The sequence below is a fragment of the Saimiri boliviensis genome, chromosome 3 (assembly GCF_048565385.1).
Source record: "Saimiri boliviensis isolate mSaiBol1 chromosome 3, mSaiBol1.pri, whole genome shotgun sequence".
Lineage (NCBI taxonomy): Eukaryota > Metazoa > Chordata > Mammalia > Primates > Cebidae > Saimiri > Saimiri boliviensis.
Genome location: NC_133451.1, coordinates 60,706,832 through 60,851,010, shown reverse-complemented (window position 1 = coordinate 60,851,010; position 144,179 = coordinate 60,706,832). Strand labels below are relative to the sequence as shown.

The following is a 144,179-nucleotide window of genomic DNA, read 5'->3' as shown; positions in this document are numbered from 1 at the left end:
GTGATACTGTTGTATTTCAAAAGGCACTGTATTTGTAATTGCTGAAACCTGGAATCAAATTTGATATCTGTCATTTATTAATTGTATGACTTGAACAGATTACGTAATATCTATGTATCTGAGAAAAATCAAGGTGTTACAGTAATTAAATGAGATAACATATAAAAACAGTCTCCATATAGTGCTAAAAACAGTATTATCTCATAGGATGATAACAATTATATCTAACTGGATGATGGTTTTGACAATGTTTGGGGAATTTTAAGAAATTTACCTTTTATTATTCATTTATGGTATTTTATTATTTATAATTTACATTTTATTCTTATGTAGTATTGAATGTACTCAAGATATAGTGGATTTTAAATATGTACACACATGCAACTATTCTTAATTCGTCTTATAATTTTTCAGATTCTATGTAAATATATGCATATATACAAACATTCTATTTTTCTGATTTTTTACAGAAATTGAATTGCAATGTACATATTCGTCTATGAACTCTGTTATGATTTTTCTTTTTTGATTTTGTAGTATGGCTTAGAGTGTGTTTTTTAATGCATCTTTGTTTTACATGGCTGCCTAGTTTTCCACATGACATTTTTTTTATGATTTAATTCATTTTCTATTGGTAGGGCTTTAGATCTTTCCAATTGGCCATAAATATGAGCAATATTTCTATGAACATATTTGAAAGTATTTTAAAAAGAAATATATATGCATATATATTTTTATATCTATGAAATAGGTTTCTTATGCCATGTTTACACATCAGTGGAAATAGTAATAATAAATCTGTCACAGATGCTCAAATATGCTCCTACAATGCCTGTGTCAATTTTATTGGCACAAGGAGTATATAAAAATGCTCTTATTATGATACTTTATTTTATAATCAATATAATGAAATTGAAAAAAATGCCAATATTTTAGAGGCAAAGTAATCTTATTTCATTTTTCATTTCTTTGCTTATTTTCTCATCAAGCATTACACAAGACATTTTTATGTCTTATGGCAAAGTTACATAGATGTTTGATTTTTATGGATAACTATTCACAATTTTACTATTTGAAATGAGTGTTTTTTGTGTGTTTGAGAATTCTTCGTATTATAAAATTCTGTATAATAAGAACTTCATACAGCCTTATTCTTGTTAACTTTGTTTTATACAACATTTTTACTTTATAGAAACTCAAAATTTATACAGTTAAATGTAGATATACTTTACTTCAGAATTTTGAAACTCATGCTACATCTTTCATTATAAGATTATTTTTAAAACTGTATTCTTGTCTCATAACTTAATTGTTTAGTTATATGCATACATATATATACACACATATACACATATATATAATGTCCTTTTGCTGTTGTGAATCTATTTTCACATAGGTGTGAATGTGTGATGTGCAGATTTTATTATATTATTTTATAAATAGGTAGAAAATTACAGGTTAATAAATTATAAAATATTATCTTTGACATAAAAGTATTGCATTAAAATCTATTTAAAATTATTTTATTTTTGTAATTTTAACTTGCTATAATTAATTTTTCTGCATTTCCTATTGCTCAACACAGGTTGAATTACCATAAATATCATTCTTTATGTAATACCCTCTTCAAATAACTGCTTGATTGGCAAAGTAGAATTTGCTTTTACTTATACAAAATATGTTTTAGACATAGTTACTTTTCAGTTCCCATACAAATATCTCTGCCCACCTAATTATAACCCAAATTCTTCCATGTTCAGTCTCGCCAGATTGTTCACTCTTACTGAATTAATGCAGGTCACTAGGTCGAGATTTACTCTTCAGTATCTATATTGCCCATAAGCCATATTCTACATGATTTATATAAATGTTGATCTAATGTCAGCTGCATTTTTCTGATAAAGTTTTAGTGGTTTATACTTTGAATGCTATGTCTCTCTGTTTCTCTGGTTCTCTATCTCACTTTGTTTATCTCTGTCTCTCACACACACATACAGATACACAAGATTTGGGTCTTTCTATTGATCTTTTATTTTAGTTATATGATGGATATAGGAACTGTGTGAATCTGCTGAGTAACTGATAATAAGGTGGTAGGTACATCACTGTGATATAAACAGATTAAAATAAAGAACCACTGCTTAATACTAATGAGATAGCCCAGCACTTTCAGTCAGTAAACAGCTTTTCCCTCTTCTCTTAAACCCAGGTATAGAGGATCTTTGGAGCTGTGGTTCACTTACTCAAATTTTGCACAGCCTTCCAACAACATGTTATGGTTACCAAAGACAAGAGGCAATAATAGATTAATTCAGCAAGGGCTGAATATGCCATTAATGGCCATGCAATAGGCTTATCTGGGCTGACAAAGTAGCCCCCTTTCATGTCTGTTCAATTAGAGATAATAGTTGAAGGCATTAATCACACATATTTTCAACAAAACTTTTCTCAGTTAAAGACACCCTGAAAATGATGTGGTCCAATGCACATCCGCCTATTAGGGTTGCTATGACTATGGTGAGTCTGATCTGAAAGACAGGATACAATCAGGCCTGAGACAATGAGCGGATTTTCATATTTAATGGCCTTGGTTTTCAGCTTGGCACAGCAAACTGAATAGCAGTGACCCAATGATGACCTTCTATTTTTCTTCTTTGATATTTCCCCAGGGATGGACAAGGCATTGGGATCCTGGGAGTAATCAGAAAACAAGCATGCCACCTCATATAGGGGAAACACCAGGAAAAATCTACCTTAGAAAACTTTTGTTTGATTACTGCTATGGGAGAATCCTCTTTTTATTAAACAGTTCTTGAGTTTAAGGTGTTTCTAGGAATACAACAGGAATAAAAAGCACACCAACAAAAAAATCACAGAACCAGGGGCTTACTCTCTTGTTCTACCATTCAAGGTCTTTAGTGTATTCCTTTATTTCTCAGGTTTTTGGTTTACTGATTGTTGAAGCATTTGAACAAGACATTTGAAAGTAAATCTGGGAATATATATATATATATATATATATATATATATATATATATATCCCTAATATAAAATACAAATAGGAGTTAATGAGCCACATGGATTTCCTCTCTAAGCCAAACATTAGACAATGCACAGAAAATGGCACATGCTGGATATGTCTATGTTGTCATGTCTCATCTTACACGTCTTTACAGTGAGTGATATTCCATTCAATTTTAAAAACATTGATACAAGCTTCTTTTGTAAAGGTGTCCTAGGAACTTTTCCTAAAGAAAATATCAGATACAAATTATTCATCTTTATGAATTCAATACATTGCTGTAATAAATACTGGCAAATACTGATTAGAGTACTCTCACTTACTAAAAACTTGAATTACGTGTCATTGTATATTTTGTGAAGTACCAAGGAATCTGGTAACAAACACAGTCTTTATTTTTGAAAAAATATGTGAAATATATGTATAATTACATGGTTTGAAATTTTTATTTGAATATGAATATATGTATATATCAATATGTAACATATATACAAATATATATATAATTCAAAAGGACACATTAAAACTGTTAATTTATAAAATGGTTCAATAATTGTACAGCAGTTTTTCCAAGTTAATATGGGGAGTTAATTAGGAGATGGTGTAAATAAAACAATCAGAGGAAATACATTCATGAACTAAGAAATTTGTCTTCCGTCCAGATAAATCTTTTATATTTTAGTTGTTTAATTTAAACGAATTCATCTATTTAGCATTTCTTCACCACCCAGCTGGAATTTTTTTTTTCTTTTTCTGTGTTTCCACTTCTCTTGAGTATTAATTATGATATTTGTATGATTTGTCCTTCTATTATTGTTGTTTTGCTGTACAGTTTTACCAGTAGTTGAAAATAGCCATAGTTTTTATCATTTATGCAGAATTATAAGGTTTTTACTTTTTTTATTAAGTGTAAAGTGGCATTTTATTTATTTGTATAATGGGGTGGAAAATGAATGAATATAACTTTACATACAAAAATGGTGCATCAGATCTGACAGCAGAGGGACTGATGGAATCTTTGACTAGGTGTGTGTGGTTTGAAAAAAAAATACAAGCTGGAAAGATAAGAAGATGAGTAATTACTGGTACAATAAATTGCAAAGAGCTATAACTACTTAAATTTTAGAATTGGACATCATTGTATGCATCTGAGATGTAGTAATTTGGGAACAGACTAGATTCCTAGAGAAGAAAAATAGAAACATTATGTTAAGCAGGCAAAGTTGTAAATAATTCTGTATGGAAGTCCAAGTGTGTTCAAATATGCTACAGGTATTTAATGGGTAAGTTGTACAATTTACCCTTAAATTTTAAATGAAAAACTTTTCTATCTAAAAGTCTAAATTTCTATGTTAGGCTTCACCTCAGCTTATTTGTTTATAGAGTAACCTTCACTAGATATAGAAAGTAATAAGGATAGTTTGCAAAATATAGACAGATAAAAAGATAAAATGATCTTACTGAAAATCAATTTCTCACTGATGTAATATATGAATCTGTTAAACGTGTTCAATAATTTTCAGTTTATTTAAAGATTTTAAATATTTAAAGAAATATTCTCTTTGATCACTTTTCGGATCTAGTTTGCCTACAAATACTGCTTTTGCATTTCAGGACTCATTTGCATTTTCTTCTATGCAACTATCAAAATGCTAAGAACACAGCAAACTAATGCAGAAATGGAAAACCAAATACCTCATGTTCTTACTTACAAGCGGGAAATAAATTATGAGAACACACAGACATATACAGGGGAACAATACACACTGAGGCCTATCAGAGGGTGGAGGGTGGGAGGAGACAGAGGACCAGGAAAAATAACTGTTAAGTACTAGGCTTAATACCTGGATAATACCTGAATAATCTGTAAAACAAATTCCCATGAGACAAGTTTACCTACATAATGAACCTCCACATGTACCTGTGAAGTTAAAATAAAAGTTAAAAAATTAAATTTAAAATGCTGAGAAAATATTTATTTCAGTGTCACAAAAACATATAGTATGTGTGTGTATATAATATGTGAATATACATGCAAACATGTATGCATATATACATATATAGAAATAAATAGATTTGAACAAGCTAATATTTAAATGTGATTGTTTAGAATGCAACATATATTATTTAGAAATATGTATATGGAAATAATTTCAAACATACAGAAAAGTTTCAAGTATAATAATACTATATAGTAAATATATATACTATTGTATTAGGTTGTATTAGGGTTCTTTAGAGAACCAGAATCAGTGTGCTTGTATATATATATATATATATATATATATATATATATATATATATATATATACATATATATATATAAACAGAGATAGATCTACAAGTGAGAAAGAGAGCTGGAGTGAGAGAAGAGAGAGAAAGAAAATGGTCCTTATTCTGAAGAATTGGCTCACACAATTGTAGAAGTTAAGTGTCAAATCCATAGGAGAGGCCAGCAGTCTGGAAACTGAGGCAGAGTTCCTCTGTTGCAATCTTGACTCAGAATTATTTTAACTTAAAGAAATCTTGATCTGTTCCCTTAAGGCTTTTAGTTAATTGACTAAAACTCACCCACTTTATTGAGGATAATCTGCTTTAGTTTAATTTCTACAGATTGAAATGTTAATCACAGTAACAAAAGCCTTTCAGAGCAACATCTGTGTTACTAGTCTTTCACCAGACAGGCACCATACTCTAAGCAAGTTGACATATAATATTAACCATCAAAATACTTTACACAATTCTTTATGAATATTTGTATTTGTTCAATATCTATCTACAACAGTTTTTTGGACAATTTGAGATTAAGTTGCATATATAATAACCTTTTATTCCTCAAATATTTTAAAATGTATACCTAATAGTAAGAATGGTTTCTAGCATAACCATGTACATTTATTAACTTCAATAATTTTAATATTAACGTTATATTTCTGTGTTATTTATTGTCCATATTCCAATTTGCACAATACCTTGCTTATAGTTATTTTTTCTGCATTAGTATATTTGGTCCAAACCAAAATCAAGTATTGCACTTAGTTATTGTATCTTTTACTCTTCTTCAACTTGAAATATTTCCAGTTTTGTCTTGTCTTTTACATCATTACTATCTTTTTTAAAAGTACAATTTCCATCCCACCTTATTTTTTTTTTAATAGAACCATCTGCATTTTGATTTTGTCTGGTATTTTCTCTTGCTTACAGACAGGTTGTGAATTCCTGGCAAGGATATTACAGACATGATCTCTTATGTCCTCCTCAGGGTATCACATCTGGAGAGACACTATGTTCATCTGCCCTTTATTGATAATATTAATTTTAATCATTCAGTCAAGGTGTTGTCTGTATAGTTGAAATTTTTTCTCTGACAAATAAGAAATAGGTAGGGAGACCTTATTAAGTCTACTCCTCATCATATTCCTCCCTATATTTATAAGCCTTTGATTTTTACCTGAACCAATTTTTACTGCAATGTTGATATTCCATGTCCAGAACTCCTTCGATAAGTTGGCGTTTACAAATCTACTGTAAGCAAGAGTTCTCCCTTCTCCTCATTCATTTGTTTAATGTCCAATATGTATTCATGGGTTTCCAGTTTTTTATTAGTCTGAGCTACGTTAGTATCTTTTATTATTTTGATATTCAAAGCATCTTGTTTTTGGCTATTTAGAGCTCCTTCAGGCTACATCCATGCATTGTGACTGTCTCATCAGCTTTTAGAGTACTTCCTCACTATAACAAGATGTTCCAAGGTGATCTTTTGTCTATATCGTACCAGCCTAGAATCAGCCATTTAAAAAAATATTTCTGGTTCTTTTTAGGGGAGAATGACAAATTATATTATGAGGAGCTACGATTTGAGTTCCAGTTATGCCCGTTGGTACTGGGTTGTCTTTGTTCCTAAGTTCACTTTGTGAACAGAAATAGGCAATGTGTTTGTTTATACATGTGCCTATAAATGCACGCACATACATATATGTGGTGTCAAACTGATATCAGACTCAATTTCAACACATCTCCACAGAGACTTATTCTTATCTTCCCCCCTTCTATATTTTGTATCACATATTCTGTAATGAGGACTGTGGGTCCCCAGATATCATTATGTTTACTCATTTTCTCACTCTATAATACAAATAAATTTATTTTTAAATAGCTTCAACTATACAACTACAAAATATAAGCTCACTGAAAAGAATTCAGGATATGTTTGTATTACTCCTCCCGCCCCGTCAGATTTACTTGACTCAGAAGTGAGGGCATACAGTCAAATTCTGTGTTCTTGGATTGTCTTGCTTTTTTTGTTTTTGTTTTTTCAATGTGGCCATTAGTCATTTGAAATTCAGTTGGTTTATTTCTTTCAGTTTGATAACTGTTGTAAGTTTTACTTTATCTTCCCATTGTTATTGATATATTGGAATATATAGAACATTAACAACTTCCAAAAGTTAAAAACTACATGAAAATATGTAGTTATGAAAAATATAGTTACACAAATATATAACATCTCTGATATATCCCTTCCATCCCTTTGTCTACTTGCATGTAACTTTCCGTTTTTCTATGTTCCTTCTTACCTACATAAAAAGTAGCATTCTTTATATGTATTTTTGTCCTTATATATTTTCTTTGAACAATATCACCTGAAGTTAGTCCATATTGGTTCATAGAACTTCATTCTTTTACACCTTAATAGCACTACATTTTGTGTATATATCATAAAATTTAAAAAAAAATCTTATATTGGAAATATAGTAGTTTCTAATATTTTTACTATAAAAAAATGTTCATCTACAAGCAAATAATAGTCATCTGCATATGTATTACTTTGTGTTTGAAATATATCTTCAGAGTAAGTTTTTAAAAGTTGCATTTCTGGGTCAAAGTATATTGCCTAATTAATTTTTTTGTTATATTGCCAAATGTATCTCAATAGGTTTTGGACTATTTTTGCATGTGTATGAGAGTTTTCAAGAACTTCCACCCAAACTTTTCTAAATACAAGTTTCTGATTTAGCTGATCTAATCAACTACCACAATATTATTTTTATTATGCAGAAAATAAAAATCTATACACCTAAGTATTCTCTTCTAAAAGTCAAGCATAATTTTCTAAATTCCTGGGAGGCAAAAAGTAGATAGTTGGCTCCCCCTTACCTTTCCTCAGAACGAAGAATTGCAGTGAAAATATCAGGCTCTCTATTAAAAAAAAAAAAAAAAATTGCCATGAGTAAACAACAAAAAAAAAATAGACTAAGTCTTACCAGAGAAATATTCTAGCCTCTGTTAAACATAGAATTTCATTGATTTAAAGTAATTAACTACCAATAGACTCTGGAAGAAGATGTCATTAACCAGAACATCTATATTTTAATACATAATGTTGTATTCAATGAAACCATTATTACATGTGACATAAAAGAATAAGGCCAAAATATTTGTAGCAAAGAACAAAATGGTAAAATTGATCAAAAGATGGAAAATTTTATGAGATTTTTAGGCTCTGTAAAAAGGTGACATTCTAAAATTTATAAATATAATATTTGCTGTTAAGAATTATTGTATGTATCTAATGAAAGAGTCACAGCAGAATACATGATTATTAAACTGGAATATAAGCAAATAGAATGTATTTATACAGTAAATCCACACTAAAATACATGGGGAAAAATGATAAGCATATAAAGCAACTTAAAGATAGATAGAACTTAGTGAAAAGGTCTAACATAATTGCAGGTGAGGTACTGGGAGAGCAATAGAATGAAAGCAGAGATAATATGGAGAAAAAGAAATGAAATACTGAAAAGATTCAAGAAATTGATTTAATTCCTCAGGTTACATATCCAAGAAGCTTTGCAACCCTCAAGAAAAATAAATACCAAGAAACAACATCTAGAAATACAACAGTAAGACTACTAAGAATCAAGGGCATATTGGACATTGGTCTTGGCAAACAATTTATGAGTAAGCCCTCAAAACCATTTGCAACAAAAACAAAAAGTGACATGTGGGACCTAATTAAACAAAAGAGCTTCTGCAAAGAAAAAAATAAAAATAAAAATAAAATAAAAAAATTAAATAAACAGACAATCTACATAATGGGCTTATATCCAGAATCTAGAAGGAACTTAGACAAAGCAGCAAGTAAAAGCAAATAATGATTAAAAGTGGGCAAAAGGCATGAATAGATACTTCACAAAAGAAAATATATGGCAGGCATGGCGGCTTCTTACCTATAATTGCAGCAGTTTGGGAAGCTGAGGCAGGAGGATTCTTCGAGCTCAGGAGGTTGAGATTAACATTGCAACATAGGGAAACCCCATCTCTACAAAGAAAATTATAAAATTTGCCAGGTGTGGTGGCGCACTCCTCAAGTGTCAGCTATTTAGCAGGCTACGGTGGGAGGATTGCTTGAGCCCAGGAGATGGAGGTTGTGGTAAGCCATGATTATCCCACAGCACCCTGGCCTGGGTGAAAGAGAGAGACCCTGTCCCCCTCACCCCCCAAAAAAGTGCTTAACATCACTAATCGTTAGAGAAATGCAAATTAAAACAATGAGATATTATCTCACACTAATCAGAATGGCAATTATTATCATTCTTTTTTACTTGAAGTTCCAGGATACATGTGCAGAATGTTGAGGTTTGTTACATAGGTATACATGTCACATGGTGTTTGCTGCACTTATCAACCTGTCATCTAGGTTTTTTAAGCCCCATATGTAGTAGGTACTTGTTTTAATGTTCTCCCTCCTCTTTCTCCCCATTGCGCAACAGAATCCAGTGTGTGATGTCCCTTTATCCATGTGCTCTCATTGTTCAACTCCCACTTATGAGTGAGAACATGTGGTCTTTGGTTTTCTGTTCTTGTGTGAGTTTGCTGAGAACTACGGCTTCCAGATTCATCCATGTCCCTGCAAAGGACATGAACTCATTCTATTTTAGGGCTTCATAGCATTGCATGGTGTATATGTACCACATTTTCTTTATCCAGTCTATCATTGGCAAAAATTAGGGTTGGTTCCAAGTCTTTGCTATTGTAAGTAGTGTTTCAGTAAACATACATGTGCATGTGTCTTCATAATAGAATGATTTATAATCTTTTGTGAATATATTCATTAATGAGATTGCAGGGTAAAATAGTATTCTAGTTCTAGATCCTTGAGGAATCACCACACTGTCTTCCACAATGATTGAACTAATTTACACTCCCACCAACAGAGTAAAAGTGTTCCTATTTCTCCACAGCCTTGCAAGCATTTGTTGTCCCCAGACTTTTTAATAATCACCATTCTAAGTGGTATGAGATATTATCTCATTGTGGTTTGATTTGCATTTCTCTAATGACCAATGATGGTGAGATTTTTTTCATACATTTGTTAGTCCCTTAAATGTCTTCTTTTGAAAAGTGTTTGTTCATATCCTTTGCCCACTTTTTGATTTTTTTTCTTGTAAATTTCTCATAGATTCTGGCTATTATACCTTTGTCAAGTGGGTAGCTTGCCAAAATTTTCTCACGTTCTCTGTGCTGCCTGTTCACTTTGATGATAGTTTCTTTTGCTGTGCAGAAGCTTTTTAATTAGATCCCATTTGCCAATTTTGTCTTTTGTTGCCATTGCTTTTCGTGTTTTAGTCATGAAGTCCTTGCCTATGCCTATGTCCTGAATGGTATTGCCTAGGTTTTCTTCTAGAGTTTTTATGGTTTTAGGTCTTATGCCTAAATATTTAATCCACCTCGAGTTAATTTTTGTAAAAAGTGTAAGGAAGGGGTTCAGCTTTGGATATTTGCATATGGCTAGAGAATGGCTATCATTAAACGGTCAAAAAACAACAGATGTTGACAAGGTTTCAGAGAAAAGAATGCTTATACACTGCTAGTAAGAATTTAAACTAGTTCAGCTGCTGTGAAAAGGAGTTTGAAGATTTCTCAAAGAACTTAAAAAAGAACTACCATTCAACACAGCAATCTTGTCATGTGTTCATCACAGACTAATCAAAATACCAAAGGGATAGAATCAGCCAATATACTCATCAACCGTGCACTGAATCAAAATTACATGGTACATATTCACTATGGAATAGTATGCAGCCAGAAAAAGGAATACAGTCATGTTCTCTGTAGCAAAATGGATGCAGCTGGAGGCTATTATCCTAAGTGAACTATTGCAGAAGCCATTAAATATACATGGACACCACAAAGATGGATACAAGACACTTGGAAATGCTTGAAAGGGGAGGACAGGAAGATGGTGTGAGTTAGAAAACTACCTATCAGCTGCTACGCTTACTACCTTGGTGATGAGATCATTCACATATCAAAGCTCAGTTACACACAATTTGCCCATGTAACAAACCTGTAAAAGTATCACCTGGGCTGGGTGCAGTGAGTCACACCTGTAATCCCAGCACTTTGGGAGGTTGATGCCAGTGTATCACCTGAGGTCAGGAGTTCAAGACCAGCCTGGCCAACATGGTGAATCCCCTTCTCTCCTAAAAATACAAAAATCAGCCGGGCATTTTGGCAGGGTCCAGTAATCCCAGCTACTCAGGAGGCTGAAGCAGGTGAATCACTTGAACTCAAGAGGCAGAGGTTGCAGTGAACCAAGATAGAGCCATTGTACTCCAGCTGGGGTGACAAGAGCGAAACTCCATCTCAAAAAAAAAAAAAAAAAAAAGGTATCACCTGAACCTAAAATAAAATTTGAAAAAAAAAAAAAAAAAAAGAAATAAAATCTTAAAAGCAGCCAAAAAAAAATTGTACATTATTCTCAGAGGAGTAATGTTAAGTCACCAGAGATTCTTTCTTTAGAAATTATGGACCTGATGACAGTGAAATGGTATTCTTTAAGTGAAAAAAGAAAATCAATAACTGTCTAGAATTCTATACTCCAGGAAATATTTTTTTTAAATAAAGCTACAAATATAAAATGTTTCAGACAAAAATTTAACAGCATTTGTTACAAGATAACCCAAAATTAAATAAATCAAAAGGATGTTAAGACTGAAGAAAAATGATCCCAAATGGAAACAGAGAAGTTCAGAAGGAAATGAAAGAGAAAATAAAAAAATATATATAAATGAATTGTGAGAAAATTAAAAAAGGTAAAAAATAATAGCAGTATTTTTGTGGCCTTAAAACTGTTTAGAAAAATAATTCAAAATATGAGAAGGAGAAAATGAAGTTTATTATTCTCTTTTTATCAAAATTAACACAAATAACAATGTATATTAAGTGGCGATGAGTAAAAATTAAATGGCTTAATATACAAAATAACCTTAAAAATAGTAATGTATACATAGCAAGTTAGTAAAAGAAAAAATAATTCTATAAATTATTTGAAAAATCTGAATATAAGCCAGACAAGAAATGAAGTTTAAAATAAGTGAACCTAACATAGGAACAGTAGAATTTGGTTACAATATTAATTTTAAAGACTACAATCAATGATAAGATGAAACATGCCCTAGAAATCCCAGCTTTCTCTCTTTTTTAGAGGTTGAAAAGATCTGGGCAGGTGATGTCTTTTTAAATCAACATAAATTATCAGAAGACAAAACAAAAATAGTTTCCCAAATTACTAGCTAGATCATTTATATTCATATTTATATTTATACTTACATTCATTTTTTTCTTCCAAAATTAAGTAATACATTTAAATAACTCTGAAATCATAAACTAATTTCAATTAAACTCTTCTCAAACAATCATGGATAATTTATTTACTGTTCAAATTCTTTTTCATTAAGAAAATAATATAATAACATTCTGGTTTCTGAAGTTCTAGAATCCATCTTTGAAGCATTCGAAAAGTAAAATTTTTCTCCAGAAATTGTGTCTGAATGCTATTTAAAATACTGAGATTATTCTAGATAAGGACTTCTCAGTCAGTATGCTGTTAGCATTTCAGGCTCAATAATTCTTTATTTTGGGTGCCTCTCCTGTGTATTGTGTGATGTTTAGCAGGATCCCTGGCCTCCATTCACTAAATGTTAATAGTATCCTTCTAGTCATAGCAAGCAAACTATGTCTCTAGACATTGTCAAAATTTCCCTTGAGGGAGAAATTACCTCTGGTTGAAAACACTTGCCTCAGACGATCTATAATCATTCATTACAATGCTGAAGGTAACTATCATCTTTAGTTCCAGGGCTGACTGACTTAATTCAAGTTATGCTAATTCTCCAGAAACATTAGCCATCTTCATTAAAATAGTATATAAATTGTAAGGCATCCCTGGACGAGTTTTACAATTTAAAAAAAAAAAAATTCCTTATTTTGAGAAGTGTTGCTTTGATGCTGAAAGAATGAGTATCAAATTTTTAAACTTTATGTAAAAAACATTCTGCATTTTAAAAAGGAAAAGAATTAAAGTATATTTCTACAGAAATTCTTGGAACTTCTCTGCTTTTGTGTAAAGACCAATTATGACAGGCTAGTATGAAACTTGACCTTTATTTGGAAGAAATCTGTCACAGGTTGTCATTGATTACATGAAAAATTATAAACATTCTGTACTAAACAGGAACATTATCAGCATTTACAGTGACTGCACATCTGCCTAGTGAGATTCCAGTCATACTTATTACCCTGATGCCTGATTTGGAAACAAACTTACTCTTTCTCCTAAAGCAAGAACAAAGGATGTGGACTATAAAAAATAAGTTCCCAGAATCATTTCATGCTTTTATTTTTTTCACTGGTAATTTTACTTCAAACATAATCTTGTTCATTATCATGCATGTATCTTATCTACATATTTTTTCATATATTAATTTTCAAATGGATATTGACTAATTATTAGAAGGCAGGTGTTGCAATAGATGGATGTAAACTGAATAAAATTAAAATGTCTAACATTTGATGGAAGACATAGGCAAGTACATAAATTGTCACATCTAAAAGTATAAACAAATTATTTTTCAGGACTAATTCCATCTTCAACATAAGTGTTCTAATGATTTGTTTCTCAAAAAAATGAGTTATAATAAGAATTGCAAATATAAAGAGCTTTGAATAATTGGTGGAGTATATCACTTTCTTCAAACTAGGTAAGTGTATACTTGAGAGCAATGAAAACATTTATAAAAAGGATAAGAAATTTTCAGGAAATAAAAAAATATAAAAGATATTCAGGTCTTAAGTAAAGTCATTCTGTAATTAAAGGTACATATTGATAATTTCTCTTATGCCTTATCTAGCGTATCTATGAGTGAGAGAAGCACTATGAGGCAGAGAAAGAATTTGAACTACCACGCACATGCAACACAGACTTCAGAGATATCCCAAACTGAGACAACAAGTTTGGGTCATTGCACCTCTGTGAGGACCAATTTTTGGAAGTGAGCTGGCCCTAAGAGAAGTTTTAACTATGGCAGAATCCTTTCAATGGGGAGTTCCTTGAGAGTCTTACCTGTGAACTGCCTCCCAGGACTGAATATGAATCTAGAGCAAGGCTGCAGCCTCCACTGCATACCACCCTTGACTCTGCCTCTCGGGTTCAAGTTAGAATCCATGTGGTTTGACATGTTTAGTCTATTTAGAAACATACTCTCCAAGTCTCTAGTTGGTATTGTTTCTGAACAACTTATGAGAGAAAGGTTAATAGGAAAAATAAGTTTATATAACCACAGCTAATTTCACAGCTGCAACTATTTTTTAAATTATTGTTTGCTTCCTCTAATACATACTTTAAATTTATTTTATTGTTGCCTAGAATCCTGGCTGATTTGGGTAGCTTACCTATTAATATGACCCACATTTGCATATCTGAGAGGTATGAGACCTTTGATTTTTCATGTCCTTCTCAAATCATTGATGTTGTACTTGCTCACATACTATCAAAATTGGGCAAAGTAAGTCAAAGAGATGTTCTAGGGAATTAATTTGGCAAACACGGTCTTCCCTGCATCTATTGTATCACACTAACCCTACCTTTTCCTGATTATCAAGATCAATTATTCTTGCTAGCATACCTCATTTTATTGGCGTCAGGGATCTATGCACAATGAATCCAAAAGGACCTTGTGGCAGCCATAGGTTAAGTTTAGTCAGCCTCTGCAAATATTCAATCTCTGAGAAATACAAGGTCTAGAACTACAATTTTAGGGTCAGAATATTCAAATTATTTAGGTGAGCAATTGAAGTGAGGCTAATAATGGCTATTCTTACGGTTACAACTTGATTCCAGACATAAGTAATCTACCTAACTAGGGATACAGCACCATATAAAAGTCATGTTTCTCTAGTAATTCCATCTGCTTGATTCTTTACCAGATCTCTTGTTCCAAGGTGTTTAATCTTTCTTCTCCCTAACCAATTAGCAAAGCCATTCACTATTTCCCATGAAATGGTCTCATAATAATCATCTCCTCTATCTCTCAAAGTCTGAGAAAATAAATTTTCCAGCCCAATTTTTTTCCACAGTAATCCTTTTCATCCTGGATCAGCATTATTGAAAATTTAATAATTGTAGTCCAACAGCATGCCAATGAATAACAGTACTCTACCTTTCACCTGTGATGGGATCCTTATTTCCTGCTTGCTTTGTAGGTGATTTAGCTGTAAGTTTTCCTTTTAGGGTCTGCTTTCTAGAAACCAGACTGCCACCAACTTGCAAAAATCACATAAGTTATATTAGAAATGTTCTCAGGAACAGTACCAGTAAGACAGTAGGATAGAAAGACACAAAAGAGAGAAGTTGAACTGTGATGTAGTTAGAGACTTCAGGTAGTCTCATGAGGGGTCCTTCAGAGATGCTTCTAATTCAGAAATTAACCAGTTATGCTGGGTATCTCATTGCTCAGGACTGAAAAGCTAATGACTTAAGATAGCAAATATTAGCATATGTGTTAATTACCTAGGGCTGCTACAACAAATCACCACAGACTTCACAGCTTAAAACAACAGAAATGTATTCTTTTAGAATCTGTTTCATCACTCTGTCCCAGTTTTTGAGGGTTACTGGAAGTTTTTGACATTGCTTGGCTTATAGCCTTGGTAACTCTAATCTCTATCTTCATATGTCTTTCTTCTCTCTGTGTCTGTCACACACTGTTCATGGGATTCCAGGCCCACCCTAACCCAGAACATTTCATCTCATCATGGCAGAAGGCAAAAGTCATACTTCCATGGAAGCAGACAAGAGAGAATGTGGGCCAAGCAAAAGAGGTTTTCCCTTATAAAACCATCAGATCTCATGAGACTTATTCACCATCACAAGAACAGTATGGGAGAAACTGCCCGCATGATTCAATTGTCTCTCTATGGGTCCCTCCCACAACACATGGGAATTATGGTAGCTACAATTCAAGATGAGAGCTGGGTGAAGAAACACTCAAACCACATCACTCTCATTAATAAAACAGGACATAACACATCAATTTATATAATTAGAAGAGAAATTTTAGTTTTAATTTACAGTCAGAATCTAACGATAGTCTTGTGGCACAATCTATTTTGGGCTTCATGTGTACCCTCCCCTAATTTTTAGTTTAACAGAACTCTGACAAATGCTTCTAGCCCCACATAAGGAATTATGATGAAATTAAGTCCATTATGACAGCAATGTTTCTACTTTTCCCACCATGATGGCAGCTACAAATGGCCATGTGACCTAGTTCTAAGTCTAAACCTTGTTAAATTTAAGCAATAATCTGCTGAGAAAAAGATGCGCTAGAAACTTTCTCTTTTGATAATTACAGGTGAGCCATACCTAGAACAAGATATCTTTCTACCTTGAACATAAATGTTACTTTTAGAACACAATATTCTGTAACTATGAGGTGACAGCTTACAAAGGCTATGAACATTACAGAGATGTTGACTCTAATACCGATAAACCACTGAATCTCTGCCAGTAATGGTCTGTTTCAGACAACATATTTCTGTTAGTAAAACCCAAAATCGTACTAGCTCAAATTATATTACATCCGAAAGTTATAAAGCAAATGGACTTAATAATTAAAGAACATTTAAATGCAGGTCTATTAGTTGAATATTTTATCTCATTGTAGAATTCCTAGCAGTGTTTAATTGATACAAGGGATTTTAAAGAGAAAAAGAAAAAATGAAGGAAATTTATCAGCAAATGAACCAGACTCAATTTTAATTGTTTTCCCAGTTTTTGACAATTAATTTAGGCTTCATTATGTTTTCACTCTTACCTAACTGTTGCCTATCCACTTTTAGCACTGAGTTTTCTCTGGGTCATATTCAGGTCTGTCTCTTTATTTGAGTTATTTTTTTATGAAAAATGTTTAAAAATTTATATAGCCTAATATATCAAACTAGTCATTAGCATACAAAAAAGCCAAGTTTTTTAAACTTGTGCTACTATTTGTTAAATGAAAAGAGACATATATATGTATGTGTGTGTATATACATATATGTATATATATGTATATATGTATATATATGTGTGTGTATATATATATATATATATATATATATATACATAATTTCTGCATTTTTTCTGTTACTCGCTTTTACGCTTAATAATTCATTGGTATTCATTTTCTTGTAAAGCTTTTCAGAAACAACTCAGAACAAAGTCACATGAATATATGAATAGATTTTTTTAATACCTGCAGACATATTCTATAAAACTTAGTGTTTCCATTTTAAAGAACCAGATGCTTCAGAAAGAAAACAAATGTGTTTTAAAATTTAGAAATACTGGTTTGGAGTGGCAAGACCACAAACTCTGGAAAGCGTAGAATATGGTTAAGGCACAGATTGAGAGTATGTCCACAATTTCATAAGATTATTTTTAAAAGTCTTTTAAACTTCAAACAGAAAGGAAATATGGGTCATTTCTAAACTTTGAGCTAAGATTTAAGCAAAGGAATAATTAAAACAAAGAGCTTTATTCACTAATAGGGACTTTCCGGTCCCTAAAGTTCCTTGGGTCCTATTCCCAAAGTGAATCAGAAACAACAGAATTTAGAGTAATTTGCGATAAATCCAAAGTTCAAGGTGAATGTGACACGTTTCCCAGGTGGTAGTCGAGGTAGATAATTAAAAAAAATAATAATAACAATTCCAGGCCTAGTGATTAGAGATATTAGAGCTCATGATGAAAACTTGTTTGTCACTATGGGGTCAAGTAGAGTCAGAGTCTGACAACAAAACATCAAATAAAAAGAATGACGCTCCATAATGAAAACCTCCAGGCCAATGTAATGCTGTATCTTCTAGAAAAATTGCAGCAGATGCCAGATTTATAAGTAAGCGTTGTAAACCTATGTTTCACTCTGAAAACAAAGAAGGCATAAGATAAGTTTATATGTTGAAATCCTAACACTGAAGAGGTATTTGAAGGCGGCTCTCGGGAGATAATGAAGCTGTGAAGACAATGCCCTCAATAATGAAATTGTTGACTGCTATGGATTGCATTTGTGTTCCCACCCAAATCTCATGTTGAAATGGTACAGTTGCAGACTACAGGAAAATTATCTAACATGTATTGTAGGTAATGTAAAAGATGATTTCAATGGAAACTCTTTTTTTCACCTTTTAGATAAAGTCATGCTTTTAAAATAAGCTAGGTGAAAATCTGTGTGTTTAATTAAGCTTTGTAGTGTCAGCTCTTTGTTCAATTACTTTAATAGATTTTGACATGCATACACAATGACTAAATTTTACCTTAGATGTCAGCAGGTTATTAACTAAACCTAATTCCTGGATGCAGTGTATGTCAGAGTGTTTAACAGGAGAGAGTTAAAGCACATACAGTTCTACATCTGACAAATATATACATCAATTGTGATTTTATAAAAAGAGACTACGCTATTTTTTAATCATTCTGGGGAGATTAGCTGAAAACCAAAGAACAACAGTGTGTTTCATCAAAATGGAAGATTGAAATACAACATGTCAGAACACAGAATAAAATGTTGTAGAAATTAAAATCATCTTTACCAAAGTTTTTGCACTTTCACCCTTTTCTGCTAATAGGGAGTTTAATTTGACAAAATTATCAGAGTATTCTACAGTACAAACTTCTCATAATTGCTTAATCATTTAACTTGTAAAGTTTTGTAAAAACTGTACAGTAAAATTGCTTTTTAAAATATGTTTAAAAGATGCAGTTTAGAAAGAGTTGATTATGTGAACAAAATATGCACATTAAAAAATGCTAAAAAAATTATATTTTAAAAATCTAATCCATCTAAACAACCACACTCAGTGACCACAGCTGACTTTTGACAAATTTCTGTCTGTATGTACGGTATTATATATGACTGAGAGTATTTTGCATATATAACTTGGTATCCTAATTTTAATTTAATATAAAGTATAAGCAGTTCCCATAATATTTTAATATATTTTAAAATGACCTTATGAGCCTGTTTATGAATAAGCCACAAATTGCATCATTTAATCAATTTTCTGTGGTTATGCATTAACATGCTTCCAATTTGCTTTCGATAGTTTGCTTAGCTAATCTAAATAATGCTCCTATGACTATCCTAGTGTCCATTTGCAAAGTAAAAAAAAAAATAATTATTATTGTTATTTTTTTGAGATGGAGTCTCACTCTGTCACCTAGGATGGAATGCAGTGGTGCTGTCTAGGCTCACCACAACCTTCACCTCTTGGGTTCAAGTGATTCTCATGCTTCAGCCTTATGAGTAGCTGGGTTTACAGGTGCCTGTGAACACGCATGGCTAATGTTTGTATTTGAAGTCAAGATGGGGTTTCACCATGTTGGCCATGCTGGCCTCGATCTCCTGATCTCATGATCTGCCCACCTCAGCCTCCCAAAGCACTGGTATTACAGGCATGAGTCACTGTGACTGGCCCACATTAATTTTTTAGTTAAATAATTTTTAAAGTTTTAAGATATGTAAAGCATATTATGGTGTAAATACCTGATTTCAGGTTAGGCATCTTATAGCAATGTTTCCTTAAATGAAAGAAAAGATTCTTGGGAAAATGCAAGGCATATTCAGAAACAGTATCTATTGTAATACAATTTTTAATCTTGTAGAGTTCAACAAAGAAGTCATTCTTATTTTGGCAAGAAAAATAACAGTCTTTTGTGAATGTGTATATATGTGTGTGTACTCACACACAAAAATGTTGATGGTGAAACATTACAACTTTACATAAATTCTGATTCTCCAAGGCCAAGATACAAGCAAAAAGAAGCAGCACTACTAAGTAAAGGATACTCTATATTTGAAGACTATTGACCAAAAGAAAAATGTCTTCGTCATGTTACTGCATTTCTCAAAAAATATCAGATTAGCCTCATAGAGTGTTCTGCAATTAATTATCACTATGGATGTAAAAAGCACATTTCTTCAGAGCCAAAGGTCTGTAAATTTGTATCATGGATGAATTATAATTTAGTCATATTTATTTGTCATTTGACTAAGCAGGAAAAATGTTTTCCTCTCCTTCCCTCAAAGATATATCTGGAGTAAGTACTATTCTACTGAGGAAAAACCTCTGCCCTTTCCATGATAGAAGAGGTTCAATATAATCAACCTGCCACCAGGTAGCTGGCTGATCACCTTGAGGAATGGTGACGTAACAAGGGCTCAGTGTTGGTCTCTGCTGCTGGCAAATTGGGCACTCAGCAGTGGATGTAGCCACATCACCCTTGGTGAGTAAAAGTCAAAGTTGCTGAGCCCAAGCTTACTCTCCATTCCTGCCACCATAGCCACTTTGTTCGTGGACTCATTGGGCAATGCCAGGGGTGTCTGGGGAAAGAGGCTGAGTGGTGTCCACAGAATGGGTCATCATATCCTTTTGATTATTAAAATCCTCCTCTGCTGAAGTCACCTGTTGGTGAGCACTCATGGGATACAAATACCTTGACTGTTTTTGACTGCTCAGAGAGTTCTATCCACATACCTCTTCCTCAAATTTCTTTGTCACCAATTTTCCAATCATGCTTTTTCCAAGTCCCTGACTATCCAGACAAACCATTGGTTACAGTTTATGAATCAGTATATAATTGCACATCTGGCCATTTCTCATTCCATGCAAAATGCATAAACAGGTGCACTGCACCGAGTCTGCCTACTATTTCTCTTCACCATTGTCCTTCAGGAATGTCCTAGAAGGAGGCTGTAGTGCTTGCTGCAGCTGTCTACTTACGAATGGTACACACTTATCATGCAGAACCATCTGTGAACCAGGCCCTAATCTTCTCTTCCTCTGTCAACTGATCAGATGGAACGTCCCATGAGGCCACTGGTGCCAGCTGGGGGAGAGAAGACAGGATGACAGGAGTAGAGATCATGAGCATTTGAACTACTTCCTCATGTAACATACCTGTGCCTTCAGGACCTGCTCAAGCCTGATCACATATATACCACTTCCACTTGATGATGGAACGCTGCTGTGCATGACCTACTTTATGGCCAGATGGGTGACAAAGCACTCAGTTTACAATAGGCAGTTCAAGACACATGGTGAGTTGATGATTTCTATATATCTCTGGAATGCCTGCATGTCGAAACTCATTGTGTTTGCCAACCTCAAGTCACCAAAATATTTAAAAATGTAATCATTTATTATGACCTACATCCTAGTATGGTCCAAATTATCCTTAAGCTCCCACTTTCATATCCATAAATATCACTAAGGAAAATCGAACAAAAAATGCTCAGTTCTTCTTGCTGAAGTGCCCTTCTGAACTCTGCTGCAGCATTCTATCTAATACAACTTCCTCTTTCAAACCTGTACTTCTATCAGTAAAACCTTTTATCACCCACAAGCCAACTACTCTCCACGGCTGGGGCTCTGACACCTTGCCCTACAGTGACCACTTATGGTTCTTCTTCCTATTTTTTATACCCTTCTGTAATTCTCTTTAGTTTAGTTTAAGCAGGATTTATGACTACATCTAAAGAATAGAATATGGTAAAGATGAGCTGTCACTCTTGTTGTTATGTTTTATTGAACAAGGCTCTGTCCTGCTAGCCCACTTTCTTTTGAGACTCTTCATGCTGACTAAATAAAGTGGCCATGTTGGAGAAGCCATCATGACAGGGAACAGCAAGCAGCCTCTGGGAGAGTCTAGACAGTGTGGAAAAGAAGTGGAGTAAGAGTTGAGGTTTCCTAAAAAAGTTGAGGAAGACCTCTATCTTACAGCCATAAAAAGCTCGGTTGAACAGTCCTACACTGAAGAATATTATTTCTGCTAGCAACTCAGATGAGCTTGGTAGTAATTCTTCCCCAGCTGGGCCTTCAGATGAGAATACAGCCTAGCCAACTCCTTGATTACAGCATTGTAAGATCCTTAGCAGAGGACTCAGCTGACTGTGCTCAGACTCCTGACTTAAAAATGTGAGATAATAAATGTGTGTTTTTCAAGCTGCTAAATTTCTGGTAATTTGCTACATAGTAGTAGAAGACAAACACATTAATGTAAAGTATTAATGCTACTTATTAGATTTATGCTATTTGTCATCATTAGAATTGAAGTACCAATATGACAAACCTGCTGCATTTAATAAACTCTAGCAGAAAATTTGGCTGAACACATGCACACAAACACACACAAACACTCACATGAAACATTTATGTAGTAATATTTTTAGATTTATTATAAACCTCATTTTCTACATAAAACATTTGAAACACGTATAATTAAAAACACTGAGCTTATGAATCCAGTATATAAAGCATGCCAGTATACACAGGATCCTAAAATATGCAGGGGTTTTACTTAGTGAGTATCAAATGTTAAGCTCTGCAAATAAGTAGTAATGTAATTATGTAGTACTATGTGCTTGCCACTGACAGTTGCAACTTTACTTTTTCATCTCACTATCCATTTATTCTTTATTCAATGGATAGTTCTTCCATTGGCCATAGATTAAACACATGAATAAGGCCATAACTTTTCATTCTATATCATACAATTTAAATAGTCTACATAGCAAAATATAAGACTCAATAGTACATTGAAAATACCCCATCTTTCTGCATTAAAGTCAAAGCTTTGGTTGGTATTCATATTCCTTCCACTTTCTTCAGCTTGGGTTTGCAGCACACAAGAACCATATACTGGGCTAAGCTGAGAATGTTGCTATATTTTTTATTTATCAGTCTTAAAACTTTATTTCTCTTCTATCTTGTCATCATAGGTAAAAAATTGCAAGCTATAACAATTAGGAAAGTTATAACTTGCTGGCACTGTTATGAGAGGTCCTCACACACTCTTATTCCTTTAAATTTTAGCCACATTTCTCTCAAGAGCTTTTGTGTATGTGTGTGTGTGTGTGTGTGTGCGTGTTTGTGTGTCTGTGTGTGTCTGTGTGTGTCTGTGTGTGTTTCCTGTAGTTTAGAAGCCTCTCACCTACTATTTTCTCGACAAGCAAAAATCTGTGAAGGTGGTAAAAGTATCATACAACTACCCTCCTTTTTGATACCTGTTTGTAGGTAGTACCCTTTACACAGAATATCTGTTTCAGTTTCATTGCCCTTCCAACCTTTGTACTTCATGTTTGAATCCACATGAAATATGTGGAATGTCTGTTTCTCAGCAGCTATGCAATACTGTAATTTTGCTTTAAGGGTGTTTTTTGTTGTTTATGTTTATCTTCTGTATGCTTTCCTCAGTATAAAATTAGATAAATAATAGCTAGGAATTAAAGGCAAATACATAGATTATAAATGTCTTGCTACTCTAAAACACATTTGTTAATTAATTCAGGTGAAATTTGGTTAACCCCTAGTGGAAATCAAGCTGTGTTAATAAGTTTAATTTGTCATTTAATTTTAAAAAGGAAGGTTTAATCTGGAGGTGGCCATTTCCTAAAAGTGTACCTGTGAGGGTGTTAGGGCTTCTCAGGGAAATGTGGAGGACTAGTGAAAGTAAGTGGGTTGCTAGAGAGAAAGTACTATATCATCCTGAAGTCACATCATTAGGATAAATGCTTAATTGAAAAAAAAAAAAAAAAAAAAGATAAAGAACATTTGGTCTGTCTCTCTCTCTCTCTCACACACACGCATATACTCAGTTATATTTAAAGCAACAACTTTAAAACAAAGGAAGAAAAGGAGTAAATAAAAGGAAATGCTTTAAAAAATGTGCAGTTATACTTTTTATTTAGGTGATATTTCTCAAAAACAAAATATTCAACATATCTCATTGCTTACATGCAATTCTGAAATTGTTGACTATGTTAAAAAAACTAAACAAACAAAACAAAAAAATCACATGTACTTAGCTCTTCATTTTCCCTGAGTTATCCTTCTGCTCTCCTCTCGTATCTACTATTAAATCTTCTTAAGGTGGGAGTAACTAGGCAATGTTTGATGATGAATTAATGAGACCGTTGGCAACATAAAATTTACTATACTATTTATTTCTTTAGTGAGGCTCATGAAATTGAGTGTATTGTTTCTCTTTTCTTTTAATATTGTTTCATCATGTACATCATGAGAATTATAGGAAACCTACACAGTTTTTTAATGTTTAAATCTATTCATCTTGAATAATGATTATTATGTTTCTCATACATGCAATGATAATTACTCACTTAATATTTTTTTCTTAAATTTTTTTCTAAAAGATTTAATATTTCATGTACCAATACTCCATGTGCAATAAAGCAGATATGTCCTGTACTTGTTTAAGCCAGGGGAATATCTACATTTTTTTTCTCAGCTTTTTCTATTGAGATACAATTGACAAAAAGATTGCAAATATTTGTAAAATTTCACAAATATTTTTAAGTTATAAAACATGATGTTCTTATATTGTGTACATTGTGAAGCAATTATCACAATGAAGCTAATTAACATGTCCATCACCTCACTCACTTACCTTTTTTTGTGTATGTTGGGGGAATAATGAAGTTCTCCTTTGGCAAACTTCAAGTATACATGATAGTATTAACTATAGTTGCCATGCTACACGTTAGGTATCCAGAACTTATTCAACTTATAAGTGCAAGTTTGTGCTATTTGACAAACGTTTTCTCTTATCCTCTACCCCTCAAACCTAGTAAGCAATCTTCTCCTCTCTGTATCTATGACTTTTACTCTTCCGAATACTACATATGAATGAGATTATACAACATTTATCTGTTTGGTGCCTGGCTTATTTCACATAGCACAAGGTGCTTCAAAGTCATCCATGTCATGTAAATGGCAGGATTTTTTTTTTTTTTTTTTTTTTTTTTTTTTTTTTTTTTTTTTAGTGTGGACTAATATTCATATGTATAAATATAAAGACACATATTCATATACATAGATATAAACAAGATCATTGTTCCATAATAAGGTTCCTCTGCAGAAACTATATTTTTCAGGTAATAAATACAAGAAAGCTTCTTTTACTCAACCAATTACCATAAAATCTTTTCTGAAATATTTAAGTTTTCCAAAAGCTCAATATGGGTGATAAAGTTCACTAGTTGTATATATAATTTCTTGGTAAATACTATTATATTTTGGGTGTGTACACAAATTTTATCATCTAAATTGGATAAATACTGTAGGATATGCATATATCCCACAGGGTTTTATATATATTTTTTTAATCCAAGCATCTCTTGACAGATACATAAGTTGTTTACGTATCCTGTCTATTGTGAATAATACTATAATAAACAAATAAGTAAAGCTCCCTTTGCAAGAAAGTGATTTTCTTTTTTTTTTTTTGAACATGTAGCCTATAGTAGGATTGCTAAAAATAGGGCAGTTCTTCTTTTAATTTTTGAGGACACTCCATAGAGTTTTACATAATGCTTGTACCAATTTATATTCCCACCAACAATGTATGAGGGTTCCCTTTTCACTAAACCATCATCAACACTTCTAAATATTTTATGTCATTCTAGCAAATGTGAGGTGGTAATTCATTGTGATTTTGATATGCTTTACTCTGGTGATTAATGATATTGGGCACATTTTTATATATGTGTTGTCCGTTTGCATGTCTTCCTTTCAGAAATGTCTATTTAAAACATTTTTTGCTGCTTTTTAGTTGTTTAATTCATTTTTTACGATTGAGTTGAATGACTTTCTTCTACATTTTATATTAACACATTATCAGGTATACCTTGCAAATATTTTTTTCTATTCCATGAGTTTCCTTTGCATTTTGTTGAAGTGCAAAGTGTTGAAGATTAGTTAACCATACGTGATTAGGTATATTTCTTTCTTTCTCTTCTGATCAATTTTTCCACATTTCAGTGTTTTATTCAAGTATCATGATGTTTTGAAATCAGAGAGTGTCATGCATCTAGCTTTGTTTTTTGTGGGATTTTTTGTTGTTGTTGTTCAAGATTGCTTTATTCAGAGTCTTTTGTAGTTTCATAAAATTCTGGAATCATTTATATTTCTTTAAAAAGTGTCACTGAAACACTGATAAGCATTTTATTGAATCCATAAATTACTTTGAGAAGTAACAACATTTTGACAATATTCATTCTTCTGATTCATGTCTTGGAATATATTTTCATTTATTTATGTCATCTTCAATTTCTTCCATCAATGTTATAGTTTTAGTGTACATATCTTTGACCTTCTTGGTTAAATTTATTCCTAGGTATTTTATTCTTCTTGATGACATTGCTTTCTTAATTTTTTTGATAGACTATTGTTATTCTGTAGATATACAACTGATTTTTGTATGTTAATTTTGTATCCTGAAGATTTACTCAATTTATTTATTAGTTCTAACTTTTTTTTTTTTTTGGTAGAGTCTTCAGGGTTATCTATACATAAAATTTTGCCATCTGCAATAAAAAATAATTTTACTTTTTCTTTTCTTATCTGGCCATATTTTATTTCTTTTTCTTGTCCTATTGCTATGGATGGAATTTCAGCACTATACTTAATAGAAGAGGTTAACCTGAGTATTCTTGTCTTATTCCAGATCTTATAAAATTTTTTTTTCAGCTTCTTACTGTTAAGAGTCATGTTTGCTATATGATTAAGATATGATGCTATATGATTATAATATGATGGTTTTTTATTGTGTTGAAGTATATTCTTTCTACACATTAGTTTTAAGAGTTTTTATCATGAAAACATTTTTAATTTTTTCAAGTGATTATTTTTAATCTATTGAGATCATCATTAAATTTTTGTTTTTCATTCTGTTAATATGGTATATCACATTTATTGATTTGTGTATGTTGAATCATCCTTATATTTCAGGGGTAAATCTCACTCAATCATGGCATGTGGCCCTTTTAATGTCTTGTTGAATTCAGTTTACTGGCATTTATTTGAGGATTTTTGCATCTATTCTTCTGAGAGTCACTGACCTGTAATTTCCTTTTCTTATAGCATCCTTGTCTGGCCTTGTTATCATGTTAATGCTACAGTCATAAAATCAGTTTGAAAGTTTTCCTTTCTCAGCTTTTTCCAGGTGCTTGAGAAGGATTGACATTAAATCTTCTTTAAATATTTGGTAGAATTTATCAGTGAAGCCATCAGATCCTCAGCTTTTATTTGTTTGGGGGTATTTGATTAGAGATTAAGTCTTCTTACTTAAAATTGATCTGTTAAGATTACTTATTTCTTTATGGTTCGGTACTGGTAGGTTGTATTTGTATACTAATTCATCCATTTCTTCTAGATTATCCAATGTTCTGTCATATAATTACTCATAGCAGTCTCATGATTTTTGTATTTCTTTGATATGAGTTATAATGTCTCCTCTTCCATTTATGAGTTAATTTGCTTATTCAAAAAGCCAACTCAATTTATTGATCTTTTCTACTTTTTATTTAGTTTCTATTTCACTTATGTCTTCTATGACATTTGTTAAATTCCTCCTTCTGCTATCATTGTTACTGAATTGTTCTTTTTCTAGTTCCTTCAGGTATAAAGTTACATTCTTGGAGATTTTCTTTTTATGTAGACATGATTGCTAAAATCTGTCTTGGAACTGTTTTGGTGGCATCTGATAAGTTTTGGCTTGTTATGTTTCATTTTCATATATCTTAAGATATTTTGAACTTCCTTTTAAATTTCTTCTTTGACCCCTGGATTCTTCAATAATATTTATTTTGTCTTCACATATTTTTTTAATTTTTCAGTTTTCCTTGTTATTGATTTCTAGTTTCATAGCATTATCATCAGACAATACATTTTATATAATTTAAATCTTCTAAAATTTCTAACACTTGCTTTCTGGCATAGCTTATTATTTGTTCTGGAGAGTGTGCATGCATATTTGAGAAGAATGTGTATTCTGCTGCTTTTGGATAAAATATTCTGTGTATGCTTTTTAAGTTTGTTTGGTCTAAAGTACTATTCAAGTCCAATAATCTCTTGTTGATTTTCTATCAGAAAGATCTATCTACTGTTGAAACTGGAGTATAACAATCCCCTAGTATTATTTTGTTGCTTGCTATCTCTTCACTCAGGTCTATTAATAATTGCTGTATATATTCAGATGCTCCAATATTGGGTGCCTATATGTTTATAACTTTTATATCCTCTTGAAAACTTGTCAACATGATATTAAAAATTCTAACTGGTAGCCTTAATGTCGGAAACCTGGACTTCTCCTAAGCTGCTTTGGAATAAAAAATAACTTTCTTTATAGGAAACTTTGTTCTTGTTTATAGGACTATAAAAGCAGTGAGTGGCTAAACTTGAATTTTACTGATGAAGATATGGAGATGTGTTATATATACATACTAGAGACAGGTCCTCAGTTATTTAATAAAGTAGATAGAGTGTTAGAACATGCATAATGCCACAGCCATGTTCCTGCCAATACCTCACCGAAGCCAATGTGTGTGCACCTCACTGTAGCTGCTGGGACATGCAGGTGAGTGTGGATCCCCCTGCCATCACCCTGATGAAGCATTTTGTTTGGCAATACCCATCAGCCAGTGTGTTGGGGCTACTAGTAGACTAAGAATACCTCAGCCCCTCTAGTGCATCAAGTTTCTTTTTTTTTTTTTCTTTTCTTTTTTTTTTAGTTAAGGAACGTGGTCAAGGTCATACAATAAGTTAGGAGGAAAGGAGTTATTGAATTTGCATTTTCTTTCTCCAGTTCTAGTACTCAGTTTGGGAGTCCACTGCTACCGATATTATTTCATATGTATCCCATTAGCAATACACATCAGGTGACCGGAAATCCTGGTTTGCACAGGAATGTGCTGGCTTACTCCTGTTGTCCTGGCTTTATTATTATTATTATTATTGTTATTATTATTATTATTGAGATGGAGTCACATACTGTTACCCAGGCTGGAGTGCAGTGATGCAATCTCAGTTTACTGCAAACTCTGCTCCCCGAGTTCAAGCAGTTCTCCTGCCTCAGCCTCCCAAGTAGCTGGGATTACAGGTGCCTGCCACCTCATCCAGCTAAGTTTTGTAGTTTTAGTAGAGATGGGGTTTCACCATCTTGAACAGGCTGGTCTTGAACTCCTGACCTCATGATCACCCCCGCCCTTAGCCTCCCAAAGTTCTGAGATTACAGGAATGAGCCACCGCGCCCAGCCCTGGCTTAATTATTAATAGCACCCGCTTTGACTCTCAGAAGTGTCTTGGTTTGCATGATAAGTGATATGGTTACCCAAGCTGCATGGCAAGCCCAGAGTTGGTTTTCAGTAAATTCTTGACTGAATCACTGTTTGGAGATTCTCAAGCCTGATCTCTATCCCATTTATTTTGCTTGTGTGTGGGGTTAGCAGCTCTATGACCCGATGACTATGGCTTTCAAATATCAAGTATTGCTGTGTCCCCGACCCAAGGATGTGCTGCTGGTCACTTTCAATCATTTAGATACCATCAAGGGATTCATCCGAGACTCCCAACCATCCTGCAGCAAGTGGACGAGACTTTCCGGCAGCTGATAGAAGTAAGAGTGCCATCAGTTTCTTGCCTCTCAGCCCCAGTACTTTTTTTCATCCCTCTGTTAAGAACAGGTAGATTCTATGACACGAAGAACAGGATGAGGAATGGCAAAGCCTGCCACTCTCCCAGAATGTTCTGAAAATCTATCTGTGTCCATTTGGTAATGTAATAGGGATCACCATCTTACACCCTCTTAACTGTTGCCTTCACAGTTGAAAAAGCAATCATACAGAGCATAGCCATTTTCTCCTCACTTCTCTGAAAAGGAGTTGGTGGTGGATGTTCTGCTAAATCTTGGGGAACAGCTTCTCCAGGTCTGTGGAAAATGGGAGAGAGGAAGCATACCCTTGCTCAGGTGTGGGTAACAGGCTTTGTCACCCTAGTGAGGGAGCACTGCTGGTCCCCCTGCTGCCCCTCCTGCCCAGCAGCCCAGTCCTCTCCTTGCCTATCTGGCTCCCATCCCTGAGTGCCCACCCGCCCCGCCTGTGTGTACTACTCATCCCTCTTTGAAAGTGAAATTCTACTTTCTGCTTGCCTTTGGCAGATATATGGTGGTCTTTCTGCAGGGGAGTTCCAGCTGATCCGGCAGACGCTCCTCATCTTCTTCCAAGACCTGCACATCCGAGTAAGTCAATGGGCGGCCCCGGGAACACCCAGGAGTTGCTGTACCAGAAAAACAACCCCTGGTAGTCATTAGGGAAGACAAAGACAGAGATTTTTTTTCTTTCTTTTTCTTTCTTTTTTTTTTTTTTTTAAGAATAAAGAAGAGGAAGAAAGAGAAAGAGGAAGAGGGAGAGAGGATGGGGGTGTTGCTTTATTGCCCAGGCTAGAATGCAGTCTAAATATGGGTATGCCTATAATTGTCCTTAATAATGGAGACATGAAATAAAATGAGGGAAGAGAATAGCAAACAAGGAGCCAACCAAGATTTCTTTTAAACTTCTAAGTTGATATGATGTGGTACTGATAAGAGTGTATATTTTGTATATTTAAAGTGGAGAGTTCTATAAATGTTAATTACATTTACTTGTTCCAGATCTGAGTTCAAGTCCTGAATATCGTTGTTAATTTTCTGTCTCATTGATCTGTCTAATATTAATGTTGAGGTCTCCCACTATTATTATGTGGGAGTCTAAGTCTCTTTATAAGTCTTGTATGTCTGCGTATTCCTGTATTGGGTGCGTATATATTTAGGATCTTTAGCTCTTCTTGTTGTTGCATTGATCCTTTTATCATTATATAATGTCCTTCTTTGCTTCTTTTGATCTTTGTTGCTTAATTGTAACTTCTGCTTTTTATTTATTTATTTTAGCTCTCTGTTTGGTTGGTAAATCTTTCTCCATCCCTTGTTTGGAGTCTTTGTGTATCCTTGAATGTGAGATGGATCTGGATGCAGCATACTGATGGGTTTTAGTTTTTTATTCAAATTGCCTGTCTTTGGATTGGGGGATTTAGTCAATTTAAATTTATAATTAATAATAATATATGTGAGTTTAATACTGCCATTTAATATTAGCTGGCTATTTTGCCCATTAGTTGATGTAAATTCTTCATTATATTGATGCTCTTTTTGATAATTTTTTTAGAAAGGCTGATACTGTTTGTTCCTTTCATATGTGTAGTGGTTCTTTCAGAAGCTCTTGTAAAGCAGGCCTGGCGGTGATGAAATCTCTGAGTGCTTGCTTATTCACAAAAAACTTTATTTTTCCTTCACATGTGAAGCTTAGTTTGGCTGGATGTGAAATTCTAGGTTGAAAGTTCTTTTCTTTAAGGATGTTGAATATTGGCCCCCACTCTCTTCTGGCTTGTAGGGTTTCTGCTGAGAGATCTGCTGTAAGTCTGATAGGCTTCCCTTTGTGGGTAACCTGACCTTTCTCTCTGGCTGCCCTTAGTATTTTCTCCTTCATTTCAACCCTGGTAAATCTGACGATTATGTGCCTTGGAGTTGCTCTTCTTGAGGAATATCTCTGTGGTGTTCTCTGTATTACCTGGAGTTGAATATTATCCTGCCTTACTAGGCTGGGAAAATTTTCCTGAATAATGTCCTGAAGCGTATTTTCCAGCTTGGATTCATTCTCTTCGTCACATTCAGGTACACCTATCAAGCGTAGATTAGGTCTTTTCACATAGTCCCATATTTCTTGGAGACTTTGCTTGTTCCTTTTTATCCTTTTTTCTCTAATCTTGTCTTCTTGTTTTATTTCATCGAGTTGGTCTTCGACCTCTGATATCCTTTCTTCTGCTTGATCAGTTTGGCTGTTAAAACTTGTGCATACGCGGTGGCTCAAGCCTGTAATCCCAGCGGGAGGCCGAGGCGGGTGGATCACGAGGTCAAGAGATCGAGACCATCCCGGTCAACATGGTGAAACCCTGTCTCTACTAAAAATGCAAAAAATTAGCTGGGCATGGTGGTGCGTGCCTGTCATCCCAGCTACTCAGGAGGCTGAGGCAGGAGAATTGCCTGAACCCAGGAGGCGGAGGTTGCGGTGAGCCGAGATCGCGCCATTGCACTCCAGCCTGGGTAACAAGAGCAAAACTCCGTCTCAAAAAAAAAAAAAAAAAAAACTTGTGCATACTTCACGAAGTTCTCCTATTGTGTTTTTCAGCTCCATCAATTCACTTATATTCCTCTCTAAATTGTGTATTCTTGTTAACATTTTGTCAAATCTTTTTTCAAAGTTCTTAGTTGCTTTAGATTGGGTTAAAACAAGTTCTTTTAATTCACAGAAGTTTCTCATTATCCACATTTTGAAGCCCGCTTCTGTAATTGGAACACACTCGTTCTCCATCAAGCCTTGTTCTGTTGCTGATGAGGAACTGTGATCCCCCGCTGAGAGAGAGGCGTTCTGATCTTGGGCATTCTCAGCCTTTTTTGGCCGTTTTCCTCACTTCGTTATAAATTTATCCATCTGTGGTCTTTGAATTCACCGTCTTTGTAATTAGGTTTCTGAGTGGACGTCCAACTTACTGATTCTCAGCGCCGAAATCTGAGCAACCCACTTCACCGACCAAATCAGCGGCGTTAAGATTGATGGTGCTTTTTCGACTCTGCACCAAGAACCGTCGCTCCAAGGCGCCGGCAAAACCGCCTCGCCGGTCACAAGAGTCGCGCTGGCGACCCGTGGGGCTCCTCCGCTGGGAATCTCCTGGTGCGTGAGCAACAAGAATTAATGTGAAGGTGTGGCGTCCTCTCTTTCTTTGCGCCTTCAGTGGGAGCTACAATCCCGAGCTGTCAGTGATCAGCCATCTTGGATCTCTCTCCATCAAGTTTCTAACCTCAAGGGGCCAGATAATAAAATTTGGGACTTGGTCCCAGGCCTCTTAAAGTCCAGAAGTACTGAGCTAACATTTTTCCCCTAAAATTGTTTGGACATAAAGCCAGTTAAAAGAATACACCTTATATATCACGATTAGTCCTCCAAGGACATCAAGAAAGATAAAAGCAAAAAGCCGAATTAAATGACAGCAAACTTAAAGATTGAAGGAACATCAGTCCAAACAGATAATTTTAAAAATAAATGAATAAATAAATAAATAAATAATCCTTCCAACTCTGAAACCCAGAACAAATTCTTACTTCCAAATAACTGCACTAGTTCCCCAGCAGTATTTTAACCAGGATGAAATGACTGAAATGACAGAAATATAGTTCAGTATATGGATTAGAATGAAAATCATTGAGAATCACACAAGAAAACATGAAATATAGTAAAAATTAAGTGATGCAATAAAACAGTTAAGGAGCTAAAAGACAAAATTATCATTTTAAGAAAGAACCAATGTGATCTGATAAGAGCGGAAAAACTCCAACAATTTTCTAATAAAATTTCAACAGCAGAATTAACCCAGCTGAGGAAACAAATCTCAGAACTTGAACATCAGTTAACCAAAATAATTAGACAAAAATAAAGAAAAGAAAAGACAAACTGTCCAAGAAATACAGAATTATGTAAAAAGACCAAATTTACAACTCATTTGAATTCCTGAAAGAGACGGGGAGAGGGCAAGCAACTTGAAAAACATATCTGAGGATATCACTCATGAAAATTCTGACAACCTCAGTGGAGACACAAACATTCAAATTCAGAAAATGCAGAAAACTTCTATGAGGTACTATGCAAGATGACCTCGTCACCAGATTCTCAGAGGTCAAAATGAAATTAAAAAATGTTAAAGTCAGCCTGAAAGAAGGAGCAGGTCATCTGTAAAAGAAATGCTATCAGGCTATTATTCCAACCTTCTGCAGAAACCTTATAAGCCAAAAGAGATTAGGAGTCTATATTAAGCATTCTTGAAGAAAAAAAGTTCCAATCAAGAATTTCACGTACAGTCAAACTAAGTTTAATATGTAAATGAGAAATTAAAAAACATTTTCAGATAAACAGAGGCTAGGGGATTTTGTTAGCACCAAACTGGACTTATAAGAGGTGTTAAGGGAGTGCTAAATGTGGAAAGGAAATACCACTACCAGCCACCACAAATATGCACTTCACTACATAGATCACTGACAGTATAAAGCAACCACACAATGAAATCTGCATAATAACCAACTAATGGACATAATGACAAGATCAAGTCTTTAATATTAATGTAAACAGGATGAATGCTCCACTTAAAAGGCACAAAATGGCAAGTCAAATAAAGAAGCAAGACACAAATGTATGCTGCCTTCAAAAAACTGATTTGATATTCAATGATACGTATTCACTCAAAATAAAGGTATGGAGAAAATTCTACAAATCAAAGAGAAAACAGAAGAAAGCAGGCATTGCTGTTCTGATTTCAGACAAAATAGACTTTAAACCAACAAGATAGAAAAGACAAAGGAGGACATTACACAGTGGTAAAGGGTTCAAGTCAAGAAGACCTAATTATCCTAAATACGTATGCACCCAGCACAGGAGGACCCAGATTCATAAAGTAATTTTGTAGAGACTTATAAAAAGACTTAGATAACCACACAGTAATAGTGGAAGACTTCAACATGCCACTGATAGCATTAGGTTATCAAGGCAAAAAACTTACAAAGATATTGGGAACCAGAAATTGACACTTGATCAAACAGACATCTACAGAAGTCTCCATGAAGAACAACAGAATTTTTCCTACCTGAACATTGCACATAACCTAAAATGGACCACAAAATTGTGAACAAAATAACCAGCAAAATCAGAAAACCTAAAATTGTACTGAGGAAGTGTATTCTCTTCCAGGGTCCACAAGGGGACGTAGCTTCAAAGGCAAGAACTTTCCAGCACCATACCTCCCTGAAGTCTCTATCCAGGAGTTTAGAGGTCTTTGTTTATCTTTCAAGCGCACGGAAAAAAATCAAAGATCAATCACCCCAGCGAAAGTTTAAAGGAATCTTTCATAGTACAGAAATTTGAATGAGGTGGAAATTATTCCCAGGTTAAAAGTCCCCTTCCTTCACATCAGCGTGGACTCCATTTCTGGATCCCCTTCTGTGACCTCGTGGGAGCCGCTCTCTCTCTATTTCTTTCTCCTTTTTTTTCTCTCTCTCTGCCTAAATAAATCACTTTCTGCAAAACTCCTTAGGGTCTGATATTTACTTACAAGCCCATCACACCTGGTGGGGTCCTCTCCCTGATTCTTGAGTGAGCGAGGGACCAAGAGCCTGGAAGAACACATCCTGTTGGGTAGCTGAGCCTCCCCCGTGTCCCAGAACCCAGTCTCAATACCAACCACACTCTCAGACCACAACAAAATAAAAATAGAAATCAATACTAAGGAAGTTGCTCTAAATTATACAATTACATGGAAATTAAACAACCTTCTTCTAAAAGACAACATGCTAGAATCTTGGGACATAGCTGAATCACATCTAAGGCAAGATCAAGCCAATACCAAAGCTAGCAGAAGACAAGAAATAACCAAAATTATAACTTAAATAAAGAAAATAGAGATATGAAACATTATGCAAAAGATTAATAAATCCAAGTGTTGGTTATTTGAAAGAATAAATGAAATTGATATACCACTAGTTATACAAATAAAGAAAATTTATTCAACATAGTACAGGAAGTCTTAGAGAAATTGGTCAATAGAAAAAAATTAAAAGTATTTACATAGGAGGAGAGGAAGTCAAACTATCTCTGTTTGCAATAATATGAATCTATGCCTAGAAAGCCCCATAATCACTTCCCAAAAACTGCTAGATCTGAAACATAACTTCAACAAAGTTTCAGAATACAAAATAACTGTACAAAAATGAGTAGCATTTTTATTACACCAACATTCAAGCTGAGAGCCAAAATAATAACACAGTCTCATTCACAATAGCACAGGTAGAATGAAATAGCTGGGAATACAGCTAACCAGGGAGGTGAAAGATCTGCACAATTAGAATTGTAAAAGACTGAACAAAGAAATCAGAGACGATACAAACAAATGGAGAAACAGTCCATGATCATGGCTAAAAAGAATCAGTTTTATTAAAATGGTCATACTGCTCGAAGCAATTTACATGTTCAGTTCTATGCCTATCATAAAACTAATGAGATTCTTCATGGAATTTGGAAAAATTACATAAAGATTTATCTGGAACCTAGCTTATGCTGGTAATCTCAGCACTTTGGGAGGCCAAGGTGAGCAGATCATGAGGTCAGGAGATTAAGACCAGACTGGACAGTATGGTGAAACCCCATCTCTACTAAAAATACAAAAATCAGCTGGGCATGGTGGTGCACACCTGTAGTCCCAGCTACTCGGGAAGCTGAGGCAGAAGAATGGCTTGAACCCAGGAGGTGGCGGTTGCAGTGAGTCAAGAAAGAAAGAAAGCTTCCATCTGCCATTTCAATCAGAAGTATTTGCTTTAACACTTTCTTTGCTATATGATGAACTGTGAGATTTACTGAAATACTTAAATCATTCTCCTCTCCTTTACAGTAACCTATTTAGAACATGACTGTCAAGTGCAAATAAGGTAGCACTTAAATAATGCCTGGAGGAGACAAAATACATACACAAACATATATACATACAACTATGCTTGTATGCAAAAAATTTCTCATCTGTGTTCTAGAAAGTCTTGTTAGAAGGAGGGAAAATTGAGCCAATTCAGTCAAATTACTAGTATCTTGGAATTTTTACCAATTTTGAAATTTGTAAAACTTTTGGTAATTGCCATTACTTTTCACTACATAACTTTAATATGAAAATTGTTTCTCTGACTTAAAATTTTTAACTGACCACTGAAAAAATATTCTCTAGCTAGAGATTAATTAACAAGATATCAGAGGTGGCAGACATCCACATGCAAAAGTAACTGCAGACATTCACAGAGGCTTCCACTACATTTATTTGTAAAAAAGTATAAAAAATAAAAATAAATAAAAAAGAGCTGAAATCTGGCATCTTATTAATAAGGTAAAAATAATCTGAATTCCTGACATATATCACTGACATGTTACTATTGTTAATTTTGCAATTAATTTATCTATCATCAAAGGAATTTACTGGAGTTATTTTTTATTGTATATAGTATGTATAAATTAGTTTTAAATTATTTATTCTTTTGTTATCTTATTCCACTATATATACAATTATATTATTTTATATTTAATATTCTAAAAATTTTGACTAATACAAAGAACTTTTAGAAAAATAATATTTATGGTATTTTTAATTAATTAATTTATTTATTTGGTCTTGATTTGGTTTAAATTTGTTCTCTATTTTGAGTCACTTACAGTTTAATGAGTATACTATAAAGCTGTAGAGGTGGCATTCAAATTTTTGTTTCTATTTTACCTAGTAAGTACTGAAATGAAAAGCAAACATGTTAGGAATACAGTGTGAATATAAACACACACAGTGAACAGCATGAACAAGATCTACTGGCACACTGAAACCCATGATAGAGCTATGAGAATTATTGTATAAATCTGCCTGTTATTTTCCAGCCAAACTTTACATTAGACTCTTGCTTCAGAGTAGCAACTTTCCAAAGTCACAGGCCCATTTTAATCATAATGTTCTTCCTCAATGTATTTAATTTGGGTATTGAAAAGGGGTTCTACAATAAATTACTTTTAGAGTCTTAAAAAAGTCCTGCATTTCAGTACCAAACTAATTATTAGGTTTTTCAATAACCATACATTTATTAAAGTTGATTCTCCATAATGTTTGTTTCCAAAACTAACTCATTATAGATAAACATTGACTTTCTATCACTATTGATGTTCAAAAGAATGTATCATAATTTCTGAAATGAAAAAAATAGATCATAGAAACTTTAAAAGCTTTTTGAGTGGGACAAGGTTGTTTAGAGTCTCCCAAAAGCAGAGTATTTTGAAAATCAAGAATATGCTACATAGTTTTACTTTGAAATGAATGCCAAATATCTCATTTTATAAGTTACTTCTACTATACTTAACGTTCAACTCTTTAAAATAACTTATTATTCTGTTTTTATAAAATATTAATATGCTCGACATCTTAATACACAGCTGTATAGAAACAGATATAAATGTATGTGCGTGAATTACTCTTCAACCAACGTTGCAGATTTCAGCTTTAATGTTTCTATGTAGTAGTTTTACCTAATAAGCAACATTTCTTCTTTAATAATTGGGGACTGCAAAGTAAAAATACGAGTTTTTTAAAAGGACAAAGTGTTTTCCTAAGGAGACTTGGAGGGTCTGAAAAAATACTAAACTGTAATTTAGTCTATTTTTATTATGTCTCCAGAGAGCTTAGATACTCTGCAGTTTTCACCTTAAAAAAGTTTATGTCCAAAGTAATAACTCTCATCAACTTTTCATCTGTACTACTGTTTTTACATGTGTAAAGTTAAAAATAAGAATAAAGCAAATAATCTAAAATTTTTGCTACTATTACCATGTTGCAAATCACTGGAGTAATAAACTTTTAGAGGAAGATTTTTGGCAGGTTAGTAAAAGGAAAAAAATGCCAAGGTATGATATAACTAAGGTTAAGCCTAAGAGAAATGTAATAGTTCAGGACTACCTTTCCCCTGGGCACAAATTTTGCAGCTCACGCACCAGTACTGAAAGGTATCAACTCTATTCTTGCTCTGTCCTCAACTTGCCCTAAGAATTTGAGTTATTTGCCTAAAATGCTTCATTTGTAAAAGTAAGAACTTATTAAACTCAGTGGAATTTATACTAATGTTATTTTTTTTAGGTTCCTTAGAAATGACTACAGAAATACATGAGATGTATTATAATTTTGCATAAAATAGGCAAATATTTTGTAGTCAACAGGTTACAAATATAAAGCACTGTCAAGATGTTTTAGAATTCTGAAGTCAAAAAATCAATTTAGTCAAAAATATAGTAGGTGATATTTCTTTGTTAATATCTTCACTCTAAACATTATTTTTCTCTTTCCTATTTTCTAACTATTCATTAATTTCCTTGTTAATTTCATATTACCCTATTATATTTTCTATCGTAAGAACAAATATAAATGAATGAATAAAACCAATGACATAAGGTAATTCATACAAAATTATTGACTTTTTTTTTCATTTATTCCGGTAAATTTGTTATTTCAATATAACCAAAGGGAAAGAGTTCAACCAGAACAATGAATGCACACATGTTCAATTTTGGAAATGTGAATACCAAGTTAGAGAGATATTGGAGGCATAAGTTCTAGGTGCTGCATAATCAAGTAACTTCCTAGCAGTAGACAACTTCAATTTTTACTAAGCAGTTATAAGAACCAATTTTTATTTGTAATTTTGAATAACTAAATCTTGGAGAATTCTCTAAAGACTAGCTCCAGGCACTGTAAATTTCAAACTCTGCTTCTTCTCCATTACCCACACCTTCTAGTGCTGTGTGTTTTAGGACACACTCATGTAGAAATTAGATAGAGATAAGCATATGGATGTAAATGTGATATAGATATAAATATAAAAATAATACCACAAAGCACAGATTTTCTATGTTGATTATGATGCTAACATGTGTATTAAATCCCTATAGCAAACACAAAGATATTAACTTAAAAAATTTGTCTAAAATGATCAAGTTGTATCAGTGATTGTCATACCTGTCCATGCATAAACCCATAGTAAACAGATTGCTATACACTACCAGGCATTAGGCCTGGAACTTATTTTTCACCCATGTTGGTTGAGATCCAGGTATAATAATGTTTCAGTAAAACTGTTCCATATTTGCAAAAACAGATAGTGGGCTACATTTGGCCTTGAGGCTGTATTTTGCCAACTGCTACTTTGGGTGATTAATGGAGAAATTAGTATAGCATTAAGCTCCATAAAAATGAAAACATTACTTTGATTTTTTATTTGCTATACCTCTCATTTAATCACTTAAGCAATAATATTAGTTTTCCAGGCAGGTAGATTTTAGTACTAGGTTAAAATATACATTAATGAAAGGTGAACATTTATGAGTTATAATAAATTCTTTGCAAGTTCTAAACATGTAAGCACAAAGTATAAAAATAATATGGAGACCCTATTAATGCTGAAAAAATTAAATGGAAGAAGAAGAAGCAAGAAGCAAAACATTTATATGCAGAACATTTGTGATTGTGATTTTAAATAACACATTGGCATTTTATGTTCTATTAGCCTGGTTATTGTTGGGAAATAAAAGTAATAAAAAACCTGTAAATGACAAAATGACTGGAATATTGAGAGCTGTCATAAGACCTGGATCAGTATTTTTAAATCATAAAAGTGTCTGTAGGTTATTACAACATCAAAAATAACAAAAGGTAGCAGCCTTAAGTTGTATAATCTAAAAGAAAACCATATGTGATGAAGTCTATTCTATATTATTACTTTAATTGCAAAAATCATGTAGTACGATGCTAACACATGCCCATAATTATAATCTGAAAACATGTTTTAAATAATGAAAAATATATGACTTTTATTATGATAGTTATGTACATATATTTATTATATAAAACTTGTTGGAAATGGTAAATTGTATGATGTTTGTTCACTAGATTTATTGCATTAATAAGAATGACCTATTCCTCAGACAGTCTCAATAAACATTTATTCATATATTCATTAAGAAATAACTAACACTGAGTTGCAGAAAGCTTACTCCAGAGACATACAACATTCTAGCAGAAGTTGGAAAATTGAAAGTTCATAAAATGGTTATTTAGGTATTTTTAGATTCTCAGATGACCTTTTCAGCTCATATTTCAATGCAGGCACATTTTTCTTGAGAATATCTTCTTAAAACCCAGTGATGACTTTATAGAACATATTCATGAGTACTTCACACTATATTTTATGATAATCATTTCTATAGCTTATATATTCTTTATGTAATTCATAAGTGTTATGTAACAATTGACATTATTACTAAATTAATTTAACAGGATATAAATTTCTTTCTTCATATTATCTCTGTCAGGTATCTCATTAATATCCATCTTACTAATTTTGATGGCTTTCTAAAACTGTATTTTATTAGCAATTTTTAGGGGTAAGTCCCAATTTCATTCTAAATGTATTATTTAGGTTTAGCTTGCATAGCTTTTGTATGAGATTTAATATATATAGATATACATATATATATGTGTATATATATATATATATATACACACACACACACACATATATATATATATATATATATATATATATATAAAGTCTACTTTTTTCTCTTCTTATTCTTTTAAAAACATTACCATGATATCTCTTCAAAATTCCTCCATTCAAAAAGCTAGCTTGAGATATATAATGAATTGAGTTTACCTGACAATGAATTTCAAGTAGATTGTGTGTGTGTGGTTATTAAGAGGTAAAGGATACTTCTTGTCTTCCTACAATGAATAATCCATATAATCCATTTATTTAATGGGTGGTTTGTTTGCTTAAGGCACTCTTTCAATTTGTACCACTTGATAATATACCCACCAGGAGGGAGGTTGGCCTTCTCACACTAAATGTATTTAATGCTTTCTTCAGCCCCTGGCATCCATTTTCCCTAACCAGTTGGGGCATATCTTGTAAACAGAATAAATAATTAGCTGCTTAACGGCTTCTTACTTGGAACATGAATTTTTAATCACTTAAGTGCAACATGGCAGAATGAGTGAACATATGCCTATATTTTCCTAAAAAAATAATGATCAGAATTACTATTCTCAGCAGAGCTCTTAAACCAAGACAGAGGGATTTAATGGAGCTTGGTGGCCTTAGGACACTATTCAGTACTCAAGAATAAAGCTAGGTTTCTTAGAAAAATTCTGACTTCTAGGTTAACAAAACAATACCTGTGAGCCAGAAATCTCCCCAACACATTTCCTTTTAAGTATCTTGTATGCCATATTAGCAGCCAGAGAGAGCCATGCTTTAGTTGCAGGGTAATACATTTTAATCATGTCCTATCTCTTATTTTTTATATCCTCTCAAACATAGTAAGAAAACAGAGAATTCATTATATAAATTATCTGAGTACTTGAAACCTTCCCCAGAATTCTTTTTTCTTCTTTTCTGGAAATAGATTTGTTCATATCTTTCATGACTATAAAGTTTCCACTTCTTCTTTTCCTTCTAGTAATTACAGCAATTTTGCTATGAGGATGATATTGTAAGTCACACTGAGAAGCCAATTAGCTTTTTCTGTACATGATTTATAAAAACAGGCTTTTGCATGTCCTCAGATATCTATCCCAAATTAGGTTACATGCCCTAAATTTTAAATGTTACAGTTCTCCTTTGTCTAATCAGAAAAAAAAATATTTTGTTAAATGATCTTATATGGGCTCTGCCCTTTATTAATTTTTATATGCTAGACAACTGTTTAAACTACTGGATCTTCTGATTCGTTCATTTTTTCTTGAAGTGTCACATCCCGAATTACTCAACAGAAACAAAGTTTTAAGCTGACTGTGTACTTACAAATAACAAAAGAGAAAGCTTTTCTTTCTTCTTCATTTCCTTATTTATTATTCTTTCTCTTTCTCTTTCCCTCTCTCTCTCTCTCTCTTTCTCTGTCTCTCTCTCTCACTCTCAGAAAAAATCTGCTTTCCAATTTAAACCATTAGCAAGACCTGTGGTTGGATGTCATTATGTTACTAATGGATCCACAGTGCAATGTGACACCATTTGTGATCTCCATTGGGAGATATAGGCACATAATACACATGTTTATTTTAAGTCTAAAAGGGACCACTAATGGTTTCAGCACTTTAGTGTTAAGTAATGAAAAATTGTCCCCTTTGGTAGGAAATGTGTTGTAATGTAATCCATGTTTTTGTGAGATGATAGGGTCTTTCTCTCTTTATTGGAACTGTGCTGAGTTAAAAATTAGACTCATGAATTAAGATGAGGCATAGACATTCTTGAAATTTGTTCTAGTTAACTCTCACCCACCTTTCATCCTATATACTTTATTCTCACAATCCTCAAGTAGACACATGGTTCAATGTCCTATATAAGACTGTAAACATGGTAGGGTGTTATTCTCATGATTTATCCAATCATGGCATTTTTTTTCTTCCTTCATTTCTTCCTACCTTCCTTTCCTTCTTTCTTTCTCTTCTTATAAATTTCATTTGAATATTTCACAGCTAAACTCTAACAAGATAGATTATTAAAAAAAATAAGAGAAGACTCATTCTTAAACACGATAAACACTTGTCATATATAATTTTTCAGATAAGGAAACAAAGGGACCATGAATTTGCCAAAGCAATACATCTTTAAATAGTTAACCTGTTATAGAATTTATACAGAAGTTAGTTAATTTCTTCTTATTTACCTTGCATCTATATTTTACAGTCTAAGCAATTTGTAGGAAATGGTACAATTTACAAATCAGCCTTGCCAACGTTGCAAAACCTCCTCTCTACCAAAAATACAAATATTTACTAGGCATGGTGGTATGTGCCATAGTGCCAGCTACTCAGGAGCTGAGAAAGGAGAATTGCTTGAACCTGGTTGCAGTGAGCTGAGATCTGGCCACTGCACTCTAGCTCTCCAACCTGGGTGACAGCGAAACTCCATCTCAAAAAAAAAAAAAAAAAAAAAAAGAAAATCAGCTAGTGGAGGTAGTGGAGATTTTAGGTTTGAGAATTCAGAGGAAACAGTTAAACTGGATAAGGATGTTATGCTTCCTGTTTAGATCCTAAGAGACTAAAGACAACCAGGGAATATGCACATTCTTACATGCTTTCTGCTTCCTAAGCACTTTTTATCCAGTCAGGTAAGAAAGCAATAAGAAAAGGAAATAAGAACATCAGAATAGGTGCATTTTTGTTAGGAAGACAAAGTTGTCAAATTGTGGCTTTCAAATTGAAGCCTTTCTATCTTCTCTCTTTCAAATTCAATCTTTAGTCTGGAGGGCACACCATAGTATGACCTCAAGAATGAAATAAAGACCCATGTTAAATCTAAACAAAACCTGGCATTTGAGAACACATGTAAAGCCTGCATGATCCATGAAATCATCAGATGGCAAGTGTTGAATATGGTGTGTTTCACACCATACTGTGACAACATGGATGTTTAGCAGAGACCAAGTCACATAACTGTGTAACTGCAGATTTTTGCAATATTGCAGATGGGGCAGTGGATTGCAGGAGTAGTTTATCAATGAGATTTAATATTACTTAAGCTCTGCTGTAGAGAGACATAGCTTCTTGCATACTTATAATTGTTCACAGGCTACAAAGTTCATTGAGCAGATTCCATTCTATGTCTAACAAGCATTTTATGCACAAACATGTGTATGCTTTATTGTTATTTCAAGCAGTATTACAAAAGACAGTAATTTTACTAGCGATATTCTGGTTTTAAGATTATACTGTCTTCTTTCATAATATCCTTTCTTAAATTTATTTTTGTCTATTGTGCCAATATTTATGTCATGTATATGGAGATTTTAGACATTAATGTTTGCTCCAATTTTACAAATATTGTCCATACCATATTATTTTGTATTTTTTTACCATAATTATTAAAATCATATTAAAACCTTAATAAAATGAAATGTAAAAAGTCTGTCCATTTCAGAATAGCCAGACATTCCCTAAAAACTCTTTTACTGGCCGGGCGTGGTGGCTCATGCCTGTAATCCCAGCACTTTGGGAGGCTGAGGTGTATGGATCACGAGGTCAGGAATTTGAGACCAGCCTGACCAACATGGTGAAACCTCATCTCTACTAAAAATACAAAAAGTAGCTGGGCGTGGTGGCACATGCCTGTAATCCCAGCTACTCAAGAGGCTGAGGCAGGAGAATTGATTTAACCTGAGAGGAGGAGGTTGCAGTGAGCCAAGATCGTGCCATTGCACTCCAACCTGGGTGACAGAGTGAGACTTCCTCTCAAAAAACAAAAACAAACAACAACAACAACAACAAAAAAAAACAAACAAAAAAAAACAAAACAAAAAAAAACTTTTATTTTATTTTAAAACACTTAAAGAATTAGAACAAGTGAACTTCCAAAGATATTAAAATTTCACTGTAAGTTATATTTATCTAAAAGCTGTACTTTTAAAAATGTTCAATCTGTAAAATAAAATGAAAGGCACCAAGGTGGTCTGATACTATTCTTATAATGCTAAACTAATAATTACAACATTCCTAGATTTTATTATTCCAAATGTCTAAGGAGTCTGAAACATTTCACCTGCTTCATTCTCTCATCCCTGTAATTTAAATATACAGAGAGCAGGCATCCCATGCTCATTGTGCTATAAGTAAACTCAGACACAGAAGGACTCTGTGGCTTGCCAAAGGTTAGCGAGCTGGCTTTCAACACCACTGAGAACAGATTCACACCTTTTGAAATTATTCTGTTCTTTACATTCAACTTTACTATTTATGTCAATGATATAAGATGGAGTCTGTACAATAAAAAAAGGTTATGCATTTTATGCATTAAAACCCAGATTGATACTTTCATACTGTGTTCATGTTAATTGAATTGTCATGGAGCCCACATCTAATTTCAACTTTTTGCTTAAAACTCACCCAATTTCCCAAAAGTTCTTGTCATTTTTTAAATGTAATGATTGAATAATTTTGCTTTAAGTGGCAGAAATGGCTAATTTGGACAGACACTGATAAGAAAAGGCAATGGAAGACAGTAATAGGGCAGTCAATGCCAAGTGAAATAAAACAATTGTGCCAGCAGTTGGAATGCCATATGGAAAAATGAAGCCTGGTTTCATAACCAGGATGAAGAAAAATCTGTCAAGGGTTATTTTTGTTGCATATTTATAATCTGATAAATTGTGTTAATTGCTAAAAGAATGAAGAGTCAACCAAGAATGGATTTATTGTGATGGCATTGGAACATGTTAAGAATAGCAATACAGTTACAGAAGTCTACTCAAGTGCTAGCTCAGGGCTTTTTTTTTTTTTTTTTTTTTTTTTTTTTTTTTTTTTTTTTTTCCCTCTGAGAACTGGCAGAGAAAAAACTTTGTGTCACTATTTACATTTTTATTTATATTTTCTACATTTACACATAGCAATCTCACAAATCTTGAGCCATTTATTCTGTATTTAATTTTAGTTAAATAAATAGAGATATGATAAGGGCATTGCATTAAATATTCAGGAATGTGGTCATTTTTGTTTGCTGTAATAGTCTAGAAAGTGCTATATGTGAGCACCTGCAGCCATACATATTCTTCTTTTTTTTTGTTGTTGTTGTTTTTGCTGATAGTGTTGGATTTTTTACTAAAACATAGAAACATATTTAAGATTCAAAGTCCAAACAATATGGACACATTGTCTTTAGATTCACCTTTTAACTACTGGCTTTTCAAACTCCTCAATTCAAGTCAAATGTAATTTAACATATTCAGTTTATACATGCAAACTATGAATATTCAGTGACGGTCCTGAGCAGATTATAAGAGGCAAGTCTAGGAGAACAGAGACATAAAAACTGCTATGCTAATACGTTTTGTGAATTTTAAAAAATTTGTTTGTGTTTAGAGAAAAACAAACAAAAAGATTATAATGACTAAAGTGAAAAAGGCATCAAACTGGATGCCAAGAAGAAACAGCATTTCGGATATTCTTTGCAATTACCCAGAGACTTGCTTTTCTTGGATCACTTATGAGATCCATTCAAGAAAACTTATGTTTTAGAGGAAGTTCTAGAAGCTTTTCTTTTGAAAGTTCTATGAAGTCTTCTCATCTCCTAGAACTATTTTGGATTTTCAATAGATTTTTTAAACTCCGTACCAACCTAGAGAAGTTGACCAAATGTATATGTCCCTACAAAATTCATATACTAAAACCCTCATTCCCAAAGTGCTGGTAATTGGAGGTGAAACTTTGGGAGGTAATTTGGTCATGACAAAGTCTTCATAAATGAAATTAGTTCACTTAAAAGAGAGATGATCTCTCTCCCTCATCTGAGGACTGTAATTGGGAAAAGGAGGCTTGGCAGAAATTGAATTGGCTGTCACCTTCATCTTGGACCTCCCATTCTCCATATTGTAAGGTATTAATTTCTGTTGTTTAAGCCACCCACTCCATGATATTTTTTTGTTATAGCAACCCAAAAGACTTACAGAAATTGGTACTGAGAAGTAAAGTACTGCTGAAAAAATACCTAACAATGAGGAGATTCTGAAACTGGGTAATGGAAAGAGGCTAGAAATTTTGAGGTACATGCTAGAAAAAGCGATTATTGCTTTAAAAGAGTTGCTAAAGGTGATTCTGATGAGGACTCAGCAAGAAAAGAGGAGAGGTGTTGCGAAATGTTTCCTCTTCTCAGGAGACACATAAATGGAATCATGAATGGAATGTTGGTAGAAGAATGGACGTATAAAGCCAGTTGGATAATGTCTTAGATGGAGACGAGGAACACGTTATTGGAAACTGGATGGGAAGAACATGATTCTTATAAGGTGGCAACCAATTTTGCTGAATAGCATATTTGTTCTAGTGATTTGTGGAAGGTAGAGCTTTTGCACAGTGAAAGTAGATATTTAGCCGAGGAGATTTCTAAGCAAAATTTTGAAAGAGCATTGCGACTTTTCTTCATTGCTTATGGTAAAATTCAAGAAGAGAGAAAACAATTGAAGAAGAAATTGTTAAACAAAAAGGACTCTAAAGATTGGAAATATTCCCAGCCTCTCCGTGATACAGATAATACAGTGTGTTGTCAAACAACCCTTTGATAAGGAGATTATTATTATGTGGGTGAACCATGAACCTCATCATCCACCGCCCCTGAAAACACACTGCCAATTTGGAAGAAAGGAAATGGATAAAATTGGATAAAATGAAAGAAGGTTGTCAGACTTCATAGACCTTACAGGAGTAGACTATAGAGCTATTTGGCTACAAAACTGTGCTATTCTTCAAGACAAGAATAACCCCACAGGTGATTCATGAGTCTTCAGGGATGCAACTCCCACAACAGGCTGAGCTTTCATGGGACTGGAGGACAGGAGGGATGCCTGCACTTCAGTTTCAAAAAAAAGGACTGCTGCCAGCACAGCCATATGAAGAGGGACATCACCTTTGCCCCAACAGGCTAGAGTTGTGGGGGTGGAGCAAGTGTGACCTCCACTCCAGTGAGTCCTAGGGGTGGAACTGCTGCCCCAGTGGGCCTGGAAGGTATAGCATCATTTCAAAGTTGATTATTTTTGAGCCTGAAAATATGATGTAATTTAGCTTGTTAGGCCTTTAGATTACCACGCGTCACCCCTTCCTTCTTTCTTATTTCTATCTTTTGTAATGGGAATCTCTGTCCTATATCTGTATCACTATTGCATTTTGGAAGTACATAACTTCTTTGGTTCACAGATTAACAGCTGGAGAGGAATCTTGCCTCAAGATGAATTATACTTCAAGTCTCACCCATTTTTTATTTAGATGCTATTTAAATGAGACTGTGGACTTCAGGAATATGAATTGCCCCTGGAACAAGTTAACACTTTAGAACTCTTGGGATGTAACAAATGTGTTTTTCATGCAAGAAGAACATAAATTTGGGGGGTCCAGTGATGGACTTCTATGGACTGGATGTTTTTAAATGCCTTAAAAATTATGTTTTGGCCTTACTCCTCAACATGATGGCATTTGGATGTTGGGCTTTGGGAGGTATTTAGATCATGACAGTGAAGCCCTCAATAGAATTAGTGTCCTTGTAAGTATAGATACAAGATACATGATCTTTCTCTCTCTCTCTCTCTCTCTCTCTCTCTCTCTCTCTCTCTATATATATATATATATATATATATATATATATACACACACACATATATATATATATATATATTGTGTGTGTGTGTGTGTGTGTGTGTGTGTGTGTGTCTCCCTCCCTCTCCCTCCCACTCTCTCTCTTTGCCTTGTGAAAATTTAAATAGGAAAAGAACCATTACCAGGAACCAATTCACTTGGCACTTTGACCTCAGGCTTCCCAGCCTCTAGAACTGTGAAAAATTGATTTCTGCTGTTTATGCCACCTATTCTATGATATTTTTGTTATAGTAACCTCAACTGACTAAGATAGAAAGGCTAAAAGAATTTCAGCATAAGTTATATTGACCTACCTTCAAAGACATGAAATCAACTAGATGTCTTCTTCTGTCAGGAATTTCAGCCAATTATTAAATATCTGTTTTTTTTGTTCTCTAACATAAGAAACAAAAGTCACGACTCATCATAAAGCATCTAGTTAAAGCTATAATAGTTGTAACATTTTGCACATATGAACTATAAATTTGTCTGTGAAATTATGATATACAGTTTGTGTCAGAGATATGTCAATTGATTCATTTTGCCAAATTGAAATAATAATATGCACCAGAAAAATGTACAATCCAAGCAGTGTTATGTTATTCATTAGTGTAATCAATATGCTGTAAATTTATTCAATTATTTTCACCTGTATCAACTTCTAAGATAATAAGATTCTTCCTTCTTGGTAGTGTAACAAGAATATTGTGAGAATAATAAAATGTTAACTATGGATTACACTGAAATATATTAGAATAATTAACATGAACTTAAAGGTACTATTTTAAAACATAAATCCTCACAAAATACGATTTATATACTTCTGATTTAATCCTACAGCACACTGAACTTATCTTTGGAAACATATTGTCCCAACCCACATATTTTCCTTCTAGACTGTAAATGCCATGATGGCAATGACTACATCTCTACTGTACTATATTTTTTTTTATTAAGCACAGTGCCTACATCATAGGCTCTTTATGGATATAGATCTAATGCGTATATAAATATCCAACTAGTTCATTAATAAGTAAGCTAGCATTTATAAAACTGCTATGTGAACAAAGCACTGTAAGCACTGCATTTTAACCCAATGCCTGCTATTATTTAGAAAATAACACACACATACTCACACATCTTTCTCAAACAACAGTGCTGGAGTAAGTTGTGAGAAAGTCAACCTCTTTACCTCGGGATCTCTTTACATTGTGTCAATGCTCAGAACAATACAGGTTACTAACACATTTTTAAAGTTAAAAGTTTTATTTAATATTGAAAAGTAAGAAGGGTGGAATTACATGTATATTTCAGGAGGTGGCAAGATGAGATCATAACTACAAAGACATTAAAATAACCACAGTTAATATTACTATTTATCAAGCAGCCAAGGAGTGTTGGTTAACATAGCAAGCACCTTAAGGATGTTATCATATGTAATCCCTATGTCTACCTTATGGATAAGGAAACTGATTTTAGGTGAGATGCAGAGAGCTTTAATAATTTATTCAAAGCCACATGAGTAAGTGACAGAACTAATATTTGACATCAGGTCTGTTGAATGCTCAAAGTTTTGTATTTTATGCTATTCCATATCTCCTTAGTTATGTAAGAAACTTGCAGAATAAGTCTGCAAATGTAAACTGCAATTGAAATTTAACATGTTTGTTTCTCTGATTGCAATTTTCATTTGGTGTCATTAAAAAGTAATTTTCTGTGAGTGAATTCAGCAGCAACTGTGATAATTTATCCAAAAAAGATGAATTGCGTATTTAGTAATAAATGTCTTGATATTGCATAGAACACTTAACCCTGGTATCAAGGAAAGATATCAGTTTGAAATGAAGGGGAAAAAAATTAAGACTTGTTAAGCAGTATAATGAAGAGAATACTCAATGTGACAAACAAAAATAATGCCTCCAAAGGAGCATACACCAACCTCTCAAAAAGATTTCAAAATCTGACTAGTTCAAAAAGTGTGATTACAGTATATAGGAATAATAAAAGTTACATAACGAGAAATTAATTGTATGTTGATTCCTGTTATTTACTCATTTTCAGATTGTTCTGTTACTTTTGTCAATATGAATGCTTATTTATTTTGTTGTTTATTTTTCCTCCATGCTTTAGAATTTTAATTTGAAGCTCAGTTACTCTATTTCTAAACTTTCTCTCTTTACTCACATCTATATATTACCACTTTGTAAGCATGTGGAATAAATTTTCATTAACATACGTATCAACCTAGCGAATAACTTAGCTTAAGTTCTTCCTAAATGGTCTACCTCTCATAGCTCTACACATAAATCAGTTGAAATTTCTTTCTGCATGTCAGTGACTCCTGTATGAGTCCCTGATTTCTTACATAAGCTTGGTTTGAATTCTACATGTTATTTTTGGTATTACATTATTGTTTGGCACTTTGGACATTTTTCTCCATTTGTTTTTCTCATTATGAAGATGCAGCAGATGACAGTATATATTGGTTAATTACTTCTCCAGTATTCCCATTGCTTTAGCTCATTGTCTCTTACCCATTGTAATAATACTGCAATCATTTCTTTTTGAGAAGCCCTTTAAAGGCAGAATTGCATAGTTTTAAGGCTGAAGGAATGGTGTCAAAAGCTAGAAACAAATAAGAATTTTTGGAACAGTAAATTAATGGGACCAGTGTTAACATGGAAATACAAGAGGAGGAGCAAGCTAAAGAGCTTAAGGAGCTCCGTTTTGAATTACAGACTCGGTAGAAGATTCAGACAACTCTAACTCTAACTTAGATATAGCCTATAGTATGTCTTCAATACTGTTTTGTGTAAACAGAGCTGACCGGTGTACCAGAGAATTTCCTTATTTTTGTTGCTTGTCTTATTCTTTATTCTGGCCCTAATATTGTTTTATTTTTTGTTATTGTTATATATTTTGTGTGCACACATGTGTGTGTATATTTAACATGAAATGAGTTATTTTATAGGTTCTGTTTTGTTTATGTGTATTAGTTGTTAACCATGGTAATACCAGCTTGGTAATTATACAAGGTTACCATAAAAATTAACAGGTTATACTTATCAAATAATCTGTAGAGCGCTATACAAACTAAAATGCTGAGTTCTGTACAAAATTAAAGTATTATTATAATTATTAGGTCATTTAGTCTTATATTTAATGATACTAGGACTAGGAGAAATTTTTAACTATGATAAAATGTTCATTACTAGCATACTTAGGCAGTGTCATTTATAATGAAGCTAAATAATAATGGTAATTCTTACTGCATATTACAGATCTTCTCTGAAATTTCATAACATCAAAATCATTTTATTTTACTTTCATCATAGACTTCCATATAATTTCTCAGAGCTCCTCTGCATTTTGACTCTTAAACTCTAGACATCCTGCCTTGTTTCATTCGTTTTTCACCAGCTAACATCTACTTCCGGAAAACAAAAATCTTTGGCACAAAGAGTAATCAAATAGAAAATCAATTTATAATGAATTAAAAATTACGAGAAAGTATTTTAAAAATAACTTTTTGTACTGCTACCTTTCTTAGCATCTATATTACTTGTACGAAAAAATGTATTGGAAAATAGAGATTATAATTAGTTATTAACTTTCCTTTTCTGTTATTATATTTAAGACTTTTTCATCACTCTCATTTCTCTCTGTGATGACAGTGCTACTTGCTAATGGCTTCTTTTGGCATTCTCTCCCTCAGTCTGGCATTGCTGCCAACTTCTGACTTCAAGGAATGAAGTTCTTTTTCTCCAAAGCATCAGTTATTAACCTCATATTTTTCTAGGAAAACATCCAAATTCTATCCCCTATCCTGTATCAGGTTCGTCTTAAATAACTGAAAATAAAAGTCATTTTTTCCTCAACAGTCTTCTGACTACTTTATAGATCTCTGGTCTGGCTGCATTTTCATATGAGGATTCAATATCAGTATATTTCCATAAATCTCTGTATCATTGATGTTACTGATATGTTTATTAATTTTTTTTTGTTTTTTTATGTCTAGGAAATTCCGATCAGAGAATAAAGGTGAATTTTAAGCTGAATTTATGCCTCGTATGTAAACAATTTCAAAGTGAAGGTGATTGCATGTATAGCACATTCAGGATCTATTTTCCCTTCACCAGTTTTCACACTTTGAATAAAGCTTGGACATAGAAGAAAGTAGTGGAGGATTAGACATATGGAGACACTTAAAATACACACAATCTACCAGGCTGAAGTGCCTCTAGGTGATGACAGTGAGTTTATCTTTCTATAATTATGTTTAGTTCTATTCAATCTTTTACTTGTATTTATTTGCTCCGTTTCATTAATATGCTCTTTAAGAATCTTTTCATGAGAATATTTGTTTAAATACATTCTCAGGCAATGATTTTTAGTGGTTCATCAAAATTCACATCCCTTTCTTCCAAGATGGAGAGTCATAGTGTATTTCCAAGGCTCTATTGCAGGTAGAGCAATGTGAATTCTGGACCATGTGTTTGAAGAAGTGGTAGATGATACCTCCACAGTGGAATGGAGAAATCTCCCAGACATATTTACCTTCCTCTTCTCTCTTTCTTCATCTGAAAAATGGAGATGGCTTTTGTTTGACTATGCAACTAAGATTAGGCTGACACTGGAAACCAGTGCCAAAGATGGCAAAAGGTCTGCTAAACTGTATGTCAGCAAGATTTTGTAAAACAGCCCCCGGTGATGTACACCCCTACAAAAATGTTCTATTATGTTAAATCACTAAAATTCTGGGATCTATAAGTTACCACAGCCAATTTACACAAACTAACAAAATGTCTGTGGAGCTTCTTTAGAAAGTGATAATTTATATTATAAATCTTAACTACTTTGGAGATTTTATTTCCTTTATCACCAGTCTTTGAGGTTTTCAAGTTTTATGTAGGGCTGTGATTGGTTGATATTTTACTCCTATGTAAAAGATTGTTTCCTCAGAGGATAACATCGCTAATTGGTTGGGAAGTTCAGTTCAAACCAGGAATGCAACAAATGGCCAACAGCTATTGAATATCTGAAAATTAAGCCTTTCTCTTGGGGGAAAGGGGGGTTAATTGGTATTCAATTATCTAATTACTGGTCACAAACAACCTCTGCCTGAAATGTTTATAATAAGAAGAAACCATCGTATAGTAAGACATAAAATATAGTTAATTTCTATTTCATTGGACCTCTCAATAATCCCCTGAGATCCCCTGAAATCTGATTAAGCAATTATATGGGCAGCAGCACTACTTGTAAGTATTCAATAACATTTGGGATAGGTTATAACCTAGAAGTTAACAATTTATTATCAGTATTCAATTGATATAGTTTGGCAGTGTCCCCACCCAAATCTCATCTTGAATTGTAGCTCCTATAATTCCCATGTGTCATGGGAGGAACCTGGTGGGAGGTAATTGAATCATGGGGGTGGCTTATCCCTGTGCTTCTCTCATGATAGTGAATAAATCTCAGGATATCTGATGGTTTTAAAAATGGCAATTTCCCTGCACACGCTCTCTTCTCTTGTCTGCTACCATGTGAGATGTGCCTTTCACCTTCCACCATGATTGTGAAGCCTCCCCAGCCACACGGAACTATAAGTCCAATAAGCCTCTTTCTCCTGTAAATTGCCCAGTCTCAGAAATGTTTTTATTAGCAATGTGAAAATGGACTAATACATCAACCTTAATTTATCAAATAGTCAGCATAGGAAGAATAATCAGTAGTTTTAAAGACTCATTTACATAAAGTATTCATATAAAATAACTTAGGTTTGAGTTAAGAACCTACTGACTGATGATGGATATAAATATATTTCTAAAAAGGCTAAAAGATTCTACTGGTGTTTTATAATAGTATTATCAAAAGTTATGGACATCTGCTTCCTAGAGTTTTGTTTTGATTCATCATAAACGTGTGTTTCATATGTCTGTTTAAGATATAAACATGTTAGACTGAGTGAATGTTTTATATTTGTACACAGAATTGCTAAGGGCTAAATATTGTCCTTAGGTTTCCATGTGGTTTATTCACTTCATTCATAATTTTTTATTGCAGTCAAGAACAAAAATGTCAGCTCGTGCTTTGGATAAATTGTTTAAGTACCTTTATATTTTAAAATCTCCAGAGTGTATCTTGTTCTCTGTGGCGTATGTAATAATAATAATTAATACTTGATGGCTTACTGTATGACATGCATTGTTCAATGTGCATTACATTTGTTAACTCATGTAACTCACTGAGACTTTACAAAAGTCTTCCATTTTGCGAATGAAGAACTTGGCTTTTAGCAATGCTAAATATCTTGCCCAAGGTAACACAGATAGAAGTCATAAGGATACTATTTGAGCCCAGTCACTCTGGCATCAGAATGCAGTGCGCATTAGCCCATATCTCTTTTTACAAAGATCTAAGTCAGCTTTGAGATATATTTTAGAGGCTTTTTCCACATTCATTCTAAATTATAAAAGAGTAGAAGTAAATACGTTAAATAAGCTTTAACTACTGCACCAATATTTTTGTAGTCATTATTTGGAAGAGATTATAGATGATAAATTTTATCTGAAGCAACTTTAGAACATTATTATTTCATCTTAGGCTTCTGATCAAAATCATATAGGAAAAATGGAAGGCTTAAGAGTTCTAGAAGAGTATTTATTTTTTTTTAAATTGGCCAGGTTATTTTTTACATATCAAAGTAAAGCCACATCAGTCATGATGTTTTTCCCTTATGTTCCTATTTCATTTCTCCTTCTTAGAATAGAAGTTGTTTTTGTTTTTATTTTGACCTATTAGAGATAAGATCATTCCTTGCTGTACCACTTAGTGCTTTTCACACATAGCACGTTATAAAAACTCTTGGCCTGCTTTTTGCCTTGGTAATAATAGCTGGTAATTCCAAATGGTAATAGTAATATTATTTAGCTCCTAGAGTTATTAGAGTTATTAAATAACTTTCAGGTAAGTCATACTGCATAGGGTCAGAATAAAATGAGAGGCACAATAAATTATATTTAACAATCATAGGAATAAAAATTTAAAATCATTAAGAAGTGCTAATGTGTATCTTTTAATGGTTTAACTTTGAATATTAACCATTGAAACTAACCTAAAACAGCAACCAATTTAAATTATTATAATGGCCTTTATAAATTACAGCTTGAAAACAGAATAATTATCTCATGCTACCATTATTCCTTAAAGCCAGCTAAAACCACGTAGTGATGAATACAACTCCCACTGCTCCCTGGAGACTATGATATTTCTTTAAATTTCTACTGAGCTTTCAATTACAAGGGAGAGCAGAAACAGTGAAAGCCTTGCAGTACCATATTACTCTATAGCTACTTGTGAGAGAAAAAAAAAATATATCAGGGCTGAATAATTATAGCAGAAACCAGATGATGAGCTCACCAACAGTCCCAGATAAATATTTCCAGTACTCAGAATACAAGAGAGGCTTTGCTAACTCATTTTCTAGTCAATTATTTGAAATGTCTTAGACAACTTGAAAGTAAAGAAACACCCCAGAACTTATTACAATCTGCTAACTATATTGAAAAGTTGTCATCCATACTGAGTGGTCTTGAATGTCCCATAGCAGTCAATTAAGACATAGTTATAAAATTTATTTTTCTTCAGTCATATACATGTCAAGCTACTCCTCTGAAAAGAACAATTTACCTTCCACTTAATTCCTACACTGTTGATAATTTTAATCCTTAGTATTATTTGACACAGTCATGTTATTTTCCTCTCAAATAAATTTTGAAAATGTCATTCCTATAAAGTTTTCCTTTTTCTTCAATAATTCAGTCTTTTTTTCCTAATGCCCTCTTAGTGGTTGAATAAATGGTATAATCATATTTAGTTTGATATGAAGAAAATATCATCTATGCAAATCACTGTGTTTGGGGAATTCTTTTCTGTTTTTCTGCTTTTTGTTAGTTTTCTAATTATCTGGTTACAAAGTCAAAAGGCCAGATTTAGGGAGTTGCACATTAGAATCATCTCCAGATAGGCTGAACAACACAGAATTGTTAACTAGAGGCACTATGCTATACAGTGGGTTTCTAGAATTTATTCATCTTGCATAACAAACATAATACTGTTGAACAATAGCTTCATCTTTCCCTCTTCACCAATCTCTGAAAACCACCATTCTATGCTCCACATTCATTATTTTGACTATTTCAGATAACTCCTATACATAGAATCATGTAGTATTTGTTCATGATTGTCTTATTTCATTTACCATAGTGTCTTCCGGGTTCATCCATATTGTTGCATATGGAAGAATTTTCTTTTTTGTCTGAATAATATTCTCTCATATATATATATATATATATATATATATATATATAACACATTTTTGTTATCCATTCACCTATCAATAAACATTTAGATTGTTTCCATATGTCTTGTTTGTTCATTCATTTTTATTTCTTTATTTTTAGTTCAATAGCTTTAAGTTTGCCTTTGGTTTTTGATTAAATTGTGTAATGGTGAAGTTAGACATTTTAGCATATCTTTCACTCAAGCAGTGCACATTATAACAAATACGTAGTTTTTTTATCCCTCAGCCCATTCCCACCATCCCTCTTTCTGAGTCTCTAATGTCCATTGTACCATTCTGTATGCCTTTGTTCACTCATAATTCAGCTCCCATTTATAAGTGAGAACATGGTATTTGGTTTTCCATTCTTGAGTTGCTTCACTTAGAATGATGGCCTACAGTTCCATTCAAGTTGCTGCAAAAAACATTATTTTGTTCATTTTCATGTCTAAGTAGTATTCTCTGGTGCCTATATACCACATTTTCTTTATCCACTCACTGGTTGATGAGCACTTAGCTTGAGTCCATATTTTTACAATTGTGAATTGTGCTGCAATAACATATCTATACAGTTGTCTTTTTGATATAATGAATTATTTTCCTTTGCATAGATACCCAGTAGTGGTATTATTGGATCAAATGTTAGATGTACTTTTAGTTCTTTGAGAAATCTCCATACTGTTTTCCATAGAGGTTGTACTAATTTACATTCTCAGCAGCATGTATAAGCTATACATTTTCACCACATCCACACCAATATCTATTATTTTTTTTTAAATTTTTTAGTAAGAGCCATTCTGTCTGGGGTAAGGTGGAATCTCATTATAATTTTAATTTTCATTCCCTCGAGATTAGTAGATTTTAATTAAATCAACTTTGAACCCTATTAAAATATTAAACGCTAAATCGATATAGATTATTTTGTATCATTTGTGTTGGCAAATTATACTCGTTTTCTCATAGCACACCGAGAAGTGGTAACCCCATGCTCATTTATCTCTATGTTATTTTTCAAATAAATTTAACCACTGGATCTGCTCTCTGATTCAGTATAATCCTCAGAAACACATCTGAGGAGACAAATATTTAGATAGTGCCATCTATTCCACTAGTTTTGTGTTTACTCTCCTTTCATAGAGATCACTGCTACCAATTCCTCCAGACCTTACACTGAATTGTTTTTATACATACTTGCTGAATTATTTGCTGGCTGAACACTAGTTTCTTAACTATAAAAGAGAATATAATTTTTACAGTACCAGAATGTATTCTCTGGTTATTTAATTTTGGTATATTTTTCCCCTGAGTTACACAACAAGATTGATCTACTATATATGTTGCCTTTTCTTTTACTACAAAAGGGTAACTATTTAAAGTCCCAAATAGTTGTTCCAACTCAATCTCTTTTGTTTTGACAGTTATATTGAGTTGATTTTTCTTACTTGAATACTGATCTATGAAAACAAAACAGGTATAAGTAAAAATAAAAATCAAGCTTTATGTTTCAATATTTTAATATATAATTGTTCTGTATGTGTGTATATATATACATATATATAAATTGCATTTTATGTTTTGGGGTATATGTGAAGAATATGCAAGATTGTTGCATAGGTACATACATGGCAGTGTGGTTTTCTGCCTTCCGTCCCCTCACACCCCATTGTCAATATTAGACAGATCAACCAGACAGAAAATCAACAAGGATATCCAGGACCTGAACTCAGACCTGGAACAAGCAAACCTAATAGACATTTACAGAACTTTCCACCCTGTATGTATATTTTTATCTCCATCTCATTTCATATATAGACCATGCAATGAAAACCAAATGTGTGCGCACAGTTTTTCAACTCTCTAAATTTAGTATTCTTTTAGTTTTATGTAAACAATAAAAAAAAGAGGAAAGCATGAATAGCCTGTATCATTTGGTATTAAATATGTTCCAGATTGGTGATCTTCTCATTTATTCCCCTAACTGATGACTTTATAGGGCCTCATTTTGGCTAGAGCATGATTTACCAATGAAAGTTTGGTTCTCAGTGTATTTTTTAGGAAAAATCAACTTTCTTCCTTTTTCCCAATTCTGGAGGATGCCTGCATTCTTTGGCATGTTACCCCCTTGCTCCACCTTCAGTCAGCAATAGTTATTTGAGTTCTTACATTGCCTCACTATTCTCTTCTTCCTCCCTCTTTACTTTCATGGAAACTAGTGATTACAGTGGGTTCACTAAGATAATCCAGGAATCTCTCCCCATCTCAAGGTCATTAATTTAATAACACCTGTAAAGTCTATTTTTTCCACGTAAGGTTACATAGTCATAGTTTCTAGTTTAAGGTGGAGACATCATAGGAGGGGGCCAATTATATGAATATATGTGTTTTTATCATCACTAAGACTTATATTGTGAAAAAATATTATTGCTATATTCCAGCAGGTTAGTATGCATACATATAAAATAAATATTTTATTATCCAAGGAAAATTGAAACACAAAGTTAAGAACTCAGTGAAACTATAACAGATCATACATCTCTAATCATATATTTTTGCACAGATTAAAAAATAATTTATACTTATTAAGGCCTTAATGTGCTTAGCATATATCAGAAATTGATGACATGTCTTAACAACACTTTTATCCTTAAAACAAACTTACAAAATAGAAATTATTATTCACATTATTGTTTACTGAAAGGATACTGAGCTCAGGATATTTATGCAAATTGCCCAAAGCTGGAAAGTAACAGCCCATTCTGGTCTTAAGAGTCTGTGTGCTAATTATTATGATAAAATTGTATCCTCTTAACAAGAAGACTGATAATATTTAACCTGAACCAAGAATAAAGAATATTGTAACCTAAGACATTAATGGAAGACATTAATGGAATAGTGTGTGGCAACTTCTTTGAAATATTTTGAATATCTGTACACACAAATATCTTGGAAGTCAATATGCTCCATTTTTAGGTAGCCCATAATAAGAGGAATGGGGGGTTTTGCATTGTAGGGACAGAACCCTCATGAATGGCTTCTTGCCTTTCTGGTAGTAATGAGTGTGTTATCACTCCATCAGTTATGGGAGACCTGATCCTTATAAAGAGCCTCCTCCTTCTTCTCCTGTTTCCCCCTCTTTTGCTGTATAACACAACTGCTCCTTCTTTGCCTTCCTCCATGACTGAATGCTTTCTGAGGCCTCACCAGAAGCAGATGCTGGGGCTGTGCTTCTTGTGGAGCCTGTAGAATCATAGGCAAAAAAACATATTTTCTTGATAAATTATCGAGTTTCAGGTATTCCTTTATGCAATGCAAAACATACTAAAACAACCCACAATTCTCTTCTATATATCATTCACTTTTAGTGAACTATTTAGAAACCTGAACTTAAGATTTTTATTATCTTTGAATCTCTGCATACTTATTAACTTCCTAATGCAGTGCTTCTGTTCCACCTTTTTCTTCTATGCTTTCTGTTTCTTATCTATAAGAATTATATTTTGACATGTAGATCGTCATTGACTCCTATCCAAAGTTTTGGCAGTCTGCACTCATTTTCTCCTGTAGTAATCTGGGTTTATCTGTCACATGTGTTACCATCTATTCTGCAATTCTTTTTTGGCTGTGATTCCTATTACACCATAAACCAACTGAAGACTGCCATCATGCTTTCTTAGTTTCCATTGGATTTCCTGCACTTGGCTAGCTAAAAAAAAATATTTGTTATATAAATGAAGAAACAATTAAACAACGAAGTACCTAAATTAATGCATTCTAGCTTATACTGTCTAATATAATCCAAGATTGACTTACATCTCTTCAGTTCAAAGTCATTAATTTAATTACATCTGCAAAGTCCATTTTGCCACATAAGGTTACATAGTCACAGGTTCTAGTTTAGGATGGAGACCTAGGAAGAAGTATATGTTTAGCAACTAATGAAAATTTTAGAAATTATCATAACTTTGCTTAAGATTGCAGAGGTTGGAATTTAAATTCAGCTATAAAAATTAAGTAGTTACTCACGGTAACTGAATAAATCTGGAATATATGTTAGTATTTCTAAAGAGTTGTATTACCAGTATTTCTGGAAAAGCTGATCATTAGATTGAAGCAACTTTAAGTTTAATTAAAATTTGAGCATTCTTTTTGTCTTTGAAAAAAATTTAGTTGATCTTAATTACCCACAAGAAATTGAATACTTAAAAATATGTGCATCTAGAGGCCAAATAGGAAAAAGACCTACAAAAAAATTTTAAAATAAGAGGAAAAAAGTATGTCTAAAATAAAATATTGAGAGGTGCTAAAAATCGACATTTATTAACTCTTTATTTTATGCGTTTATAGGCAAATTATGAAATTTTTATGCTAATTGATTCTCTTAACATAATGATATGTGCAATACAGAAGTATAGACAGAGGTAATGGCAAATTGAGCCAAAAGAGTTTTTCTAGTATATTAGTCAAAATTCTTCTGAGAAGCAAAATGAACAAGATATATCGAGATATACATCCATCAATACACACACACACAGATGTGTATGTATATACACACAGTATATATACAGTGTGGAGATATACATATACATATATATATATATATATAGTGGATATATAGATCTGCCCATCTTGGCCCCCTAATGTTCTGGGATTGCAAGTGTGAGCCAGCACACCTGGCTCTTATTTTTTTCTTTCTTTTTCTTTTTTTTCTTTTTTTCTTTTTTTTTGGGGGGGGCAGAGTCTTGCTCTGTTGTCCAGGCTGGAATACAGTGGTACAGTCTTGGCTAATTTTGGTTTTTACAAATCACGTCAAGATCTTCCTTTACACAGAAAATCTGCTTCTACCTTCAGAATTCCCATGACTTAGGTAATTTATAAAATAAAAGTGATAGCCGCATAACTCATCCTTTTATTTTACCTTCACTTATTACTTTTTTAATATTCTTCCTTTATTTAGATCCAAGTTTCTAATCTATGTCATTTTCTCTATCTCTAAAGAACATCTTTAAACATTTCTTAAACAGCAAGCCTGTGGGCAAAAAATTCACTCCCCCTCCTTTTCTTGAGATAGAGTCTCACTTGGTAGCTCAAAGTAGAGTGCAGTGGTACCATCTCAGCTTACTACAACCTTTGTCTCCAGGGCTCAAGCAATCCTCCCACCTCAGCCTCCCAGGTAGCTGGGACCATAGGCATATGTCATCATGTCCAGATAATTTTTAATTTTTCTACAGATGGTATGTCTCCCTGTTGCCCAGGCTTGTTTTGAATTCCTGGGCTCAGGTGATCTGCCCATCTTGGCCTCTTTATGTTCTAGGATTGCAGGTGTGAGCCACCGCACCTAGCTCTTTTTTTCTTTCTTTTTCTTTTGTTCTTTAGACAGAGTCTTATTCTGCTGTCCAGGCTGGAATGCAGTGGTACGGTCTTGGCTCACTGCAACACAACCTCTACTTCTTAGGTTCAAGTGATTCTCATTCCTCAGCCTCCTGAGTAGCTGGAAACACAGGCATGCACCACCGAAGCCAGCTAATTTTGTATTTTTAGTAGAAATGGGGTTTCACCATGTGGACCAAACTGGCTTTGAACTCCTGGCCACAAATAATTTGCCCTTCTTGGCCTCCCAAAGGGCTGGGATTAGAGGTGTAAGCCATAGCCCATTTATTGTTTGAGAAATACTTTCTCTTACTTTTGAAGGATAATTTTACTGTATCCAGAATTCAAGGTTGGTAGCTCCCCATTCCCCCGGCCACCACCTCAATATTTAGGTATTTTACTCCACTGTCTCATCACTCTTGACTTGTTTGCATGGTTTGTGAGAAATCCTATGTAATTCTAGTAATTCTAGGCATTTATTGTAATTAGGTGTAAGGTTTTTGTTGTTGTTGTTTGGTTTTTTAGCATTTGTTTTATTTAGTATTTTCTGAGCATCCTGGAACTTTGATTTGGTGCCTGACATTAATTTGAAGAAATTTGAGCCATCATCGCTTCAACATTTTGTTCCTTTTCCTGGTTTACTTCTGGTATCACCATTTAATGTATGTTATACCCCTTCTAGTTGTTCCAAAGTCTTTGGAAATTCAGCTTCATTTTTTCTTTCCAGTCTCTTTTCTCTTTGCTTTTCACTTTTGGAAGTTTCTACTGACATAACTTCAAGGTGACTAAATCTTCCTTCAGCCAGGATCAGTCTATTAATGTTCTCATCAAAGACATTCTTCATTGTTATTACAGTGTTTAAAATTCTAGCACCTTTTTCTCTACTTATATGATCTATCTGTTCTTGAGTGTTGTCTACTTTAGACTACACCTCTTAGCATATTAATCATAGTTGTTTATTTTCCTGGTCTGGTAATTCTAGCATTCCTGCTATATCTGTATCTGGTTCTGATGTTTGCTCTGTGTCTTCGAATTATACTGTATGTCTTTAAGTACTCTTTGCAATGTTGTGGAAAGCTGTATAATGATTTATGAGATAAAAGTAATAGTTACAGTCCTTTAGTGATATTGTGCTAAGATATGGGGAAGGAAATGTATCTGTAGTTCAGTAATTAGGTCTCAGTCTCTTAGGAAGTTTGTGTCCCTGAACTATGAACTTCACAAGTGCTTCTCAGTCCCTCCCCCTCCTTAGGTGAGACAAGAAGACTAGATGGGCCAGGAGTTTAATGTGTCCCTTTCCCTAGGTCAGCTGGTTTTGGTAAAATCACTTCTCTTGAAGGTAGTCCTTATTAAGAAGAACAAAATGTTCAACAAATTCTGCTCTGGGCATATTTCAATTTTTTTTTTTTTTTTTTTTTTCATTGTGAGGAACCTACTAAGACTCTTGTAGGTAAAACCCACATACGTTTTGGGTCTTCCATAAGACTGGGTTTCTCTGGGAGTTTTTAAATCTTAGGTTTGTCTATACTGACCTTACAGCAATTTGTCAGTTACAGTTGCGGTTTTTCTACCCTAGTATGGTTTCTGTGGAGGTTTCTGCTCATGACTCTCTTTTTCAGTAAGTTGTGATTCTTCCTGTGTTTATGCTTGTCTCTTTTAAATTTGGGGGCAAGCAGTTTGCCCTCTGACTTCATTTTTCTAACAGATATTGAAAGAATTGTTGATTTTTAGTTTCTTTAGCTTTTTACTTATTCTTAGGATGGAGTGAACACTCCTAATCTCCTTACATGCCACACTGAAAACTAGAAATATTAGTTCATACCTTTAGCAGTTGATGGTCAGTTAGAAACAGAACAATATATTTCTCATCTTTCTTGAGACAGTGCTTAAAATTCAGTCATGCAAAATGGTGACCAAATGGAAACGTTTAATGATAGCTACTATGACACTGGCAATAAATGCGTCACAGTTGGAATTAAAATGCTGAATACTTAAATATTTATCAAATGATGCTAAGTATCCTTTCATAATCACTGATTCTTATCTAACACCTGTTGTCATCAGTTATTTCACACTCCCAGATAAGGCACTGATTGACCACGTGCATTGAAATTGTCTCTACAGACAAAAGAGGTAAGATTAGAAACAAGAGCACAAAGCTTCCTTCTACTAAAACTGAATATTTGTATTATATAAAAGATACTATAATACATTATATATATATATATATATATATATATATATATATATATATACATATACATATATATATAATGTACTAGCAAAATTCAAACTAAATTTAGGGCCTATACTATAAATTGTCTTTGACTGAAAAAAAGTTAAGAAAGGGCACATGGGTTGAATACAGCAATATTATTTATGTATATCAGAATGTGAGGAGAAAATGATAAAAGAAATAAACAAAACATGTCTCTTCAAGGTTATAATTAAGGAAGCAGGAGAAGAACAAAAGTCCATGTTGAGTTTTCATCACTTATGGAAAATAAATATTACTATAAGTGACTACACACTATCAGTGTCATTACCCTTCCTCTACTCTGTTAGTAACTGAAGCCTGATGATTCAGAATGGATTTTGGCTAAAAATTTACTCAAAACTGAGAGGCATTTTCTATACAAATATCACATACTCTCCACTGTGAAGAATAAACTCCAGAATTTTTCCTCAAAATTATTAAAGTAGAGAGAACAATAAACCCCACCAATTCATGACTTACCACATTCCAAAATCACCTAGCAGTACTAAAGCAGATACAAAACAAGGCTATCTTCCAATGACCGAGGATACCCATGACTAGTATTTAAACAGAATTTCTAAAGGTAGGATATAGGTGAGACTAACATGAAGAGAAAAGGATGTCAAAGAATAGACACTCACAGGCGTCTAGCCAGAAATGACGGCTAGACAGGGCTACCTATGTCAGAGATATCTGTGAAACTGTGTGGCAATGATGCAAAGATACTACAGCAATGAAAATAAAATTAGAAATCCTAAAGTAAAACACGGAAACAACAAAAGAAATCCTTCTAAAACAAAAATTATGCTCCAAAAAACAGAATATTTCTCTAAATGAACGTTTCTCCTCACAAGCATAACAAATAGACAAAGAACTTTGTGAACTGAGAGTTTAGGATGAAGCCAGAAACGTTTTGAACAAAAGGGAAAATGAAAAGAAGAGCAAAATCATCCCATCACACAATTAGCAAATGAATTAAGACTATGATGAACAATAAGAACAGATGGAAACCATAAGTATAATTAAAACCCAACTACTCATTTTGTTTCTGAGTTTTAAGGATTTTTAATCTGAAGATATAAAACCATTTCTACTTTTAATTATTCTGTATTTTTATTGACTCTTAAATATTCTGTGATTCCTTTTGAAAATTATTTTCAAGAAAACATACACTTTCTAAAATTTGATTGTCTTACCATCCAGTTTTCACTATTTCCGGCATTTCTCTTAATAAACATGCTTTGGCTTGAAAGATTTTGAGATGATAACACACATGCACACATACATACATGGATTTGGTACACAGAATTTGCTTAGTTTTGTCAAGAAATCAAAAATGTGCTTTGTTTCTGGCAGAGTAATCTGTATCTTTCTTAGAACCTGCTAATTTGACTTGGCAACATAAATATATGCTCATATGTTTTATAAAGGTAGTACACACTTCTGCCTAAACGTAACTTTTGTTATTAATAGTCAGTATGCTTTAAAAATTAAATTTAAAAATTATTCTTTTGCATTACAAGTACCATATTTTCATGTAGATTAGTCCATGTGATGTGGGAGGGTTTATTAAATCACGTGTGGCAATGAGTGAAGCATGCTTTTATGTAAATCTAGAAGAGTATGGCACATACATAGTCATTATAACTAGAAAGTTACTGAATTCAACAAAACTGAATTTCATGACACGTGTTTACATATTCTACTATTAATATAACTTTGCTGCTCTCAGTATAAAATCTAGGAAATGCATAAATATTGCTACAGATAGAAAATGAAGGAAAATATATAATCTAACTCTTAATACACAAAAATACATAATGATTAGAAAAAGAAGGAGAAAAAGAAACAGAACAAGAAATGTTTAAGAAACAAAAGTGACCTGTCCCTGTTATGTTTTGTTTTTCTATTGTCTAACCATGAAAATTAAGTTCCATGTTTAAATGTAAGTAATCTTTCTGTATATGTAAATAAACTAAGTTTCTCAAATTATAATGTTCATAAATTGCAGGATTTTAAACCCTTCCTCATAGTGTAATACTCAAAGTCCTGATAATTTTTTTGAAATCACGACATTTACTTTCAAGGAGCAAGTCTTTAATTTTGTGACCAACAATCTTTCAGAGGGTCACCCATAGAGAAGTTGGTTAAAAAATTATTATTATTATATTCTGTTAGTCACTAGTGATAGCCACTCTGCAGAAAGAGGCAGCAGATACACAGTTATGGACTTGCTTTTCATTTCTCCTGAAATAAATAATGAAAATAGTGAGAGCTAGCAAGAATAGTTTCTGTAGTTGTATATCAATTCCTATGCCTGTGGCTTACTATCAAGAAAAGTTGTAGGGAAATGTACATAAAGCAGTTAATTTTATATTAAATTTCTTGCAAAAACATTCACCAAAAGGTTCAACTTGCTGATTGACCTAGCAGATTATGTATAAGAAGTCAATTTATAATTTCTATATGAAGACTCATCTTAAACTAACATAAGGTCAAACACCACTCTTATAAAGTACAATTGTATTTTTTTTTTCTAATATAGTATGCTTCATTACTCATGACTTGGTTATACTTCAAGGGGAAACGTCAAAATGCCATACCTGAAACACTCTTGAATGGAATAGAGCACATTTTGGTAAAAGAAAGAAATATGTTGCAATTTGAGTATACTTTTCGTGACTTTTCATTTTTAATTTTAATTCTCTTCATTAGTTATAGAATACTTTCCTCTCTTTTCAATTTTCTATCTTAGTACATTTTATTTTTTTATTTCAATTTTTTTTAGAGATGGAGACACAGTATGCTGTGCAGTCTGGCCTCAAACTCTTGGGCCCAACCAATTATCCTGTGTTACCCTCCCAGATGACTGAAACTATAGACCATCATAACCAGCTATTCTTAGTAAATTTTCCATGCCATGCATTCTAATACTTCACCTGTTTAGAGGGCTCATTCAATATTCCTGTTCATAACTGTTTTTGAGAAATTATAAAACCACTTTTCATTCTGAAGATAGATTCAAACATTTTAAAAAAACATACTATTGATGGAGAACAAATAATACTAAGCTAACTTTATACTTTAATCAAGAAAAAAATCACATTATTACACAAAACTCTTTTCTCATAAAACCACAGCTTTCAAAGTTGAAAACTTTCTCAGTAATGTTCAACCAAGTGCTTGACTCTATTTTAAATTATTTCAAGCAGTTAAATTCCCTGGCAAATTCAGAAACTGATTTTCTAGGCAGACGCCAATAATGGACAGACTAGCAGACAGACAAGACATCAAGAATAGGTAGGTTCATAGTGTCTCCCAGACTCATAGGAATAGAGCACATTTCAGAGAATTTTCAGCAGCAGTCTATGCAAGAGATTCTTCAGTTGCTACGCATAAAGTCTCATACATAGTAGATTGTTAAAATGAATATTTATTAAACGAATGAAGCAAATGAAAGAATAACTAAATCTGTCCTGAATAGATGCTTTAATAGAATGGTAATTAGGAACAAGATGGGTAAGTAGACTAACTTAAGAGCAACTTTTGCATTTAAGAATAACTCTCAGACTGTTTCCAAATGTTGTTTTAATAGTAATTATAAAATTATATAAATATTTGGCAATAGATAAAACATATAGTAATATATCATTTCTGTGAAGAAAAGATTTTTAAAACTCTCCAAGTGATTTTTTTAAACTCTCTCAAACCATTAATTTAACAACAGAAAGAACAGAAGAAATCATATCTCTGGCCAGTCACTCCAACATATCTCCTTGATCACCATGTCCTTTGCAGCTTTTTCCTGGAATTAGTGATGACCTTCAAATAGATCGGAGTTTCCTTTAAGCCAAAACTGATTATTTTTGTAAATATTTACTTTTTAGTGCCTGGTTCCATGCAGAACATCTTAAGCAAAGTTTTACTGAATTTTTCAGTAAGAATGAAAGGCAATATTCTCAATGTCCTTAACAAATAACAAATAAGACTCCAAAGGTGATGAAACTGCATTGAAAAAACATGTGAGTGTTGTCTGAGTATGGTTACAGAGATTCTTGAATTAAAACTTGCTTCACTGAGAGAGTACTCACCCTCACATCTTGATGTTATCTATACACAGAATAAAAGTAGGTAAATAATATTGGATTTTCCTATATTATAAAAAAAAGAATCTATGTTTGATTTGTTTACTCAGTGTGAAAATAGTAAAATTATATAAGATATGAATTGACTGCTGTATTGTGAAGAGTAAACAAAATCTGGAACAAAAGGTACTATCCTGAGTTTATTATTACCTGACAAACAGAGATTCATTTGACAGATTCTAATCAAGATGATCATCTCCTCCTGGCACTACTGCTGAGGCTGGAGGATGACATTTTATTAAATTCATATGCTAGTGAATTGTCAGCACTTATTTTGCTTGTATGTTCTGCTGCTTTCAGCGTTATTGATCATGAAATTTTAATATAATGCTTGGAAACGTATGCCTGCATTTCAAGAGCTGCCTCAGATTGATTTAGGCCTTAGCTGCCCCCAAGAGAGTAGTCCACACACGTTTGTGTGTAATTCTTCTTTTCTTCCTTCATTTTTCTACCTCTTCTTTTCCTCCCTCACCTAATTCTTCCTTCCTCTACTATCCCAGAAACAAAGTATGTTTGTGAACAAAATAAAGACTCCAAATATGATTTGGTTTAATTTGCAATATCCATACTATTCTGTATACTTATATTTGAGAAAGTTTGGATAACTGAGCCATTTATGGTAACTCATTAGCATTTGCCTATAAACATTAACCCAACATACTATTTTTCCTGCATTATAAATAAGTTCATAACACTGGTTATGATCACATTTCTTATAATTTAATTCATGCAAACAATAAAAATGTTATATTAACTTATATAAGTGACTTCATAATTAAGTCATTTTATTTAAATTTGACACAAAAGATGGCATTTGGTCAATTTCCATTTTGTATGGTTTTAGAATTCAGAGTTTTAGTGGTCTTTTGAATGCTAGCTTTCCTTTAGCAGTTTGAAGTCATTTTTTTTCTCCTCCTCTCTCCAGCCTGATGCTGGCAAAAGAGGACCATTGCTTGTCTTTACTTGTGTTGCTCTTATGGTAAGATTGAAAGTCTGTTCAGTACATTGACTTTTTTCTCCCCAACAACTTGATTACTGCAATTTCATGTTAGCTGGCCACTTTTCAACTACTATATCAAATTGCAATATGTACAAAGCCAGGCTATAAGACTGCTGGTTCGCCACCAGATAGTGAGAGAAAGCAGAATCAGCTTAATTCCTTTCCTCTAGTCACTTGTAGCAGGGCAAAACAAGCTGTAATCTCTGAATTTAAGAGAAATGTTCATGTCTGATACGGTTTGGATGTTCGTTCCCTCCAAATCTCAAGTTGAAATGTGATTCTCAATGTTGGAGGTGGGACTTGGTGAGAGGTGATTGGATCACAGGGGCGTATCCCTCATGAATGGTTTGGCATCATCCTCTTGGTAATGAGTGAGTTCTCCCTCAGTGAGTTCACACGAGATCTGGTTGTTTAAAAGAGCCTGGGGCCTCCCCCTTCTCTCTCTCATACTCTTCTCACCATGTGATGTGCTGGCTCCCTTTTGCCTTCAGCCGTCATTGTAAACTTCCTGAGGCCTCACCAGGAGCAGAGGCCATGTTTTCCTCACAGCCTGCATAACTGTGAGCCAAAAATCCCACTTTTTTTCTTTATATATTACTCAATCTCAGGTATTCATTTAGAACAATGCAAGTGAACTAGTAGAACATCTTTATAGTAAATAGTTTTAAGACTATGTCATCGTAGCTTTGGTGTAACCTGCAGTACTCACAAACACACAAAATCTGTCCTTTCTATAAGTTGACTCTCAGGGTTCTAGTGACTAAATTTAACTTTATTAAGCATAAAGATGGTAAAAGGATTCATAGTTGCACTGTGAATGTGCCACATTAAGAGAAGCTGTTCCAAGTGAGCAGCATGTGTCAGGAGCATTGGTGTGTCCAAAAAATTGTCTTCCATTTATTACAATCAATGAATAAATGAATGAAAGGAATGAATTAAAAAGAGTAACATGTATGAGAGAAAATTGAGATCTATTCCAAAAGAAATTCCAGAATCTGGTTTTGAAATATTCATTTCAAAATAATAGAAAAAAAATCTACTTGCATATATTTATTACAAAGACATAACTTTAAATGAACATTTTTAAAGATAAAGTATATTAAATATTAAAATAACAAAATTAAAGGAGAAACATTTTTAAATATTTCTGTTTAATAAGCAAAGTGGTTAATATCTTTACCATATACTGAAAGATTGTTTAAAAGTTCAAGAAAACATAAATTCACTGTTAGATAACTTAGTAAAAAAAAATCAAGGGATCTTGTCATTCCTAAGAAAAAAATGTATCTCTTTCTTAGAAAAATGCACAAGGTCAGAAATTTTGAGATATATCTTTTAACTAGGAAATGAACATATGTAAAACATACAAAACATAGTAATTGCTAGGTTGCAGCCATATTCAGAAAATAATCCACAATCTCTAGCTTGCAATTATGAAATTCAGAAAAGTCTAGAACAAAAAGTTGTGTTTTTTAAAGTTAATTTATTTTTATTTGTCAATTTGGTAACTCATTTGATAATCAAAGTGATCTAACCTATGCGATAGTCAAAGTGATCTGAACTCATTTTGCAATAAAATATTTACTTAACTGAATTTTGCTGTTTATTGATTTGAGACTATTTATTTACCTCATTTACTAACAATAGTCACATATTTTACTGCAAAAATATTAACTTATTTTATTACTGTTATCTCAGCATGTGATGAATGTTTACATAACCTGTAGCATTTGTATCATTCACTTTTCTGAACATATTATCTGCCTAAACAGTTCTAGAATTCTGAAACACTTCTGAAGGTTTTGGATACAGAATTGTGGGCCTGAGTATTTCTAGTGGAATTATACATTGATATTTGTTTGTTTGTTTGTTCATACATTAGTTCACTTATTCAAAAAATATGTATTTTATGCCAAATCTGTTTTTTAATTTTATTTTCAAACTCCACAGCTTCTGCACGGCAAAAGAAACAGTGTTTAGAGTGAATCGGCAACCAACAGAATGGGAAAAAAAATTTTGCAGTTTACCCATCTGACAAAGGGCTGATATCCAGAATTTACAAATAACTAAAACAGATTTACAAGAAAAAAACAAACAAACCCATTCAAAAGTAGACAAAGGATATGAACAGACACTTTACAAAAGAAGACATACATGAGGCCAACAAACATATTAAAAATGCTCATCATCACTGGTCATCAGAGAAATGTAAATCAAAACTACATTGAAATACCATCTCACGCCAGTTAAAATGGTAATCATTAAAAAATCTGGAGATAACAGATGCTGGAGAGGATGTGGAGAAATAGGAACACTTTTACACTGTTGAGGGGAGTGTAAATTAGTTCAATCACTGTAGAAGACAGTGTGGTGATTCCTCAAGGACTTAGAAATAGAAATTCCATTTGACCCAGCAATCCCATTACTGGTATATAGCCAAACGATTATAAATCGTTCTACTATAAGGATATGTGCACACGAATGTTCATTGCCACACTGTTTACGATAGCAAAGACCTGGAACCAACCCAAATGCCCATCGATGATAGACTGGACAGGGAAAATGTGGCACATATACACCATGGAATATTATGCAGCCATCAAAATGATGAGTTCGTGTCCTTTGTAGGGACCTGGATGAACCTGGAAACCACCATTCTCAGCAAACTGACACGAGAGCAGAAAATCAAACACCACATGTTCTCACTCATAGACAGATACTAAACACTGAGAACACATGGACAAAGGAAGGGGAGCAATACACACTGGGGTCCACTGGGGGGAAATGTGGGAGGGACAAGGCATGCAGAGGTGGGGTGAGAGAGCATGGGGAGAAATGCCAGATATAGGTGAAGGGAGGAAGGCAGCAAATCGCACTGCCATGTGTGTACCTATGCAACAATCTTGTGTGTTCTTCACATGCACCCCCAAACCTAAAATGCAATAAAATAAATAAATTTTTAAAAAATAAAAATAAAAAAGTAATTAAAAAATGAAGAAACAGGTTGATTACAAATCTTGCCTAGTGTGAATCATGCTGCAAAAATAACAGGAGTGCAAATACCTCTTTGATATACTGATTTTCTTTCTTTGGGGTATACCTAGCAGTGGGATTACTGGATTGTATGGTATTCCATTTTTAATTTTCTAAGAAACCTCCACACTGTTCTGCATAGTGATTATACTAATTTACATTTCCACCAGTAGTGTATAAGGGTTCCCCTTTCTTTACATCCTTACCAGCATTCATTACTGCTGGTCTTTTGGGTAGAAGTCCTTGTAAATGGGGTAAGATGATTTGCATTTACCTGATGATTAATGATAGTAAGCACTTTTCCAAATACCCATTGCCTACTTGCATGTCTTGTTTTAAAAAAATGTCCTTTCAGATTATTTGCTATTTAAACAAATGCATTATTATATATTTTTTCCTATTGACTTTTTTAGATTTTATATATATATTGGTTATTAATCCCTTGTCAGATAGAAGAATCACAATCTTTTTCTCCTCTCCTGTCTGTTGTTTCTTTACTTACTGATAATTTTCTTTGATAGGAGAAGCTTTTTAACTTGATATGATCTCACTGGTTCATTTTTGCTTTGGTTTTTGTGTGCTTGAGGTATTATCACTCAAGAAACCTCTACCCAGGCCTGGTGCAGTGTCTCATCATGCCAATAATCCCAGCACTTAGTAAGTCCAAGACAGAAGAACTGCTTGAGATAAGGAGTTTGAGACCATCCGGGCAACACAGCGAGACCTCGTAAATATTTTTTTTTTGGTTAGCTATGTGTGGTGGCATGCTACTATAGCATCTTGGGAAGCTGAGGCTGAGGCAGGAGAATAACTAGACTCCAGAAGTTTGAGGATGCAGTGAAGTATGATGGCACCACTGCAATCCAGCATGAGCTATGGAGAGATGCCCAGTCTCTACTTGAAATAATGTAATAGTAATAATTTCTATAAGAAATAAAGAAGTATAAAAAATCTTTTCTCAGACCAATGACCTGGATTGTTTCTGCAGTATTTTCTTTTAGTAATTTCATAGTTTCAGGTTTTAGGTATAAGTCTCTATTCCATTTTGATTTGATTTTCTTTAATATGCCAGGAACCAAATGTCTAGTTTCATTCTTCTTCATGTGGGTATCCAATTTTCTCAGCACTAATTAATTGAAGAGACTGTCCTTTCTTCCATTTACTCCCATTCATGTTATTGGCACCATTGTCAAAAATGAGTTCACCATAGATGTATGGATTTATATCTGGCTTCTAATTTTCTGTTCCCTTGGTTTATGTGTCTGTTTTTATGCCAGTACCATGCTATTTTGTTTATCATAACTCTGTAGTATAATTGGAGGTCAGATAATGTGATTCCTCCAGTTTTGTCCTTTTTGCTCAGGAAGGCTTTGACTAGTCTGAGTCTTTTGTAGTTTCGTATAAATTCTAGATTTTTAAAAATTTCTTTGAAGAATATCATTGGCATTTTTGCAGGAATTACATTAAATCTATAGGTTACTTTGGGTACCTACAGATATTTTAACAATATTGATTATTTCAATCCAGAAACACCGAATATCTTCTGACTTTTTGTCTCCTCTTTGATTTCCTTCAGTGTTATGTAGTTTTCATTGTAGAAATTTTTCACTTCTTTGGTTAATTCCTAAGTATTTTATCTATGTCTATTGTAAATGGGGTAACTTTTAAATTTCTTTTTTTCAAATTGTTCACTGTTGGCATATAGAAATATTACTAATTTTTTATGTTCATTTTATGTCCTGTAACTTTACTGAATGTACATCAATGCATTTAACTATGGTGAGTACTAGATAGAGGAAAACAATGTGAGGTTTAGAAAGCCTTTAATTTAGCCTGTGGGACAAGGAACAATGGGGAGGTACTATGAAAGTAGGGAAAACTGAATAGAACTAAGATCCTCACTAAGTCTAATGCACAAATTAGATTTGGTGAGAAAAAATACAGAGTGTGGAGAGGTCGCCAGCAAGCCTTGATTTAGGATTTCTAGCAAGTCATGAATCTGATTGGAAAATGGCAAGGTATAAGCCAAGAGTCAGAATGTTTGATTTATGAAGGTTATTCAAGGAAGCTAATGTAGGATTTTATGTAAAAGCTGACATAATGATGATTGTTTTCAGTGATATTAGATTTTTTCATTAAATAATTTATGAAAAGAAGATAATCCCAGTAGGTGACAGGAGACTGGTTAGTAGATTATTGTAATAATGAAGAAAAAAAGATGAAGGCCTTATCTAAGATATTGGTCTTTGAAATTATACTTCCTTCAAAACTTTTCAAATACCTATATTTCTTCCAATTGTTTAAGATGATGTTAACTTTTGATTATAAGTTTAAATCTATGCAGCCCCTGTTGCTTGTCTATATTTACAACTCTATGTAATACACATCTATGACTACAAAGATAGAAAAGGCCCAAAGTGATCATAGGCAGGCAATTTATTGCCTTTAAATTGTTCTACCTAAAAAGGAGAATAACAAAAGGGCATATCTTTACTTATTTTCTCACTCTACTCAATTGTTTTTCTCTTCATGAGCAGGTCCGCTACCATGCCATAACATGGTTACCTTCAGGGTTGCTACATAAGGTGTAAGACTACACAGTTGTGAGCTCCAGAAGAGCTTCATCTATTTTGTTCAAGTAAAACTTCTCATATTATTTCCTATTACATAATAAGTGTTAAAATACATTTGTTGAATGCATACATGAATACTAGAAGTAAAGAATCAAGAAAGGAAGAATGCCTTTGTTTATAGGACTGTGTTTCCAATTTCTATGTATCCAGATGATAATCCAAATCCAAATGATAAGTAACTTTATTAATTAATCTGTTATTTGTTCTTCTTCTTCCACTCTATTATTGGAGTGGAAAACTCAGCCATCAATATTACACTTAAACATATGCATGAATTACCTCTCCCAGGCTGTTGTTCTATGTAGGTGATTTGCTTAGGCTGAAAATCAGCAGGCTGAATCTATCAAGTTACTGTTTTGTTTTTCTTAGATGGAGTCCCTTTGCTGACCAGGCTGGAGTGCAGTGGCATGGAATCTCAGCTCGCTGCAATCTCCACCTCCCGAGTTCAAGTGATTCTCCTGACTCAGCCTCCCAAGTAGCTGAGATTACAGCCACCTACCACTAGGCCGCACTGACTTTTGTATTTTTAGTAAAGATGGGATCTCATCATGTTGGCTAGGCTGGTCTCGAACTCCTGAACTCAGGTGATTCACCCATCTTGGCCACCAACAGTTCTGGAATTATAGGAGTGAGTCACTGCACCTGGCCAGGTTATTGTTCTTTTTGGGACTCTATTTCTGGTTTCGAATTTGGCAAAACATGAAAAAAATTAAACCTAAAATGATAGGGCATCACTTATTTAATGTGGCATTGAATGAAACCCAAAGAACACATTCCTCCTTTTATTCAGGACAGGGTCATTGTGCATACAAAACCGTGATTTCTGCACACCAAGAAGCAGAAAATCACAAGCATATCCACCATCCGTTTCCTACACCATTCTGCCTTTATGATAAAATGCTTATTGATAAGATAATAGATACCATGAAACGAGTGCTGTGTTAGGCATGGTATATACATTATTTCATGAGTTCCCCAAAAATTGTCTCTAAAGTAAATGTTACAGATGTCATTTCATAGGCCAAGAAAAAATGTTTAGTGAGTGAGATAATTCATTTTAGATCTCAACCTTAGTAAATGGCAGAGATAAAATTCCAGGATTGTCTGACTTTAATGTCATCCTTTCACCACTGAAGAACAACATATGCTATTTCCAGAAACAACCCTTGAGATATACTTTAAGCTCTAAATTTGTCTTTCATATCTCTAGAATTACAAATGTTTTTGATATATTACACTTTATGTACAGTATTGTACAGAAAGCATACAGTAACAATTTAAATCATTTTTGTTAGTTCACATACTGCCATTCTTATAAAGACTTGAAACACATTCTGTGAAAAAAAGGATTAATTCTGATTTGATGTAAATATTATTAAGAATTAGGCCAGGCACGGTGGCTCACATATTTAATCACAGCACTTTGGGAGGCATTTTATAAGCTGGGAAATGAAGTTTGGTGAGTGAGATAATTCATTTTAGATCTCACCCTTAGTAAATGGCAGATATAATATTTCAAGACTGTGATTACAGATCATAAAGTCAGGAGTTTAAACACTTTCTCTACTAAAAATACAAAAATTAGCTGGGTATGGTGGTGGGCACCTGTAATCCCAGCCACTTGGGAGGCTGAGGCAGGAGAATTGCTTGAACCCAGGTGGCGGAGGTTGCAGTGAGCTGAGATTGCACCAGTGCACCCCAGCCCCTGGAGACGTTTTAAGATTCCATCTCAAAAAAAAAAAAAAAAAAAAAGAATTAGTAAATTTTATTTTTTTACGGATTGTAAGAACTTTTACAAAACCAGGTTAAGAAACAGGTACGTCTCAAGTAGTTTTAAAAAATCTTAGTGACTAATACAGAAAACAAATAAGCAAATTATACTGTGAAATATTTTCATTATTCCCTTTGAATCTATTATTTTACTTAATTTTTTTTTTTTTTTTTTTTTTTTTTTGAGATGGAGTTTTACTCTTGTTACCCAGGCTGGAGTGCAATGGCGCAATCTTGGCTCACCACAACCTCCGCCTCCTGGGTTCAGGCATTTCTCCTGCCTCAGCCTCCTGAGTAGCTGGGATTACAGGCACAAGCCACCATGCCCAGCTAATTTTTTGTATTTTTAGTAGAGACGGGGTTTCACTATGTTGACCAGGATGGTCTCGATCTGTTGACCTCGTGATCCACCTGCCTCGGCCTCCCAAAGTGCTGGGATTACAGGCTTGAGCCACCGCACCTGGCCATTTTACTTAATTTTCAAATAATTTTGTCTGGACTTGCTTTTTGCTCTTCCTAGATAATCTTTGTTCAGAGATCCAATCAGAATTGCCTTACTTCCTGATAACATTAAATTCTAAGTATAGCCCTGCTTTATTAAGATTCCCCAAGTCGCTTAAAACATAAGCCAAATCCTATACTCTCTTACTGGCATCCTACTCGAGTTCACCAGGGTGTGCACTATTCCACTGCAATTAGTATGAATCCAGCCTTTTCAACTGTAGATCTATCCCCAATGGTCTTTAGCAATTGATTTTTGTGAAAAGTCAAATATGTTTGTTTTCAGCCTGATACTAAATAACTACTTTGATATTTCTATTTTGTTGGTTTTTGACCCCATCATCATTTGTTTAGCCCTGTGAATATTCACTTTTCTGTTGCAATAATCCTACTTAGTAACTATTTTTCTTCCCGTTTCTTCTCTTCTTTGAAATTTTCTTTACATATATATATATATATATAATTTTTATTGCATTTTAGGTTTTGGGGTACATGTGAAGAACATGCAAGATTGTTGCATAGGTACACACATGGCAGTGTGGTTTTCTGCCTTCCGTCCCCTCTCTTGTATCTGTCATTTCTCCCCATGCTATCTCTTCCCACCTCCCCATTTCCCCGTCCCTCCCCCATTTCCCCCCAACGGACCCCAGTGTGTAGTGCTCCCCTCCCTGTGTCCATGTGTTCTCATTGTTCAACACCCACCTATGAGTGAGAATATGCGGTGTTTGATTTTCTGCTTTTGTGTCAGTTTGCTGAGAATGATGGTTTCCAGGTTCATCCATGTCCCTACAAATGACGTGAACTCATCGTTTTTGATGGCTGCATAATGTTCCATGGTGTATATGTACCACATTTTCCCTATCCAGTCTATCATCTTTGGACATTTGGGTTGGTTCCAGGTCTTTGCTATTGTAAACAGTGCTGCAATGAACATTCGTGTGCACATGTCCTTATAGTAGAATGATTTATAATCCTTCGGATATATACCCAGTAATGGGATTGCTGGGTCAAATGGGATTTCTATTTTTAGGTCCTTGAGGAATCACCACACTGTCTTCCACAATGGTTGAATTAATTTACATTCCCACCAACAGTGTAAAAGTGTTCCTATTTCTCCACATCCTCTCCAGCATCTGTTGTTTCCAGATTTTTTAATGATCACCATTCTAACTGGTGTGAGATGGTATCTCAATGTGGTTTTGATTTGCATTTCTCTAATGACCAGTGATGATGAGCATTTTTTCATATGTTTGTTGGCCTCTTGTATGTCTTCTTTTGTAAAGTATCTGTTCATATCCTTCACCCATTTTTGAATGGGCTTGCTTGTTTTTTTTTTTTTTTTTTTTTTTTTTTTTTTTTTTTTTTTTTTTTTTTTCTTGTAGATCTGTTTTAGTTCTTTGTAAATTCTGGATATCAGCCCCTTGTCAGATGGGTAGACTGCAAAATTTTTTTCCCATTCTGTTGGTTGCCGATTCACTCTACTGACTGTTTCTTTTGCCGTGCAGAAGCTGTGGAGTTTGATTAGGTCCCAATTGTCTATTTTGGCTTTTGTTGCCATTGCTTTTGGTGTTTTGGTCATGAAGTCCTTGCCTACACCTATGTCCTGAATGGTTTTACCTAGATTTTCTTCTAGGGTTTTTATGGTGTTAGGTCTGATGTTTAAGTCTTTAATCCATCTGGAGTTAATTTTGGTGTAAGGTGTCAGGAAGGGGTCCTGTTTTGCTTTCTGCACATGGCTAGCCAGTTTACCCAACACCATTTATTAAACAGGGAGTCCTTTCCCCATTGCTTGTTTTTGTCAGGTTTGTCAAAGATCAGATGGTTGTGGGTATGTTGTATTTCTTCTGAGGCCTCTGTTCTGTTCCATTGGTCTATATCTCTGTTTTGGTACCAGTACCATGCTGTTTTGATTACTGTAGGCTTGTAGTATAGCTTGAAGTCCAGTAGTGTGATGCCTCCTGCTTTGTTCTTTTTGCTTAGAATTGACTTGGCTATGCGGGCTCTCTTTTGGTTCCATATGAAGTTTAAGGTGTTTTCTTACAGTTCTGTGAAGAAGGTCATTGGTAGTTTGATGGGAATAGCGTTGAATATGTAAATTACTTTGGGCAGTATGGCCATTTTCACGATGTTGATTCTTCCTAACCATGAACACGGAATGTTTCTCCATCTCTTTGTGTCCTCTCTTATTTCGTTGAGCAATGGCTTGTAGTTCTCCTTGAAGAGGTCCTTTACATTCTTTTCAGAAATGGCAGTAAAGGTTGTGCATTAACTGCAGTGATTATTTCACAAATATGTGTTATAGTAGTAGAATCCAATCTAATATCTGTTTACAAAATATTTTATTTACCTAAAACCCATCTAAGCTTTGATCTACAGCTTTTATCATCATCTGTGTAAATATTCTGAAAGAAAATAAGGCAACTTTAGACAAAATCTAGAAGCAAGGAACTCAGTGCTAGTTTTGGGTTAATAGTGTTCCTAAGAGTTCCAAAAAATGATTTTAAAATCCCTAGAGCAACAGGTTGGTGAGTCAAATAGGGCCACATAAACCATTTTGGCTATGCATTCTGACCCTACACGATTAGAGGTCATTCTCAGATTTGTAATAAATCATATATATTAATTTGACACAACACCCAGACTTTAGAATATATTTATCTTCCTATGCACAGAGCTTCATTAATCAAAAAAAAAGTTGATCAGAAAAAGTCTAGTAAGCAAAATAAAAACACTTAGTTTTGAAAGTGATTATTCCTATTATGATCTTTCAAATTTCAGAGGAAGAATGAGAAAAGCATTTACCTAAAATGCAGTTTATACCGAAATGAATTTGACTGAGGAATATTCCTAAGAAGGGGCCTTTCTGCAACATTCTGGCAACTCTTAAAACAAGAAGAGAAGCTACATTTATTTCTTGGACAGTGGCAATATATGGAGAGTGAGATAATTTTCTTTCATTCTTCTTATAACTCCTGCTTTGCCTACATCTAAGACCAAGAGTCAGTTATCTTTTTTTTTTTTTTTTTTTTTTTTTTTTTTTTTTGAGACGGACTTTCGCTCTTTTTACCCAGGGTGGAGTGCAATGGCACAATCTCAGCTTACTGCAATCTCTACCTCCTTCAAGAAATTCTCCTGCCTCAGCCTCAAAAGTAGCTGGGACCACAGGCCTGCATCACCATGCCCAGCTAAGTTTTTTGTATTTTGAGTAGAGACGGGCTTTCACCATAATGACCAGTATGGTCTCGATTTCTTGACCCCTAGAGTAGTTATATTTTCACCAACAATGGATATAGAAAAAAAGCAAAGTATTTTATGTCATTTATATTCATATTTTATATTCATATTTTTAAAGTTTAATTCTGATATTTGTTTAACTCAAAGTAATTGGATATTAAAGAACTATGCCAACTATAAATTATTCTAACTATAATTTATTTAAACAAGTAATAAAAGCTTTCTTTTCCTTATTCTTTGCTTTCTTTCCTTCTTTTCTTCCTTCTTTTTTCTTTCTTTCTCTTTCTTTCTTTTCTTTCTTTTTCTTTCTTTCTTTCTTTTCTTTTCTTTCTATTACACTTTAAGTTCTAGGGTACATGTGCAGATTGTGCAGGATTGTTACATAGGTATACACTTGCCATGGTGGTTTGCCACATCCATCCCCCTGTCATCTACATTAGGTAGTTCTCTTAATGCTATCCCTCCCCAATATCCCCACTCCCTATTATCCCTCCCCTAGCCTCTCTGCTCTCCAACAGGCCCAGGTGTGTGATGTTTCCCTCCCTGTTTCCATGTGTTCTCATTGTTCAACACCCACTTATGAATGAAAACATGCAGAGTTTGGTTTTCTGTTCTTGTGTCAGTTTCCTGAGGATGACGGTTTCCAGCTTCATCCATGTCCCTGCAAAGGACCCACACCCATCCTTTTTTATGTCTGCTTAGTATTCCATGGTATATATGTGTCGTATTTTCTTTATACAATCTATGATGGGTAATTGGGTTGGTTTCAAGTCTTTGCTATTGGGTTGGTTCCAAGTGCCACAATGAACATACATGTGCATTTATCTTTATAACAGGATGTTTTATTATCCTTTGGGTATATAACCAATAATGGGATTGCTGGGTCAACTGGTATCTCTATTTCTAGATCCTTGAGGAATTGCCATACTGTCTTCCATAATGGTTGAACTAATTTACACTCCCACCCACAGTGTAAAAGTGTTTCCAGTTCTCCACATCCTCTCCAACATCTGTTATCTCCAGATTTTTTAATGATTGTCATTCTAACTGGTGTGAGATGGTATCTCAGTGTTACTCTATGACTCACAATTAAATCAACTTTTAAATATTTTGAATTACTTACAAGCTTTATCAACAACCGTTCCTCTTATTTTCCATCCTACTGTCAATCTTTTAAACAATAATTTTAGCTTTTTCAAAAGGTAAAATTTAAGAGAAGCAAGAAACACAAAGTTCCAAATAGCTTTTCAGTAGTAAAATTAAATGTTTAGATTTATGAGAAATTTGAAATCAGTGGCAAAAATAAAACAGATAACATATATAATCTAAACTCTATCATTAACACAGAATAAAGTGTAATAATTTTACCACCATATCTATCAAATTCCTCTACCAACACGACATTCTCAGCATTGGACAGATCTAGATAGAAAATCAACAAATGACCTTTGTAAATTGCACTATAGACCAGATGAACTTAACAGACATTTCATCTAGCAGCAAGAGAATACACATTCTTTTCATCATCACATGAAATCATCTCTGGACTAGACTATATATTAGACAACAAAACATGTCTTCATAAATTTTTAAAAGTCAAAATTTTATCGAGCGTCTTTTAAGACTATGAAGATTCATAATCCTTTGGATATATACCCAGTAATGGAATATTATGCAGCCATTAAAAACGATGAGTTTGTGTCCTTTGTAGAGACATGGATGAACCTGGAAACCATCTTTCTCAGCAAACTGATACAAGAGCAGAAAATCAAACACCGCATGTTCTCACTCATAGGCGGGTGCTGAACAATGAGAACACATGGACGCAGGGAGGGGAGCACTACACGCTGGAGTCTGTTGGGGGGAAATGGGGGAGGGACGGAGAGGTGGGGAGGTGGGAAGAGATAGCATGGGGAGAAATGACAGATACAGGTGAGGGGAAGGAAGGCAGCAAACCACACTGTGTGTACCTATGCAACAATCTTGCATGTTTTTCACATGTACCCCCAAACCTAAAATGCAATAAAAAATAAATAAATAAATAAATAAGTAAATAAATAAATAAAGACTATGAAGAGATAAAACTAGAAATCAATAACAAGAAGAATTTTGGAAACTATAAATACAAAACACTTGAAAATTTAACATGCTCCAGGATGACCAATGGGTCAAGGAATAAATTAAAAAAAGGAAATTAAAAAAATTTCTTGAGAAAAAAAAAATAGAAATTCAACCTATCAAAACTTATGGGATAGAGCAAAATAAGCTCAAAGAGGAAATTTTACTCTAATATTACACTATGTAAAAATTAGCATAGCAATAATGTACCAGTAAATGCCCGCATCAAAAAGGGGAAAGATTTCAAATAAAGAACCTAACAATTCACTTCAAGGAACAAGGAAAGCAAGAACGAACGGCACCCAAAATTAGCAGAAGGAAATAAATAATAAAGATCAGAACTAAAAATATAAAATATCAAGAAAATAAGGTGGTCATTTAAAATGATAAACAAAATCAACAAATTATTTGCTAGACTAAGAAACAAAGAAAGGTCTCAAATAACTAAAACCAAAAAAAAAAAAAAAAAAAAAAAAAAAAAAGAGAGAGAGAGAGAGAGACTTTACAAGTAAAATTGCAAAGATACAACAGATCATTAAAAACTAATATGAATGACTATAGACCAACAAATAAGAAAACTGGAGAAAATTGATGCATGCCCAGACACATACAACCTACAAAGTTTGAATCCGGAAGAAATAGGAAAGCTGGAAAACAGAATAACAAGTACATAAACTGGTAACAAAATGTTTCCTTTTCTGTACTATTTTTTTTAACTTTTATTTTAGATTCAAGGGCACATTTGCAGATTTGTCATACAGGTTAATTGCATGTTGCAGAAATTTGGTGTGCAAATTAATTCATCACCCAGGTAATATGCATAGTACCTGATAGGTAGATTTTCAACCCTCATACTCCTCTAATCTTCCACCATCGAGTAGGACCTAGTGGCTATGGTTCCTGTCTTTGTGTCTGTATGTACTAACATTCAGCTCGTACTTAAAAGTGAGAACAAGAAGTTGAATACCACAGCCCACTGTTCCTAGGACGGAGAATGTGAAGGATGAAGACAGGCACAAAGTGGTTGTCTCTTTAAAACTTCCTGTTGTTTAAATGTCCATTTTGAAATATCTTTTGAAAATTTCAGGTACAAAAAGTAGAAGTAGTCCTTCTATTCTCCTTTCTCCACAGAGGACTGTTTAAACTTTGTCATGTCCTTCCAAACAATTTTCGTATCAATCATATTGTTTTCTAGATTTTTGTCAGGTAGCAATATATAAATACGTCCATATACAATCTTTTGATTTTTAACTCATGTGTTACAATTTCAAAGTGTATTAAATAATCACCATTATCACAACACATATTAAATGTCAGAATGACAAGTTGCAAGTGTAATTCATTACTTTTATAATTAACCTTTAATATTTAAGTTAGAAAAACTAGAAACATATGCACAGACCTCTGTAAACAACTAGTTGTTCACTGAAACATGACATAAAATATCAATTTAGCACTACAAAACATATTCCATATAGAAATTGTTTAGTGTTAGAATTACATTCATGTTAAAGAAGCTACAATACCTACACTCTTTCATTATTGACAGGTATCTCAGATATTTTATGATTTTATACCTAACCTATAACACATTTAGCAAATTTTTGAGAACTGGAATAGATAAAGTCCCAGTAGCCAGCCGTTAACACTTCAAAACTTTTACAAATTACCAATTTGATTGTCATTGCCAAAGGTCTGCTTAAAAAGACTCAAATGTATACTTTTGATATATCCAAGTGGTGTTTTGGGGATGATCTATTACTTACACATTTTCGATGTAGTAAACATATATATGTATACGTGTGGGTGTGTATCTAACTACTTTGTTGGAGTGATTCCTATGGTTTGGAATTGCTGGGGCCAAGTTTATGCAAAAATAAACATTTTTGAGTAAACTTCCCATGACTAGAGTAAGTTTCCCCAGTATTTGCAAATTCTTCATTTCCTCTGCAAACATCGGATAATCAATATTTGTAAGGGTTGGTAATGTAATTTATAATGACCTTACTTTCTCATCTATTTTGTTAACTGTATCGTATAGCTTATAACTCATTTGTGCTATTTCATTTTCCTCTGTTCCTTTTATTTTCACTTCCCTTGTATTGTTAGTCTCTTCGTACTGATACCTGAAGAGGTCATTTATGATTAATGATGTTAACATTTTGTCTAGAATTGCAAATTATGTTTTTTCTCATTCAAAAAAAAAAAAAGTGAGAACATGTGGTATGTATATATTTTTTTCTGTTTCTGTTTTAGTTTGATTAGGATAATGGGCTCCTTCCATGTTGCTTCAAAAGACATAGTCTTTTTTTTTTTTTTTTTTTTTTTTTTAAAGCAGAGTCTCGTGCCAGGCTGGAGTGCATGGCATGATCTCTGCTCACTGCCACCTCTGCCTCCCAGTTTCAAGCTGTTCTCCTGCCTCAGCCTCCTGACCAGCTGGGACTACAGGCACATGCCACCATGCCCAGCTAATATTTTATATTTTTAGTAGAGACAGGTTTTCACCGTGTTAGTCAAGATGGTTCTTATTATGGCTACAGAGCATTCCATGTTGTAGATGTACCATATTTTCTTTATCCACTTTACTATTGATGAACACTTATGTTGATTCTATGTATTTACTATTGTGAATATTACTACAATGAACACATGCATGCTTATGTCTTTAAGGTACATTTTTTGTTGTTGTTTTGTTTGGGGATACAAGTACAGGACATGTAGGTTTGTTACATAGCTATACATCAAAGCTTCCACACTGAGTTTCTGCTGGGGCACTGCCTAGTGGAGCTGTGAAAAGAAGGCCACAGTCCTCCAGATCCCAGAGGGTAAAAACACTGACAGCTTGTACCACAGAGCCTGAATGCCAATGCCAACCGTGAAAGCAGCCAGGAAAAGGGCTGTACACTGCAAAACCATGGGGTGGAGCAGTCTGGGGCCGTGGGAGCCTATTGCTTGCATCAGTATTACCTAGATATGAGATATGGAATCAAAGGAGATAATTTTGGTACTTTAAGCTTTAGTGAAGGCTTTATTAGATTTTTTACTTGCATCGGACCTGTGGCACCTTTGTTTTGGCTAATTTCTTCTATTTGGAATAGATGTATTTACCCACTGCCTCCATCCTCATTCTATCTAAGAAGTAACTAGCTTTTGAATTCATAGGCTCAGAGGCAGAAGAGACTTGCCTAGTCTCAGATGAGACTTTGGACTTGGACTTTTGGGTTAATGCCGGAATGAGTTAAGAATTCGGGGGATTATTGGAAGAGCAAGACTGTGTTTTTAAATGTGAGGACATGAGATTTGGGAGGTAGCAGAATAATTTGATATGGCTCTGTGTCCCTACCAAAATCTCACCTTGAATTGTAATAATCCCCATATGTCAAGGACAGGACCATTGGTGATAACTGAATCATGGGGCCAGTTTCTCCTGTGCTGATCTCATAACAGTGAGTGAGTTCTCACAAGATCTGACAGTTTCGTAAGGGGCTACTCCCTTCACTTGGCACTCATTCTCTCTCCTGCCACCCTGTAAAGAGGTAACTTTCCCAAATATTGTAAGTTTCCTGAGATCTCCTGAGTCAGTTAAAACTCTTTTCATTATAAATTATCCAGTCTTGGGTATATCTTGATTAGCACCATGAGAATAAATTAATACATAGACCTTTGTCTGATGAATAGTTTGCAAATATATTCTCCTATTCTGTATGTTGTCGTGTACTCTTTTGATTGTTTCATTTGCTGTGAAGAGGCTCAGCTCTTTAATTAGATCTCATAGGTCAATTTTTGTGTTTGTTGTGATTGGCTTCTTTGTCATGAAGTCTTTGTCAGGTTCTGTGACCAGAAAGGAATTTTCTAGGTTATTTTCCAAGGTTTTTATAGTTTTTGGTTTAGATTTATTTTTAATCAATATTGAGTTAATTTTTATATATGCTATAAGGAAGCGGTCCAGTCTTTATCTTCTGCATATGATTAGTCAGTTATGCCAACATTGTTTATTGATTAGAGATTTATTCCTAATTGTTTGTTTTGGTTGATTTTCTTCAATATCAGATGGTTGTAGGAGTATGGCATTATTTCTAGGCTCCCTATTCTGTTCCATTGTTCTATGTGTCTGTTTTTGTACCAGTACCACGATGTTTTGGTTATTGTAGCAGTGTAGCTTGGAGCTGGGTAGCATGATGCCTTCAGCTTTGTTCTTTTTGTTTAGAATTGCTTTGGGTATTTGGGTTGTTTTTGTTCCATGTGAATTTTAAAATAGATTTTCTAACTCTGTGAAAAATGCCATTGGTAGAATGATGGAAATAACATTCAACTATAAATTGCTTAGACAAGTGTGGCTATTTTCAACAATATTGATTTTTTCTATCTATAAACATAGAAAGCTTTTCCATTTGTTTTTGTCATCTCTGATTTCTTTAGCAGGGTTTTATGATTCTCTTTACAGAGATCTTTAACCCATTTGGTTAGCTCTTTTCCTAGATATTTGATTCTTTTTGAGGCTATTGTAAGTGAAGTTGTGTTTCTTATTTGCTCTCAGCTTGGATGTTGTTGGTGTGTCAGAATGCTACTGAGGTCGGTACACTGATTTTGCTTCCTAAAGTTTTGTTGGAATTGTGTAGTACATCAAAGAGCTTTTGAGCAGAGACTACGGAGATTTCTAGGTATAAAATCATATTGTCTGCAAATAACAATTGTTTGAATTTCTCTCTTTGCTATTAGGACGCCATTTATTTTATTTTTTCTTTTTCTTGCCACACTTTAGTAGGTAAGCCAATGGCATTATAAAGCAACCACACAAGCAAATCTGCATAGTAACCAGCTAACAACCTGATGAGAGGATCAAATGCATACACATAAATATGAACATTGAATGTAAATGGATTAAATGCCCCAATGAAAAGGCAAAGAATGTAAACTTGAATAAAGAAGAAAAACTCAATGTATATTGTCTTCAAGAGACCCATCTAACATGCATTGACATTCATGGGCTCAAAGTAAAGGAATAAAGAAAAAGTCTACTAAACAAATGTAAAACAGAAAAAGCAGAGGTCGCTATTCTAATCTCAGACAAAACAGACTTTAAAATGACAAAAATTAGAAAAGACAAAGAAGGGCATACAGTATGGTAAAGAGTTTGATTCAACAAGAAGACTCAACTGTCCTGAATATATGGGCACCCAACATAGGAGCACACAGGTTAATAAAGCAAGTTACTGGAGACCTATGAAGAGATTTAGATAGCCATACAATAATAGTGGGAGATTTTAGCAACCCATTGACAGTATTAGACAGATTATCAAGTCATAAAATTAACAAATATATCCAAAACCTTAAGTCAACAATTGAAGAAATTGACCTAAGTAACACTTACACAACTCTCCACTCAACACAACAGAATATATACTCTTCTCAGATGTGTATGACCCATACTCTACAATCAACCATGCAATTGGACATAAAGCAATTCTTAGCAAATTCAAGAAAACTTCAATCATACCAACTGCAGTCTCAGACCACAGTGAAATAAAAACACAAATCAAAGCTAAAAAAATAAAAATAAAAAAAGAACATATAGTGAAATAAATTAAACAATCTGCTTCTTAATTATTTCTGGGTGAAATAATGAAATTATGGCAGAAATAAAAAAATTATTTGATATTGATGCAAAAAAAAGGTACAACATACCAGAATATCTGAGACAGTCAAAGCATAATTTAGAGGAAAATTTATAGCATAGAATGCTCAAATCAACGAGTTAGAAAAATCTCAAATTAACAACCCAAAATTCTGTTACATCCTAAATCTCCCAACCTAAGTAACAACCTACATTTCTCAAATTACAACTAAAAGAACTAGATAAACAAAGGCAAATCAATCCCAAAGCTAGCAGAATACAAGAAATAATCCAAATTCTACGTGAACTGAAAGAAATTGAGACACAAAAAATTATACAAAAGATCAATGAATCTAGGAGATTGTTCTTCGAAAGAGTTAATAAGATAGATACACCAGCAGCTAGATGCATTAAAAAAAAACCTGAAAAAACCCAAGCAGATACATTAAAAAAATGACAATGGGGGTATTATCACTGACCCCACAGAAATACAAAAAGAAAAACCCAGGGAATATTATAAACAGCTCTTTACACAAAAGATATAAAAACTATAAAAAATGGATAAATATATGGGAACATAAAATCTCCCAGGATTGAGCCAGGAAGAGACTGAATCCCTGAACAGATGAAGAAATTCCGAAATTGAATCAGTAACAAAAAGCCTACCAACCAGAAAAAGTCCAGGATCATATGATTCACCACCAAATTCTACCACGTGTAAGGAACACCTGGTACCATTTCTATGGAAGCTTTTGCAAAAAAATGGAGAGGGGAGACTCCTTCCTAACTCTATGAGGTCAGCATCATCATGACACCAAAACTTGGCAGAGACACAACAAAAACAAGAAAAAACACTTCAGGACAATATCCTTCATAAAAATTGATGCAAAATCCTTAACAAAATAGTAACAAACCGAATCTAGCAGTACATCAAAAGCTTATTCACGTGTACATCATTCAAGAAATTCAAGGTTGATTCAACATGTGCAAATCAACTAATGTTATTCACCACAAAGACAGAACTAAAAACAAAAACTACATGATCATCTTAACAGATGCAAAAAGGGCTTTTGGTAATATTCAAACATCTCTTCATGTTAGAAACCTTCGAAAAACCAAACACACATACTTCAAAATAATAAGTGCCATCTATTAAAAACCCACAGCCAACATCACACTGAATGGGTAAAAGCTGGAAGCATTCACTTTCAGTAAATTTGTCAGTGTTCAGTGCTGCATTGTCAAGTAAAGGCACTATGTTGTACAACAGATATCTAAAACATACTCATTCCGTATAACTATAAAATTATTAAATAACAACTTCCCATTCACCCTGCCTCATTTCCTGACAACCACCATTCTATTTCTTCTAATATTAGTTTGACTACTTTAGATACCTCATAAAAGTGGAAGCTTGCAGTATTTGTCACTTTGCGACAGAATTATTTCACTTAGCGTAATATCTTTCCAGTCTTTCCATGATGATGCACTTTTTTTAAGATGAAATGTATTCTCTTGTATGTATCAACTACATTCTTTTTATTAAATAGTCTTTTGATTGACATTTTAGTTGTTTCCATATTTTGGTTATGGTGAATAATGCTACTATGAACATGAAAGTGTGGCTATTTCTTCAACATACTGATTTCATTTGTTTTGAATATATACTGAGGAGTGTGATTGCTGGATCATATGGTAGTTCTACCTTTAATTTTTTGAGAAATCTTCATACTGTTTCCATGAAGTTATCTGTAAATTGAAACACTCTGCTTTCCCCAGGCAATTGATGTCTTAAAAGACAAAGGAAACAAAGGTGGCTTAAGAAAAAATGTTGACATTTTATATTAGAATGAATCCATGTTTAAACAAAGATAAATCAATATAAAATGAGTAGGTTTTTGTTGTTTGAAGCTACATGATCACAAAACAAAATTCAAAAATAAAATGTCCAATAAATTTAGAGAATTCATTGTTATTCATGTTCTAAGAGCCAACTTAAAAAAACTACTATTTAAACAAATTAGTGCTCCATGATTTCAAGTATTCATAGATCTTGGGATACCAGCAACACAGTGATAACTAACCATGGGCAGTAGTACTATAGTCATAACTGAAATAAGTTTCTTGACCTCAAAAACTCTGTAACTGTTGAGATGACTTCAAATAGTTTCTGAAGTGAGTAAAAAAAAGTGATAAAATTCAAATGTAATTGAAAGCAGTCCTAATGGTTATTGAGTTGCATAGTTATATAAAAAATAAAAGAGCTAGCTCAGAAAGATGTTTGTTTGCATTTTGCACATCCTCTCTTTAGATCTAATGCCAAAGTGCCAAATGAGTTTGCAAACAATGAGCTTCAGTGCAACATGAATTCTTGAACTGAAAAAAATCAAGGCAATGCTACTACTTCTCAATGTCAGCAGGTTAATAGAAAAAAATGCAGAATAAAAATGATTATATATGCAAATATTCATGTAACATATTAACCTAAATTTTGGTCATAAGAAAACCCATTTTAAAAGCAAAGATAGCTTATATTTAAACTATCTGAAGATATAGTGAACTTTTAATTTAATGTTAGGTTCTAATTTCCTTCAATAGAAAAAGTTCTATATAAAGTCAATTTTAGCTTTACGATAAAATGCTTTTATTATGTAGTCCTAGGCCAACCAGGAGACAGGGGCTAATTTGCTGATATATTTTACTGAATGCACTAAGAATAATAAATGCCCACCAGGAGTTTTAAAATCCACTTAGAGCCTCTTCATCAAAGGCAGAGGAGTAGAAATTAAGTATTCTCAGACATAACCACTTCCTAAATAAACCTTGCACTAATTAGGTACCCCTGATTGAAAGAAAAAAAAAAAATCTTTCACTGGGCATTAAGAGAGGCAGAGACAGGAAGTGCTTATAAAATTGTCCTAAACTTTAACTAATGTTTTTGGGGAAAAAATTAATTTTCACCAAGGTATAATTTTCTGTTAATGTTGAATCCTTCAATTCCTACATTTAAAATGTAACTGTTTCAATATATTTACATACTAACATCTAATAAAAATAATTTAATATATTTTATGATCTGCTTAGTAAAATATTTGTGCTAATTAAAAACATCTTGTAAAATAAATACAGCACTCTTTTACTGATAATAATTTTAACACAAAGAAAAATGTTACAGTTTTTTAAAAGGTTTTTTTGAAAGCCTCTTTGGTTGTTGCACAATCTTTCAATTTCCCCAAACAGAAACTATGTTGATAAAGCTACTATGTTCTTACCTTTAATTCAAATTTAGCTTTAGAGCAAAAGATACTTATTTCCCACAAGTGGATAAAAAAAATCACCAGGCAATTAACAAGCAATGGAAACAAAATATCAGCATAAGAGTGTCTGTTTTATAACTTACAGAGAAACCCAAACTTCATGAAGTGGATCAGAAGAAAATATTGAACATCAACTTCAGGATTTAACATTTAGAGTTTAAGCTTAAAAGTTGACTAAATGCTGAACCCAAGCAACTCTATTATGTGGAGTTCAGGTTCCTACCGTGGAAAACCCGAGCTCCTTGAACAGGAATGACTTTGTAAATGTACCCAAAAATTTTGATTTCATGAACTTTCACTGAACCCCATGAAAGCTGGCACACTTCTGTGTGGAAAGATAGTACAGATGTTGTATTACACAGTGAGGCAACAAGATTCTCCTCTCATGAGCAAATCCCACCACCTCTTCTAAACAACAAGCTAATAAACAGAGTCAATTCACATTTGAAAAAAATTTGGAAAGGGAGAAGGGCTAAGATGTGCAGAAATCACAAGCATTCTTTTGCACCAACAATAGGCAAGCAGATAGCCATATCATTAATGAACTCCCATTCACAATTGCTACAAAGAGAATAAAATACCTAGGAATACAGGTAACAAGGCATGCAAAGGACCTCTTCAAGGAGAACTACAAATCACTGCTCAAGAAAATAAGAGAAAACACAAATGAATGGAAAAACATTCCATCCTCATGGACAGGAATAATCAGTATCGTGAAAATGGCCATCCCGCCCAAAGTAATTTATAGATTCAATGCTATTTGCATCAACCTTCCATTGGCATTTTTCACAGAATTGGAAAAAAGAAAAAAAAAAACTACTTTAAATTTCCTATGAAACCAAAAAAGAACACATATACACAACACAATCCTAAGCAAGAAGACCAAATCATGGGCAAAGACTTCATGACAAATATGCCAAAAGCAATTGCAGCAAAAGCCAAAATTGACAATTCAGATCTGATTAAACTAAAGAGCTTCTGCAGAGCAAAGTAGACTATCATAAGATTGAACAGGAAACCTGCTGGGAGAAAATTTTTGCAATCTATCCATCCAATGAAGGTTTATTATCTAGAATTTACAAGGAATTTAAATGTATTGGCAAGAAAGAAATAACTGCATCAGAAATTGGGCAAAGGCTATAAACAGATACTTTTTTTAAAAAAGACATTTACACAACCAATAAACATAGGAAAGAAAGCTCAACATCATTAATCATCTGAGAAATGTAAATAAAAACCACAGTGAGATACCAACTCATGCCGGTCAGAATGGCAATTATTAAAAAGTTAGAAAACTATAGATTCTGGTGAGATTGTGGAAAAAGAGGAACACTTTTACACTGTTGGTAGGAATGTGAATTAGTTCAACCACTGTGAAATACAGTATGGTGATTCCTTAAGGGTCTAGAACCAGAAATATGATTTGATCCAGCAATCCCATTACTAGTACATACCCAAAATAAAATAAATTATTATACTATAAAGACACATGAACTTGTATATTCATTGAAGCACTATTTACAATAGTAATGACATGGAACCAACCCAAATGCTCATCAATGGTAGGCTGGATAAAGAAAATGTGGTACAGATATGACATGGAATACTATAAAAATGAATGAGATTATATCTTTTTCAGGGACATGGATAAACCTGAAAATCATCATCCTCAGCAAACTAACACAGAAAAAGAAAACCGAACACTGAATGTTCTCAGTTACAGATGGGAGTTAAACATTGAGAACACATGGATACAGAGAGGGGAACAACACACACCAGGATCTGTTGTGGGGTGGGAAGTGAGGGCAAGAAAGTTAGAGGTTGGGTCTATAGGTACAGCAAACCACCATGGCACATTTATACTTATGTAACAAACTTGCACATTTTGTACATATATATGTTTTGTTTCTTTAATTAGAAATAAAGAAAAAAAAACATACATGAAATTGTAAAAATCCCATAATATCCACCCCTACACAAAAAAGTTAATGAAGTTAAAATTTGTTATTCAGATGGGTCCTAATCTAATGTGACTGGTGTCTTCATAAGAAGAGGAGATTAAGACATTTAGAGAGTGACCATGTGAATATGAAGGCAGACAAGAAAATAGAGCTTAAAAGAAACCATTCTGATCTTGGACCTCCAGCCTTTAGAACTGTGAGAAAATTAATTTCTGTCATTTAAGTCACACAGTCATTAGTAATTTGCTCATCAAACAAATAATAATTTACTTGGCATCAAAAAATCTGGATCATGTTGACATTGCATGAAATATCATATTGCTCCACTGTATTAATGTCATCTACTCATTTTATATTGGAAGATCAAGAAGTAGTTACAGTACTGGAAAACTTGTGAGACATCCAATTCAGAGGGTAAAGAATAAGACTTATAAGGATTCAGAGACCATTTTAGTAAAAATAATTAGAGACCTATTAGAAGCATACTAGATATTGTTTCTAAATTAACAGATAAATTTAAGTATCTTATATCCTGTCCTACAAAAAGTAGGTACAATGCCTAATAGACCTATGCTCATTACTAAAGTACAATTTCACACAAAGGATGCTTCTTTGACTCATAAAAAGGTAACATGAAAGGCTCTGTGGCGTGCACAAAAACATGTTGTGAGGCATTTGTGGCAAGTCCTAGAGGACAATCAAACCATAGCCTACTCAGTCCTAGAACATATACACTATCTGTAGCAAATAATTATGTGTTAAATAAAACTATCATTGATATGTGGCCAAGCCTTGGTAGAGATGGAATTCTTAACCATGGGATACCATGCTAGTATAAATCTGGAACTGCCCACCATGAGTTCAGATCTTTAACACTCATCAAGTCATACATAAATCTGGGTTATCCTGCAATAATCCTTTGTAAGATGGAAATTCCATGTTTACAACTAAGTATAAGCAGGAATAAGGCTTATAAGTAAAACACATGAACAAGTGTTCACCTATGTGCCATGTACTCCATCTGATCTCTCCTTGTTCAATGAAGTTTTACTTGTTTTCCTCTTCAGCTCGAAAGAAGGTTATTATTTCAAATGATCACATGCATAGGAGAGAAAATTCTGAGCTTTGTTTATGGATGAGTTTCTCAGGAAGTAAATGTAAACTAAAGTTATGGAATGATTGGATCATAGTCTTGCACATAAATGACCTTGAAGGACAAAGTTTTTACCAATAGGTGATGCTTTAGAAACTGCATCTGTTCTTTTACTTTGTGTAACAGGCAAACTGTTTTAATAGTAGAATATATATTGACACATTGACAGTAGTCAGTAGTTTAAAACGCTCAGGAATAAAGATTTATTTCATCATCAAGTAAACCAAAGATGGTATCTGAGGGTAAACAAAATTTAAAATAAATAATATACAGATGATAAATAGCATTTAACACCCTAAAATGAACTTCAGTGATAAGTGCTGAAATTTACTCCACTAATAATACCCCTCTTCTAATTCTTCATTCTGGAAGGGTAGCTCGTTCTGGAGGGGCTGCTTAAAAATTGCATCTATGTTGTATAATTAAGAACTTGCTGCTCAGCTACAATGAATGCGCTCAGCTAACAGCCTCTAAGTTTTAGTTCCTTCCCAGGATCTGCTTCAGTATTCAAGATGAAGCAAAGCTTCTCCAGGGGAAGCTTTTAGCCAATGACAGAGCAAGTCAGTGGTAGGTAAAGTCTAGCTCTTCTTAAGTTAGCACCCATATAGTGGCTGAGCAGGTAGGCAGTAGTGACATAGCCATTCTATTCAATATATAGCTATTCTAACAGGATATTCCTTTGGTGTTCATAGTTGGGTTGCTACTCTTTTAGGTCTATACCTTGGCCTGACAATACGCTCTGATCATACTGCATCCCTTTCTTCTTTTACAAGTTTCAGCCTTAATTATCCTTTGCCGTATTAATTTTATCTCAGTATCAGCTTCTCAAAAATAATAATAATAATAATAATAATAGTAATAATATCAATGGTCTAGTATAATAAATTGCTATGCTTTCATTATTTTTGTAGAGTCATCAGGGTATTTCTATTAACTAATTTATTTGTTCATTTTTCTATAAATACCTAAATACATTTTTTTTTTTTTTGGAATCTAAGGAGTTGAATTCTGTCCAAAGCAGTATTTTGGATACATTGTTTTTTCCCACAAGAATCTGGCCTTATAGAAGTTAACATCAACAAGATGTCAGAATAGAAGGTGTCAGGTAAATCTGGACAGCCAAAACATAAATGGAAAGAGGAGAAAAAAAGTGTATAGTTATTGTGTGCAATCAACATTATCAACATTATCAATTTTAAATCATTATTATTAGCTTCAATTAGACTATTCTTAATGCAAGATGTTATTTTAAGCCTCATAGTAACCAGAAAGCAAAAATCTATATGAGCTGTACAAAGCAAACAAGCAAACAAAACATTCAAAACATATCACTACAGAAAAGAATCAAGCCACAAATGAAAACAGTGAGAGAGGAAGAAAGAACAAAAAAGGTTATTTATGAAAAATCCAGAAAACAACAAAATGGAAGAATTAAGTCCCTACCTATCAATAATTACCTTAGATGTAAATGGATTATATTATACAATAAAATGATATACAATGAGTGAATTAATTAAGCAAAAAAACTTAACTATATGCTTCTTATAGGAGATGAAGTTTACTTTTAAGGGCACACATACTCTGAAATTAAAAGGATGGAAAAATATATTTCACTCAAATAGGAACCATAAAGGAGCAGTTGCAAAAATTTAGATAAAATAGATTTTAGATCGAAACTATAAAGGAGATAAAGGAGAACATTAAAAAATTGATAAAAGAGCTAATTCATGAAGATTATGTAACAATTATAAATTTGTATGAATTCAACAGTGGAGCATCTGAGTATATAAGGCAAATATTAAAGGCTATGAAAAAAGAGACAAATTGTAATACAATAATAGTAAGAGTATTTAATACACCACTTTTAATATTGGACAGTTAATTGAGAACAAAATTAATAAGAAAATATTGGACTTGAACAATGCTTTACAGAAGAACCTATATTCTTCTCAAACATGCATGATATAATTTTCAGGAGAGATCATATGTTAGGCCACAAAACAAGTCTTCACAAATCGAAAAATGTTGAAATATGTCAAGTACCTATTTCAACCCTAAAGATATAAAATCATATATCAAAAGCTATAGGAATTTCAGAAAATTCGTGAATACATGAAAATTAATCAATATACTACTGAACAACCAATAAGTCAATGAAGAAACTAAAAGAAAATTTACAAATAGCTTGAGACAAATGAAATGGAAACAAAATATACCAAAATGTATGGAAAGCAGCAAAGAAGTTTTCCGAGGAAACTTTATAGCAATAAATGCCGATATCTGAAAAGAAGAAAGATTGCAAACAACTTGATGGTATGCCCAAGAAAATAGAAAAGAAGAAAACTAAAATCAATGTTAGCAGAAAGGGAACAAAAAGGAGATCAAAGAAGAAAAGAATAAAACAGCAACTAGAAAAAATAATGCAAAAGAGCAACAAAACCACCATGGCATGTGTATACCTATGTAACAAACCTGCACATTCTGCATATGTATCCCAGAACTTAAAGTATAATAATAATAAAAAAGTTAAAAAGAGTTGGTTTCCTGAAAAGATGAACAAAATTGACAAGACTTTAGCAAGACTAACCAAAAGAAAAAGAGAAAAGACTCAAAGGAATAAAATCAGAAATGAAAGAAGGAACATTAGCAGTGACACCATGGAAATACAGCAGTCCTAAGAGTCTATTATGAATAATTATATACCAAAAATTTGATAACATAAAACAAATTGATGAATTATTATACATAACCTACCAAGCCTGAATTATGAAGAAATAGAAAATCTAGAGAGATCAATAACGTGTGAAAAGATAGAATAAACAATAAAGAGTGTCCCATCAAAAAAGGCCCAGAACCCGAAGACTTCACTGCTGAATTCTACGAAACACTTAAAAAACGAATACAAATTTCTCTCAAATGACTTGAAAGAATTGAAGGGGTGAGAATAGTCAAATCCTTTTAACTAGGCTAACATTACACTGATACCAAAGACAGATTAGAACATAACTAGAAAAGTACAAACCAATATTTTTTGAGAAACATAGATGCAAAATCATCAGCAAAACACTAGCAAATCAAATACAGTAACAAATTAAAAAGATTATTTTTTATGATCAAGAGAGATCTATCCCTGGGATTCAAGAATGATTCACCATTAGAAAATCAATAAATGTTATTCATAGCATAAGCAAAATGATGAACAAAAATTATATGACCATCTCATAAGATGCTTAAAAAGCATTTGACAAAATTCAATATTCTTTCTTATAAAAATCCTCTCAACACATCAGATATAGAAGAAATGTACACCAATAACACCAACAGTAAATGTTATCTATGTGATTGTAATACAATACATACAAAATATGTATTACAAACACATAGATAACATTGTACTCAATGACGAAAAGTTGAAAGCTTTTCCTTTAAGATCAGGAACAGGACAAAGATGACCACTCTCACCACTCCTGTTCAATGTAGTACTGAAGGTCCTATTGAGAACAATTAGGCAGGAGAGTGACATGAAAGACAACATGGTGAAACCTTGTCTCTAACAAAAATACAAAAAAAAAAAAAAAAAAAAAAAAAAAGTAGCAGGACATGGAGACACACACCTCTAGTCCCAGCTACTTGGGAGGCTGAGGGAGAAGAATTGCTTAAACCCAGGAGGCTGAGATTGCAGTGAGCTGGGATTGTGCCACTGGCAAAAGAGCACGGCTCCATTAAAAAAAAAAAAAAAGAAAGAAAAAAAAAGAAAGAAAGAAGGAGGGAGGGAGGGAGGGATGGAAGGAAGGGAGGAAGGAAAGAAGGAAGGAGAAGGAAAGAAGGAAGGAGGGAAGGAAAGGGAAGGAAGGGAAAGAAGGAAAGAAAAGGAAAGAGAGAGAGAGAGGGAGGAAGAGAGGGAGGAAGGAAGGAAGGAAAGAAGAAAGAAAGAAAGAGAGAAAGAAAAAGTCAACTTGGAAAGAGACAAGTTAAGTTGTCTCTGTTTCCAGACTATATAATTTTACACATAGAAAACCCTAAATATTTCAACAAAAATAATAGAATTGGTAAATGATTTCAGCAAAGTTGCAGAAGACAAAATCAACATGTAAAAATCAGCAGTGTTTCTCTACCCCAACGATAAAATTTCTGGAAAATAAAACCAAGGGAATAATCACTTTTACAATAGCTACAAACAAATTAAAATGAACTTTTCTCTAAATACTATGAAACATTAGTGAATGAAACTGAAGACACACAAATGGCTAACACATATATGAAAAATGTTCAATACTACTAATCATTAGAGAGATGCAAATCAAAACCACATGAGATATTACCTCACACCAAGTAGAATGGCTATTAATAAAAAGGCAAAAGATAATCAATGCTGCTAGAAATATGGAGAAAATGAATTTCCTGTATATTGTTTGTAGGAATATAAATTAGTATAACCATGTAAAATAACCATATAAAAATAGTCTCTAAAATTTCCTCAAAATACTAAAAAATAGAATTAACATATGATCCAGCAATTCTACTTCTGGACATTTACCTGAAAGATTTGAAACCAGTATGTCAAAGAGATGTTTGCACTTCCATGTTCTTTGCAACATTGTATGTAATAGTCAACTTATGAATTCAACCTAAGTCTTTTTTAAGGGGTGGATGAATAAAAAAATCATTGCCTATAATCCCAATGGAATACTATTCAGTCCTAAAAAAGAAAAAAAATCTATCTTTTGGGACACCATAGATGGAATTGGAGAACATTAACAAAATGAAATGAAATAAACCAAACACAGACAAATACCAAATGTTCTCACTTATATGTGGAATCTAAACCAATTGAATTCATGGTAGTGGAGAATAGAAGGGTGGTATCCAGAGACTGGGATGCAAGGGAAACAGGGACAAGATAGTCAAAGGTGGTAAAGGTACAAAGCCTCAGATAGTAGGAATATATACATTTCTTTTTTTTTTTGAGAATGAATATATTATTAAGTTTATTTAGCCATTACACATTGTTTTCAAAAACTATAATATCACTCTGTACACCAAACATATATACATCACCATACATAGTATTTGTCAACAAAAAAAAGAATTCACAGAATAATACAAGTGATGAGATGCATTCATAAATAAAAATATGGTATTTATTGCCTTTAAACATTCAATAAAAAAAGCACTGTGAGCATTTAGATAAGCAAGCCATTGTTTTCTTTGAGGAATGCAGGCATCGTAGAGGATGTGGTACCTATTACGGGGAAAATTATCGGCCTATGAGTCTTGAAAGGAGGTACAGCCCATCTACCCTGGTGAAAGTCAAAGGACCTGACAGAGATTTCTGTAACCTTCCTTAGACCAAGGAGACTACTACACGACCTAGACTTACTGGTCAGATTCCACCCATCCTACTTCTGAACTTTGCATCAGGAGTTCCTTTCAAAAGACAAGGGACAGTAGAGAAAACATCTCAATGTTGATGGTGAAATGGTAATGTAGCATCCAAGTTCCAGGCTCAGCAGCAGCAGATCAATTGTCCTGCAGCAGCAACTAAAATAGTGCCACCTTAGCAGGGCAGCTCTTTCCTCAGAGGCCTGGTTCTGAAACCTGATTTTAACCAGTTTGGTTGCTGCGTCGCCTCCCTGTGTCCGACCATTCTTGAACTTGGTTCACAATTTTTCCTGCCACACGGCTGGGCACTACATACTTACGGAACACAAATACATTCGTGTTTGAAATACAAGTGTATTATTTCGAGAATAACACACTTGTATTTGTATTCTGTATTTAGTGGCTAGTGGTGTGGCACTGTCAAATACATTTGCATTCGTGTAAATGAGACGGTATTATTTTCTGTCCCTTGCTTCAAGAAACACTGACTGATACAGAGAGATGCATGAACAGACACAGATGGATGAGGTAAAACAGAATAGAAAAGTCAAAAACAGAATTCTGGATTTCTCCCTTGCCTCCTACCACCACATCTAAACTTCTAGCTAAATCTACTGTTTTATTCTCCAAAACATATCTCCCACCTGTATATATTGTCCATCTCCATTACTATGGCCTTTGTTCAGGCCACATCTCTTGCTCATTTTAAGCAAATTATTGTGTAAATATCCTCTCTAGGTCCCAAATTAATTTAAAGTTTCTCATAATTCAGTGGCTAAAAGGTTTAGAAAACAAAACAAAACAAAAAGATAGCAATCAGACAGCTTTGTCAAAAACTATTTTCTACTAAAGACAGCATTGAATATTAACCAGATATTCACTGCAATGGATTTTCAGACCTCTTTTTTTTTTTTCGGTTCTTGAAGTTGTAGGAGAATTGCTAAAGTTTCTTCATCTCCCACTAACTTTTATATACAGAAATCAGAGAGAAATAAATTCATCTATTGCCACATTTTCTGGAAGAAGCCTGGTTACCTCCCTTTCTTCCTTGAGGTGACCAGCCTGTTCAACTGAATGCTCAACAGAGATATCATATTATAAATTTACTTTCTCATTTTGAACATGTAAAGACTAGCTCACTCTATTTTTTTAGAGAATATATTTCAATGTAGTAAGAATTTATAGAAAATTCTCATAACAAAATTGAATATATAAAGACAACAGATTACTTCCTGCCTTGGTTATTACTCATAACTGTTTCACAAGCTCATAAAGTAAGCAACTTAAACTCTTCTATCAAATAAAATTTGAACTGTTCATTTGTCTGGAAAAATCTATAATTGAATCCATCTGTGCCTGTGGGTTTCAGTTTATTTTCTCTCATTTTCTTCTGTGAAGGGTTTTAAGTGACAGATTTGATTCCTCAATAGATATTAGACTATTCTAATATTTAACTTCTTCTTTTGTCATCTTTAAGAAGTTACATTTTCCTAGGAATTTGTCTGGTTTATTCATATTGTCAATTTTTTGTGACACAGTTTTTCAGAATGTCATCTCTAAATATATTTTGATCTCTGAAGTTTGTAGTGATATATTAATAGCACTCATTAATTAATTTTCTTTGTTCTCTTATTGTATCAATCAGTCTTGTTTCATGTTTATCAATTTTGTTAATGTCATTGTTTAAGAGTCAGGCTTTGGCTCTTGTCTTTTTTTATATTTATTTTATTAATCTCTGCATTTATATTTATTATGCCTTTAGATTTCTTATTTTTATACCAATTAAATAAAAAGAATACAAAATTTCATATAGTTACAAATTAAAATGCAAAAATAAAAATGCTATTTAGCTGTAAATTAAAGGACTACCTCATGAGGAGTAAAAGAGAAATGAAGTAGTCATTGCCTTACCATTTTATGTGGGATTATCTAGATACATTTTCAGTTGCTAAATTATTCAAAAGAAAATTAAGTATATTACACAAAATCATAAATATAATTACTAGAAAAAAACTAAGATTTCAAAAAGTTCTAACAAAATCTAAAGAGCTGAAAAGTGGAAATGGTACTTTTATTATTTAAAAATACCAGCTACATTTCTCATATGGGAATGCCAAATTTGATAATCAAGAAAGAGTAGTATTAATGTAATATTTTCACTTCTTTCAGTAACCATAATGTATCACTTAACATCTGAGTCAACTTTGAAGAATGAGGGAAAGTTATGGTGACAATGGAAACAGGCTTTTTCCTCCTCACATGGTAATGTTTAAGGGTAGGCTGGCACCTGCTCTATGCTGTTCTGTGAGGCTAGGTCTGACATTTTCAAATTATGATCTAAGATAGCTGATAATATTCAAGTGCTAATTTTCTATTGAAGTCTCTAAGAAAATGAAAACTGAGGAAGATGGGTGTCTCTTTTCTCATTAAAAACTTCTCTCTGAATTATAATATAAGTTTCTATTTATGTCTCGTAAATGGAAATTGAGTCAAGTGTTCTCTTCTAGGCAAGATATAGGTTACAAAGTATTGTTTTTATTCTTTTGTCAGTAGACCTAAGGGTAAGCCACAAGATGATGAGAACACATACTAAGCATCAAGCTGTAGCCACCAGATACCAAAATAACATTAGAAGAAGGAGTTTAAAAATGTTACCTCTGAGCTACACACCACATGGTTTTGACATAATAGTATTTATTTTTAATTGCAAATGTAGAAAATGCTATAGACTATGAAAAAATGTAATATCCATCAAAATTATGTAGAATAGGCTATATAATAATTTAGAACAGTATTGATAATACATTAAGTAGTAGAATAAAAATTATATTAAAAAAGTATAGCATTTTTATTTTTTAAATATTATATTTATTTGCATCCATACATGTGAATAAAATTTATATAAGACTTTTAGAAGGAAAGATATCAAGAGTCACCAATGTTTACTTGGAGAACTTTCCTCATTTGTCCTAAAATATATCACTGGCATATATTCCATAAGTTTATAGAACCTAAGCCAATCATTTTTTGTGTGTGTGTGGAAAAGCTAATCTACATGTTTCAAATTTAGATAAAAAGATTTGTGGTTTTCAGGCAACCTACACCCTCTTCTAGGCTGGTCATGTTACCAGGCTGTTACAACTTCATAAAATATTTTTGAAGCAACAATGATATTAAGTGATTTTAAATTTATGTTTTGAAAAATTGTATAAGTAAAAGCAATCAGTTTTGTTGTTATTATTGCATCATTAACTCCACCATCTCCAAGTGGTAATAAATTCAAATATAAAAAATGATTAATTACTTGTGATAGCTCTACATGAATTACTGGTTGACTAGATAGACTAGTGAGAAGTACAAAATGACCTGGTGAGATGCCATCTGTATTTCTGTCCAACCCTGTAAAAGCATTTCTCGTGCTTTCATTATCACAGTGCTCAATAACAATTTAACAGAAGTTTTATCACCAGGATGTCATGGGTGTATTTCATATCCTTTTGATTGCCTCCTGAAACATTTCAGGGTTAATTGTCTTTATTAGGTATATTTCCATATGTACTTGGAATCCACATAGATTTTTACAAATCTCTAAAAGGAATTGCTATGTCAGTTTAAAACCAAGTCACATGCCAAATGGCAAGAAATAGAAAATACAAAAATGAATGTTACTCTTAATTTCAAGTCAAAAGTTCAATTGATTAGGTTTATATGGATTGTTGATTATGTGACTGGTAAATGCTTTAATTAAAATTGAGTCTTTTTTTTTTACATATGGTTGGTCTCTTTATCAAAAGACTATTTATATATTGAAGTCTAACATCAAAAACCCAGTCAGGTAGACATCTCTAGCTTAAAAATGAGGTGTCTACTTTACCTTCTTTACATTTTTTTCTGTTTATTAAAATAAATTCCAAATATATATTATTTTATCAATAAATAATCATATATGGGTTATGTTTTTAAAAACTTGTGTGTTATGTTCGTTTTTAATGAAATAGTAGCAATTCATTAATGTCTAATACTGAAAATCCAGGTCTAAATTTCTAAATTCTTTCAAAAAAATTTAATTTGTCCAAAATAGGATCTCAATATGGTTCACAGATTTTATTTGGTTGATAAAATCAAGACTTAGGTAATCTATACATTTCCCTCATCATTTTACACTACTTATTTGTACAGGAAACCAGTATCTTTCTTTACCTCTAAACTTTGTGTTCCATATTTGACTGCTTCCTCGTGTTATCAGTCAAATTATTCATTACTCATATGTTTTTCTAAGCTATTTGTTACATATAGAAATTGGATTTTTTTTAATGTAAGTTTATGTTTTAGGCAAAAAAAAAAAAAAAATGCTCCATATACCATGCTGTGTATGTCTTAGCAGCTTCAACAAAAGGCAATATTTCCTTGAGCAGTGGTTTGTAGTTCTCCTTGAAGCAGTCCTTCACATATTTTGTTAATTGTAATCCTAGGTATTTTATTCTCTTTGTAGCAATTGTGAATGGGAGTCTGCTCATGATTTGGCTCTTTGTCTGTTATTGGTGTATAGTAATTCCTGTGATTTTTGCACATTGATTTTGTATCCTGGGACTTTGCTGAAGTTGCTTATCATCTTAAGGAGATTTTGGGCTGAGACGATGGGGTCTTTGAAATATGGAATCATGTTGTCTGAAAATAGAGGCAATTTGACTTCATTTCCTAATTGAATATGCTTTATTTCTTTTTCTTGCCTTATTTCTCTGGCTAGAAATTCCAATACTATAATGAATAGGAATGGTGAGAGAGAGCATCCTTGTCTAGTGCCAGTTTACCAAGGGAATGGAGGTAATAAACCATCATGGTATGTGTGTACCTATCCAACAATCCTGTGTGTACCTATCCAACAATCCTGCAAGATCTGCACATGTACTACAAAACTTAAACTATAATAATAAAATTAAATTTAAAAAGGCAATAATGTTTATGTGTTTCAATTATAGAGATATTAATTTGTTAGTAAATTTAGGTTGTGTCTGCCTGATCCCTTAGTTATAAAGCTCTCCCTTAAGCTTTTTCCTATTGGCTTTGAATAAGCAGAAAATTTTGTAGTCTAATCCATTTTTATGAGACATTGCATAATGGTAAATTTTTTAATTATATTATTTCTTCCATATATGGTACTTGAAATTGTTTTACAAAATACTCTTCACAGCTATTTATTTAGGAATAAATTTCATCATAAACTTACAGTAAAAATACCTGATATATTCTTTGTACCAGTTTGTTTTTAGTGCCCTCTAAAAAATTAGCAAATGGATTTTTCGTAGCATCACACACACATGATTTTAATGGTGATAACGTATTCCAATACATTTAATTACTACCTTTTTGTTTAATTTCTCTCCTCTTTGGCTAGTAAAAATTTTTATCCTGTGGCTTTTTGAAAAATTCTACTACTGTCTGTTATAACTTAATTTCTGGTTCAACATAATATCTTTGAGTTTTTAATGCTTATTTATTTCTAACTTTTTAAAGAAAATATTCTATGTTAATTCAAATTTGTTCACACTTGTTCAGTTTGGCTTAATTAATGTCACCTTACTAAATTTTTCATGTGCATTTGTGAAAATGTATTTTTTAATCGTAAGTTATAGAATTCTCTGTATAATTTTTAATAAAGCTAATTGATTATGATGTAAAAACCATTACATAATCATTTAATGATATTATCAATTACCAAGAGATGTGTGTTAAAATAGCCCCATGGAACTGTAGAGTAGTAATTCTGCTACAGTTTACTTTATATACTTTGGGGCTACTTTACAAATAGTACACAAACTTAGAATTCTTAACTCTTTTTGTTGTATTCTTTCTTGTTATTATCTAGAGATCATTTTTATAAAATCACAAATAATGCAATTATGGACAGATAGGTAAGTAGATGATAAATATACTCCAGCTAGAATGTTATGATATAAATATATACAAATAAGCATCTTTGGGTAGAACTTTGCTACTCTACTAGATTAATTTTTCCCATCTTTTACCTTCAAAGTTACTTATATTTGTTTCTTATAACTTATATTTTAGTTGTGTTGTAAAGAGCTTATATTCATTATTTTTAATTTATCTAATCTGGAAATCTAGATATTTATATTGGTAATATTACTTCACTTTTAATTATGATTGCCAGTATAAAATTTATTTACTATTATGATATAAATTATATTTTTACATATTTGTATTATATTTATCATCTATTTACTTATCTATGCATATTTGTATTATTTGTGATTTATAAAAATGATCTCTATATAATGACAATAAAGAATACAACAAAAAGATTTAGGAATTCTAAATTTCTCTGCTATTTATAAAGTAACCCCAAAGTACATAAAGTAAAATTTGGCAGAATTACTAACTCTAGTTTCATGGGGGTATTTTAATACATTTCATAATTTTTCTTTTTCTAGTTTATTTCTGTTCTTCAATTATATTTTCTTTTCTCCTTACATTTTTTTGTGAGGTTGGAGTAATTATAGATTTAGATTTTTATTCTTTTGCATCTACTGTTTTGATAGTTACATATTTTATTGGTATTTTAAAATTATGTGCATATTGAACAAAATTTAAAGATAAGCAAGAAATTGCCAAGTGTTTAAAACATTTAGATTAAATTAAATGAATAAAAGAAAGATTAAATCACAGAAAAAATGAGTGAACATTTATAGATGTGTAACAGAATCAGCATATGGATGCTCAGTTTAGAAATGCTTTTTATTGGGACAGAAGGGCAATAAGTCTTGTGTTATTTTATTCTGTGGCAACTGAAATATTTTCTCTTTCATATCTTGGATATTGATTTCTTCAGAAAAATTGAAACACAGGACACAAAACATAATAAATTCATTAGTAAGCATGTCATTCGGTTGTACAACCTATAAGAAAACTAAACAAGTATATCTTTTAAGCATACTGTTGCCTAGTCAGATCTTCTCTTACCAGGTAAAAATAGGTGATTAGGTAAAAGGGAAAATAAGGGAAGATCCTCCATAAACTTAATTTAGGGCTCAGTTTCAAATTTTAGAATACAGGGTCAAGCTACTTTAAGTATATGTCTTTAAACACTGGGTTTATTTCTATTGATAGTCTGCTTGTCTATGTTCTATTTGTAATACATTATAAAGCTTAAAGGAAAAATATTTATTTAAAAAGATCATTAAGAATGAAATAATTTCTAGTTAAACTATAATGAACTGATCATGTTCATTGCCTTCTAGGTGGCAATACCACAGCTGAATCTGATAAGCTCCAAGAGGCAAGTCCTGTGATTTTTTTACACAATCAATCAGTTCACACACACAGACATTGAAGAATTTCTCACTTCAGGTAAGGTAGAAAGAAGGAACTTACCTTCCATAATGTAAGAAGTTTTCATTAGTTGAAGAATAATAATATTATGTCATTATCTATTTCAAATAGAAACAAAATTATAAATAACATCACTTTCACATAATTAATTTTAATTAAAAATGTTTGACACATAGTTGTATGAATATTTCTATGGGACAAAATGACACAGACAGAAGATAAAATTGTACATTAAAATTAAATTTTTCTTATGAAGGAATATAGGGAAAAGAAATTTTTATAACTCCAACTTTCTCACTGCTTAGCATGTGCCAAGTACTCTAATAAGCACTTCACATGTAGGGCCTAAAGCTTGTACGAATGGTAAATAGAGTAAACTGAATTTGAAACCAAACTTCTATTGATGCTAAAAGCAATGCATGACACATAGCAGTAGTATAAGCACACTTAAATATGTTATCTCTCATTTAAATATATTTTTAACCTATGTAAGTTTATATTTTTGTTTCTATTCATTTTTTTCATTTTATATAGCTCATTGACTAGCTGGTCCTAATTTTCCAGACACATTTCCATGTCTATATTCAGCTATATTGACCTGCCTCACTCCTGCTTTCTTTTTCTTTAATGTACCCTGGTCATGTTCTTGTTTCATTGTACCCTCATTTCTCTGTGGCCACTTGACTAAAATTTTAGATTTATTTAGGACAACTGTTGCTCCATCAAGTTGTGTCTACTACAACTACAATTTCTAGCTGTTGTTTAAGGTCATTACCTTTAGAGGTTGTGTTTCTCTGGCTGTGAGTATTTTTCAGGTCCAAATTCTTGACCTGTAAATATTAAAAATGAAACGTGTACTTGTATTCAAAGCCCTGCATAGATGATTTCTCATTTACCTTTTCTTATTTATCTCCTAGTTACCATATAACCATGGATTATACAATATCCATGGATATTTGATCCATGGATTATACAATATCCAGACCTTTGCTCTTTTTGCTTAAGCATTTTGTTTTATCTAATTGGGATTAAAGGATTTATATTGGGAGTAGTTATAATATTTTAAAAGGAAAGGTTTTCTACGAGCAAGGATAGAATTTTAAGAATGTAAGAGACAATGTTTATCACTAGAGCAATGAAATAGCTACTGAAGCTTTTAAACATGTGAAAGCAATACAAAGTCATTTTCTTTTTTTTTATTTCTTCTAAAAATAAAAAATGAAATACATGTGCAGAATGTGCAGGTTTGTGACATAGGTACACGTGTGCCATGGTGGTTTCCTGCACCTATTGACCTGTTCTCTTAGTTCCCTCTCCTCATTCCTTCCACCCCCCCAACATGTCCTGGTGTGTGCTGTTTTCCTTTCTGTGTTCATGTGTTTTCAATGTTCAACTCCCAGTTATGTGTGAGAACATGAGATGTTTTCTGTTTGTGTGTTAGTCTGCTCAGGATGTTGGTTTCCAGATTCATCCATGTCCCTGCAAAGGACATGATCTCGTCCCTTTTTATGGCTGCATAGCATTCCATGGTGTATATGTACCACATTTTCTTTATCCAGTCTGTCACTGATGGACATTTGGATTGGTTCCATATCTTTGCTATTGTAAATAGTGTGCAATAAACATATGTGTGTATGTGTCTTTATTGTAGAATGATTTACATTTCTTTGGATATATACCCAGTAATGGGAGTGATGGGTCAAATGATATTTCTGGTTCTAGATCCTTAGAATTGCTTACTGTCTTCCACAATGGTTGAAAAATCTACATTTCCACCAACAGCGTAGTGTTCCTATTTCTCCATAGCCTCACTAGCATCTATTGGTTCCTGACTTTTTAATAATTGCCATTCTGACTGGCATGAAATGGTATCTCACTGTGGTTTTAATTTGCATTTCTCTGATGATCAGAAATGTTGATTTTTTTTCCATGTTTGCTGCCCATGTAAATGTCTTCTTTTGAGAAATATCTGTTCATTTCCTTTTTCTTGTAAATATGAATAAGTTCCTTGTAAATTCTGGATATTGCACCCTGTTCAACATATACAAATCAATAAACCTAATCCATCACAAACAGAATCAAAGATGAAAACCACACAGTTATCTCAATAGAGGCAGAAAAGGCCTTTGATAGAAAATTCACCATCTCTTCATTTTAAAAACTGTCAATATCCTAGGTATTGATGGAACATATCTAAAAATAATAAGAGCTATTTAAAACAAACACAAAGCCGATGTCATATTGAATGGGCAAAAGATGAAAGCATTCCATTTGAAAACCAGTAAAAGACAAGGATGCCCTCTCTCATCACTTGTTTAAATACAAATATCTGTGTAAAGCGTATACAAATGGAAAGAGAGAAAGTCAAGTTTTCTATGCAGATGACATGATTTTATATTTAGAAAACCCCATCATATCAGCCCCAAAACTTCTTGAACTGATAAGCAATTTCAACAAGGTTTCAGGATAAAAAATTAATGTGCAAAATCACAAGCATTCCTTTATGCCAGCAATAGACAAGCAGAGAGCCAAATCATGAATGAACTGCCGTTCACAATTGCTACGAAGAGAATAAAATACCTAGGAATACAGCTAAAGGGATGTGAAGGACCTCTTCAAAGAGAACTACAAACCACTGCTCAAAGAAATAAGAGAGGACACAAGCATATGGAAAAAAACAGTCTATCCTCATGGATAGAAGAATCAATATTATGAAAACGGCCATACTGCCCAAAGTAATTTATAAATTTAATTTTTTCCCATCAAACTACCATTGACATTCTTCATATAATTGGAAAAAAACATATTTTAAATTTCATATGTGATCAAGGAAGATCCTGTATAGCCAAGACAATCCTAAGCAAAAAGAACAAAGCTAGAGGCATCATGCTACCTGACTTCAAACTATGCTACAAGGCTACAGTAACCAAATAGCTTGGTACCGGTACCAAAGCAGACATATAGACCAACGGGAGCAGATCAGAGACCTCAGAAATAACACCATAAATCTACAACCATCTGATCTTCTACAAGCCTGACAAAAACAAGCAATGAGGAGAGTATCTCCTATTCAGTAGATGGTGCTGAAAAAACTGGCTAGCCATATGCAGAAAACTGAAACTGGATCCCTTTCTTACACCTTACACACACACAAAAAAATCATCTCAAAATGATTAAAGGCTTAAATGTAAAAGCCAAAACCATAAAATCTCTAGAAGAAAACTTAGGCATTACCATTCAGGACATAGGCCTGGGCAAATACCTCATTACAGACATATCAAAAGCAATTGCAATAAAAGCCAAAATTGACAAATAGGTTTGTTTAATTGACAAATTAAACTAAAGACCTTCTGCACAGTAAAAGAAACTATCATCAGAACAAACAGGAAACATACATAATGGCAGAAAACTTTTGCAATCTACCCGTCTCACAGTCATTTTCTAAAAATTATCTTCACAATGGGTTGAACAAATAGTAATATCAGAACAGGGATATAATCTTGAGAGTTACTGTAATAATTTGAATGCATTAAGTGTGACAGTCCTGAGCCAAATTTGTAGCACCAAAAATTGAAAGTCAGAAATAATTATGAATGACAAAAAAAGAATATTCTGGCTTATTACATTTTCTTTGCTATGGAAGATAAGGAAAAGCTAATGATTTAGGACTAAAGTTTTCAAGTCTGAATGTATTACATTTGGACTATCAGAATAGGTATGAGTTTGGATGTACATGATGAATTTTATTGTGGATGTGCTGTAGTTGAGGGTATTAGAAAAATCCTCAGGTGGAAATGTCTTATAGGTGATTGAAAATGAAGTAAAGTTTAGAAGAAAAGTCAAATTTAAAGATAGAACTTTAGGGATTCATTTTTGTGGATGTAATAGTCAATATTGTAATATTGGACAGAAGTCCTAGAAAGCAAAGAGTGGAGTCAAAAACATGAACCTGGGGAAGGCACACATCCAAAGTGTGAAAGCAAGAAAGGAAAGAGTGAAGGCAATATTTTCCACAAAGAGCTGTCCTTGACTCTGTCCCTTACTCTGTGTACGACATTATGAACATTATTTAGAATCTCTTTTTTTATTATTTTTTTTAATTTTTTAATTTTTTAATTTTTTTATTGCATTTTAGGTTTTGGGGTACATGTGAAGAACATGCAAGATTGTTGCATAGGTACACACATGGCAGTGTGGTTTTCTGCCTTCCGTCCCCTCGCCTGTATCTGTCATTTCTCCCCATGCTATCTCTTCCCATCTCCCCACCCCCCCGTCCCTCCCCCATTTCCCCCCAATGGACCCCAGTGTGTAGTGCTCCCCTCCCTGTGTCCATGTGTTCTCATTGTTCAACACCCACCTATGAGCGAGAATATGCGGTGTTTGATTTTCTGCTCTTGTGTCGGTTTGCTAAGAATGATGGTTTCCAGGTTCATCCACGTCCCTACAAACTACGTGAACTCATCGTTTTTGATGGCTGCGTAATATTCCATGGTGTATATGTACCACATTTTCCCTATCCAGTCTATCATCGTTGGGCATTTGGGTTGGTTCCAGGTCTTTGCTATTGTAAACAGTGCTGCAATGAACATTTAGAATCTCTTACGGTATACTAAATGTGTAAATCTGTGGTGCATTGTCATAAGTGTTTAAGACACTTCAGTTGAAATAAAATGAAGATGCAAACAGAGAGTTAAAAACAGAAATAAATGCAGATCCAAACAAAGAGAATTCCATGAGTGGAAGCCTACATTGCAAATTCCAGCAGAGAGGATGCTAAGAAAATCAGCAAGAAAATATCATTGGATTTGGTGATGATGTGATTAGTGACCTTTGAGACAAGAGTGTGAGTGTATTCAAATGCAGCAAAGTGATAGGAAAATAGTATTTCCAGAATTTATATCTGTACCAGCAAAATTCTTCTCTTCTGTATATGCTCATTCATGTTTTATATGGCATAATGGTGTCATTAACTTTTTGTCCTCATTTAAATAGAGAAACTGAGTCATGGAGTCCAGATACAGATTACAAACACTAAAGGCCATAATTTTAAATTTGGCATACTACTCCTTGGATATCAAACGAAATATTTTTTTCTTTTATTGCTACTGTGACAAGCACTTCTTTATGATGTGAACAGCTCATGCATGTAGTTAAATGGTATATAAGCAACAACCAATTCAAATTAAATCATTCCATTTTTAGATGTAAAACCCACCAAGCCATCTCATATCACATAATTGTATAATTCACTATGTAATTACATAATTGTATAATTCATTATGTAATTACATAATGCTTATGTGGTGCTTAAGAAATTGATGGGCTGACATTAAAGCAAAATGACTTAAACCTATCTTAATATGAAATGCAATGATCACATTACTAATAATAGGATTAGTCCTCAATTTTGAAATTGTATCCCTTAGGCTTAGGAAATATATGAGTTTTCGCTTGCACAACTTTAGAAACATTCAGAGGAAACCCCAGGAGAAAATACATTAAGAAAATGTCTATTTATTTGTCACATATTTTTAGTACTCCCTGATTAAAACTTCTTTATATCCAGTTAGCTGAGATCACAAATATATTTGGACATGAGTAATAGCAATCTCTTTCACAATTAGCCTCATCTTTAGTGATTCGTTCAGTAATAAAATAAGCCAGATTCTGGGACTTTGATCACTTCTTAGGGAGTGAAATATGGTATCACCAAAGGCTTGAGACTAAATTTAAAAGGACAGTATTCCTGTGATTTGGATTCTGCAGATATTACAGCTAGAGTCAGGAGTTTTCTATTTTAGTTATAAAAGTAAGGCATCACAATTTTTGCTGGCCAACAATGCGTTTAAAATAGATTTTTCATAAAAATGTTCTGTAACTATTGCTTTTTCAATACTGAGCATAAGGGATTTATGTAAATAAAAATTGCCCACAAGACACATGTCTGGAAACAATAAGACAGTCAACTTCTTTTAGAAAGTAAATGATGGGCCAAGTGTTGGTTTGTGCACTGAGGAAAGTATGTTCAAGGTCAGACAGAGTGCAATCTTTAAACTCATTACGGAGCAGCATGCCTACTGAGAGAGAAACAAGCAGAAATGCAAGTTGTGGTCAACGGAAACTTTCAGAAGCTTCCCTCAAGCCTTAACTGCCACTTCTACCAAAAGATTTTACCAGTGTCCTTAACTGCTCATCCTCTATCAAGACAATCACAGCACTATAATCCATTCATTATTTTTCCTTATTCTCTCCCTCCTCCCACTCTTCACCCTCTGATAGGTCTCACTGGGTTTTCTTCCTTTAGATGTGTCCATGTGTTTACATTTAGCTCCCATTTGTGAGAATATGCAGTATTTGGTTTTCTGTTCCTGTGTTAGTTTGCTAAGGATAATGGTCTGCAGCTCCATCCTTGTCCCTGAAAAGGACATTACCTCATTCCTTTTTATGGCTGCATAGTATTCCACAGTATATATGTGTATATATATATATCACCTTTTCATTATCCACTCTATCATTGATGTGCTTTTAGGTTGAGTCCATGTCTTTGCTATTGTGAATAGTGCTGCAATGAACATACATGTGCATATGTGTTTCTGATGGAATGATATATATTCATTTGGGTATATATCCAGAAATGAGATTTTGGGTTGAATGGTATTTCTGACTTTAGGAAGGTCAGGAAAAAAAACTAATGGATACTAGGCTAAATACCTGGATGATGAGATAATTGATACAACAAATCCACATGGCACATGTTTACCTATGCAATAAAACTGCACATCCTGCACATGTACTCCGCAACTTAAAAGTTAAAAAAATCTATTTCAAATTAATAAAGATATTTTAGTTATGTTAAAAAATATCTGCACTTTAGTATGGTCAATACTAGGCTTAACCAATTGATTGAGTAGACTATATTCAACCTGTTCCTTTGGTTTAATGAGATCAAGTAACATAGCCATTTTATTGGTCTTGCATGTATTTAGAATAACAGTATCTCTGAATACAAGTAAACCTCACAATACTGAATATTAAGATAACAAATAAGAATATTTTTATCCAGGTTTGGCTGGCAGGTTTGTCTGTCAATAGAATGCAAGCTATTTTCTGGGTAATGCATCTTCATATAACCACATCATAAAAACGGAAAGAAATTTGTTCATTTTTTGAGCTGAAAAAATTTTAAATCTGTAGTTAAATACATCCCATTAGTAGTTAACTTCTTTCTTAGAAAAAAATTTAGGAAGTATTTCCTTGAGAGACCAAGCTGTGACTGAGAGGCTTTTGACCTCACAGCAAGAAAATATACTTTTTGAGATTTCTATCAAAAGTAATATGAAAGTATGCCCAAATGCCAACTTTTTGGCAACACTCTGTGCATCTCTTCTTACAAATTCTCTTGATATAGATCAAAAAGTAACAGGAGAAATACTTATCATTTGTGCCTACTAATTTGGTGATTCTGTACCTCTGAAATACAACACCAAGAATGAGAAATGTCCCTATTGTAGAACTTGATAGAATATCCATTCTTTTTAATTGAACCAAACATTCTACTATCTATAAACATAATACAATAGCATTTAATATTAATGTAATAAACTACAAGAAAATTATTCATCCCTAAGACTGAGTAATTTAAAATATACTAGGTTAGGTTGTGCTATATCATGTTATGTTTTTGCATTTGATGATGTTATAATAACAGACTTAATAGAATGAAACGTTTGAATTATTATTAATTTTTAAAAAGCCCCTTTAAGCTATTTCTTCAGAATCCTAAAAATGTGGATTTATCTGCATTACCATTAGTGGCACTCTGATGGAAATATCTGGGAAGCTGTGTCTCTGATGGTTCATATTTTTATCTAAGAGAGAAGGTTGCCTAAGGGGAAATCACAGTTCTCTGACGTTAGTGCCTCATACCTCTTTTCTTCAAAATTTTAACCATTCTTTGGGCTCTGGAAGACTGATGCTGAAAAGTAAAAAAGAACGAGTAATTCTAGAATTCATATACTCTTTATTTGATTCATGATGAAGTGATGAAGTAAAACAGGAATAGTATTAATTACAGAGTATATCTGTTTATGCTATGGCTTGGAATTATTTTTTCTCAAAAAAGTTGAATTATCTATATTGTCACAGGTTCTTAAAGTGTTAAATATAAATTATCTAATGTATATTAGTAGCAATCATAAGGTCTGTAAATTATTACAGACATTTCTGGTGTTGTGAATGAATATCTTATAGCAGAGACTTGAAAGCATAGTTAAGCATAAAGGAAAAATGTATCCAACTAAATAATAACATTCATGCCATCAGTTGTCAGGATTGAAAAGTTAAACAGGTGGCATCCGAGTGTATTCACATAGAAATTGTTGCCACATTTTGCTTATTTTGCTTCTCTCTCTACCTCTTGCTCTCTTGCTATCTCTCAGATTTTCCAAGATCTATAGATCCCATATTGATTGGTAAGAGGACAATCTCTCCAGTCTTATTTTTAATTTCTAGCCTTTTTATAAAAACATGCCCTTGTCCCTCTTTGGACATGGGGAAAAGAAGAGTAATGTGTATTAATTTTACTCATTTTTAACACATTTTTGAAAAAAATTTATTAAAATTTAATTTACATATTATAAAATTTGCTCACTTGGAAAGTTAATTTCTGGAACTTCTAGATACTTCTGAGTATCCAACATATTGTGTGTAGGCATTATAATTATAGAATTTTTATACCACTTTTATTACACAAGTAAAACTGTTTTTTATATTTACTTATTTGTTGCTTTTCTGTAAATTAGAAGCTTTTCTTCTGATTTATAATGGTTTACCATTCATTGCTAAGGCCAGAATTTGTATTTTTCTCTCAATGCTTTTCTTTTTTTGCTTTGGATTATTAATAAAAGTTCTTAATATTTTTAAATAATTGAAAATATTTAGAATTATCTTCTTTGATTTTATTGCTTTTAATAGATCAAAAAATAGCTCAACATACATTCCAAAAAATTGCAAACAGTTAGAAATACCCAGCATTTTTCATTTCCTGTATCAATACTATATATTTACCTTTTATGTATCTAAAAATTATGTTTGAAATATACACACCTCCATCTGACTAAAGCCAGTATCAATTAGTTAACATATTCTTAAACACACATACTCTAATATTGATATTACTTTAAATTAATCAAATATAATCATGTGCTTTTTTGTAATTCTTAAAAAAACATCAATTTTTACTATAAAATGAAATCTATAATGCCTTGATAGGCACACACAGCCTTTTGTGAGTTGCATTCTTTCTACCATTCTAGATTCACTTGCTATGGGCTCTCCACATATACTCCTTTATGAGTTGTAAGAAGCAATTTACTTTGACTGAATTAATTGTAGCTCCTGTGTTTAATAAAACTTTTCAGTTTCTCTATCAACTTAGCTGGTAGGTACTATCAACAGCAGCCACTCGAGGCCCAGACAAAACATAACAACAAGGGATCCACTGGCATAAGTCCCTTCAAGAAGCCTCCCCATCACGGGAGGTCAGGGAGCACAGGCAGAGAAGAAAAAGAGGAAAGCATAGTCATTGTCAGTATATACTGCCGAATAGGGTGTGAGTTACCTTAAGTTCATAGATGCCTGAGTTGTCCATTTAAGGGAAACCTCAGGAAAGAGAGGAGCTCAGTATCCTAGGGTAGAGAGATGTCTCTAAGTTCTTATCTCCGGCCACCAGCTACTGCCATTTGGATGAGATGTAGAACTGAAACTGTGTCAAGGGTGACTGAGTCCTGCCTCTGGCAAGAGAAAGCTAAACCAACATTTAAATTGCATGTCAAGGCAACATGTAATTGGAAGCATTCACTATACATCACATACCTTGAAACCATTTTATGTGCAATTTTCTCTTTTGGAAATACCATATTTTTAGTTCACTGGATTCCTCACCATTTTAGATAAGTATACGTTCGCTAAGACCCTTAGCCTATTAGATGTCTTTTTCTGTGCTTCCACAGCACGCTGTTTCTACCTCTAGAACTGCTAACACAATGATGCTAAAAATGTTAATGTTGTCATCTCTAATATCCACAGTACATAAAAGCATGTAAACAACTATGCATCACATCAGTAGTTAATAAATCTTTGCTATTGACTGCATAAATTCATAAATGAATTATCCACCAACATAATAATCATCTTAGGTATAAAATATATAAAAGCTTATATTTACAAAATGTGGGATTTGTGTATTACCTAGTTTTAAACATCCTTATAATCTAATTTGAAAGATAAGGAAACTGAAGCAAATTGATATTAAACCCTTGGCTAAGACATATAAACAGCAGAAAAAGAAGCTGGAATATAAATACAAGAAGATAGAAAAGCATGCACAGACAGATATCGTTAAATACATGGATTTCTTTATAGCAATTAGAAAAAAAAAGAACCAAAATAAATTTTAATCATATATTCCCCCTTTTTCAAAAAAGTTTCTCAAAATGTAAATTTCAACAGGCACTAAAACATTCCAATTAAATCTTGCACTCTTTACCTGATTTAGCTAGTTTTTAGTTCATATGAATCTAAATTAAGTCACAAATGCCTTCGCTACTTATTTAACACAGTGGAATAATTTATTTGGATTACTCTTCAGTTTTGTATATTATCTCTTAAACCTGACACAAATTCTTAGGTCTCACCTAATTTTCTAAATATAAAGTAAACGTTTAAAGTATCACATTAAAGAAGGCTGGAAGGCAGGTTTCAAAGTTTTCTCTCCATGATCCCTACCACCTGGTGTTCATGCCCTTGTGTGGGGCTGGATCTAGTTACTTCTAACCAATAGAACAAAACAAAGGTGATTGAATGCCTCTTCTCTGATAAGATTACAAAACATTTTGACGACATCTCTTTAGAAGACTCTTGCTGACTTTGATGAGCACTCTGCCACTTTGCAGAAGTCTACATGATAAAGAACTGTGAGGAAGTGAAAGCTGCCAGCCACTATTGAGTGAACTTGAAAAGTACAGCCTTCACCACTTGAGGATTCAGATGAAAGTACAGACTGTAAGCCAATACCTTTATTGCAGTCTTGTGAGTGACTGTAAAGCAGAGGACCCAGCTTAGCAATGTGCAGATTCCTGACTCACAGGAAGAAGTTATGGGAAAAGAAATGTGTGTTTGTGTGTTGCTTTAAATGATCATGTGGCAGTTGTTGTATGCAATAGATAACAAATGTAAGAGGGTACTCACTCAAATTTGTATACACAGACAGATAAAATTGCTTCCTGAAGGGATCTGGTGTGGTTGCTTAATGCTAAGACCCATAGCCACTAGAAAATAAAAGAACTGAAATAAATTTTAATCATATATTTGCCCTTTGAATAAGCCTTTTCAATTTAATTCAGTCCAAAATGTAATCATCTTGGGTAGCATAACTTTCATTGTGTACTTCACTTACAATCATAAGGTATAAATAATTAGGCTTTATTTACTTTATAAATTTTAGGTTTTATATAAAACAACCTAGGTTATAGTTCCATTCATATCTTCTAACTAAGCATAATTAATTCAAATTCCAGTTAAAGTCCTGTATACAAATAAATTTCAGTAATAAAATTTGTTATTTTATGGGGATTCTCATTTTAAAAATAAATTACAAATGTCAGGCTGTTATCCCCTATGCTAAGTTTTCCTCAACATAAGTAAAAGAGAAAGGAACCTAATATTTTGGTTTTTGGTATTTGTTATGTATTAGACATTTACATAAATCATCTCATTTAATACTAAGAACATTTTTTGAGCAAAGGTAAGTTTGAATTTAAGCATACATTGCATCAGACAGTTCTGACTTTCAAACTATTCTTTGGCTTAAAAAAATGAATAGAGAATCAGGGCCCTCATTCTACCACTTTAAACACGATTTTCGTCTCTAGAGGATTAAAGTGACTACTGACAGTAATCACATACAGTAACCTATAAACAGATTTTGTGATGTAGGGATATTAAGTTATTTTATGAAAGTGAAAAACAAAAACAAAAAGACATAATTTTGATACCTCCCAAAAGAAGTAAAAATAAAGTAACTCTGAACTTTAGGCAATGCTTAAGATTCTTATTTGCAATGCAATTTAAACAATTTTCTGAACTTTATATGGAACATTAATTATACAGTTCAAGATGAGTATTGCAGTGGATTGAATCAGATTCCACAGTGTGATATCTGAAAGTATTTGGCCATGAATGAATAATTTGACCTCCATGCTGTATGACACTCTGGTGTCTGGTTCAGTGGTTTACAAGTATGATAAAACAGAAAGGGGTTAGACAAGTTCATTATTTAGGCCGTTTTTTTGCTTATACTTTAATTGATAATCTGAATTTTATTCACATCACTGATAAAAGTTACTTAAATATTTTTCTATCCAAACTTGTGAACCAATCATTGTTCTGCTTTCTCTGTGAAAACTGGAAATTATTGAAGCATTGAATGCAAGTATTTAAAGAGCCACTCCACTAGCTTAATGAAGTAATCTTAATACATATCTTCATTTTACAGCTTAAGAAAACTGCAGAAATGCTGTGGCCCAGAGCGACCTCCCGAGAAGCCATGGAAACATGACAGCGGTGCGGCGGACTTGGAGTGGGTCACCGACTATGCAGAGGAGAAGGAGATCCAGAGTTCCAATCTGGAGACGGCCATGTCTGTGATTGGAGACAGAAGGTCCCGGGAGCAGAAAGCCAAACAGGAGCGGGAGAAAGAACTGGCAAAAGTCACTATCAAGAAGGAAGATCTGGAACTGATAATGACTGAGATGGAGATATCTCAAGCAGCAGCAGAACGCAGCTTGCGGGAACACATGGGCAATGTGGTAGAGGCGCTTATTGCCCTAACCAACTGATGCGTGCTTTCTTAGATATACCTACTGGATTAATTTATGGCAAATTTTTTTTGGTCTTTAAAAAAAAAAAAAGAGGGACCGTGTGCTGTGTCGCGCGCAGTTAGGCAGCAGCCCGTGGAGCTGTAGCCGTCATGGGAGTGAGCCATGAAGCACTACGAGGTGGAGATTCTGGATGCAAAGACAAGGGAGAAGCTGTGTTTCCTGGACAAGGTGGAGCCCCATGCCACCATTGCGGAGATCAAGAACCTCTTCACCAAGACCCACCTGCAGTGGTACCCCGCCCGCCAGTCCCTCCGCCTGGACCCCAAGGGCAAGTCCCTGAAGGATGAGGATGTTCTGCAGAAGCTGCCTGTGGGCACCACGGCGACATTCTACTTCCGGGACCTGGGGGCCCAGATCAGCTGGGTGACGGTCTTCCTAACAGAGTATGCGGGACCCCTTTTCATCTACCTGCTCTTTTACTTCCGAGTGCCCTTCATCTATGGCCACAAATATGACTTCACGTCCAGCCGGCACACAGTGGTGCACCTCGCCTGCATCTGCCACTCATTCCACTATGTCAAGCGCCTGCTGGAGACGCTCTTCGTGCACCGTTTCTCCCATGGCACCATGCCTTTGCGCAACATCTTCAAGAATTGCACCTACTACTGGGGCTTTGCTGCGTGGATGGCCTATTACATCAACCACCCTCTCTACATGCCACCTACCTACGGTGCTCAGCAGGTGAAGCTGGCATCGCCATCTTTGTGATTTGCCAGCTTGGCAACTCCTCCATCCACATGGCCCTGCAGGACCTGCGGCCCACTGGGTCCAAGACTCGGAAGATCCCGTACCCCACCAAGAACCCCTTCACGTGGCTTTTCCTGCTGGTGTCCTGCCCCAACTACACCTACGAGGTGGGGTCCTGGATCGGCTTTGCCATCATGACGCAGTGTCTCCCAGTGGCCTTGTTCTCCCTGGTAGGCTTCACACAGATGACCACCTGGGCCAAGGGCAAGCACTGCAGCTACCTGAAAGAGTTCCGGGACTACCCGCCCCTGCGCATGCCCATCATCCCCTTCCTGCTCTGAGCGTTCACCCCTGCCTGGGCTCAGTCCCCACCCCGGGGGCATCCCAGGGTAGGGGCGGGGCTCACAGTTCTCCAGCACCTGGAATAAAACCCACCTGCCCCAGATGAGAAAAAAAAAAAAAAAAAAAAAAAAAAAAAAAAAAAAAAAACTCTTACGAAATAGGAAGAAATAGTAGGTGGGGTGCTGGACTGTATTTTTTCTTTGATAGTTGGGTTAAGGTGAATCTCTAAGTACTACAAATTAGGGGAAAAAAAATCTTTAAAATAAGTTCCTGAAAAGTTACCTTTACTTAATTCTACTCCTTCAGGATTAGCACTTGAGGTAGTTTTTTTCCTCAACCTTCTTTACATTTTTATGTAGTCTCCCTACAGATCTGGACTTTAACCTTCCCATACACACATGAGGATCATTCTGAAATCCCTAACTCCAGTTCCAACTTCTCTGCTGATCTTCATGTTCACCTTCACAGCAGCATCTCCACCAACCATCCGGAAAGCACCTCAAAGTCATAGATAACCTTTATTATTTGCTACATTCCTGCCCCAAAAAACTAATACAATAGGTCAAAAAGTTGTTAGTTTCTTTATTGACCATTTGTATATCATCTAATTGAAATGTCTTTCAAGTCTGTTGCCAGTTTTTCTTTTCTTTTTTAAATACATATTTGATGTACTATGTTGCCAATTGTTCTACAGAGTAATCTGTTAGTTCTAGCATAGCCTCCACAGCCTGTATAGACAGTCTTTTCATAATAATTGAGTGTATCTCCCATTGAACCAGGGGGTACTATATCTTTTTCTTTGTAAGCCAGATATCAAGCATAATACTGACACAAAATATGTCAAAATCCATAATAAAATATTCATTAAATAATATAAACAAACAATTCATAAGTACACAATTATAAAGTGAATACTAACTGTTCAGTTTTCCTGTCTCTGTTAAAAATGGATCTAAATGAACTTCCAAAGGAGAACTTAGCAAAATTTCTGATTTCATTAGAATAGATGATCACAACAATACTGAGCCCCAGTGGTAAGCCTGCTGATATAATCCAACCAGTATTGGCTCCCTTTCCTTCTGTCTCAGTTCCCCATTCTTCTACTGATGCTTGGCTAGAATTGCCTTCCAAACAACTTATGCTCTAATCTTAGCCTCAGGGAAGCCCACAAAGAGGAAAAAAAAAAAAAAAAAAAAGAAATGCTGTGAATTTTCTAGGAATAAATAGCCCTAAAATTAGTGCTATAATTTACCTGTATCATCTAAGCATTCATGCTTAATGATACCTATTAATATATATTTATTGTAAGTTAAGATTCTCTTGTCTTAAGAAACATTGTTAAATCTTAAATTTTGAAAACTGAATTTTGAATCATGAATATAGAAATTATTCTCAAGCTTTTCAAGTGAAAAAATATTATTTAAGTAGAGATCTTCAAATTAGTCAATATATTTCTTAGGTGTGAGAATCAGACGTTCGAAATGCTTAAGTAGTTATGGGATTCAGAATTCTCCAGAAGCACATCCATAGATGTTGAAGAAGCAGGACCCAATCATTACTACTTAATGAAAATCATTTCAGGAGAATGTATATGAAAAGATAGGAAAATTTGGCCTGGGCTAATCTTTTCTGGAGGCAGTATCTGATTCCCTTCTAAGGCTAATGAAATGTAACTGCTTGTCCATGCTCTTCATCTTTTCTTATCTCTAGGACTTCATGGGTACCACTATTGTAGGATTTCACAATTTTTTTTGTCAAATACACAAAAAAATGAATGAACCTGGTGTTGGCAATTAGGTACATTCTACAGCCTTTTCTAAAAACCTCTCCAAATCTTTTCCCCAACGCATTGATTTTATATTAATCTAGAGTTTACCGTAACTATAGCAAAATACTTCCATTCTTTTGTTGTGACCGAATCAAATCATGACATTACCTTATCTTAGGTAATATATAAAACAAATAAAAATTTGCCTTAATGAACAGGTGATATTTAAACTTTTCTGAAAATTACCTTTAGAAAATGCATTATGATTATTAACTTGTCCTATGAGAGAAAACTTCTGTGTGTTGGTGGGGCTTGGGAAGTTGGCCAAGGAATCAAAAGCCAGCTTCAACAATCTTATGTAATCAGCAACCTCCAGGGGGCTACCTAGGAAGCAGTTGAGCATTATTGCTTTGTGCAGTGGTAGTCTCACAGTGCTATATTCCCAGCACTATTCCCATCACATAAGACCATAAAGATAATTGGATCTTACACACAACTTCCTAGGTCCAAGTTTCTCTATATGCAGAATGTGGTTATTAGTTCTATGTTTTCTCACAGAGCCGCTTTGCATGTTAATGAGATCATGACTACTGCTTCCTTCGAGTTCTTTGAACTAAGGAACTCTATACATAAAAGACGCTATTATTTCACTGCTCTTGTTACTCACTAAAGGAATAGTTCCTGAAAATACAGCCTTTCACTTGCTCTGTGTGTAAAATCTCTGCTGCCTGCAATGGGAGGGCTTATACGATATAATTACAGGAATCTGCCTGTTCTGTAGAGTATTGTACAGTAGCGTTCCAAATCGTTTCTAAAGAAAAGAGATGCTAACATCCACCCACACTTCATCAAACACTGGTAATGCAAAACACTGACTCCAGATGTCCACAGCTTGCTTCCAAAAAAGCCTCGTCTCAGGGAACTCTGAAGTATAAATGTTAAAAAATGGTCCCTGAAATGTGAGTATTAGGGCTTCATCACTAACTCCATGAATACTTTTTGGATTCTTGATGACATTTTCATCTACATTTTGTTTTAGGAGCTTTCTTTTTGTACTCTTTTGAATATAGAGAGATTAACAACACTGGCAGTGCAATTAATCTTGACAGGCCTAAGAGCTTTCCCTCCCATTTCCCTATTTTTCATCAGTTTATAAAAGACTAAATTGGTGATGAATAGAGACAAAACCATAATACTTATTCACGCAGTTTTCGGCATCTACAGTACTATTACAATACATAATGAATGCATTTTATTAAAGTAATTTAGGTAAAGTATCAGAGTATAATTTAGCAATGGGCAAATAGATGATGTAGAGAGGACTTTTTTTAAAATCATGTAACACTAAATATGGGAGCATGCCGTAAGACACAAGTTTGAAATTATTTTAATTTCGTATATTCTACTATTAGCAATACATCATAGCATTGTGTTAATATTTTTCTTTAAATAGGATTCGTTAAAATATTAAATGATATTATTGATATTCATTTATTTGCATTACTTCAGTTTTCAGAAATATCTGACCAGAATTTATGTGTTCTTACTATACCAATTATTGGCTTAAGTATTCTAAGAAGGCCTTCCTTTATCATCATAATTTCAACATTTTTCCATAGTTTTTAATATTTTGAATATAATATCAGTTATAGTCAGTCTTATAATATGCATTATATAATATGTTACAGTTTTCCTTGTAGTTCATTCATATCTGGGCCTATTGAAAAATACAAGGCATTAGCGTTCTGAAATCAGTTTCTAAGTAAGACAGCTGAGTAGCCCACATTCGGTTCTCCAGCTTCTTATCTTTATACTAAAAACTATTTTAATGTACACAGAAACTAAGTGAGAATTATTAGGAAGTTACAGAAACTAAGATAATATTTAATCCACCATTCATAAATATATGGATTAGTGTCGCATCTTCTTAGTGTTCTATGAAAATATCCATATTGTCCTTCTTTATTTTGTGCAATCTGTTTTTGTGTATCTGCTTATCTACATCTCTCTTCTTTCTAAAACTATTTCAAACATATTATAATGTTTCAATATTATAAATATTTATTAATGTAAAAATTAACTAAACTTTTACCTCACTTCACGGTCTTCAAAATAATCAGTGAATGATTAAAGATCACAAATTCCAAATTTTTGTAATGTCTCTGTTAACATATATATATATACACACAATATAAAAATAATATAAATGTATGTATGTCTTCATGCACATTTTAGATCCATGGTCATAATACATTGCCCAGACAGAAAAATATTTCCCAGATTAAGATTATTGAAATATTTGTATTTGGTGTGAGTGTGTGCATACATGAACACATATTTGCTTATTGTACATGCATTTTTTTAAAAAAGTATTTTATTAGTGGTTCAGTGGTTTTATTAGCATTTTATTAGTATTTTTCAGTGGTTCAGTTTCCTCCAGATAATCAACAGGCAACGATTGATTACATGTAATACAAAGGATGTCCAAATATTAATGTGATATTTTCCATCAAAGGATACAACTATTGGTCAAGTTTCAAAAAAATGGTGCTTTCTTGTATAAATAAACTGTTATTGACATAACAGTAAAATTAGAGAAATAAGATGCATAACTTTAGATCTGATATTCTTCTAAATTGGTAATATTTTAGTCTGCATGTTAAGTATTATTTTAAAAATAATTTATATTGTTATCCTGAATAAAAAAATAATATAAAATCCATACATTTCAGCAATTCTAAAGGCATTTTGGAAATGCCAAATGGGCCTCTGCCCCATTGATATGAAATGTCATATATATATATATATATATATATATGCATTGAACTAAGAAACTCTATAAGTAAAAGATGCTATTATTTCACCGCTCTTGTTACTCACTAAAGAAATAGTTAACATATGCATCCTATACTAATTATTGGCTTAAGTATTCTAAGAAGGCCTTTCTTTATCACCATAATTTCAACATATATATACAATAATTTATATTTTATATTGCATAGATATATGCTATTTTAGTGAAATATTTCTATAATGTGCGTATATATATTCAAATCATGCATGTCTATCTTATTCTCACACATTTTCGCTTTTTTATGTGAGTATGTTTACTATATACTCCCAAGATTTTGGCCTTTGCCTCAACTGTAGCTGTATCAGAATAACAAGAGCGCTGCACTGATTTTCACATAAACCAAACTTTGGAATTATTCTCTCCTCTCCAAAAAGAGGCAAAACTATGTTGTTTTTTTTTTTAATTTTAATTTTAATTTTATTTTTATTGCATTTTAGATTTTGGGGGTACATGTGAAAAACATGCAAGACTGTTGCATAGATACACACATGGCAGTGTGATTTGGTGTCTTCCTCCCCATCACCTATATCTGGCATTTCTCTCCATGAAAACTGTGTTTTAATTAATGAATGAACGTTTGAGAAACTAATGCCATTCACCTTCATCCTGTTCTCGGTTTTTCAGGTGTATAGGAGAGGCAGACTTACAGACACCTTCTAGTACCAAGAAAGTGGTTAACTCTAGAAAAATAGAATTAAAATAAATACCTATTTAAAACCACACACAAAATTAAATTTCAGATGTATTATAGATTAAAATGGAGCATAAAGTACTTTGAAATATAATTTAGGTAAATATATTTTAAAAAGTAAAGTATAAAAGAATAAAATATATGTTTAATTATATAAAATAGCAAGTTTCTATATAGATTTAAAAGTAAAGGGCAAAGAGGAAGAAAAAATATCAAACGCACGTCATTAAAACAATTAATACTTCTAATAAATACATTTTCATCAACCCAATCAAAATGAACAAAAGGTGAATCTACAGCTGTGAAAAAGAAAATATCAAAGACCAGCAAATAAAAACAACTGAGATAATTTTTAAAAATTAATACATTGGCAATATACAAACATCCACACTCACACACATATAAACAAAATACTCCAGTATCAGTGGGAGAATAGTAAGTAATTTTGATTTACTACATGTGGGAGTATAAATTATTCAGTAAATGTAGAAAGAAACAAATTGACATGAATCAAAATCGTATACTAACATTTGGAACAGTAATTATACTTCTACAAATATATTCTGAAGAATTTTTCATGATGTTGGTTTATGGTATATTAAGAAGCAGAACAATCTAATTTCTGACAGTAAAAGGTTATTTGAAGTTCATTTTGAGTATTCAGTGGAACATAATACAATCTTAATTAAATGGGAAAATCATGCCCAAAATGCATTCTGAATCTAGTAGGAAACACTGATAGCATTACCTGAAATAATTTGACAAATTTGAAGAAAAAAAAGATTATGCCATTCATAACTGATATTCTTCAGACTCAAATGAGGCCAGATTAAACTAATATTCAAATATACTTAGTATTTCATACTGCATCCTCCCTTCTTAAGGAAATACTTTTCAGCATTTCTATTGGTCCATGAAAGCGTCTCACTGGTTCTCATGAATGAGTTTCCTTCAAATAAAAACTATGTCTATTTTGCCATATTTCCTACAGACAAAACCCATTCCATCTTTTCTCCATAGCTGGTCTTCAAGACTTTTTTCCAATGTAAGTTAACAAATTTCTATTTTCTGTATTAAAGTTTAAAGTAAAAGAAAATCAAAATAAAATAGCAACGCTTTTGTTACTGCTTTGAAACTGCTGGTCTCCAGTAGTAATTGGATATTTAACTTGAAGAAAATGTCCTGTGTTACTTGATACTTCAATAAATATGGCCAGTTAATGGTGTACAGCACGCTAAACTTCAAAATCTCTATAATGCTTCAATTATTGTGGAAAATGTGTTACAAAAAAATATATGCTTTAAAATACTTATTAGCTGAACACACTTTAATAAATAAGAAATCATATTGATTTAAGTGGATTAAAATAATTTTGTATATTATTTTAGATTCTGGAAAGTTTTAACTGCAATAATAGAGTACTATACTTGACAGTGACTTGAATTTGTTTAAAAATGGGACAAATATTGAGGGAAAATGAAAATTATCTCAAAGAAACACAAATAATCATTAATCTCCTTAAACTCAGCTTATGTATCAAATGACTGTAAGTCTTAAGCAGTGCTCCTGATTACATGTTCCAGTATATCTGTAATATGCTTTTCAAATAATTTACAGCCTGGTTGTGAGAAACTCATCTGAAGATCATTGGAACGATATTGTTGGTAATCGCAGTTGACCAGTGCATACACCAGTAAGGGAAAAACAAACTGAAGACTTTCCTTCCTTCCCAATTCCATCACATTCACCAACTAGTTTGCTAACAAGCAGTTATTGTTTATTCAGTACATGTATATCTATGTTATATGTGCAATACTGCCATTAAATATGCATCATTCTGTACGTCAAATTTCTTTACTTTTTAGCAGTCTTTTAAAATTTACCCCATAACACAAACCCTACCCCCATACACAGGACTCATAAATGTATATACACACAAAAATGCAGATAAAATAACTCAGTATCATGAATAATTTCTACTTCCAGATAGAAGATGAATAAAATTTGGTCCCCAAACTCACTGAAATATTATTCATAAGAAATTTCAACAGATAAGTCCAATTGCTAAAATCTGAACTTTATTGTAACTACAAAACTTCACATTCTAAAATTCATTTATTTTTAATGTTATAGATTTAACAAATACAAGAGCAGTTTTGTCATGTGGATATATTTTATAGTGATGAGGTCTGCACTTTTAGTGTACCTATTACCCAAATAGTTTACAATGTACCCAGTAATTTTTTTCTCTCATCCTACTCACATCCTCCACCCTTTTGGAGCCTCCAGTGTCTATTATTTTACTTCAATGTCCATATGCACACACTGATTAGGTCCCACCCATAAGTGAGAATATATAGTATTCAACTTCTGTTTCAGAGTCATTTCAGTGAGGATAGTGGCTTCCAGTTCCATCCATCTGGCTGTAAATATATTATTTTGTTCATTTTTATGGTTGAATAGTATTCCATGGTGTGTGTATGTGTGTGTGTGTGTATACACATACATATATGTAAATGCATATAAACACACACACATACACACACCATGGGATACTACTTTTTATTTATCCAGTCATCAACAGATATATTATCACATTTTACTTTGTAAATACATATCATACATAAGTCACATTTTATTTATCCAATACTCTGTTTCTGTTGATTAACACTAAGGGGATTTCATATCTTACCTGTTTTGAATAGTGATATGACAAACAAGCAAGTGCAGGTGTCATATTGATATAATGACTTATTTTCAATTGGGTAAGTACCTACTAGTGGTAGATTGAGTGGTAGTTCTATTTTTAGTTCTTTGAGAAATCTCCGTACTGTTTTTCAAAAAGGTAGCACTAATTCATATTACCCCCAACAGTGTATAAAAATTCATTTTTCTCCACATCATCAGCAACATCTGTGATTTTTAACTTTTTAATAATAGCAATTGTGACTCATGTAAGATAGTATCTGGTGGTTTTAATTTTTAATTTTTCTGCTGATTAGTGATTTAAGCATATTTTCGTTTTTGTAGGCTAGTCGTATGTCTTTTGTGTAATATCTTTTACGTTCTTTGACCACTTTTTAATGGGATTATTTTTGTTTTTCTTTCTTTGTTGTTATTAAGTTTCTTGTAGATTGTATATATTAACCATTTATCAGATGCATAATTTGCAAATATTTTCTCCAATTTTGTAGGTTGCATGTTTATTTTGTTGATTATTTTTTTCTGCAAAAGCTTTTTCAGTTAAAGTTCCATTCATTTATCTTTGTTTTCATTGCATTTGCTTTTGAGGATGTCCTTATAAATTATTTGCCTAGGCCAATGTCTAGAAGAATTTTTCATAAGTTTTCTTCTAAAGTTTTATAGTTCTGGGTTTTATATTTAAGTCTTTCATCTAAAGTGAGTTAATTTTTTATATGGTGAAAGATATGGGTCCAGTTTCATTCTTCTGCATATGAATATCCAATTATTCCAGCACCATTTATTGAATAGGATGTGATTTCCCAGTATATATTATACCACAAGTCTATAGTAACCATAACACCATGATGCTGGTATAAAAGTAGACCTATAGATTAATGGAACATAATCTATAACCCATAAATAAATCCATACATACCTACCATTAACTGATCTTCAATAACTTTTGAAATTGTATGTGATGGTTCTCAAACACTTCTTTTCATCTTCTGAGTTGTTACACTATCTTTCCCACTACAGTAATTCAAGCAACCCCTCACAAGAAGGTGTCATTTTCCAATAAAGCTATGAATCCTAGTATAACAATAACAATCTCTGTCTGGGAGTCTCAAACTGATGGCTAGAAGACAGTATTCCAGCCTAAAGAGGGAAATCGATATATAAGATTAAAAATGAATACACTAACAAAAATGGATATTTTATTGAATTTCAATGGAAAATCACAATAGAAACATTGTATTTGTCTTGCCAGTAATGGCAGATAACCTTTAATATGTATCCACTGTTTACCAGGTTCATTTCTAAGAACTTGCAATGAATTAAGAAATTTAGTAGTCATACACTATGAGGGAGAAAATATTATAATTTCCTTTTTAAAGACAAAGAAACTGAGAAACAGGAGTTCAGTGATTTGCCAGGGATTATAGTCCTGATAAGTGGCAGAGCTGGGTGCCTAGATGGAGTTCATGCTGTAAGTCTCTGTACTATATGATTTCTCCATGACAGAAATAGACTGAATCTAAATACATGTTGCATGCTTTAGTTATGGCACACCCTGTGCAGTCCATCAGAATCCCTCCACTTCTAATTGACATTTCCTCACAGGAACCAGAATAAAGTGTCCATCAGTATACTTGCATTTCTACTTTTTCTATAGCATGTGTGTGTGTGTGCATGTGTGTATTCACACTACATATATCATATATATAGTGCAACATATATATGACATATATACACATGCATCTATGTATGTGTATATACATATTTATATTTACAAGTGCAGCTTAATGAACTATAAATCAAGAGATTGAGTGCATTTTTAAAGAATGGTAATGAGCCTACATTATTCTTTGTGTGTGTAAACAACATTATTACTAACAATATAAGTAAATACTTGTTTTATATATTAGGACACCACTGTTAACACTTGAGTTTGTCATCTTTTTTCTATCTTTCCAAATATTTCATTCTTTTATTTAATGAACATCTTTATATTTTCCAACATCTTGGAGACCTTCGGTTGTATAACCTTTCCTTGAGCCCAAATCTCTTGCCATTCTTGGGTTTATTTTCATTTTTAACAATTTTGTTAAATCCCTAATGGTGCCCTGCTTCAGCTATTTCATTTCAGTCACTTCATTCTAGTCCCATTGCACTTATTCTGCACCTACACTGCCAAATCTCACTATTGAAGCAATCCAAAAATCATCTTTTCTTTCCACATTTTGGTGCCAAATTTATTCCCTTGCCAAATCCAATGGATGACTGAGTCCCGTATGAAATTCTCATTGATTTTCTTTTTTTAAAAAATCATCTTATTACCTCATAAACAATTTTGTCTAGATAGTTTGCATTTTAGCTCAAGGCCTCACTCCACATTTCTCAATGGATTTCTAAATATACAGAATTGAGGTCCTATTCTCTAGTCACGTCCCCTCCTCTTCTTTCACACTGCCAACAGAATGATCTTTAAAAAGGCGTCTGTTTGTCTAACAGCTTGCACGATTTTGTGGCTGTCCATGGCCTATGCAATGAAGGTCAAATTTTTTGACTCCCATTTCATGTTCTGAACTGTTATTCAAGTTGTGATTACAGCAGAACTCAGTCTCTGTGTATAACATTGATTTGCACTGTATCATCAGAATATAAAATCTTTTTGTCTCCATTTTACCAGCTTCCTTGATTTTCTAATAGTTTAGCAGTCAGTTTTTGTTCCTTTTATAGAAATCTGTAGAAAACTGTAAAAATGTGTAATATGTAGCTTTAATGGTATGTAGGCATTTTCTTTGTAGAATTCCTATGACTTCCTTAGAAAGAAATCACATACTTACAAATTATTTCTATATAATTAATGACAGCGGCATACGCAGAATAATGAAAATTTATTTTAATTTAATGTGAGATTCTATTATTGCTCAGAAGTAATTTTTCAAACATATATATGTTTGATTTTTTCCTTAATCAAACAATTTTTATCTTTAGAATCTGAAGTTGTATTTCTTTGAGGGAGAAATTGTATTTTTTGCCTGGAGTGTAATGACTTTACTATTCAACTCCATGTATGTCTAAGTGGTCAGCTGAGGAAGGTTGCTTATATCTATGCTTGCATGAATTGTGCTTGTGTGTCTGTCATCCTGTTTGCAGCTCTTTAGTCATGTTTCATCTGCCTTAAATCTTATAGTGGGTACTAAAATATAAGACAGCCCCCTTTAGCACCTCTTATTCAGCCAGACCATTCTCTTTTCTGCTCGTAGGACATACTATTTCCTTCTTTTATTACTTTCCATTGACTCTGGCTTTACATCTTGCTGCTGAAAATCTACATGAGACCTCCGTTTTTAATTAGCAAGTACAAATTATCTATTCTAAACATTTCACCTTATTTCTCTCTCAACATTCTTCTATTTTGTTTTCCTAAAGAATGTAGTATTTTCAGCCTTCACTATTCCTCTAACCTGGAACACGTCCTGGCAAATAGCAGGTGCTCAAAAATATGTTTGAATAAATCAGCAAATGAAGATCTGAAAGCTCTGGATTAGATACACTTCTGTTGCTTATGAGCGTTTAAAATCTAAACAACATGGGCTAGTAGTCCTAGAGGAAGTAACAAAACTTTGCCTCCGACGAAAGAGTATTCAACATTTGGTAATTTTCTTGCATTATTTCCCAAACCTGAGATAAATAAAATGTCAATTATATTACCAAGCAAGGATATTTATATAAACAAATGGTCCATGCTTTATAAATTGTTTCTGGATTGTAAGAGGAACTCTGAACCTTGGGTTTCCCTAAATCCAGGGACTCTGGAAACTGACATTACAGGTGTCCTGAAAATGTCTATGATATTATTACACATGTTAGTTCCTGAGTAGCATGGGCGTTTTAAGCCAGAGTAAATTTTGGATTCTGTCCCCTTATACCTTTACTGTCTTGCTCAATAATGAAAACACATACACAGAAAGGTTCTTTCATAGATGGTAACTTATTAGTTGTCCAATTATCATCATCATCTTTATTTATTTATTTATTTATTTGTTTAGAGACAGAGTTTCTCTATGTCTCCAGGCTGGAGTGTGGTGGCGTGATCTCTGCTCACTGCAAAGTCTGCCTTCTGAGTTCAAGAGATTCTCCTGCCTCTGGCTTCCCAAGTAACTGGGACTACAGGCATGCACCAACGCACCCAGCTAATTTTTGTATTTTTAGTAGAGATGGAAATTCACCATGTTTGACTAGGATGGTCTCAATATCTTGACCCCATGATGTCCAATTATTTTTATAAGCATTATTTTAATTACCACTTCTCAAGAAAAGTACACATAATAAAAACCTAAGTAAAAATATGATACAAGCAGAACTAGTAGGAAAAAACAAATGAACAACCATTTAAATAAAACCTTACGTTAGGATTACAGATATTTAAATACATTGTTTCTGGATTATGAAAGGAACTCTAAACTTTGGATTTTGTATAGGGTGAGAGATAAGAGCCTAGTTTTGTTGTTCTTCACATGGATATCTACTTTTCTCCACACCATTTATTGAAAAGACTGTTATTTCCCCAAATAGATATACTTGATGCCTTTGTTAAAAATCAGTTGGCTGTAGATGTATGAACTAATTTATGAGTTATGTATTCTGTTCCATTCATCATGGGTCTGTTTTAAGGCCAGTACCATGCTATTTTGGCTACTATAGCTTTGTGGTTTAGTCAGAAGTCAGATAATGTAATTCTTCCAGTTTTGTTCTTTTTGCTCAAGATAGCTTTGGCTATTCAGGGTCTTTTGTGATTCCATATGAATTTTAGAATTGTTTTCTATTTATGTGAAAAATGGTATTTGTATTTTAATAGGGATTATGTTGAATCTGTGGATCATTTTGAGTAGTACATGGCCATTTTCACAATATGAATATTTCCAGTCCATGAAGATAGGGTTGTGTTCCATTTTTTCTGTGTCTTATTCAATTTGTGTCATCAGTGTTTTACAGTTTTCTTTGTATAACACACTGTGACATCTTTGGTTAAATTTATTCAAAGGTAGTTTTATTTTTCACAGCAATTGTAAATGGGATTTCTTTCATGAGTTCTTTTTCAGCTAGTTCACTGTCCTTGTACAGAAATGCTACCGATTGTTTTATGTTGATTTTGTATCCAGAAACTTTAGTGAATTTGTTTAACAGTTCTAAGATATTTTTAAATACTGTCTTTAGGTTTTTCTGTATAAGAAGTAACATCATTTAAAAACAAGGACAATTTGTCTTCTATTAAACTTGGATGCCCTGATTTCTTTCTCTTGCCTGACTACTCTGACTAGGACTTCAATGCTATGCTCAATAGGAGTGGTAAGAGTGGGCTTCCTTATGTTCCAGTTCCCAGAGGAAAACCAAAGCTTTTCCCCATTTAATATGATGTTAGCTGTGGGTTTGTCACATAGAATCTTTAGTATATTGAGGTACTTTTCTTCTATAACTAATTTTTTGAGAGTCAACATAAAGAAATGTTGAATATTATCAAATACCATTTCTGCCTTTTTTGAGATTATCATGCTTTTTGTTCTTTATTCTGTTGATGTGATGTATCATGTTTTGATTTGAGTATGTTGAAACTTCTTTTATCCTTGAGATAGATTTCACTTGATCATGTTGTATGGTCTTTTTGATGTGCTGTTGAATTTTGTTAGCCAGTATTTTATTGAGAATTTTAGAATCTAGGCTAATCAGCGATATCGTTCTGCAGTTTCATTTTTTGGTTGATGTGTCCTAGTCTGGTTTTGGTATCTGTCAGCACTATTCACAATTGCTTCAATATTGAGTTAGCCCAAGTGTCCAGCAACAAATAAAATAATGAACAAAATAAGGTACATATACACAGTGGAGTACTTAGCTGTAAATATAATTAAATCCTGTCATTTTCAGCAACATGGATAAGGCTAGAGGAATTTGTGTCAAGTGAAATAAACCATGAACAGAAAGTTAAACACAGCATATTCTTATTTATATGTGGAAGCAAAAAAAGAATGATATTATAGAATTATAGTAGACAGAGGTTACCAGAGGGTGGGAAGGGTCAGGGAAAGGAAGTATAGGAAGATATTTATTATGGATAAAAAAATGGCAGCTAGGTAGGTAAAATAATTTCTAGGATTCTATAGCATTGTAGGATGAATATAGTCAACAATAATATGTCACATATTGTCAGATAGCTAGAAAATAATGTGTTGACTATTTCAAACACAAAGAAATGTTAAATGTTTGAGATAATTTGTGTACATTATGAGATAATGTGAATTCATTATTATGAAAACTCCACTGTGTACTCCATATGAACGTACAATTACTATATGGCAATTAAACAATAAATAACATTTAAAAATGTGAAATTATTGAACTAAAAACCAGAATTTTACATTTTATTAGTGGATGATTTTATAAGCAGTTGAAAAGTAGACTAGTAAACTAGAAGTTATGCTGGAAGCTACTGCCCAGAATTAAACCTACAGAACAAAAATCTGGAGAATAGAAAGATGGTAGAGTCAGAGATATTGAGGGCAGAGGGAGAAAGCTTATCATATCTATCAATGGAGTCCCAGAGGACAGCAGAGAGAATGTAATGAGGCAGTATTAATAAAAATAATGACTGAATATTTTATGCATTTTTAAATACATTAGGAAAAAATTCATGAATTGCTGCTAATACTAATCTAAAATTTCTAAAATATATCAAAAGCTGACACATTAAAGTGAAATTTCATAAGTGAATAAACAAGAGAAAAATCTATAAAAGTAGATAATTACAAAAATTCTCTATAACATGTACAGCTAGGTTTCAATAAAAACCCAAATGCCCATTGATGATAGACTGGACAGGGAAAATGTGGTACATATACACCATGGAATATTATGCAGCCATCAAAAATGATGAGTTCATGTCCTTTGTAGGGACATGGATGAACCTGGAAACCATCATTCTCAACAAACTGACATAAGAGCAGAAAATCAAACACCACATGTTCTCACTCATAGGCGGATGTTGAACAATGAAAACACATGGATACAGGGAGGGGAGCACTACACACTGGGGTCTGTTGGGGGGAAATGGGGGAGGGATGGGGGTGGGGAGGTAGGGAGAGATAGCATGAGGAGGAATGCCAGATATAGGTGAAGGGGAGGAAGGCAGCAAATCACAATGCCATGTGTGTACCTAAGCAACAATCTTGCATGTTCTTCACATGTACCCCAAATCCTAAAATGCAATATATATATATGGAAAGACGATGGTGAAATGACATACTCAGTGTGTCAAAACAATATAACTGCCAACCTAGAAGTTTCTAACTAGCAAAAATATTCTTCAAGGAAATAGGTGAAACAAAATGATCCTTACATATTCAGTAAGGATTAAGAGTAAATATTAAATATGTGGTGATTCCACTAACTGATTGTATAAAACAACAATAATATTTTTCTCTAGGTATAATGTTTATTTTTTATATTTATTGATTTAGTGTTTTACATAATATCTATATGACTTTTAGAGGTAACAATGTTCTAAATATGTTTCAATATAAATTCACTTTAATAAGCAGTAATTATAATCTATAACTTTATAATTAATATGTAGCATGTAAAAACAATAATGCATAAATCAAAAGGACATAAAGGCTAGTAAATGTTTCTTTATACCACCACCCATGAGAAACACAAAAGAGGCAAGTAACATTAGACTTAGGAATGCAAAAATGCATTTTGAAAGCTAAAGAAAAATCAATATAAGAAAATGAAACTGAAGAAATGTGCATACCTTCTAAAAACTATAAAGGTCATAAAGAGACTAATTCACCAATTGTATAATTATAAAACAGAGCAATGATAACAAATATTAAAAGTATAAATAACACACACAAGAATCACAGATTAACCATATAGATTTAAAATAGAATGTATTAGTTTCCTAAATATGTTTGGTCTAAGTTTTCTAATAATAGAATAAATATTGTCATATTGTATTAAAAATATTCACACTATATATGCTTACAAAAATCTTGAATACATTATGAGAATTCGGAAAATTAAAAATAATGAAAGGTAGCAAAATACAATTACATATATACACTTGAGAACATATATCATAAAACATTTAAAGAGTCATCTCGAAAAGATAAAACTTTCAATATCTCTAACAATATGACCTTAAAAAAATACTGACAGATTTTGTTCAATCATGGCAAAAGTTAACTCTTCTTTCAGGAATTACTAAAAGAAACAGGAAAAATGTTATTTATGATAGTGCTCCAATACATCATTAACAGAACATATTTACCATGTTATGGAACCCTACACTCAATAACTACAGAATTCACCTTTTCAAGCATAGATACCACATTTTAAAATAAAATTAAGTTACCTTATTATATAGAACATGTTCTATGATAAAACATTTTTGTTTATTAGGAAAAATATTTTCAAATGATATAAATTATGTGGATTAAAAAAAGAAACCTTAGTGGGAAGAAAAATTTTAGTTAATTTATTAATTTTATTTTTTTCTAAATTGCTGATTTTCAGATGCACATCTGTTGTTCCAATGTTCTCTCCTACTTAAAACTCTGCAATGGCTTCCATAACACTTGAAATAATCTCCAAGGCCTACAGCTTCAACCCCATTTTCATTCATACTTCCCCTATCACTCAGCTCCAACAGAGTTGGAACAACCTTATTGCTAGTAACCTCATTTCAGGGCTTTGCACATGTTTACCTGCAACCCTTCCTCTTGGACTATCACATTTGCAGTTTCATTTTCATTATTATTCTTATAGTACCAAATTTTTTTCATAGTTATTATTATCTAATTTATTACATGCTTATGAATTTTTATTTAGACTCCTTTTCCACTATAATTTAAATTTCAAAATGACAGGGACATTGGTTTTTGTTTAGTTTAGTTTTGCTTTAAATATGTAATCTAGAACAAGCCTCAGTAACTGATGAAGGGTAGAGACTTAATATAGGTCACATGGCTTCAGTTCTGAACAATCATATCTAATTTCTATTGGAGAAAATTTTCTTTGTTATTTTGGGAGTAATTTCCCACTCAACATGCTTTCTATTTTCTGCTTGAATTTCAAATAGAGAACTGGATTTTGGGACCTCATTGGCTCACAGTTGACCTTAAGCATTTTCTTTTCTTTTTTTCTTCATTTTTTATTTATTTTATTTATTTATTTTTTTATTTTACTTTAAGTTCTGGGGTACATGTGCAGAAGGTTAAGGATTGTTAGACAGGTATACACGTGAAGACATTTATGCAGGCAACAAATATATGAAAAAAAAAAAAAAGCTCATCATCATTGGTCGTTAAAGAAATGCAAATCCAAACCACATTGAGATATCATCGTATGCCAGTTAGAATGATGATCATTAAAAAATCAGGAGACAGCAGATGCTGGAGAGGATGTAGAGAAATAGGAACACTTTTACACTGTTGTTGAGAGTGTAAATTAGTTCAACCATTATGGAAGACAATGTGACGATTCTTTAAGGATCTAAAAATAGAAATACCATTTGACCCAGCAATCTCATTACTGGGTATATACTCAAAGGATTATAAATCATTCTGTTATAAAGACACATGCACATTTATGTTGATTGCATCATTTTCACAATAGCAAAGACTTGGAACCAACCCAAATGCCCATCAATGATAGACTGGATGAAGAAGATGTGGCACATATATATCAAGGAATACTATGCAGCTATAAAAAAAGAATGAGTTCCTGTCCTTTGCAGGGACATAGATAAAGCTGGAAACCATCATTCTCAGCAAACTAACACAAGAACAGAAAACCAGACACCACATGTTCTCACTCATAAGTGAGAGTTGAACAATGAGAACACATGGTCTTTAAGCATTTTCTATCCTGCTACCCATTCTACTAGTTTGCTTGTTTTTAAATTTAGAGAGCAAAATGTTTATATCCACAATTTTACGTTTTTGTAACTTTAAAGAGCAATAGCTAAATAGCTAATCCTGTAGAAGAAATCATATCTTTCCAATATGTCTCTGCAATTCAAGCTCAGCTCTCTTTCCACTGCATCACGTTTGTAATGTTTACCCAAATACTTAAGTTATAGGATTGATTCTTCTTTGTCTTATCACATTTCCTTTTCTTTCAATGAAAACCCGGTAGTCTCTAGACAGGTTGATCTAAATGTACAAGAGTATATTCCAGGAGTGACTGCTGTAATTTCATCTAAAATATTTAAATAGTTGATTCCAGGCATATAGTTTACAAAAGGATTTTGTAAGTGCCTTCCTGAAGAAGCCTAAAAATATGTCTGACCAGTTTTGCCTTTTCTCCCAACTTCTTATTATAAGGTTATTCTCAGTACCTAGGGGTGGTGGTTGAAAAAGAAAAGCATTTTTTACATTTTTCAAGCACTTGACAATTAACATGTCTCACACACATCATCTCTGAATTGATTTCATATCTTCACAGGGTTGCTTTATGAAATAATCTGAGGCCGCATCAATACTCATTTCTGAACTCTGTCAGAAATGCACCAAATAGATCAGTTTGTACTTTAACTGTCACTCATTTTTGCCTTTGTGTGTGCCAGAAACTTAAATTTTCTCTACAGTTTAGTACATTTTTCTAGATTGCAGCTTATTGCAGGATTGCAAAAGCTCTTTTCTGACTATTTTAGTTAATGAGAGGTCTCCTGTTCCCCAATCTTCTCAAGATTGTATCTAAATTCTTGTACCCTTTAAACTGTCAAATACAAAAAAAAAATCACTTATTGGAAAATGTCATCTCAATGAAGATGTAAGCAATACATATTAACTTTATTTACTTACTTATTCAATAAATAGTATGTATCCACTAACTATTCAAGAAGCTGGGCATGCAACAGGTAACAATAATAGGTTCCGATTCTGATACTGGTTGTATGGAAGATGAGGCAAGAAAGCAAGTAATTACTTTACAATTTGATAAGTGCCACTATAGGTGGAAACACAGGTTTGGGTAGCCAGATCAGAGTCACCCCATCTAGTCTTAGAGAAATAAGCAGTAACATCCCTAAGAAAATAATACATAAAAATAAAACTAAAGTGGAAGAGAGTTACCCCAGCAGAAAGAAATTGAAATTAGAGGTACTGCCATAGGTAAATGAGAGATGATGACAGAGGTTGTGTTGTGTTTGAGAAATTGCACATCAGTAAGTAGAGCAACAGGTAAAGCAGGGAGATTCAAGCTCAGCTTTCTTTCCACCTCATCACAAGTTTGTAATATTTACCCAAATACTTAAGTTATAGGAATGATTCTTCTTTCTCTTACCACATTTCCTTTTCCTCCAATGAAAACCTGGTAATCCCTAGACAGCTTGATCTAAATGTTTAAGAATAGATTCCAGAGTGACTGCTGTAATTTCACCTAAAATAGTTAAATAGTTGATTCCAGACATATAGCTTACAAAATGATTTCATAACTGCCTTCCTAAAGAAGCCCTAAAAACATATCTGACCAGTTTTGCCTTTTCTCCCAACTTCTTATTATAAGGTTATTCTCAGTATATAGGGATGACGGTTTAAAAAAAAAAAAGCATTTTTACATTAATCAAGCACTTTACAATTAACATAGGAAATAAAAGTGGTGATGCAAGCATGGGCCAATACATGGACAATTTTTATAATATTTAAATAAATAAGGCCTATAAGTTAAAAATCATGCAAAGTCATTGAAGTTTTTCAAGTATTAGGGTCACATAATCAAAGTGGAAATTTTGAGTGACAACTCTCTGTAACGTGGAAATATCGTACAGGAGAAGCACCCTAAGAAAATTCAAGCTACATGTAATTAAAGACTAAAACCTTTCCATGGTATGACAGGTAGAAAGACAGATTTACAACGTTTTAGAATGTAGTTGTGATAAGACTTGGCAATTGATCAACACTGAAAGTCAGAATTTGGATAAAGTTTCTAGAATGTTGGATCAACCAGAATCAGGTGTAGTCAAGAAAGTCTGAAGCATATGTTCAAATTGCTGCACATCACATCAAAGAGGCAAGGTAGTATCATTCTTTGACTAAGAATGAGAATATGACAAAAGAACAAGTACAAAAGTGCAAAATACAGTTAATCACCCAAATGTCAGTCCTAAATAAAGGGCATCATTTAGATGCCTGACGTGATAGAAAGAGAGCATTGTTTTGTCAGAGTCTTATAGTTCCCATGAGATACTTTCAGGCAGTTACCAAAACCTATTGCCATGTTGGCCTTGAATTCTCCCTAATGGATGCCATTCAGTTACTGTTCTCTGATCATTCTGACAGAAAATTGAAGTCTGAAGAGACCTTGTTTGTTTGTCCTTTAATATCCAAGGGAACAGCATGCTTCATGTTCCATCTGTGAATCATCTTATTTTAATCAGTATCTCTTACATAAGCTAAAAGAGAAATTGATTGAAGCTGTTACTTCACTGGCAAAGTGGGATTTTTTATTTGCAAAAACCTCTGGAGAAAAATATGCTTTCTGCACAGGCATAAGCAGAACAGTTACCTTTGTAGTATCTACACATTTTATAGCATATCTCACAAAGTGATTGTGATGGTTAATTTTAGATGTCAACTTGACTGGCTGAAAGAATACCCAGAGAATGGGTAAAGCACCTTGACTTCTGGATGTATCTGTGAGGGTGTTTCCTAAGGAGATTGGCATGGGAGTCTGAGGACTTAGTGGAAAAGATTCACCTGCACTATGGGCAGATCCCGTCCAATTAGCCAGGATCCTGAAGAGAACAAAGGCAGAATAAAGGTAATTTTCTTTTTCTTGGGGTTGAAACACCCTTCGTTTCCTTCCCTTGGACATCAGAACGCCAGGCTTTCCAGACTTTAGACCTCAGGGCTCACACCAGTGGCCCCCAGGGTTTTCAGGCCTTTGACCTTGGAGTGAGAATTATACCATTGGCTTCCCTGGTCCTGTGGCTTTTGGACTTGGACAGAGCCATGGTACTGGAATCCTAGGGTCTGAAGCTTGCATATGATCTGTTGTGGGACTTTTCAGCCTCCATAACTGCATGAGCCAATTTCCCTAATAAATTCCCTTTCATATGTCTTATCTATTCTGTTGATTATCTCTCTCTAGAGAACCCTGACAGTGTTAAACAATTCAACTATTAGTTGGAGAAATTTGAAATTTCTTCGCTTTTACTGTACAGTGGCACAAATATTTTTCTCAATTTCTCTCTCTTTCCCTCTTTTTGTGTGTGTGTGAATGACATATGACAGCTTTGCTAATTGATAAACAATAAGGTATTGAACTGCTATTTTCACTATTTTAGTGTTTTTAGCAACAAATACCTTAATGATTTAGGATTCTGGAATCCTGAGTAAGGTGAACATTCTTCTTTGACAATACAACGAGTTTGGAATTTCTTAGCTAGCTGAGCAAAGATTCAACCAGGCAACACTTTTGTAAAGAGTATGTTAAAAGAACAACTCTGATGAATTAAATTTAGTAGAGTTTATCTGAGCAAAGAATGATTCATGAATGAGGCATCTCTCAGAACCCAGAGAGGTTTAGAGAGCTCAATGCAGCAAGGTGAGCAAACAGTATTTACATACAGAAAAATAAAATGACACACAGAAACAGCTTGATAGGTAACAGGTCAGCATTTGCCTTCTTTGGGCATGGTCTGATCAGTTGGCAGCCTGTGATTAGCTAAAGCTTGGCTGCTGCACATGTCTGAGATTCAGCTACTTGTTAGGAGAATGTGCAGTTTGCTACAGAGAAATTCAATGTCTGGAGACAGCTATAGGCCATATTTAATTTAATTTAATGAATGTATTCTTTTAATAAGTTAAAACAAACTGTATTTTAGTCTTGAATTAAAAATTAGGTTATTTATCCATAACTTGACAAATTATTAGCCAGCTCCCTTTTATTAAAATCCAAAAAGAAAATTACAGCACTGGAATAATACAGAACCAAATTGGGCAACGTAGTAAACCTT

General features: G+C 33.3%; 1 pseudogene; it reads left to right on the top strand.

Moving 5' to 3' along the window:
• The first annotated feature begins 121,168 nt into the window (after positions 1 to 121,168).
• LOC101050669 (very-long-chain enoyl-CoA reductase pseudogene) lies at positions 121,169 to 122,289 on the top strand (annotated as a pseudogene).
• The last annotated feature ends 21,890 nt before the right edge of the window (positions 122,290 to 144,179 follow it).